A 117,710-nucleotide genomic window follows, 5' to 3' on the forward strand; every position below is an offset into this window, starting at 1 on the left:
ACCAGAGATTCGAGGCACCCCAATACGAGATCTACACCACATTCATCGCTTCTTATGAAGAAATCTAGAACAACCACAAAGACATGATCCCGCGCCCACCACGGCGCAAGCCCAGTCAATCCAAGCCACGAGACAACGGCAAATATTGCACATACCATGAGGAATCCGGACACCTACCAATATCTGTTGGGCACTGAAAAACACTATCGAGCACCTCATTCAGAGCGGCTAGCTCTGACAGTACTGGACTCCCACCACGGGCGCAAACGCCACTGAAGTCTACGGACAGATCCTAACGATACATGGTGGCTCCCCAAGAGCACCCGAGACCCACCATACATAAAAGCGCCAATGCCTTCGGGACCAGGAGATATTAGGACTCAGCCATGGCTGCCACACCCCACAGGTAGAATGGAACTCGATAGCCAGCCTTTAATCGCAGCGAGGACACTATAAGGAAGCACCACAATAACCCCTTCTTGATCACCATGGTCATCGACCACTATCGGTGCCACCGGGTCTTGGTCGATAACGGCGCGGCAATTAGTGTCATGTTCAGCAGTTGCTACGAAGGCTTGAACCGAGATAAGAAGAAACTCACTTAAGACCACGAACCCTTAATCAACTTTGCAGGAGAAATCACACAGCCCTTGGGATCAGATAATCTGCGGATCACACTTGGTGGAGGCAGCACCATTGCCACCATGACAGCACACTTTATCATCATAGACTGCCCCTCCTCCTACAACATCATCCTAGGACGAGACGCCATCTGGGGACTCCAATGCTTTGTGGCAGGGCACATGCTAATGATGTAGATACCGACCCCGGGAGGCATCCTCACCGTCAGAGGTGATCAAGAGCACGCGAGACAATGTAACTCCTTGACTGTCACAAGGGGACGTGGCAGACGAGAGGTACTCCTAACTTCATACCTACCCTCTCCCTCCGACAAGCCAGATGATCCAACTGAAGATCCGGAGACTCCAGACGCTCGCGATACACACAGTAAAAAGAAGGACGGTAAGCGCAAGCTTAAGCACTCGAGACCAGATGCTTTGGAAGACCTGATATCGGTCTCCATTTCCGATACACACCCAAAAAGAAAAGTTAAGATTGGGTCCAAAACTGATCCACAATTCTAAGAGGAGTTAATCGCCTTCCTCAAGACCCAACAGGAAGTGTTCGCATGGTCGTACGCCAATATGCCAGGAATATCACCAGAACTACTGACCCACAAATTCACCATCTCATCAAATGTTCACCCAATCCGACAGAAAAGAAGAGCATTCACAGAAGAAAAATACAAAGCCATTCAGGCCGAGGTTAAGAAACTCCAAGAAATCGGGTTCGTCAGGGAGGTCTCCTACCCGACATGGCTCTCCAATGTTGTGATGGTAAAGAAGCCTAACGGAAAATGGCGCATATGTGTCGATTACACCAACCTAAACAAGGCCAGCCCAAAGGACAGCTTTCCCCTGCCGCGAATCGACCAGTTGGTCGACTCCATTGCAGGCCACAAGCTCCTAAGCTTCATGGACGCCTTGTCGGGTTACAACCAAATAGCCATGGAACCCTCCGATCAGGAGCACACATCTTTCACCACCGATAAGGGTTTGTATTGTTATAAGGTAATGCCATTTGGTCTAAAGAACACCGGGGTCACATATCAGAGACTAGTTAACGCCATGTTCGCAGACCATATCTGTAAGATAATGGAGGTATATGTGGACGACATGCTCGTCAAAAGCATCACCATTGAAGATCACATCAACAACCTAGGCATTGTTTAAACATCCTGCTCTAATACGGTATGCGACTCAACCCAGACAAGTGAGTGTTTGGGGTACTTGGAGGCAAATTCTTGGGTTTCGTAGTCAGCGAGAGGGGCATCAAAGCCAATCCCTAGAAGGTGCAAGAAATCCTCGATATGGCACCACCAAAAACAAGGAATGAAGTCCAATCCCTCACCTGGAAGGTTGTCGCTCTCACCCGATTCATATCACGCTTAACCGACAAGTGCGCCCCATTCTTCAAGCTCCTCTAAACTCACCATACCGAAACGATCAACTAGAGACCCGAGCATGACAAAGCTTTTCAAGGCCTCCAAGACTACCTGGCATCAGTACCCACTCTCTCCAAACCTATCCCAGGAGAGATCCTGTACATTTACCTCACAGTATCAGTCACCGCAATCAGCGCTGCCCTTGTCAGACGAGAGGATACCAATGAATTGCCAGTCTATTACACCAGCAAGTGATTCAACGATGCCAAGTCCTGGTACTCCGATATTGAGAAATTTGCCCTCGCACTCCTCACAGCCGCCCCACGATTACAGCAATATTTCCAAGCACACACCATATATGTCTTGACCAACCAGCCTTTGAAGCAAGTTCTCCAGAAACAGGAATCTTCGGGAAGATTGGTAAAGTGGTCCATCGAACTCAGTGAGTTCGACATTCACTACACGCCCCGTACGGCCATCAAAGGGCAAGTCGCTACAGACTTCATCGTTGAGTTCATACCCCAAGAAGATGCCGAATCCTCAAAATATACTAGCTCGGAACCCCATACCACCCCCATATGGCCTCTTCACGTCGACGGATCCTCCAACAATAAGCTCAGTGGCTCCAGGGTAGTCTTGACTGACCCAGAAGGAAACACATACTAGTATGCATTGCAATTCAAGTTCAAGGCCTCAAACAAAGCAGCCGAATATGAAGTGCTGATCGCTAGCATCCATTTGACCAAGGAGTTAGGGGTCATGAGACTGGCAATATTTAGCGATTCCCAACTCGTCGTCAACCAAGTCGGTGGCGATTTCCAGGCTAAAGAGCCATATTTATCTCACTACCAATCTCTCGCCTAGGCTTTACTCCAGTGATGTCTCACCAACCATACAATCGCCCTGATTTCCCGGGCACAGAACAGCAAGGCAGACGCTGTCACCAGACTGGCAACATCGCCCCAGCACACAGATATGGGAAACCTCAAGCTTGAAATCCTGGACAAGCCGAGTATCGATAAGGCATTCTCAGAGATATTCTTGACCGAGAGCGAGCGTCCGCCTTCATGGATGGACCTGTTCATCGACTACCTCTCGTAGGGTATCGAATCCCAGAACAAGACTATCGCCACCAGGCTCCGCAAAAGAGCCACACTATACACGGTCCAAGAAGGAAAACTGTACAGGAAAGGAATGTCCTTCCCCCTGTTGAAGTGTATTTCTCTTAAGGAGGGGCAGTGCGTCCTGCTATCATTGCATAGAGGCGTTTGTGGCAACCACGCAGGCACGAGAAACCTGGCGTTCAAAGCATTGCGCACAGGGTACTATTGGCCCACAATTGAGCAGGACGTAAAGCATAACGCTAGCGCCTGCCTGAAATGCCACCAGTTCGCCAACTCCCCTCTTGCACCCTCAATACCGCTCTTTATCATCATCACCCCTTGGGTATATTGCCAGTGGGGGCTAGACTTCATCGAAAAATTTCCCAAAGCACCAGGACAGCTCAAATTCGCCAATGTCGCAGTAGACTACAACACCAAGTGGGTTGATCGAGGCCGAGGCCCTGGCCACAATCACAGTAGCTAAGGTGATCAACTTTCTGTGGAAAGACATCTACTGCCGGTTCGGAATCCTCGAGACAATCATCACCTATAACATTGCCCAGTTTGACAATGATACGCTACGGGATTTCATCGGCCAGTACGGCACGCAGATACGATACGCCTCCCCTGCACACCCACAGAAAAATAGAGAAGTCGAAGCTGTCAATAAGATAATCAAGCAGAACTTGAAGAAAAGGCTTGATGACTCCAAGGGATTATGGGCAGAGAAGTTGCCTAAGGTATTGTGGGTGATCAGGACGACCCACAACAAAGGCCAATGACGAGTTCCCTTTCTACTTTTCCTTCAAAACCGAGGTTGTGATCCCTATCGAACAGGAGGTTCGAAGCTAGAGGGTCGCATGCTTTGACCCAGCCACAAACTCGGAAGGGTTAGGCCTTGACTCCGACCACTTAGAGAAGCGCCGCGAGCCCATCTCCGCAACATCAACAACAAACAGTGCATCGCTCGCTACTATAACGGCCAGGGTCACGCCTCTCCTCCTCTCCATCAGGGACTGGGTCATGAAGGAGAAAATGCCAACCCCAACAGGACTCAAAGCCACCTGGGAAGGGCCGTACGAGCTCGTTGAAGTCATCGGACCCGTTACCTTCTACTTGAGGGGAGCAGACGGCACCATCCTCCCACACCCATGGAATGCACAATACCTCTACTATTACCCTAAATAGAGCGCAACACTGCCTTTTCGCTATCTCCACCTCGCTATCGCCCCCCCCCCCCCCCCAAAGCAAATGTAAGCACCAACACTCTTTTTACTTTAACTGAATGTATTTTGCAGCTGCCCTCGTGCAGTATTGAATGATATGATATTACCTGTTGAATGCTCTTACAACGAATACAAGACTCCTACTCGCCACACCTACCAACTGCATTAAACGAATGCTGACGATTATGGCCATTCGACTTATGATCGGTCAAACATTTTACTCCCATCATTATTGTCATAGGCCTTACGCTGGCCACCATAACACACAATAGGCACGGGCACACTGTATAGCAATCCCAACTTATTGCCTACCCATTCCATAACGTCAATGCGATATCGCTCACGACCGGTTTCGCTGATACAGCACCACACTGTCCCTCACAAACCCTTGTGCAACCAACCACGATCAAATGAATGAATGAATGTTACGCGATATCTCGCCACGAATGAATGAATGTTATGCGATATCTCGCCACAAATGAATGAATGTTACGCGATATCTCGCCATGAATGAATGAATGTTACGCAATATCTAGCCACAAATGAATGAATGTTACGCGATATCTCGCCATAACATGAATGCATGTTAATGATATGCGATACTCCGCCATCAATGAATGAATGTTAACGATATGTGATACTCCGCAATCAATGAATGCTCCTATCAATGAATAAATGCTAACGATATGAGATACTCCTCCAATGAATGCCCCTATCAATGAATGTTAATGATACGCGATATGCAAAACTCCAAACGAATGAATGCTAAAGTTTATGATACGCAATGTGCGATACTCCGCCGTCGACAAATGAATGAACACATAAACGCCACGCGACACATCTCTATGAAAGAAGGAATGAATGAATGCTATGCGAGTCTCCGCGAATAAAGGAATGAACGATATGCGATAGCCTCCAATAAATGCATGCATGCTACACGGTACTTCGCCACGCAGCTACATGAGTGATTGGCGATACATTGCCACGAACAAATAGCTAATGATACGCGACAAATCGCGCACCATGAGCCCCTTAAAAACCGCCACGATAGGCGATACAAGACAACAATGGCCAATACCAACACGATGCCGCGCCAAACAGAACTACCCACTGTCAAAAACTCGCCACTCACGCTCGCCTCCGCTACCGATATTATAATGCTTTGCCATGAAATATGGCACCTACACTCGCACCTCACCACGGTGACAAGATATGCACAATGAAAAGCACATAAATAAAGGAGATACATGCTCCAAAAGGGGTGTTTATTATAAAGGCTTTGCGGCCAATAGTGATACTCCATACAAATGCGATACACAACAACTAAATATTACATATTCATACAAATGCGATACACATGCAACTATCCTCGCTTGTCTTCCGAAGTCTGGTGCAAGTTGGCTCTGACCAAGTCAGATTCTTTGGAATATGAGGAGCTCTGGAAGAAGATCATTGAATTGGAGGATTGGTAGGCTTGCCAGGCTCCTGTGGGAAAGACTGGGGGCAGTTGCACCGCACCACTCTCCGCCATATCACCACCCAATCTCCATTGTTGTAGCTCGCCGCCCCCTCCAGTGATTTTAGTCCTTGGGTTTCTCATTTGGTTCGGTTTTCAGTTCCGCAGGGGCACAGATTGCTCAATCCCCAAACGGGTGATGAAGCCGAATCCTCGTGAGATTAGGCTATAAAGCCTATAACCCAAGATGAGATTAAGCTATAAAGCCCAGAAATCTAGAAACAAACACCGCCCAAAGAAAGAAATGATTTCAGAAGCAGGAGCACAATGATAAACAAAGAAAACGCCATGTTGAAAATATGATCAACATACCTCCTTTCCTCTGCCTATTTATAGTGGCAACCACCACCATTAACCGCCTCCAGACGACCAATCGTCGCGTCGCTTTAATGACCTGCAGTAATGATAAGGCAACCAATTGAAAAAGCAATAAATGAGTTCAACGCACGAGGGACTATTGCCCAACAATGTCTATTCCCCATAAACTTTTCATGTCCCAATACCAAGTGGACATTCCAAAAATCAAACCACTCGGTCAATGTCTCAACAAAATCCAAAGCATTTATAAGAAAAGAAAAACCTATCGCTAGCACAAAACAAAGCAATACAGCAGCTAAGTCTAGCCCTCGGCACTACATGTCTGCTCCCCCACTCGGTCTCGATCCTCTACCCCATCTTGCTCCCCAACATTCTCACCTTGCACCTCTCCCTCGGCATCCACACAGGCCTCTTGCTCGCCAGTAGCACCCTCGACCTCGTAATCGCCAGCCTGGCTCGATACATGCTCCTGTACAGCCTGCTCTCGGATCACGATTCCAGCACCTTGACCACCACTTGCAGCACTGTCTTGCGATCTCACATCCGTCTTGGCCTGTATATCCCGCACCATCTTCTCCTGGTCAATCCAACCGGCAGTGATACCATCTCGAATGGAGTGCAAGGCCCCATCCGAGAAGGTTTTGTTCATCTTCTCCTGAAAATGGGCTGACCGGAGATAGAGATCCACCGCCTTATCTCATCGTCCCACTTATCCTTGTGAAGTTTGTCACGATGTGTCTCGGCAGTGGCGCGCAAGCAAATGCAATCCTCGGCAAAGTTACTGGCTCGAGCTTGTTGCTCGGCTAACTCCTTCATGAGCCGATCCATCTCTCCCTCTCGCCTGCCTCAAGCTGAACGTCTCGCAAGTGATCAACCTCCCTTTGCAGCGTACCAACCTGCCCCTCCAACTCCACCACGCGATTGAGATAGGGAGCCAAACTCTCCAAAGTAGCCGCGCGCAGCTCCAACTCGACATCGCGTTCTCGAACCTACCTTTCCAAATCCTGCATAATCTCTTCAGCCTCGCTAACCCGGGTCCTAACTTGATCCACCAACCTCAGGCCATCCTCCGCCCATTGTAGCTTCCGGTTATATCCAGATTAGACTCCCTTAGTGGAGCGATGGCATCCTCTTCCTCTTGGCGGCGAGCCTCCTCCACTGCGAGCGACCGCTCTAACTCCATCCTCCTCGCGATCCCTTCATCAATTACTCGCCTCATATCCTCCCGCTCCACCTGGCCTTGGTCCACTGCATTCTGAAGTTCGCGCACCCGCTTCCTCTAGGCATTCAGCTCCCCCTGCAGCCGGACTATCTCCCGATCAAAATGAGCTACCAACTCAGCAGAGGCATGGTAATTCATGCTCACAGCCTACATCGAGCACCAAAGTCAGTATACTTAACGTGAAAGAAACAAATAAATAACAAATGAGCAAACTCATAACGATACATACAACCATCAGCCTCTCCTGAGCCTCCCAATACCCCAGACGCGGGTCTTCAGCATTCACGCAACTGAGGTCGTGATGGCAGTTCCGCAAATCAGCAACCATATGAAGGATAGCGCCATTAGTAATTCCAATCTCGCCTAGGGTGCGCGTGAGACCCTCGGAAACCTCATCGTGAGAACCTCGCGAGCCCCCACTCGTAGATCTTGAGCGTGATGCATTATCAACCTAAGACCTCTTGCTCCCACGGGCGTCAATGTCGACACCAACCGGGGGACTCCCGAGACGTAGCTGCGAGGCGGTCCTTTTCTTTGACCCGACACCATCCGTACGGGCGCACATGTCTGACACTCAGATCCCATCCCCCTCGCCATCATGGCCATGGGTCACCGCCTCGGTAACGTGAGCATCCCCAACCACGCCCTCTCCAGATTTAGCTTGCACCTCAAGAGCTTCGACGGTCATACGTGTCTTGCTAACGGCCTAGCTGGTCACCTCCACTTCCCCACTATCAACAGTGATGACCTCCCACAAGACTGGAGCGCCAATGCCATAGCCAAAGACAGCATCTAGATGTTCCAACACTGCGCCTTGCACTAGTCGAGCACGAGCACTAGTATCTCTTTGATGCCGCTCCACCTCTTCCAGCAACTTCTCGACGGAGATCTCCACTTCAACCGTTGGCTTCGGGGCTCGAGCCATGTCACTAAGATCCAACCCTCCTGCCGAGGCCCGGGGGACTGTCCCACCACCTCCCGAGTCTAGGGACAGGTGCTCGCCAACATGAACTTCAGGGCGCTCGCCCGCTTCACCCACCTGCATTGGCGGCCCCTGGGGATTTTGCGCCGGTTCCCGAGTATCTTGAACCTCATGCCTCTCAGCACCAACCTCTTCCTCAGCTCGCTAATTGAGATACTCAAGAACAGTATCGGGAAACCTCAGATACATATCGTCGGGCAACGACATGCCCACCCGATGATCAGTCTCACGCACCTTATCCGACAGATCAACATCAATTCGCCTTGCTGTCTCCGATTCTCGCAACAACCCCTGAATAATGGTATTAGGATTGACATCAGCGTACTGGGAGTCACTCTTGCTAGGGGCCTCGTTCGGCATATCCGCTGCAAAATAAGCGTACAATGTTAGCGAGACCATAACACGGCATACGATCGACAATCACGACCAAAACAAAAAGAGAGAACCCTTCACCCGGATACCTCCCCAACTCAAATCTCTTGTATATCGGGAACCTACACAGGCGATATAACCCCCTCGCTCAGCTGGGAAAAGCGCCCATCACCCTCGCCACACGCTTTCGCTCCAGCGTGGTTAAGTCAACCTCCTGCCTCAGTACGATGCAAAGACACGCTATTAATATACACCAAAGGCAAAACCCACCAAAAATGCAATCACGATACTCACAGATGGGTTGGAAATGGGTCGGAGCCCGATGCATCATATCCGGATTCTACCACCAGCCTCTTACCAAGCAAGGTTTTCCCCGCTAGCGAGAGTAAATGTTTGACGGCAAGTCCTCAATAATAGAGCGGCCGTGCGCCCTAAAACTTACTCATCTGTTATCTCCAGTTTTGGTCGAGTATTGCATCTTGAACATAGAATTGAACTTGCCTATGCTGGGACACAACAGTCTGCTAAGCTTCCATAGCACCAACACTCCCATTATTTGCCTCAATGCATTAGGCGATAGCTGCCCTAGCGATATATTTAGGCAGGACAGCAGGTACTGCAGCTCCTCCTGTATCGGAAACGTCAATCCACATTTGAGCTGATACTCGTAAATGCATGCCCACCCCACCTCGGGGTGGCTAAAATTCTCGCCATCCCTCAAGGGGCGTAACAAAATATGGTCCGGAATTGCCCAAGTGGTCCTCATCTCGGCGATCTGCTCCTCTATCATACTCGGACAAGGTTGATCAATGGGCGTGTCACCCAGGAGCAACCGCTCCCGTGGCGAACTAGGCTTCTCCAATACTTCGACATCCTCCACATCAGGTGTATCGGAAGCCACGGGTTGTCCAACCGTACTCGGAACTCCACGAGACGAACCCTCGCCACTCCCTCAGGAAGTACCCTCGCCGCCTCCTCTAGAACCGCCTACGGCGCCCTGACGGGGAACACCTTCACCACGACCGCGAGAAACACCTTCGCCACCTCCTTGAGAGTCGCCCGCACCACCACGATAAGCTCCTTCACCTCCACGAGAAGCTCTTTCCCCTCCACGAGAAGAACCCTCTAGCCTACCGCGACCACGACTCTCCCGCGCCATACTGCAAGCAATACAAACAACTGGTCAATCGCTTCCTACCTATCGCCTTCCTCGACCTTTCCCCACACAAATTCAAATCCTGCCACCTACCCGAGGCCACAACGGCAAACCCAGCACAGCCCAAAATTCACTGGACCTCACGCAACCTAAAACCTGCTGGTAAGTCTCACTCCCAGAATATAACCCCCCCCCCCAACAAAACCCATGCACACAAACGCACCCAGACGAACCCAGAAAGCAAAGAGAGCGTACCTATTCACTCCTCCAATCGAAGACAGAGACAACGACGCCTACAACACAAAAATTCCGACCACCTCCTAAAAGTTCTAAGCTTTTTGCACACCAATGGCTCCAACTTCACCCAGCTCTTATTTCAATCTCCAACCCGAACGCAGGAACAGTAACCATCTCTATATCTCTCCTCTGCCCTTATATAGGGACCTCGACAATACAGGGACCGTTGGATGTGCAAGGACGACGACTCCAGATCTCACCACGTGTTCGACATCCTTGAGCGTAACAGAGTTCATGCGTCATCGCCTCGGCTCCTCACCACTACGCTATTATTACATGTTACGGACTCCAGTACACTGGACTTTCCACACACAAAAAATGAATGACATCACTACACGTGTCACCAGGGCATGGCATATGCGCCAAAAGGAGCATGAAACCTTACCACCGATTCGCGATATCGACACAACGCCAAATGCGAGTACAATCTCCTCACCCCAGCCAAGACTACTCTTAAGTGGGGACTTGGGGGACTGGGGTAATGGTTGTACGGAAACCACTTGGCATGAACTCGCCTTGAACTTCCGATACTTTTACCAAAGACAAACTCCCCACCCAAGAGAACTCTTGTTGGGGACTTGGGGGACTTGTTGGTATACACATACCTCCTAGGCACAAGTATCGGAAGCACAAGACTCGTATTTCCAATACACAAGTGAGGTAAGCTCCCAGCCGAGGGTCTCGATACACTTCAGCGAGATATCGGGAACCCCGAGTGTCCCACACCGAAAGAAACGGAACCAAGCTCCCACAAATCTGCTACATTAAGGTCATCTCCAACAACCCAAAGAGGTAACTGTTTATTATCACTTTCCATTATCATGAGTCTGACACTTGTGAAGAGAGGAGCCTTCTTTCCTTAGATCGAGAGTCTGACACTTGTGAAGAGAGATGTCTTGTGCAAATCAAAATATGGAAGAAGGAAAAAAAAAAAAAAAAAAGGAAAAGGACTTTACACCCCAATGCCATTTTCCTAGAAGGAAAGTAACTGAAAAGTAGGACTCCTCTCTTCTAACTAGGAGTCCAATGATGACGAGAATCTGTTGTCACGTGGGAAGCTTGATAAGTCATGGGTCATATCAGTAAGATACGCAGACCGACGCAACTAAAAAAAAAAAAAAGTTATATACAATCACTTAATGAGTCTCCGAATTTTTGATTATGTAGCCCGTAACATTGTCACACGACCTACATAATCAAGGGGGCTAATGTTGACACCCAAATTTTCACAAGTTCAAATTTAACGAGTAACAATCAAAGAGGGCGAGTCATCAACCTCGTGACCTAATTGGGCCTTCAAGTAAGCCCATTTCATGTCAAAATGAGGTCCTCTAGTTAGCAAGAGATACGACAAGCCCGAATTCTCAAATGACTAACATGCATTTTTAAAGAATCTGACACACTTATTTACCATGCGATACACGTAGACCCAAGCTATGTTTGGGGCTTATACGGAGGGATGTGGTGTGGAAGGTAATGGATTCTGTAAGGCCTATTGTTAAGATAAGGCCTATCGACAATTTTGGGCTTGGGGGCCAAATAAAATCTTAACAAAGGCTAGAAGAGAGATGAAAGCAGGCCCAGCGAAACTTAAAGCCCACTAGCGTTATTTCCTTACCCAAAGTCCATTACAACAGCCTCTAGCCCAAAGCCCGTTAAAACCATCTTCTTCCCCAAACCAGAAATGTCGTTCTATCAAAGTTGTTGCTGGGACTAGTGCTTCACCCAGAATCTATGGGGAAGCTTTCTGATTCATATACCCAGTAATCCTGCTTCAATTTCCAATAGCCCTCAAACTTTGTGATCACAATTCACAGTAGCAAAAAATAAGGGACTAGAATCCCTCGAAGATACAACAACACATAATCTGGGATTGTCACCGTCCTATACTTATACCACCGACCTTCACCCTCAGAGTCAGAAAGAGCTTTCACTCTTTTGGTTTCATGTAGAAAACAAGTGAAAGCTTTAGGATTATCCCACCAAAACTGAGAAAACCCCTTCAAAACCCCCGGTTCTTAGCACAAATCTTCCCCGCCTATCTCCTCTATTAAAAGTAGGTTCATTGCCTTTAGAAACCAGACCACAACAACCCAAAAACATCAAGCATGAGATCAAGCTTCATCTCTAAATCCCTAGCCATCAATTTCCCCAATTAATCTTAACCCAAAACTCAAAACCATGCCATTGCTGGGACTCTCTCTCTCTCTCTCTGCTAAACTCCCAAGCATCTAGCTCCCACACCATATCCACCTATAAGCTCTATTTTTGTGAAATTAACACTAATTGCTACTGTATGTTATCATTAGTTGGTCACAACAAAGTCATTCTTAGATCTAACCTTTGATTTGGGCCTAGTCTCGCTTAATCAAGAGGGTCTTGCTACCAAAACACAAAATCACCCTCACAATGTGAAATTCAATTTCGTAGGTTGTAGTGGATTGAAGATTTCGTGGATTGAACTTTGAAAATTGTGGTCAAATTCAATTGCTTTGGTAATCTGGTATGCATTATTCTACTTCTCTCAGTCTTCTACTTCTGCAATTTATTGTGTTCTTAGCTTTTTATGTATAATTAATGAAATAAACTGGTTTGTGATCCTGTGATGTCACTAATGTGGGTTTAATTGATGGAAGTCATGGAACTATATTCAATTCGATGTGGGTTTAATTGATTTGAAAACTTATCAACGTCAGTAGGTCTTAGGAGTTAGGAGGCTTCTTTCTGGACCATCTTTTTTAGTTTATTTGGGTTTAATAGATGCAGCAGCAGTACCATTTACTTGTCTCTGCATCTTTCTTTCAGTTTGTTTAATTGTGAGTGGCACTATGAATTGGAACTATGAACTGGAACACAAAGTGAATGGCAAAAGTTATAGCTAGCTTCTATTTGTTAATGTTTGTTTTCTATATTTGTTTACGTGATTATACTTAAATTATCTCAAATGTTATAGGCATGGTTCAAATGCGCAACCTAGATCCCAATATTTGATGTTGATGAGAACACATGCTTTGTGCAGAATGTTGGTTCAAACAAGGAAGTCAGAATTTTTCCCTATGCTTTATAGATAGATTTGTCTAGTTTTGACTATTCCTGTTTCTACGACAACCATTGAAAGAGCATTTTCAGCTATGAACATCATTAAGAATAAACCTAGAAACAAGATGGAAGATGAGTTTCTTGGTGATTCTATGGTCCTTCACTTTGAGAAGGATTATACCGAATCTATTGATAATGAGTCGGTGATCAAAGAGTTTGAAGCTAGTGGGACTCATAGAGTTACATTTAGTTAGTTTATGCTCTTGTATTGCATTGCAAGTTTATTTTGCTTTTTAGTTGTGTATAGATATGCATTTGAGGGGTAAGGCTCACTACGTCTCCCCTGACTAGGTGTATCTTTTTTTTTAATTAATAAAATTCTCTCGCACCGTCGAGATTTTCCATAATATATATATATATATATATATATATATATATATATATATATATATTGTTTAAGAAATCCAAGCTCACCCAAGGTTTCAATCCTGGATCCGCCACTAGGCCATATCTTTATTAACACATAGGCAAGGTTCCTATTTTCTCATGTGAGATTCATATTCTCGACAATAGTTAGTTTATGAATATCCTTTGTACATAAAATTTAAAATTGATGCCACATACAATCTTTGGTCATCACAATGTGTCAGTAGTGCCCCAAAGTGGGTAATATAGAAAAGAATACGCTTGGAACTAATCTTGAAAAAATCAATAAGTTTTTCTTAATCTTTTTTTATTGCAAGACTAGTGAAACGAGACAAGCAAAAGAGGGGAGAAAATCGAAACTTTCAAAAACAAAACAAATTACAAAACAAGTAGAGGCCCTACTTAAATTAGGAGTGGATCCTCTCCTGAGTTTAGTTTTTACCAGAGCTTCCTAAGCTTTTCTCTAGATTACGACACGTGACTCTCATGAATCCAATGGTCTACAATGTTAGTTTATCCTTTTCTATTTTACTTTCTCCTATTCTTCTTCGAGAAAGAGAAGGATTGGCATTGTCAATCTGCTTCAGTCAATCAATAGGATCACTCTCTCTTTTTTTGTCTAGCTCTTTGATCTCCGCTTGTCAAGAATTAGAATCATTTTTTGGGTTTGTGTCTGTTTGAGATATGGTGGAGTATTGGATTAATTCAAGAGGGTTGAATTGAGTTTTATGGATTTGAAGTACTAGCCTTTTAGATGAGATAATGTAGATCTCTTTGATTGGATCACTCTCTCTTTTTGTTTCATTCTTATCTTTATCACAATTAGATGAGATAACAAATCTTAACTTTACCCCTCTCTCTCCTTTCTATACTGCTACATTTCAGTTACAATCCAAGACTGCAGAGGATACAATTGATAGTCATGGACAAGTTCTTTTAGCTTCCATGAATAGATACAATTTTAAAAAAATCTGAGCATTTTGAACACCGTAGTTGAGGCCCTGTTGTTTAACTGCTGCAAAGTAAAGCTTTCCGGAGACCACGTTGATGCTCGAGCTCGGATAGTGGAAGTCTTGATTGTGGTGTTGTTCTTTCTCATTAGCCTCAGTGGTCCTCGGGCAGGTTGCGAATCGGAGCTCTGCGTTTTGAACTGAGAGCTTATACTGCTCGCGTGGCTCTGTTCTAGTGTTCTTGATCATTGGGATCTTGCTCAATCCAGCAAGCAAAAGAAGGAAGAATGTTTCATTTATTTGATATAAAGTATTATCCAACTTGTGGTTATCGAAATTGGTGCAAAAGAAATGAAGAGAAGAAAAACTGGGGAAGAGAGAGAGAATTGATTGTGGAAGAAAGGAAGAAAAGAAAAACTAGGAGATCAAGAGAGAGAATAGGTAAGGGGAAAGAAGAGAATCGAAGAACAAGAGAGAGAAAGAAACAGAATATAAAAAGAAATGCCAAGTTTGTTGTAGACCATTGGATCCCAATATGGCCACGTGTCTTAATCTAAATGAAAGCTTAGGAAGCTCAGCTTAAAAACTTACTTAGGAGAGGATCCGCTCCCACTTAAATTATTATTCCAGTCACCCTTGTTTTCGTCAACTTGGTTATCAAAAATTTTGAATGATATCTGATCGTAAACTTTGTTATCATTTCTCTATATGAGCTTGGTTGTAAGCTTCTGACCCCAAATCCACCATTGTTTGTTTTTGGCTCAAGGAGTTTGGACTCTTTGCTATTCCCATTGAGGATACTCAATCTGCTGTCGGACTAGTGTCTTTAGTGTGTGCGTTGGTAAGTTGTCCCAAGGGTCTGCATATTAAAAGTAAAGGAGGCCGTGGATTTTAGCTTTGAGCGTAGATTTAGAATGCGAATCTCAATGAAGACTGTTCTGGTTGGTGGCAAGGTGAAGGTGGAGAAGACTTTGCGGGTTGTGATTGCAGTAAGGATCGGAGAGGGCCTAGTTTACAGTACGTTGCGCTTTGGTTGGGGACTTGATGTTGGTATTAGGCCTAGCATATGCTTCTTTTTTTTCTTTTCTTTTTTTGTGTGTGTGTTTGTTTACTATTTTTTATTAAGTAAAAAAAATTGTAAAACTCTCAGTGTGGTCGTCAGGGACGTAGCCACATTGTGGGCTAGTTGGGCTGCAGCCCAACCCAAAATTCTTTCAATAATTTACATAGTATAACTGTGCTTCTTTAACAACGGATCTGAACTTGGTGCGGTTGGCAAAGTGGCAAGAAGTTTAATTCTTTCTAAACTGCAGACCTGGGGTTGAGTCTCAAGGATGTTCTCTTTGCTAATCACCAATATATTTCTCCCTTTTTTGCATCATATTCTTCTCTTTAGTTCCTCCTCTCTTTTTTTTGTCTCTTTCCCCATTTTCTCCTCCCTTTTTTCCCCCTTCTTTTGTTACAACTTTTCTATTAATTTTTCCTATTAGTATTTTATTAAAATTTCTTCTCTTAAAGGCTAATATTGTCTGTTTTTTCTTTGCTCTTTCCACATTTTGTTCTCGTTTTTTTCTTTACTTACAACATTCTCCATTAATCTTTCTTTTAAAATTTAGTGTCAAAATCTATCGAATTATTGTCGACAAAGAAAAAAAAAAATTCTTGTAAGGAAACCTTAAATTATCCCACCCCAAATGTAGATCCTGGCTACGTCCCTGGTGGTCGTGTTGTTGCTTTACTACAATAATGAGTGATAATGGTTTGCAACCGAAACTATTACTTGTATTCACTACTCAGTAGGCAGAGGCCATGGAGTTCATTCAAGCATATGTACTTTCTTCGCAAGTTCAGAGTCATTACCCAATTGGCATGCTAACGTTTCTCCAACCGCTAATCAGGCGTTTACTCGGATTCAGGGTCCCCATGGTTGGAATGAACATCTTTCTAGCCTCGAGGTGTTTTGAAAAATTTGTAACTCCATTTATGTCATTTTGGACTTAGGAAGTTACGTTATGTCTTCGGTCTGACATTTGTCATAAGCAGCCACAAATGACTCTGAATTGTATTGTTCATTCTAGTTGTAACAATTTCTTTCGTGTTAATGACATTCAATTTTTATCACCAAAAAGAAAATGTGGAGGATATCCACCTAGAAGTAGAGGCATTGACAGATTTCGAATCACCAGCACAACTAAAGAGTCTTTATTATCAAGAGCAGTACTCGATCTCTGATTTTCTTAGAGGAGGGCAATTGTTCGAGATTATAATCAACTTCCTTGAAATTCACCCACATCAAAATCAAATCCCACATCGAAGATTTGAAACGGGAGTGTATTCCATGCACTGTCAGTGCATGGGTACTTGCAATATGAATGGATGTAATTTTTTTGATATTAAAATATATAAATGAGTGGATTAGATAAGTGGTTGTTGTTTTTTAGAGATTAAAATAACCGTCAGTGCACTTGCACTGTCGGTGTATACAATCCTCTCTAGATTTGAAACCCATATCGCAGAAATCAGAAAGGTTGAAAATTTGGGTCAAAGAATCAAAGATACTAACTTTCGAGCTACGAAGAGTGTTGATGATTGTCTTGTAGGCCCAAAATGTACTTGCCACTCTTCATGACGAGACCGAGCCTGTTGTTGATAGACTCATGGGTCTTCTTGTTTTTCTTCACAGCCAACATGGTTGAATCTGCACGAAGCTCTCTCTCTCTCTCTCTCTCTCTCTCTCTCTCTCTCTCTCTCTCTCTCTCTCTCTCTCTCTCTCTCTCTCTCTCTCTCTCTCTCTCTCTCTCTCTCTCTCTCTCTCCCCCTCTTTGTGTGCCACTGAGACCCAAAAACAACAACAAGAGCTTTTGGAGGTGGTGTGCGAGAGATCTACTGTTTTGCAGATCGGCGTTGCGGCGCAAAGCTTAGCCTTCGAGCTTGGAGGCTCCGATAGTGCGCAGAGATCTAACTAGGGTTTTACAGTGAAGAGGAGGAGGAGGGGGGGAAGAGAGAGAGAGAGAGAGGTCAGGCTTGAAATCGAGAACAAAAGGAGAGGACAGGGATGCCGATGTGGAAAGAAATCAAAGAAGAAACCCGTGAATTTCGTTTTCTAGGGTTTTGTTGTGGTTTTGGTTCAATCTAAAGAGAAGGGGCCAGAGAGAGAGTGTGTGTTAAAAGTTTTGGCCGGGGGAAACTAAAAATATGTGTAAAGGAAGTTTTGTGAGAAACTAAAAATTTTGTTCATTTAATGTTTTTGAGGTTCCCTCCAAAATTATAATTAAAGTTTAGACATCGATCATTTTTTTTTTTTTGTCAAGTAGACATCGATCATTTAAAGAACTGATGTTAAAAACAATAAAAGAAATCAAATTAGTTAGCAATCAATGTTCACATTATTACACCATGTGCCACTACACAACTAATTTATTTAAAGTGATGTCTAACGGCATTATTCTAGTAGTGAAAAGTTTTGACAGGAGGTACTCTTCACTATGGTGAAGTCGTGATGATCAAGAGGCTTTAGTGAGCACCTATTGCCCGAAGTTCCATACAAATGGAAAATCTGCCATGAAAGCCAACAATCTTGCTCCTAGCTAGGCACTTGGATTGAAAACAATATTTCTACTTCCTTTCCATGTGGCCCATAACTTCTCTTGTTGCTCTTAATTGAAAGCAAGCTAGGGAGCAAACATCGGTCGGCAGGTAGCACAGTATATCATAATGTCCATGAACTGAAGTCAAAATCTGGTCTGGATAATCAAGCTTGATCTATACCAATTAAGACGTACGCAATTAATTAATTAACGACTTGGTTATTGATGGGTAGTGGCTTGGGCTTTGGAGAAGAACCAAAGAAATGATCGAAGAAATGGGGGGATTAGGGTATTTTGGTCCTGCGGGTGTAGTAAAATCACCAATAAAATAAGACACGTGTAAGCGGTATATCCATTGATTCGGTTAAGTCTAAATCAAAGATCATACCCCTTTTTTTTTTTTGAAATGATTTGATGTTATTAGATATCAAAGTCATAAGAAACAGGTCAGAGTCTAACAAAACTTACATAAGAAAACCCGGGACAAACCGGATAACCTATCTAAGCCACTCTAAACTCATTAAGATCTAAAGGGACGCTCGCTAAACAGCAAGCCTAAACTAAGCAAGAGTAGTCTCGCTCTCTAAGGAAGAAATATTCATCTAGTCTAATCAGCCAGTCACGCAATTGTGGTATAAATATCAACTAGAAACATCTTAGAAAAGCCTATAGAAATTACCCCTACTTCAAAAGGCTTGAGTCCAGAATGTCTAGAAGCTTATGGGACTTAAGAAAGCGCGAGTCCCTTCCCCATAGGGTTGGAACCAGCACCCTCTACAGCCTCCTCAGTAGCCAACAACCTCGGCATCAGGTTGCTCCTCGAGCTTTTCTTGAGAATCTGCAGTCCCCCATTTCCATATTTGAGCCAAATAAGCCTAGTTCCTACCTTTGGCCCAATCCCTGCCCTAGGCCCAGGCAGCTGCGACCCATAAAGCTGCCCAGTCCAACTGATGGTCAACCCTAGTTCAAATTCTGCTGCTGTTCCCCCTTCTAGTGGTCGGCCGTTCCACAGCAACATCAGATCCAGCAGAAAGCAACCTCCAAAGACCCGACGATCCAGGCGGCGTCTCCCTTGCAGCCCTCGTGCCGCTTGCCAGAAATCACGCGCAACAAAACCAACGTTGCCGCCTGCAACACCGATCACCTGCACCAATCGGATTAGAAAAGCCTCTCGTCGTCGACCACCAAGAATTCCACCGGGATTTGCTCAACCCAGAACACCAACTTTCACCAGCCACGATCACCACCAAGCCTGGGCTAGAAGAACCGCCGACAACTAGACGGACTCCTCTCTGTGCTCGGCTAAACCCTAGGAGAGAGCGCCGCTATCTTATTTTTCATGCTCTAATTTCTCATTTCTCTCAAAAATCATACCCTTTGGTTCTGGAACAATAATTAAAACAAAAAAAATTAAGCTAAAAAACCGCATTGAATAAACTGTTCAAATTCGGTTCAGACCGAGTCCTTCTATAAACTGTTCAAACTGTTCAAATTCGGTTGAGACGAGTAGAAAAGAATGGCTCTCAATGAAAACTATGTCATCTATATGTAGTGACTAGTGTATTAATACACTAATAATTTGTTGATAAATAACTATTGTGGAGATAAGATATGAGCTAAAACGATAGAATCATATACACGGGGTGCTTGCTCAAAGCCATGCAATGCCTTGTGCCGCTTTCAGATATGATATGGGCGATGCCAATTAATAAACCCAGACAATTATGCTATGGACCTTCTCCTAAAAATAATTATAATAAAAAATTATTAAAAAAAGAGGCATTTTTGACATAATTGTGGCACAAAAGCTGACCTTTAGAAAACGCACAGCTTAAACAATAATAATTGTGGCAAGCTTAACAACTGAACTAAAAGTTTCATCATAGTCCTAAATTGAGATGTTGATGAAAGCCCTTAGCTACAAAGCAGGCCTAATATCATTCAATAAGTCATTAGACTTGTGTTTTATCCCAAAAAAAAAAACCCAAATTGCAAGTTTGCAACCCATTGTATTTTTGTGATGGAGAAGGAGGAACGAGAGACTAATTAAGTTTGATTTGTATCATAGAACTAAACTCATCTGTCATTGCTTGTCCCCATTCGGGATTAAGAGCTGCCTGAGAGAAACACATGAGCTATGGACCGGGCAGTGTCATATGTTTTAATCAAAAGTTACGGTAAAGGATTAAAATTTAAAATGATCGATGATCTTATTCACAAGCATATATATAGATCCAGGAACCAACTAGGGCTTCAGAGTTTTCTGATCATATATATATATATATATATATATATATATATATATATATATATATATGGATGATATATATATATATATGTATGACTGGATCATCAAAGCCTTATTATAGTGTACAATGCCCAAATTGTTGCGTCAGAGTAGAAGTCCAGCATCATCGATCAAGAGCAAGCGACATAATTCACCAATATTATGTCACTGGTGACCCAAAGTGATTAGTTTCCAAATGAAGAGGCTTTGACAAAGCACGAGGGATAGTGAATATATCAATATGACCCTAAATATATACTCCCTAATACTATTTATGGTTAGTCGCTGTGGATTACAGTGATCAGTAGTGGATATCTAAACATCCATCCCAACCAAGGACAATGATATACATGAATGAGGGGACCTATGGAGCGGTTATTAATTATTCCATGAGCAAGGAAGAATCCAAAGGTATAAGGTGAGCTTGGGACCTGTTGGTTTTCCTGAAGAGGAAGACGATATGCATCTTACCTAATTCTTGTGAGCCACAAGAAATTAAGGCGTGCACACTTCATGTCATGAGTTGCAGGCATGCAGCAGGTGATGCTAGCTAGCTAGCTAGTTAGCAGTAGCAGCTAGCTGAAACGCTCGACTGACTCTCTAAATGAAGTGGCAGCCTTGTTCGCCAATACATGTGCAGCGGTGACGTTGGACGTAGAGCTAGATGCTTTGTTAGTTCATTGGCAAATCATTCGAATTATTAAGCGAAATGTTAACAAGCATGTCTAAGATGTGTTTCACTCAATCATTTGGTTAATAAATAGTGTTTTTAATTAGAACAGATATATATATATATATATATGTATATAAGTATAACATGTAAATTAGTTGACATGAAACACTGCAATTAATGTACGTAATGGCTGTTGGTGAAGACAATCATCCCTCACAAACTTATGTTGTTCAACCATCGTAAACCTATTAGCTTCATGAAGGACAAGAACTCTCTCACAGAGAGAGAGAGAGATTCGACTAATTGCCTAAAATATGTCAAAACAATGAGTCGAAGTGTTGGCCCATTTATTTAGTACAGAGAATGTTGATTAATTAATTGTTGGGTAATGTTTGATCATACTATGAAGTAAATTAGATTGGTAAGTTGTTTACTGTAAAGAATGATGTTATCAAGTGCTCAAGATTGTAGGTCCAATGAAAGCTGAAATATATCGAGCTCTATATATATATCACCACAATAACATATATTAATGCATCCATACAATAATTATGATTTATAACCATGCATTAATAAAGCAATATCAATCAGAATCAGACGGACTACTAGGCACTGAGGTTGATCAGGAGCGCCAGTATTGTACGGCTTACATGAACTGGTGGAGCAAAAGTGGGTAGACAGGAAGTGACCTTTTTATGGTAGGTAAAAAAAAGTACCTCAAAAAAACATTCCTTCTTCGAACTCTAGTGTGGTTAAAAACCTAGCTGGTTCAAAAAGGTCTGCAACTTTCCTGGGTTTAAAGGACTGTCTCTCTTTGACTATATTATGATCAGAATGATTCTTCAATTCTCCTAGGAAATTATGGTTGCGTTGCATAGCAAAAATATTTGAAATTAAATTCAAAGGGTGGAAAGTACAGCTTCTAGAGATCTTTTGCATTAGAATTTCTAGTTTGTTCTTTCACTAATAGGGAGTTGCTTCAAAAGCAAAACTAATTTTTATTTATAGAGGTCGGTTCTAATGCTAATTAATAAAATGGTCGGTTTGAGTATTGACAATTAAGTCACCATCATGCAAATGATTATTATGCATTGTTCAAATTCTAGGGCGTCGATTGCCATATCCATTTTTCTTATGAATTAGTTTCTCACACAAAGATATATATGATCAACAGTTTGTGTTGAGAATTAAAAATCGTTTGTATATTTGATCAATGTTTACGGTAGTTGTTAATTAAATATTACACTAGCTTGCATCTCTGGGCTATATTTTACATTTTTCTCCTTTTGCTTGGTATTTTAAACTTAATCAGATTTGGCACAAGTACCATCCTAGACAAAGCGTACATAGTACCTAATTGTCTCATAATGGTATTTCTTACAACTGTTTAAACTTACACCTAATACGATGCCAAATAAGATTCAATGAAAACTATCACTCCCACATATGCAATAGATGTATGTGAATTCTTTATATGATGTGACATATATAACATTATAATGTTGGGAATTTCATATGCTTCTAACATTTGCAAATAGATGTATATTTCAAATCAATTCTGTAATACTAAATCAAGTAGAAGATTCTTGCATACTAATATCTAGAGTTAGACAGTTCCTAGATTTGTTATAAAGTGATTGTGGTAACGCTTTAACTCACCATAAATTTGTAAAAGTGGAAAGAGATCAATAACTTATAACCTTGTGAGTGATTGTAAGTAATTTTTTTTTGTTTTTTTTTGTTTTAAGAAACTTCTAATATAGGAGAAAATTTGCAATAGTATTTGTGAACGTAAACCTAGCTTATTGCCGAATCTTTAAAATAAATTGTAAAAATTATTGGGTCCTTTGTATAGATCAATATGTTAGAAATTATATCTTTCTCTATACAGTGCTAAACAAATAAATAGTGGATTGGTTCTAGTTACAAAACAAAACCCTCGAGGATGTCGTCTTCTTGGCCGGTGCTTTCCGGCTTCGCCTCTGCATTGGCCTAACTGGCACACGATTGGTGCAGCCGGACGAGTAGTTTTCTTCTAAGGCGTATCCCAGGCTCGGTGACTAGGATCAGACGGGGTGTGTCTTCCTTCCTCTCGGTTGAAGGGTGGAGCTGAGTTGCCGCGATGGCTTTATCGGGACAGAGTGGCGGCGTCTGGTGGAGGTCAGGAGTTAGCGAGCCAGATCTGGTGGTTGGTTGGAGTAGACTGAAGATCAGTTGGTTGGTTCAATGGCTTGATGGCTTGGCTCTATGCGTTTGGACGTTTTGCTTTAGATCCTTTGCAGGCTGGTGTTGGGTGTACCGGGACGGCAGGAGTCAGCTGTCATTGGTTGGTCAGCGACGGGAAGTGCTGGTGGCTCGATGCAGGTTTGAAGGTAGAGCAATGCAGCTACAGAATTGGACCGAGGGGCTAGAAACCGCCCACATGCTTGCTTGGTCTATTGGGCCTGAATACTACCTGAGGGCCCGTTTGCTCTTTTGGGCATGTTGGGTCAATATTTAGTTATTTTATTTCTAATAATTCTCTTTTGTTTCGAGATCTATGTTTGTTAGTTTTAGTTTGCATCAAGGAGTCTTAGTTACTTCACCTATTTACTATGTTGCGGTTTTAACATAGTTTATAGGCTTGTTTTTTTCAGTGAGCATATGTAACTGTTAAATGTGTGGACCTAGTCTATATATCGCCGTGGCACCACCACAAACTTTTTATTTCACCCCATGACAGTAGAGGAATGATATGTAATAGCCAATTCTGACTTTAGATGAATGATATATGCCCGATTTGGGTTTGATTAAAAAAATGTTATAAATTTCATTAATTATGAAGTTTGTATTAATATTGGCTATTGGTAAATATTTTTCCTTAACTATTGAGAACAGATACTTACCAACTGTATATCTGTATATAGAACAAAAATGAAGATTACATATCCAAATATATAAGATAAAAAAATAAAAATAATAAGATAAGGAAATCCCACTTTTTGTCCCAAATAAAAGCGAACTTCTCACCCTTTCTTTCTCCCACTCTCCTACCTTTCACCATAAACAACACCTTCCTCCCTCTCCATCTATCTCTTCTCCAAGTACTAGTACTACAAGATGTCCAAACTCCCATGGAAGAAGAATCTTCACCTCTGGCTCCCCAATTTCAAATGCCTACCCCTAATCACCCAAACCCCACCTCAAGCCTCCGACCAAGACCACCTTCACCCACACCCACAACTCATGATCATCAACAACTTCAACACCCTCTATCACGACTCCAACTCTTCAGATCAATCCACCTCCAAATCCCTCACCGCCTCCGACGACTTCTTCTACTCTTCCTCCTCCGATTCCGAAGCCGCCCCTGACTCCCCGCCTGACTTCGCCACCGTCTTTGCCTCCCAACGCTTCTTCTTCTCCTCACCCGGCCGCTCCAACTCCATCGTCGAGTCGCCGGACACCAAACCCAACAACAACGATTCCTTCGTTACCAGAGGCGTTACTGTTGCCAAGTACTCCTCAAATCCTCACTTGGATTTCCGAAATTCCATGGAGGAAATGCTCGAAGCTAGAGATAGAGATCATATAGACAATAAAAATAGAGATCATAATGTGGTGGATGTGTTGAAAAGCGACTTGGATTATCTACACGAGCTGCTCTTGTGCTACCTTAAGTTAAATGCCGAAGACGCCCACAAGGACATTATCAGTGCCTTCACCGACCTTGTCATTTGCATATTGTCTGCTAATCCGGCAGCTTCAACATCAACGTCGGCCGATGACGATCACAGGCTAGAAGAGGAGGAGGAGATTCAGCGGCAACGTACGTCGTAACTATTCTTTTTATGTGGCAGTTAATTGGTGTAACGGTCGTGCTGAGGAAAAGGAGAAGAGTGAAGACAAAGAAAGAAACTAATTGGATTTTTATTTTTATTTTTATTATTATTATTATTATTTGTCTTTGGCTTTGTTTTGTGGGCTTCATTGGCCTTGGTGAAGAGGGAGGGATGTTTCATCCATGAAGACAAAGAAAAATGTACTTTGATGCATCACAAAACCAAGGAAAGCATGGGAAATGTTGAGGTCTCGATGCATGTTAATATTGGTTAATAGTTGTGTAATGTAATGTTCTTTTGTTGGTCAAGGAAATGCAATATTTTTTGTTGTTAAACTTGTCTCAGGGTTAATTTTTTTTTTTTTTTTTTTGGAAAAGGTCTCAGGGTTAAATGGCAATGATAATTTGGGACAAGCTAATTAGTAATATGGTTTTCTACTATTATTGGACCTATATTTATGTGGTCCGGGGAGTTCTGCACAATTAACAACGACGAAGAACTAAATTCTTAATTATTAAACGAAGCTAGTGGTGTGTTAATATATAGGATAAGATAATGGTTCCCTAAGATACTTAAAGAGTCATCATACATATACTAATGTTATGAGAATTAATGAAAAAGACATCATATCCTAAAACTTGGAAGCTGGTTTTTTACAAGTTAGCTAGCAATGCATAAAATATGCACGAGTCATGAATGACATAAATTGGAACATCATTGTCGAAGGAGAATGATAACCTGTCAATCTTTTTTGTTGCGAGAAAGAGTAATCATATATACTAATAATAACTAGCCTTAAGCTAGAGTAGTATATCGAGTATGAGAGCCTCTCTCTCACCCAACCGTAACTGCCATTGGCTAGCATCTCATAGTCGACTATGGTCGACGACTCCATCTATAGACGACGACAACAAGTATGTTTGGGGCAATTTTGAGCTAGGAAGCGAGGGCTTGCTCCATCGATTGAAAAATCATTAGGGGTCCTCCAAAGGCTTGGATCTACAAGGTTGCTTTGGCAGTATCAATACGTATTGGATGACTTTATGCGGTGGCAGATCTGTCCTCTGACTGCGTGCTTATGTTGGTTAATGTTATCATAGTCACTCTTCTTTACGTTGCCAATGACGCCGATCTGTTGGTGCTAATAAATCTCATGGTGGCGGTGATGCACTGATTATGGACTATTTTTTAAAGCCTCGTTTGTTTTGTGGAATTGAGGGCTTCGAAAAGGAAATTCATTCATTTCTTATGTTTGGTGTGCATAAAGAAATGAACAACTTTTCTTTAAGAATGGAAAATATAGGAGAAATTGAATCTTCTCATCCTCCAAAAAATTCATTTTCTCTTCCACTTTCCCTGCATTATTTGTGCATTAATTATATAATACAAGTATCCTTTCAAAAAAAAATTTATATAGTATAAGTACATTTATATCCTTGTTAAATATTATTATTAACAATTTTATTTAAAAAGTTTATGACATTTGTGTCTATATATGAGGATATAAATGGAATATTAGTATGATTTTGTTTCATTTCCTTACACAAACCAAACACTAGAATAGAGACAAACATATATTTTCACCTTATTTTCCCAACATTTCCAAGCAGCGGAAAGGAAAGTTAGTGGGAAATTTATTTTCATTTCCCATAGGATTTCCTAAGGAATTGATTTCCTTTCCATGAACCAAACAAGGCCTAAGTTGCTAACGACGACAGTCTGGTGGTGCTATCAAATCTCATGGCAGTGGTGAAGCACTGATTATGGACGATGGAACAAGTCAACCACCGGACGTGTGGCTAGCTAGCTTTTGTTGGGAATGGCCTTGGACCTTGAATCTGAGCTTTTCATGGACCGAGGATTATAGTTGGGTTAGAATGAGTTTTTGGGGAGGGTGGCTTGTCATTCTCATATACTCATTAATACTTTGTTTTGTAGCTAGCTAAATAGGAAAATTTTCATATAAAATAGTCATTTTGATTAAAGAATCCTTTAACCGTATCACAATTGAGTTCATTCGCGGTGGAATGTTTAATTATTTGTTTAGATTATTAGAGGCATTTTTTTTTAGGCTCATTTTTAATAAAGGAGCGACAATATACTAATCAATGATATTAATTTTTTCTAAACTACTTTGGTCACTATTTTAAGGCACAAATATAAAGATCGATTGTATGTGATGTTCTGGTTTACATAACAAAGAATCAATCATCCTAGTTCACATGACACTTTCCAGAAGAAACGAACTTCGCGAGCGTGTCAAGGTCAAGCGCACAGTAGTTCTGCGATATATATAGTTATGGCAATTAGGTACAATAGTAAGATGGAGTTGGCTACCATGGGATTAGGGTTTAATCAATCAATCTTTTGTAAAAATTAAAGTAAAAACTAAGTCAAATCTGACATGATTTGTTATATAAGTTCAATAAAGTTTGACCTATAATCGACATGAATCTAATTCCCACAACACACTCGATTGTGACCCTTACAACCAAAAAAATAAAATTAAAACGAATCATCCCACAGTAAACAAGACATGTCTATCTTTTCTTTAGTGAACGATGTGGATATTGCATGCTTTGAAGGGAAATGGGTGCAACTAAGAAGCATCAACCATGCATGATACAGAGATCGGCCAAACCAAGACGTACTACACAAAACTAAAGTCCACTCTGTAATTCGTGTACAAATTACACAACAAAAGCATTGAGAAACCCAAGGTTCTTCAGGTGATAAACTAAACAAGGTTTTCTTCCGTGGGATTTGAGTATTTGCCCTCTTTTTCTTTTATACATCGACTGAAATGGGGAGACAACAAAGAGGATCCAAAGAGAGTTTACCAACAACTACAGGAAAAGAAGGAAATGCCTTCATATTTTATGCTAAAAGTTGGTTTAGGTAAGGTTAATACCAGACCAGTTGTCCTTAACTGTCTCATTTTCTCTGCTTCATATAATTTGAGCTAAAGCTATTTAGGGATCTCTAACATTTACAAATTAGGTTGTGGGTGAATGATGGATGAGTATGATTCCAAATGCACAAGTTGGAGAGATAGCCATAAACGAGTAAGCCAATTATATAAAATCATGTAGGAGAATCTTGGCATGCATTGCCTAATGCCTATGGTGATCTTTTACTTTTCAACAAATTAAAGACTGTTTATTTTGGACAAAAAAACAAAAAGTGGAACATAGATTCTCAATGACTATTTTAAGAGTGATTTATATAATTTATTACAATTAGGGAATATGGGCACATATTAGCCAAGGAAAAAGCCGGAATATGGGCACACATATGTAGGTTTGTGTTTGTGTGTTTAATTTGTAGATTGGTGCATATGATATTGGTAGATATTTTGTGCATAGATATGATAAAAACAACATGCTCACACAAAACCCAACTTTAGAATCAAAATGTGCATGTTTTAAAAAGTGATATTCATTGTAGATAAAGATGTAAATATGTGGTCAATTAATGTGATATAGGTTGGTGAAAGCACCTAAATTCTATGCCGGAGTGCATTGAAGATTGATCATTACAGTTAGAATAGAAATATGGATAGTCAAATATTCAATCAATCACCAAGTTAAAACGAAATGGAGTCTCTACCAAACAAGTTCTCGAGTTCTTTTAATCAATCATCTTAGTCACAATATCATATATACCAAATTTAACGGTAAAACTAGTATATACTAATAAAAGAAAAATCCATTAATCCAAATAGCCCCCTCGAGCCGGTCAAAATTGATTCGATGTCATACTGATCATGTCATAGAATCTTCATTATTAGTAAAGAAGGGGGTAAACAGGATGACAACAGCTCAGAGAAACAACCAAACATAGAACAAGATATGACTTGATCTTGAGCCAAATAATTGAAAATAATGCAGTTGCGGAGAAGAAGCATATATTCATGTTGGGAAAATTGTCAGGTTCCATCTCAATCAAGTCCACATTGATTGTCCTGGAGCTATAGATATTTAAAAATTTGATCTACAAAGTCCAATTGCATACACGCAATATTTACTGTCTAGATATAAATATTTCATCAGTAAAAGTTAAACCCACCAATACAAACATACCCTTATTTACTAGAATAGTAGCTGCAATTCAATTATTCAAAACAGAAATAGACAGAGGGGTCTTGGTGCATGGTTGAAGTTGAAAAAGCATGTCAATTCAAGATCATTCAAATGGTTCAAAGAATCTGTCAAAAAGTTTTGCTTCCAAAGAATGGAAACAGTTTTGTCAAAACTTTGCTTCTCTGGATCAAAAACTGGAAACAGTTTTGTCAAAGATAGTATTTGTACTCTCATCATGTATCAAAAAGGGGAGGTTACAGTACTTCTTCTGTCAAACTAGTTGCAGCTCCAGTTACACCGCTTAGAATTAGTTTTCTCGCCTCGGGAATTGTAGTCTGCGCATGCATTTGAAATTTTGAAAAGCCAATCCTTCTTTAATTTCCTGTAGGCTTTGAAGCCCTCTGCTGTTGTTCATACGCATAAAGACAATTCACATTGCATGCTGCAATTTTAAATCTTATGTTGGTTGTCTTTATACATTGTCAAATCCAACATGAACAAAAGCTTAAGAGAGGAGACATGGATGCTTGGTAAAAATGGTTCAAAGGATCATAGAAAATTATGAACTTCAATTTTGTATTTCCTGCAAGTCTAGTTTTCAATTTTCGACGTAGTGTTATATGATCTAAAATGAAACCTCATATCTAGTTGTATGATCTCCTACCATAGTGTGGTTTCACTTATGAATTGTGGTGCACTCTAGTTGTACAGGTTTTTACACCAAAAAGTGAAAAACACTTGAAACTTCCAATGAAGCACAATGTGTTTAGGGTTTAGGGTAAAATTATCTGTACCCTAATATTTTACAGAAATATAATTCAACTGTTTTAGTGGCCTCATTCTACAGCTGTAGAACAAGCACACTCATCTTCTCCTTCAAGCTTAACATGCCTTTCCCACGATTCTTATCACCATCATCTCTACAAATAGTCAAACTAGTCAAAAATATTCTCTACCAAATTAACTACTTTTCTACCTCTCAAAAGTAACAATGTACAAATTAGAGTGTAAATGGGGTATAAATTACAGCTGCCTTGATCCATTACCATAAATTAAGTTGTTAAATCAACTTTATATTGCTTTTACTATTACATTTTCTATCTTCACATCTTCGAAGTCTGGGCTAAGGGAGGAGAGGTCTCAAGTTTGGGCTAAAAAATAGGCCCAATGCGTCCTGTCCCCCAAAATCCAACACCATCCAAATTCGGTCTTAGCAGTACCACAGCCGAGTCTGTGACCATGGCGCTTCACATATTCGCCCAGGTCCCGGTAATGTCACCCTTGCCGTTTTGGCGGAGTTGTCCGACTGGGTTTTCACCGGCAGAGGGGTTCAGGAGTTTTTCTACAGAAAATGCATATTTTGGGTCATCTGACTCGTTTCTTTATGTTGAATAATAGAATATTTTGGCTCAACTCACTACTCAATAGCATTGTATATCGAAAATTTTGAAGCATAATTTTGAATTGATTGTTCTTGTTTTTCCTTAATCCTTCCTAAAAGAAAGAACCGCATAATTAAAGGTTACAAATACAAAGTCATTGATTCAGTGCAAGAGTTGTAATATTCTACTAGTCTGGACCATAAACCCCAAATCCCTAGCACACCTAGTACACTTGAAAGCACACTACATTTAACAGGTTTCAGAAAACAAGATGAGTGTGGTGGAAGAGCTTTATCATTCATTCGCTTCCACCAGCAGGGCCGACCAGGACTCCTTGAGCAGTTCCTTCTTTGCGAGCACCATCATCCTTCTCCTCACTGTCATTCTTTCTTATCCGGATCTTGTACTTAGCCTCAAAGTCAGAAATATCTTTTTTCTTCCTTTCCAAAGCCTCATTCAGCCGAGTAATAACCTCCTCAATCCCTTCTTTGTTACGCTGCACAGCAGGCAGGACCTCCTTTATGGTTCTCTCCACCAGCACACCTCCAATCATTCGGAAGCACCGCCTGGATGGGTCGAGTGGCTGGATGGCATTGATCACCAATGAGTGCTCACTCACGTCCATCTCTAGCTCAGTGATTTTAGAGTAAATTTGGTTGAGTTCGGACCTCATGGCAGCAAACTTATTTGCAACTGCTTGCTCATTTACAAGTTCTTCAGCTTTACTACTAGACATGACTCTCTACAAAAGATATAGCAACAGCATTCATAAACATAATTTCAGTTGTACCAATAGTATCACATCGTCACAACAACAACAACAACAGAAGCAACAATAACAAAAAGTCTACAGTACATTGCATTTTGTAGAAACACGGAAACTATAGTCTCCACTTCTCTTATGTAAATCATCTTCTTAAGAGAAAACAAATCTTACAGCCTTATCTAACCTTACTGATACTAAATTCATGAATCTGCTCCTTATGTATATCAAAGTAAACCACAAAACCTTTAAATAAACTTCACCCCGCGAATGTTGCAACTACAGAACCTATTTGCAATAAAAAAATACCAGAAAAGAAAGTATATACAATGAGCTTTATTAGCTTCATAAGATGAATAAAAGCTTTCTTACAACTAATTGGTGCAACTACACACAACTAAGGATGGATTCTTAATCAAAAGGCATCCCTGCAGAGTGGGGCAATTCATTTTGTTAGCTCATCTATGTACAACATCCTTGAACATCCAAAGAATAGTAACTCCGTCGCAATACTGTCTTTCCCCATTGTTAATCTCAAGTCCGCGATCACCAAGTATCTTAAACCGGACCCAAATGTCAATCTAGATGATGAGTGCATGTGCAATTTATATTCGTTACCTATCTTGAACAGGACCCAAATCTGCGTTTCTAAGAACTTTTACAAATTCTATTAATTTGATTAACAGAAACAATCAGTATTCAGATTCCCATATACCTATGGCAAATGATAGTAATTAGTATTTTCTTCGTTCTGCTTTATGCAGTTTCAGGAAGCCAAATCCTGAATCGGAGTTCCAATTCAATACAGTTAGAAAACCTTAAAAGACCAATTTCTGCAGATGCCGCATAAAAATAAATTTAAGAACAAGGGTTTCACTGGAAACTCGAACCTTCACCATAATCAACTTATGTTTGGCTCAACTCCAGCCCACTGAAATTACTAAGAAAGCAAACGACTTGAAGACCCTATGATCTTACTTCGAATAAAATTTGGTCTAAAAGTTCGAAAGAGAAGATTACGAAAACATCGAAGAAAGAGAAATCATACCTGATTGATTGTTGTTGGGAGACGAGAGTGCCGGAGACGGTGGGTGTATAGCGTCGCGGCGAAGATGCAAGCGAACGAGCCTCTGTTTGTATAACGGAAGGTGATCTCAGCGAACTGGTCTTCTCACTCTTTCCACTATAAAGCCCATTTTTTCCTTTTTTTTTTTATTGAAAATAAGAGTTTGGAACTCAGTCTAACTAAAAATCTTAGACTTATGCTCGTGCATACTATTTATTGATGAAACAGAATACAAAGGGGAGGACATAAAATCTAAGCCCAGTGAAAAAATACAATGATCCTCATAAAGCAGGTCTCGAATAAAAGCGGGAAGCTCATTTAAACAGAAATCATCAATGTAATCATAAGTAGTAAGGTCTGCATATTTATGAGCCATATCGTTTGCTTTATGGTAGACATGTTGAATATTAAAAAGATAAAACTTAAGTCACTGAAGACACAGATTAAATTACTAAAAAAAAAACATTAAGTCTGGATTGTAAAATAAGGAGTATGAATTCACTCTCCACAGAGAAAAGCTATTACCATACCTCTTATAATCCTCCACATTCCAATAAATTGAAGAGTGGTCATCCTCACCACTTGTGATGACCTCGATCAGTGTAATGCAAATGTACAATCACTCTCCACCTCAATCCCTGCCCAACCTTGATGAATAGCAATTAACAAGCCTGCTCGGACAACCTTTGCCTCCATATGCAATGCATATTGAGTAGCATTGAAGGGCCTAGCCATGGCTGCAATAAATTGACCCAAATCATTTCTCACAACTACTCCCACACCACCAACTAAGTAAAGCTACACATATGACCCATCCAAAATGATTACCTACTAAAGCAATTTCACTTCGTTGATGAGTGAAGAATATGTGAAGTTGGTGATGTCTTTATCTTCATGCCTCAAATATAGTAGGACGTACATCTTTACCCTTTAGAGTCTAAAAAAGAATTTTATTAATAATTAGCATTTTGATCTACAAGTAAGCAAGTAAACTGTTTTAATTTTTTTTTTTGGTTACATGGGGGCATTTTAATTTGTTATGTTACATTGGAGGGAATAAACCACCTGATATTACTATCATGTCCTGATGGCTTGGTTTGGACATCCCATCCTGAGCAAAGTTGGATCGCTACAACTGAGTAAGTTAATGCAACCCGGTAAGTGTAGAAACAAACCAGAAACCACGCTAGGAAGAAAGATCGAGCGTCACTCACGGTATTGAACCTCAGACCAAACCAATCTAAAGGGTCTAATCAGGTTGGTTGTACCGATCACAATTCGACTTGACCTGACGACTCAATGCCAGGAGCCACCTTAACCTAGTCTAATATAACTACCTGCAAGAGAGGAAAAATGGTCAAGAGAGCGGTTAGTGTGTATTGACCGATGACCCTATGGTGTTCAAGCTAGTCGCGCGGTAATTTTGATAGAGTGAGAATACTATAAATGAGTCAACTTACCCAAATGGTGATACATGACATTTGCCTTGAGGGTTGATCAAGAATGGTTGGTACTAAATCCAAGTGAGGGACTCGATAGACTATGATAAACCCCATAGTGAGTCATTCGGTCGAAATCAGTAGAAATGATTGAAATAAATTTCAACTCAATTTTCAACGCATCCTCATTGATCATTACTTATTTATTTTGACAGGTCACGCAGTTTGCATTTACCGCAATGAGCAATCCAATTAATTTTTTTTTTGTCACTATTTATTTGTATTATTATTTTTTATACCGTCAGCTCTCGATTAAAAAGAGTCCAAGAAAAAATTATAACCAAATAAAAAAAGAAAAGAAAAAAGAGTAGAAGAAAGAAGAGTAGAGGCTTGGTTAAAAAGTGAAAAACTCGCAAGAACCCCAAAACCTTCTCTGTTTAACTCATCGTCGCACTTGCCCGTTTTCGAACCCAAAATCTCCCCTCATCATCATCATCATCTATTCTCAATTCGTTTCGTTCCCAAATTAGGGCACTCAATTGCCTCCGAAATCTAGCTCTACACTCTCCCCTTCTTCTTCTTCTTCTTGCTTTCCTCGTCCCTGAATCAATCGCCACACCAGCCAATTCCAGTCGGACCTGCAACAATCGTATTGAAGCATCGCTTACAGCGACACCGAAACCTTACGTGAGGTATGTATCACCCTGCCAGTTTCTTGTTTGATTTTTCTTTGTGTTCATAGCTGGTTAGGGTTTTTCAATTCTTCAATGCGTGTTATACATGATCTATTCCTGGTTTGTTGTCGATAATTTAAGTAAAGCAGACGCAATTTGATGTTAAGCAAAGTGATTGACGGAAATTTTTAGTGTTGATGGGGCAAACTTGTGCTGTATATTTTGGTTTGATTTGTTTTACTGTATGTTAATTTCAGGGTTGGCGTTTTGTAGTTTGGTGTGTTCCGAATGGATGTGGAGAGGTATGAACAGCGTGAGGAGAGATATGATCGAGATGACTCTCCGGCGAGAGAGCAGCGGGAGGATGGGAATTCTGATGATTTAGAAGAGAATGGAATCAGGCATAGGAGCAAGGATAGGAAGAAGAGTAGCCGAGGGGAAGAGAGGGATAGTAGAAGTAAAGACCGGGATAGGTCGAAGAGAAGTGGTGGTGATGATGTTGTCAAGGAAAGAGAGAAAGAATCTAAAGATTTGGAAAAGGATCGTGTGTCTAAGGAAAGGAGGAAGGATGATAGGGATGAGCGATATAAGGATAGGAGTAGAGATACCAAGGTGAGGGAGAGAGATTATGATCGAGAGAAGGAGCATGAGAGGGGGAAAGACAGAAAGGATCGAGGGAAGGATAGAGAGGGAGAGAAGGATGGTGATAAAGGACGAGACAAAGAGAGGGCGAAAGAGAAGATTAGGGATAGGGAAAAGGAAAGGGAAAGAGACAGGGCTAAAGAAAAAGAAAGAGAAAAGGAGAGAGAAAAGCATAAAGATCGAGAGAAGGGGAGGGAAAGCTTGAAGGATACTGATAGGGAGAAGGGGAAAGATAAATATAGGGAAAAGGAGAGGGAGGCGGATCAAGATAAGGAGAAATCAAGAGACAGACAGAGCAGGAGAAGCGTGGATGCTTATGAGTCGAGCAAGATTGGGGAAAGGGATGAGAGTGCTAAGCTTAATGATGACGATAACAGGGATAAGGACATTATTAAGCAAGGTAAGATGTCCCATAATGCTGCTTATGAACAAAATGCCGAGGGTTTGTCAGGTGGAGCACATCTATCAGCATCTGAGCTTGAGGAACGCATCCTGAAGTAAGTACACGTATCTTATCGACTTCCATATTTATTACCTTATGTTCTTTGTGAGACACTAAAGAAATATATATAATCTGTCTTTGGTTCTGCTAATGTGAAATGTGGGATTTATATCATGTTGTCTAACCTGAATCTACGGACACTCTGAACTTGTAGTTGAAATAGTATATTAATAATATGCTTACATGAAGTCGTTGAAAGGTAAATTATGAAGAAAAAAGATGCACTAGTTGTGTAACACTTTTCATATAGCTATCCATTGTTTTCCAGTTGGTTTCTTGTTTTCAAATGAATTACATAATTTGGTAGTTTAAGATTTACTTTAGTTGAGGAGAAAGATAATTGCAGCATTTGAGCATTCTTTTACTGGGAAATGTAACTTTACATTATGTGATCTTGTAATTTTTGATTGAAAATATCATGTTGGTATTCTAGTTCCAAATTTGGCCTGTGGTGGATGCAACTATAGTTGTTCATTCTTCTAATCTTTGTCTGGATTAGTGTCTTTTATTTTTAATTTAGCTGAACATAATTTTTTTATTGGGTTTGAACACCCAACAAATGCATGTTAAAGGTGGAAGTTATTACCTAATGTTCTTTTGTATACATAGCTGTATGGAACATCTCTTTTCAGGACAATGGATGCATTACATGACTTTTTCTTTGGGTTTTGCTTTTTGTTCAGAACGAAGGAAGAGAGGTTAAAGAAGAAAACTCAAGACATTCCTGAGGTTTTAGCTTGGGTTAATAGGAGTCGTAAGCTCGAGGAGAAAAGGAATGCTGAAAAAGAGAAAGCTTTGCAGCTTTCAAAGATCTTTGAGGAACAGGTTAGTTGGATACTGTTTTCTTTACATCATTATGTTTCAACAGTGTTGATTTTAAGATTACCATTCATATTGCGCATTTTCTCAGGACAATGTTGCCGAAGAAGAAAGTGAAGATGAGGAGGCAGCTCAGGATATGACTCGTAAGATTCCTTCTTACTTAAAGATTCTTTAAATTTGTTTAATAGCAGCTAGTTGATTGAAGGCTGATTGGTTAACAGTCCTTTAGCGTTTTATCATGTTTGAGCATACATGCAGGGCTATATTGAAGACATAATGAACATGTAGAATGTAGTCTTACAGTGTTTAGTTTTTTTATTTATTATTTATTTGCATGTCTGATCACCAGCCATATAGAATTACTTCATATTTAAGTACTTGTGCGTGTGTCTAACCATTAGTTCAAGTTGTGGGACCCAATGTTGGTAGTATATTGATGTAGTACTAGAATGAATTTAAAGAATTAGGTGGAGATTTAAAAAGAAGGCAAATTAGGGCGTAAGAAGAGGAGAATAAAAGAGGAAGACAGCAATAGTGGCTTTAAGAGAACTTTTTTTTTTTATCATAATCAAGTCTACCTCTATCGAGTTACTTATCGAGGCCAAAACTCACAAAATACCATCCTTGAAACCCAAAGTAGGGAACTAGATGCTGAGTAATGTGAATGATGTCTTGGACGCTGAATAATTGTTATGATCTTCAAGTTTATTTTTGGTTTCTTGATTTCTCAAGTTGCTCAATATGTGTTTGCAGATAATCTAGCTGGGGTTAAAGTTCTTCATGGCATTGATAAAGTGATGGACGGTGGCGCAGTTGTTTTAACACTCAAGGATCAGAACATTCTAGCTGATGGTGACATTAATGAAGGTAAAGTAGCCTGGCATCACTTTGTAATTTAAGGGCAGGGTGCCCCTTATAAGCATCAAATGTTTTTATTTATTAGAGGTCTTCGTTTTAATGTAACAGATGTCGATATGCTTGAGAATGTGGAACTTGGTGAGCAGAAGCAGCGAGATGACGCTTATAAGGCAGCAAAGAAAAAAACAGGGATTTATGCTGATAAGTATGTTGGCCGTATCCTGCAATTCTTACATAAATATGCAGATGGCAACTTATTTACTGTGTGACATTGTCTATGCTGAATTAATCTACTACCGCATTTGCTCAAATATCTTATTACCGTAATAATTTACTATGTTTATTAATTGCTTGTATGTATTATTGTCTATATCAGGTTTAACGATGATCCTACTTTAGAGAAGAAAATTCTTCCACAATATGATGATCCTGCTGCAGATGAGGTCAGTATTTCTTGTTTGTTTCCCCCACTTTTAGTTTCTGCACCCGAGTTTTAACTCATTCATTTTCATATAAGGGATTGAAATTGGCTTCCCTGTTTTACAAACCACTCCCCCTCCATGAGTATTTTTACTATGGACATGTGCGTGGAGGGGGGGTGTGGTTTGTAAAAAAGGGCCCCCCGCGGGCGTGTTCACTCCCCATCATATACACTTATGTTGAAATGTTGGTTGTTTGGCACTACAATTGGTTGTAATATGTGAAATTATGTTTCTTTTCAGGGGCTAACACTAGATGCAAGAGGACGCTTTACTGGCGAAGCAGAGAAGAAACTTGAAGAGGTATAATTTTATTTCTCATGCTAATACGAGTGCTAATAAAAATTAGATTATGATTAAAGAGCACTTTGTTAAGTGATTTAGATGGTATTCTCCCAAGCGTTTCTGTCATTGCTTTTTGTTTCCTTGGTGCGTGGGTTTGTTTAGTTTTATACTCCAATTTGCAGGAGTTATACTTTTAATGTTTATTATGTGATCTTATAGCCAAACGAATAATCATAATGGTATTTATTTTTGCTAGCTACGTATGAGGCTACAGGGTGGTTCCACGAAAAACCTGTCTGAAGATCTCAACATGTCTGGAAAGATAACATCTGACTACTATACAAATGAAGAAATGCTGCAATTTAAAAAGCCCAAGAAAAAGAAAACCTTCAGGAAGAAGGAGAAGCTAGATCTAGATGCCCTTGAAGCAGAAGCCGTATCTGCAGGGCTGGGTGCTGCGGACCTCGGTTCCAGGAAGGATGGAAAGAGGCAGGCCACTAGAGAGGAGCAAGAAAGATTAGAAGCTGAGAAGAGAAATAGTGCATACCAGTTAGCTAAAGATAAAGCAAATGAGGCATCTAAAGCATTGCGACAGGACACTCAATCTGTTAAGGCAGAGGAAGATGAAACTCCTTACTTTGCTGATGATTATGATGAAATTGATAAAGCCTTGGAGAGATCAAGGAAAATAGCTCTACAAAAGAAACTGGAGGAGAAAGTCTCCGGACCAAAGGCAATTGCTCGCCTTGCCACAGCAGCGGCAAGCAGCACAACTGCAGATGATCAATTCTCGTCGACTAGACAGTCACAGGAAAACAAGGTTGTGTTCACAGAGATGGAAGAATTTGTCTTGGGCCTACAGCTTGAAGAAGGTATATTCTTTTGATGTTATTGTTTTGTTTTATGAGCTTCCTTAGACTAAAGTGAGTTAGTTACTCAATTGGCTGTGTGTGTGAATCCTCCCTACCAGTTTAGGCATGATGTGTTACTATTACTAGTATCTTGTTGTTAGCTGGTGGCCATTTTCCTGTTTCACTTGATTCAGGATTAGTGGTCACCATTTTCCCATCATGTTGCTTTTGCTGTTTTTCGCATGCCAATTTGATATTTACTTTTCTGTACTTTCTCTTTCACGTACAACTAGTGCGTGGATCTTCTGTAAGCTATACTTATGCCTTTTAAACCCTTGTAAATTCTAGATATCTTGCGGCTAGATCACAATTGCATGTTTAGTTTGTTGAGGTTTGTCAAGGTCTTGGAGGCATGTATAGTTTAAAAAATGACACGTTCTCTTTTCTGTTCAGAATCCCACAAGCCTGAAAGTGAAGATGTGTTTATGCAAGAAGATGACGAACCAAAAGCTTCTGTAGACGTAGAAATGGGCGAGCCTAGTGGATGGACTGAAGTTAATGAAATTGAAGAGAACAAAGCACAATCTGCTGCTGATGATAATGAGGAAATAGTTCCAGATGAAACTATCCATGAAGTTGCAGTTGGGAAAGGTTTATCAAGTGTGCTAAAACTGCTTAAAGAGCGAGGTAATCTCAAAGAAGGTATTGAATGGGGTGGTAGGAACATGGACAAGAAGAAAAGCAAACTTTTAGGCATCGTAGATGATGACGAGGAGCCAAAGGAGACCCATACAGTGCGTCGGAGAAAGGATGAACAGAAGGATACTCGTTCGTCAGGCCATCAAAAGGAGATGCGTCCTCCTAAAGTCTATCAGGAAAAGGATATTCACATTGAGAGAACTGACGAATTTGGTCGAACTGTAAGTACTCGTGTCTGATTCCTTTTACAATATTGCCATGTTTACATCATTTAACATTGTTACACTGTTAGTGCATGTGACCCAGAGTCAGATTGTATATGTTCCATGTTTGTTCCATGGGGTAAATTTTGGCTGGAAGTGTAGATTTGGGGTGTTTATGGGTCTCATAATAATTTTTTATGCTTTATCACCGACTTATATTAGCCATGGTCAATTAAATTTTCCTGTGCTATTTCAGAGTGAAGTTTTAGGTTTCACAGTTTATTTTCTTAAAGCTGTGGGGCACAAAATAATATATATATGTTTGCCTCATCACTCATCTTGTATTATCTCGGCTCTGCTGACTCCTTTCCTTTTCACCAGTTGACACCAAAGGAAGCCTTTCGGGTACTTTCACATAAATTTCATGGGAAGGGGCCTGGAAAAATGAAGCAAGAAAAGCGCATGAAGCAATACCACGAAGAACTCAAGTTGAAGCAGATGAAGAGTTCAGATACACCATCCCTGTCTGTGGAGAGGATGAGGGAAACTCAAGCTCGGTTACAGACACCCTATCTTGTTCTCAGCGGCCATGTTAAACCAGGGTATGCATTATTCAATTTATTTCATTTAACTGTTTCGTTTGACGTTTGGAGCTACTGTTGTGGACCTTTTTATGATGACTGATGGTAATAAGGGGAGGGGTGCGTAAGTAGCATTGCATGGTATATTTGCATTCTCACTTGACAACGTATGGAATAGTCTATGGGATCTGATGGTTCTATATTTTTACTTCAGCTATAATTATTGTTAAAGGCTGCAGAACATATACTGAGTTACTGGCTTTGACGTGCTGTTCTCTACAGCATTGCTTAACTTGATTTGGATATCATTTGCAGGGTCACTGTTAGCCAAATTGTATACTGATGATGATGGAAAATATTTTAAGAAAAAGTGAATGATAATCGAAATGCTAGTTTTTATAAAAATAATAAATTATTAATACTGATAATAATATCAAATGTATTTAAGACTTTCGAATGTCTTGATTTAAAATGGAATGAAAAAACATGAGGTGTGCTATAGGCTTTCCTTTCATAACTTTTGTACACTTTATCTGACATATTTTCAACTATATGCCGTCTTATCTTCCTCATTTATTCTCATGTTGTCAGGCAAACTAGTGATCCGAGAAGTGGTTTTGCTACTGTGGAGAAGGATCTCCCAGGGGGCTTGACGCCTATGCTTGGTGACAGAAAGGTGAGTCGACTGTCACATTTCTTTGCCATAATTTCATGATAATATATGTACAGATAACCCTTTCAACAGTGTTTGGAGATGAATATAGAAACTTTACTTTCTGAGAGCTTGAGCATATTAGTTTGGGCTATATCTAGCATTTTCATCTTCTAATCATCCTGAAACGTTTTATATGCAGTTATGTCCTGTGCTTCATTCTCTCAAAGAAATCTGTTTTGCGGGACTTTTCATTTTTAATAAATAGAATTAACTTTATGTTAATTTAACAGGTCGAACATTTTCTGGGGATAAAGCGCAAAGATGAAACTGAAAGTTCAGGCACACCAAAGAAGCCAAAAACTTGAACTCTTCAAGTAATAATGGGCAAGTGGCTGAAGTGTGTTGGCTTGGGATATTTCCCCATGTACTCTTACACTGGCTGTAAATAACCTTCATTTTTGACGAAGGGCTATGGAGAAAAATTGAAGGTAGGTTTCGAGTGTTTGACAGTAAAAGAAAAAAATAGATTTTGGTTTCTCTTTCTGATACTCTTAGTGCACAAAAAACTATTTCTTGAGCAGGGTTATTCTATTTGCTGTCCGAGAATTTCATTTCATCTTAGCTTGTGAGTCATTCTTCTGAATGGGGCACCCACAGCTCAGATATTGAAGCCTGAAGTCTCTGTGGTTCAGGACTCTACATTGCGGGTGTGAATGAGTAGAAATAGCCATCAATGGATGTTTGTGATTGCATCTGACCTGTGATTTCTACATATATTGTTGGTAAATTTTTATATTGCTGGAGCTAAACGAAATATCTGTTAGGAAGGTATATGATCATTATACATTGAACTTCAAATCCCGGGTTTAGTTTCGTCTCTCGGTATCACCCCATTTTTTACGTTCTATTCTAATCAAATCCCGGGTTTAGTTCCGTCTCTCAGTATCATCCCATTTTTTACGTTCTATTCTAAATCGGACCGGATCATATCTGATGATGCAGTTTGTTCGACAGTTGTGGCATCAAATCTGTATATTCAATGCATCACCCAATACAAGGATTTGGACATTAGGGGTATCAAACATGGTGTCATAAAAAAAAATAACATGGGAGTTTCATATTTCGGTTTCTACTAGTATATATTTTCATGAATCATCAATCATGTCAACCGTCGTGTACGGGTCACATAAAAAACAATTTATGTGATTTCTGCAAGTAATCTTCAAATTTTCATTATAAGAGGCCCAAACAATTGTTCTTTTCTGTGCTCCAGATATTTATTCAAATTGTTAACAATTCTTTTGGCACTCAGAATTTAACCGGCGGATTTTTTCTTTGAAAAGAAAAGTTCATTGATTAGCGATTGAAACCGCTTAAGAGGGCATCCCAATGGGGAGTATATAAAGGCCAGAAATGCGTAGGTCTTAAAACTAAAGTAGAACAACCTAGAAGAATACTACATCAACCACTTGTTGTTGTACAATAAAGCAGTTCTGAAACTTTTCTTGAAACACTTGACAAATTTTGGAAGGTAAATCTTCATCATCCACAAGATAATTACCAACAACGGAACCATTGTCATGACCTTGAGAATTGAAGACCCAGCAATCAAAACTTGCGATCCGGGTATGCAGAAGATTAGTAGACCAAACAAAACTAAACTCGACCCAACATAAGGGACACTGCTCGCCAATGCACGCAATTGTGGTACTCACAGTGTAACTATACCAAGACTTTTCATAGAATCTAGAAAGGCTCAATCCACCTAAATTAAAATCAACAGACCCGAATATATAAAAATAGCATAAAAGAACATAAACTCAGGCCCAAAACCCATGGAGAGGTCCCAAATCCAGACCCATGGAGAGGTCTGGCCCAATAGAAGGTCGAAATGGGCCCAGAAGCAGCCCAAAATCTTGAAAGGGTGATCTGATATGGACAGCCAAAGTCGGGCACCTTATGCTGCAGCTTATTGTCGTTGAAAGCAGCCGTCGCCTGTGCCCCGACCGACCACCACTTCATGCACCTTCGACCTCCCTAAATCACCACCACAACATCACAGCACGGAGTCCGAGCGGCCAAATCCAGAATTCAAGGGACCAAGACCAGAATAGATAGATCCCCTATGGCGACCGCGTCAAGGCCACCCACCACAGAAGAAACCAACCAATGGCCGCCGGTAGTAGAAAAGAATACTTTGATTTTAGGGTTTTCAATAATAATACTATTCATCCCACAAAGGGGTATATATACAAGGACAAGAGGAGTAGTCTAACCCTAATAGGAAACAATCATTCCTATAATTACATGATAACCTAAATAAATAAGAATCATAATTACATAAGATTTACAGCTATTCTACACTCCCCCTCAAGTTGGTGCATAGATGTCTATCATGCCCAACTTGTCAACTGAGCTGTCAAATATCTTCTTGGACACTCCTTTAGTAAGAACATCAGCTAACTGCTCTTCTGAGTTTACAAATGGAAAACGAATAACCTTTCTGTCAAGATTTTCTTTAATAAAATGACGGTCAACCTCCACATGCTTTGTCCTATCATGCTGAACTGGATTATGTGCAATCTCAATTGCAGCTTTATTATCACAATGCAAATCCATAGGTTGTCTAAGCTTGTAACGTAGATCTTTTAGGACATTACGAATCCATAACATTTCACAGACTCCATGTGCCATACCTCGAAATTCAGCTTCTGCACTTGATCTGGCCACAACTTTCTGTTTCTTGCTACGCCAAGTGACAAGGTTCCCTCCTACAAAAGTGAAGTACCCAGATGTAGAACGCCTGTCAGTTTTATCACCAGCCCAATCTGCATCTGTGTATCCCCCAACTTCCAATTCATCCTTTTTCTCAAACAGCAATCCTTTACCTGGCGCCATCTTCAAATACCTCAAAATCCGAAAAACTGCATCCATATGATCTTCACTAGGACAATGCATAAACTGACTGACAACACTCAGAGCATAAGCAATATCAGGTCTAGTATGTGAAAGATAAATCAACCTTCCTACAAGACGTTGATACCTTCCTTTATCAGTTGGAATTTGATCAGGATAAATGGCAAGTCTGTGATTCATCTCAATGGGTGTCTCAATTGGACTGCAGTCCAGCATCCCCGTTTCAGTAAGTAAGTCAAGAACATACTTCCTCTGTGACAGTGAAATTCCCTTCTTAGACCTCGCAACTTCAATACCCAGAAAATACTTCAGTTGCCCCAGATCCTTCATTTCAAACTCCTTTGACAGATACTTTTGTAACTCATTCATCTCTTTCGGATCATCCCCTGTAACAATCATGTCATCAACATACACAATAAGAGCTGTAATCTTACCATTCTTGCGCTTGATAAACAAGGTATGGTCAGAATTGCTCTGTCTGTACCCAAAGGCTCTCATGGACTTTGAAAATCTCCCAAACCAGGCTCTTGGAGATTGCTTCAGGCCATACAAAGACTTCTTCAATTTACACACCTTGCCAACTTCACTTGGGGAATTCTTAACACCTGGGGGCACATCCATGTACACTTCTTCTTCCAAATTCCCATTAAGAAACGCATTCTTCACATCAAACTGGTGTAAGGGCCAATCTTTGTTTGCTGCAAGTGAGATTAGAATCCGAACAGTATTGATCTTTGCCACAGGTGCAAAAGTCTCCTCATAATCAATCCCATAACGTTGTGTGTATCCTTTGGCAACCAACCTCGCCTTGTATCTATTAATAGTTCCATCTGCATTAAGCTTCACAGTAAATACCCAACGACACCCTACAGTCTTCTTTCCAACCGGCATAGGTACTAGTTCCCATGTTGCATTCTTTTGAAGAGCTTCCAATTCTTCATTCATCACCTTTGTCCATTTTGGATCCGTCAATGCATCCTGCACGTTACTAGGAATAGATACAGTAGATAATTGATCAATAACAAGTGCATGTGACCCAGAAATCCTATGGTTAGACATAAAATTAGCTATAGGGTATTTAGCTTTGGCTTTGATATCTGGTTCATATTGTTTCTTAGGAATTCCCTTAGTAACCCTTTGTGATTTCCTAGGTTCGACACTTTCTAACCCAGAAGATTCATTAAAGTTTAGGGGTACCTGAGGAGGATCATTCTGACCGGGATCTTCAGTTGGTGATGTAGAAGGGGGAATATCTTGTGTGTGAGCTTCCAATACGTCTTGATTTTGATTCAAACTATCCAGAAAAGTCGTCTCTTCTGTCTCGGAATTCACAACACTCTGTTCGGCAGTTACATTTTCTGTTTCGGAATTCACAACACTCTGTTCGGCAGTCGCATTTTCTGTTTCGGAATTCGCAACACTTCGTTCGGCAGTCGCATTGTCTATTTCGGAATTCACAATGCTCTGTTCGGCAACTGCATTTTCTGTTTCCAAATTTTTTCTACCCTCAAATGTATCCTCCAAATTTTCCAAGTCTTCAAAGACATCAAAATCAATAATAGAACTCCCTTCACAACCTCTCTCCCCCTGAAGGGAAGACTGAGAAGCTCCCCCTGAGTAATAAGGCTCGGATTCACGAAAAGCAACATCAAGAGAGACATGTAAAGTGCCAGTAAGGGGATCATAACATCGATAACCCTTCTGGAAGTCAGCATAACCAACAAAGATACACTTACGGGCACGGGGATCAAGCTTGTTGCGTTGAGGCTTGGGAATATGAACATAGGCTGTGCACCCAAACACCCGGGGCTCCAAATTAGGCATAGAAGGGATGGTCAAAAATGTATGAAGCTTCTGATGAGGATTCTGAAACTCAATCACCCGTGAAGGAGTACGGTTGATAAGATATGCTGCAGATTTTACGGCTTCTCCCCAATAGGACCGAGGTACATTCATGCCAAATAAGGAAGCACGAACAACTTCCATCAACTGCCTGTTCTTCCGTTCTGCTAACCCATTCTGTTGAGGAGTATAAGAATTGGAGGTTTGATGACGAATTCCATGTGACCGGCAAAACTCAATCATAGGGCCATTCACAAACTCTCCACCATTGTCAGACTGAAACACTCTGATGGATTGTTGATACTGAGTTGCCACCATTTTGTGAAATTCGATAAACATTCCAAATACATCACTCTTATTCTTCAGTAATGACACCCATGTCATGCGAGTGCAATCATCAATAAACGTTACAAAATACTGAGCTCCAGAAAGAGAAGGAATCTTTGCAGGACCCCAGACATCAGAGTGAATTTTCATAAAAGGAACAGGACTTTTATTAAGACTTGGTGAATATGAAATACGGTGGCTCTTGGCCAGTTCACAAATGTCACAATGGAAATCCAAATCACTGACAACCGAAAACAAATGAGATTGCAGCTTCTTAAGATAACTAAAAGATAGATGACCTAAACGGCGATGCCATAACCATACTGCTTCCTTTGCATTCTCTACCCCATTAATCTGATTAGCTTGCCCCAAAAGATGCTTCTGGTTTTCTCCAGTCTCTGTCAGATCCAGGTAGTATAATTTTCCCCTTCTAACACCATAACCAAGATTCCGCCGAGTCAGAATGTCCTGAAACACACAGAAAGATGGATAGAAGGTCACAATACATGCAAGTGCTAAAATAATCTGACCAACAGATAGGAGATTATAAGCTAGTGAGGGAACAACTAGGACAGATTCAAGGGTTAAGGTATCAGATACAACAATAGAACCTTCTCCGGTGACCGGAGTTGGAGTACCATCAGCAGTAGAGACAATATTTTGAGAGGAACGTCTAAGGTTTTTCACAAGACTAGGGTCATTGGTCATATGATCAGATGCACCTGTATCAATTATCCATGTATTATTCAAAGTAGCCTTACCCTTCATACCTGACTGCGCTACATTAGCGGAGGCATTGTCGAGATGCTCTTCCTCTGTAGTAGCAATAGCTGCCTTGCCCGGATTCTTTCGCGGTTTCCTGGTGAAGTCCCACCAATCAGGGTAGCCAATCACTTCATAGCACCGCTCCTTGGTATGACCTACTTCCCCACAGACAACACATTTTTTGTTTGCGTATGGGTTTGGTTTGTTATGAGGACGGCGTGGAGAAGGACCTGAGAAGCCTGAAGGAGGACCTGGTCGGCGTTGAACAGCCATAACAGAAGATTCAGTAGGTACCGAACGCCCCATAGCTTGTTTCTCTGATTGCACCTTGCGAATGTAAGCATAGCTCTGCTCCAAGGAGAATTTAGGCTCCTTGCGTAGGATTTCTCCACGCACCTGATCATACTCTGGGTCAAGTCCACTCAAAAATAAGTGAACACGCATCCGGGACATTGCTGAAGTTTCTTGAACGACAGCTGCAACATTATCATGTTGAGAGGCCACCCTTTGATCAATCTCCTGGAACATTGCCACTAACTCATTGTAGTAGGTCGGAATGGGCCTTCCATTCTGCTTTGCTTCAAAACACTTTTTATTCAACTCAAAGATTCGGGTTTCATCAGAATCATCATAAAAGGTTTTCTCTACAGCTTCCCAAATATCTTTCGCAGTAGGGAGACGAATATACCGGTTCATGAGAGAGGATTCCATGGAGTCAATTAGCCAACTTTTCACCTTTTCATTGTCCGTGGCCCAAGCTTCATACTCTGCAGAATTCATGGCGGGTTCAGCCTTTACTCCGGTCAGATAACCAACCTTCCCTCGTGCTCCAATGCGCATTCTCATAAGAGGAGCCCATATGGTGTAGTTGGATTCATTCAAGACAACACTTGTGGGGAAAGCAGAGTTGCCTTGTTGGGTGGTGTAGTGGTGATGGATGATTGGTGAGGATGACACCATTGTCTTCTCGGGATTTGACTGTTCGCCTTCAATTGCAGGTCCGGCCATTGAGGAATTTGGGGTTTGTTTGTTTTTTTTCAGGTTTGGTTTTTCTAGGGTTTCAAAAATTCAGGGATGGCTTGATTTTAATGCTTGTGGTACGCAGCGGTTTGTGGTGTGCTTTGGGATTCAGGATTCAGGATTCAGGATTCAAAGGATGCAGGCAAGTTCAAAGGATTGAACCTGCTTTGATACCAAGTAGAAAAGAATACTTTGATTTTAGGGTTTTCAATAATAATACTATTCATCCCACAAAGGGGTATATATACAAGGACAAGAGGAGTAGTCTAACCCTAATAGGAAACAATCATTCCTATAATTACATGATAACCTAAATAAATAAGAATCATAATTACATAAGATTTACAGCTATTCTACACCGGTGACCTCACAATCCAGACAAGCGCTGTTGTCCATCTCGACTAGTCCTTCCGAGATCCACCATATCAAACCCGAAGGCCACCCTTCAGCCACCCTCTTCGTGGCCCCCCTCGCCAGCCAGTAGAAAGCCAAAAGAGATCTGCCATGGCAGATCAGTACCCATCAGGAATGCACCAGAAAAGAGAGGTCAACACACGCGATCGTTTTGGGTGATCACGAATAGTAGAAGTGCGACTGAGATTGAGCAATGTGCTCGACACCGGTGACAGCGCTGCTAGGGTTCGCGAGAGCGAAAGCAAGAGACATAGAATTTAACCTGATTGAATATGAGCTTTCATAAAAGTTCTATTGAATTCCAAAAATTTTGTGAAATTAAATATAAGATTTCATAAAAGAGCAGTTCTAGGGATCCCAAAACTTTGTACCAAAATTACTTACGAAATGACATGGCACATGCCATATCATCAGTTTTTTTGAAATTTCTGTTGACATGGATTTCCTTGTTGGATATAAAATAAATTGGGAGTTTCTATTCATATCTCCAGAATTGGTATTTGGACCTCTCTCTTTTTCTAAATTATAGTTGACTTTGTCAACATATGTCAAATTACCAATAAAGACACAAAAGAGGGAAAAAAAAATCTCTCTTTTTTTTTTTTTTTTTTTTTTAAACCCTATCCTATCCCTCCCCTTCCATGATGTCAGTGAGATTTGAACCTGTCACTTTCACAATATCGGTTATCCTAGATAACCAACAGGCCACAACTCACTGACAAAAAAAAAAAAAATGTCTCTTCTTACCTCTACAAACAGTATGTTTCGATGAGGCAATTCGCAAAATTCTAAGCTGTGCATTGCTTATTATATTGTTGCTTGCGCTTTTTAACCAACTCGAAGCAATTAGTAAATATGTGTCTCTCTCCAAGCTAAGAAGCATTATGTTGGACCTGCTTTGGAACACCATGACCACTTTTAGTATGGGTACCTGTACGTAAACCATAATTAAATGATAAAAACTTTGTATCCAAAAACTCAGTTTAATTAAAAATTTTGAGAATTGGGAGTAATATCTAAACATCTCAGATAGCAGAATACCAACGTGCTTCCATATTCAATTGATTTAATGAAGAAAAAAATTGTATTGACTACCGACTGGAGATTTTTTTATTTTATTTTATTTTATTTATTTATTTTGTTTGCGCTTAATTGTATCAATGGTAAAATAGGATTGTGAAATCTTCAAAAATTGAATGAGGTTCAACTACCGATTTTGGAGGTATGAATAAAACGCAAAAAAAGATGTTTTTATTTATTTTATTGGACGATGGGCGTTGTGGGAAAATTAGGGAGGTTTAGATAGCAAATTAGTTATTTATAAAAGTAAGTTAGAGGTCTATTAAGCTGGGAGGTCCAAATGCCAACTTTGAAGGTATGAATAGAAGCTCCCAAATAAATTTCATGTTTTTTAGGAATTAAAAAAAAAACATATATATTGATAAAAATCACAATTAAACAAAATACCAAATTAGTTGTTCTAGCGTTTGGCTCTCTGGAACCTTGATGTCTAGATCAAAATATTAGAACAAAAGCAATGAATAATAATGAGAGCCGCATGAAAGATTATAAATGGATCTTTGATGAAACAAGCAAATTGATCTTCTTCTTTTTTTGAAGCGGAATAAGAGCTAATTCAGCGCTCTTACCCGAATTTATTAATAAATAAAGAAAAGATACATAGCAAGGGGGACTAGGCCAAAACCTTGCCATAAGAAAACACAAGCTGAACAAGTACAACTGAAAGTACCAATTACTGATACAGAGAAAAAACAACTAAAAAGAACAATTACAATAGTTAAAGAAGAAACTAATCAACTACCTAAAACGATAGTTAGTGCCTGATGTCAAATCATGTCCATAGAGGCCTGTAACAAAAGAAGGGACGTTAATGTACCAAATAGAACCCATATTGGTAGCTCCAAAGTCAGCCAATTTGTCAGCCAATGCATTTCCTTCCCTGTAGATGTGACTTACTTTAAATTGCATGAGTTGCACACATTTCACACAATTAGCCCATGCCACTCTTAACTTCCAAGGAACCAACTGAGGTGCCTTGAAGTAATGGACTACTAGAACAGAGTCTGTTTCCAGCCAAAGCTTCTGCTAGCCCCTCTCTGAGGCCACCCTTATAGCTTCCATAACCGCCGAAAGTTCTACCTCAATTGCACTGGAAACAATAACTCTATGTGCAAAAGCACCCCTGAACAAGCCCTCTGAATCCCTAAATACTCCACCAAAACCTGCTGCTTAAGGTCCCTTGAAAGAACCATCAGTATTAACTTTTAACCAATCCCCTAAAGGAGGACGCCAGTTAACTTGGATAAACCTTGGAGATTTTAACCTCAAAGGTGAAAGACCAAGTAAATTAAAAACTGGCAGCGCTCCTGCTGAGGTTGTGAAGTAGGAGAAATAGAGGGAAGCAGACTCTTTTAGAGAGAGTAAAAAGAAATGCTTGAAAATGTTTAGCTGAGAAGAACCACCATCATACCTTAACTTGTTTCTTTTTGTCCATAAACACCATATTGCATTGCAGAAGGCAAATATCCATAGCTTTCGAACTGCTAGAGTTAACCTCTCAGTTAAAGTTGCAGATAATAATGCATTGATCGATGTTGGAGCTTGAATATTGATCCGAAACAAATGTAAAACCCATACCCAAAACTCATTGACCAATCTGCAAGTGAGGAACATGTGCGCAATGGTCTCTGTATCATTATGACAAAATTCACACCTAGAACATAGGGAATACCCTCTACGTTGCAATCCAAAATCTGAAAGGAGTTTAGATTGATCTATGATTAGTGTCTTGATTTTGTTTCTCTTCATAAGATTATGATTTAAGAAAGGTCATTGACCTAAAGCCCAAAAATGAGGGAAAATTATCCCACTTACCCCAGCAAGAGATTTTTGTTTCCACCTACACAAATGAACAAAAAATGACCATTTTGCCCTCAAACTAATTAAAGAATTACAATGACGTCATCAACCTCTCTCTCTCTCTCTCTCTATCCAGCAGGATGCCCACGACATCGGCTTTCTCTCTCTCCCCGTCGCCACCTGGCTTTGCACCAACGGCGGAAGCAGCTTCCGGTCAATGTCGCTCACCTCTATCCGGCGATGAGGATTGGGGAAAGAGTGTAGAAGAGGAAGTAGTTGCGGAGGAGAAAGACGAGCATGCCCTTGCCACCGAGCTCCGGCGGCGTCGACATTGGCTGGAGGTAGGTGAGAGCAGCGTGCTTGACGAGCGTTTCTTTGGAATTTCGTGCCACTGCTCTGCTTCTGCAACAAATCCCGGATTCCCGGGTCTGCAACCGGCGAAGGGAGAAAGAGGGAGAAGACATGGGTGCCCAGGTCTTTTTCTTTTTGTTTTTTTTTTTAAGTAATGAGACAGAAGGAAAAAAAAAGTTTTGAATGTCTATTGGGGGGCAATAGACGTTTTAAAATTTATGTAATCTCTTCGTTTTTTTCTTTAATCAAAATTTTATTTGTCTAATCTTAGAAAGATTAGTTCCCATTCCGGCTACCGAAAGTTTTATTAGGGGACAATAGACGTCTATTGAGGGCAATAGACCTCTATTGCCCCTCTATTGGAGGGCAACATAGGTTTTCAGAAAAATCCGGTGTGACATGAATCCGGTGGCAGGTGACAGGAATCAGGCGAAAGTTGGCCGGAATCCGGCGACCGGTGACGGGCTTCGGCGAAGTCTCCTATAGTTTCTCTCTCTTCCATTTTCTCTCTCTCTCTCTAAGTAACAAAGGGGTTAGGGGTAAAATGATATTAAAAAAAATAAAAAAAAATCTTAATGAGGTAGTAGGAAAGACTCCCGTAAAGTGTCTGATCCTAATTGTTGAATAGTGTTCAAGATCCCATTGAGGAGTGCTAAAAAGAATGCTATATTTTTCTCCATGAAATGCTTCACCGATTTAGATGCCAAGCTTTCTTCGCCTTGGTTGTAAGTCACATCTCTGTACTCTTCTTCTCCATCTCTTCCTCTGTTTCCTCCAAAGTTGATTAATAAGACAACTTATTGCAGGTTTTCTAAGAGCTGAACATCAACCAAGAACTATAAATTCTTCAAGAGAGATAATTGTTGCTTCTCCCCATGAGACGAAAACTTGGATACCTCCATCACAATTGCCTCCGAAATCTACCTCTACACTCTCCCCTTCTTCTTCTTCTTCTTGCTTTCTTCGTCCCTGAATCAATCCCCAAACCAAACCAAACCAATTCCAGTCGGACCTGCAACAATCGTATTGAAGCATCGCTTACAGTGACACCGAAACCTTACGTGAGGTATGTATCACCCTGTCAGTTTCTTGTTTGATTTTTCTTTGTGTTCGTAGCTGGTTAGGGTTTTTCAATTCTTCAATGCGTGTTATACATGATCTATTTCTGGTTTGTTCTAGATAATTTAAGTGAAGCAGACGCAATTTGATGTTATGCAAAGTGAGTAGTGTTGATGGGGCAAACTTGTGCTGTATATTTTGGTTTGATTTGTTTTACTGTGTGTTAATTTCAGGGTTGGAGTTTTGTAGTTTGGTGTGTTCCGAATGGATGTGGAGAGGTATGAACAGCGTGAGGAGAGATATGATCGAGATGACTCTCCGGCGAGAGAGCAGCGGGAGGATGGGAATTCTGATGATTTAGAAGAGAATGGAATCAGGCATAGGAGCAAGGATAGGAAGAAGAGTAGCCGAGGGGAAGAGAGGGATAGTAGAAGTAAAGACCGGGATAGGTCAAGGAGAAGTGGTGGTGATGATGTTGTCAAGGAAAGAGAGAAAGAATATAAAGATTTGGAAAAGGATCGTGTGTCTAAGGAAAGGAGGAAGGATGATAGGGATGAGCGATATAAGGATAGGAGTAGAGATAACAAGGTGAGGGAGAGAGATTATGATCGAGAGAAGGAGCATGAGAGGGGGAAAGACAGAAAGGATCGAGGGAAGGATAGAGAGGGAGAGAAGGATGGTGATAAAGGACGAGACAAAGAGAGGGCGAAAGAGAAGATTAGGGATAGGGAAAAGGAAAGGGAAAGAGACAAGGCTAAAGAAAAAGAAAGAGAAAAGGAGAGAGAAAAGCATAAAGATCGAGAGAAGGGGAGGGAAAGCTTGAAGGATACTGATAGGGAGAAGGGTAAAGATAAATATACGGAAAAGGAGAGGGAGGCAGATCATGATAAGGAGAACTCAAGAGACAGACAGAGCAGGAGAAGCGTGGATGCTTATGAGTCGAGCAAGATTGGGGAAAGGGATGAGAGTGCTAAGCTTAATGATGACGATAACAGGGATAAGGACATTATTAAGCAAGGTAAGATGTCCCATAATGCTGCTTATGAACAAAATGCCGAGGGTTTGTCAGGTGGAGCACATCTATCAGCATCCGAGCTTGAGGAACGCATCCTGAAGTAAGTACATGTATCTTATCGATTTCCATATTTATTACCTTATGTTCTTTGTGAGACACTAAAGAAATATATATAATCTGTCTTTGGTTCTGCTAATGTGAAATGTGGGAATTATATCATGTTGTCTAAACTGAATCTACGGACACTCTGAACTTGTAATTGAAATAGTATATTAATAATATGCTTACATGAAGTCGTTGAAAGGTAAATTATGAAGAAAAAAGATGCACTAGTTGTGTAACACTTTTCATATAGCTATGATGCAGGACCAATACGTAAACTGTAGAACTAAGGTTGCTGTAGAGATAATCTGCAGTAGACTAAGAAAACAGAAAGATAACTACTGGAATCACACCAGTAGGTTCTAGGAGTCACACCTAGGAAGGAGGTTGAGTCACACAACCAAGGATAGCAAACGCTCTCAATTTTTTTAATCTTAATCTGAAAATAAAAGACTACAAAGGCCTCAATATATAGAGAAGCGAAAACAACCCTTGAACAACTAGGACCAAGTAATCCTAACATCCCTAGGCTTAAGAAGATTCCCTAAAATATCTCCCAAGAATAAAACGAATCCTAATAAGAAAAGAAATCATAAAACTTTCCAAACCTTTCCAAATACTTGCTGACCCCAAATCAGTCAAGTTCTCATGTTGACACATCATCGCTTACTGAGTGCCAGATCAAGGCTTGAGCCTTGGAACCTTCTTTGCCACGTCTCTTATAGACTTTCAATGCCCTCTGCCATGTAGATCCTCCATCAAGCTATCCATTGTTTTCCAGTTGGTTTCTTGTTTTCAAATGAATTGCATAAATTGGATAGTTTAAGATTTACTTTAGTTGTGGAGAAAGATAATTGCAGCATTTGAGCATTCTTTTACCGGGAAATGTAACTTTACATGATGTCATCTTATAATTTTTTATTGAAAATATCATGTTGGTATTCTAGTTGCAAATTTGACCTGTGGTGGATGCAACTATAGTTGTTCATTCTTCTAATCTTTGTCAGGATTAGTGTCTTTTATTTTTAATTTAGCTGAATATAATTTTTTTATTGGGTTTGAACACCCAACAAATGCATGTTAAAGGTGGATGTTATTACCTAATGTTCTTGTGTATACATAGCTATATGGAACATCTCTTTTCAGGACAATGGATGCATTACATGACTTTTTCTTTCAGTTTTGCTTTTTGTTCAGAACGAAGGAAGAGAGGTTAAAGAAGAAAACTCAAGACATTCCTGAGGTTTTAGCTTGGGTTAATAGGAGTCGTAAGCTCGAAGAGAAAAGGAATGCTGAAAAAGAGAAAGCTTTGCAGCTTTCAAAGATCTTTGAGGAACAGGTTAGTTGGATACTGTTTTCTTTACATCATTATGTTTCAACAGTCTGTTGATTTTAAGATTACCATTCATATTGTGCATTTTCTCAGGACAATGTTGCCGAAGAAGAAAGTGAAGATGAGGAGGCAGCTCAGGATATGACTCGTAAGATTCCTTCTTACTTACAGATACTTTAAATTTGCTTAATAGCAGCTAGTTGATTGAAGGCTGATTGGTTAACAGTCCTTTAGCGTTTTATCATGTTTGAGCATACATGCAGGGCTATATTGAAGACATAATGAACATGTAGAATGTAGTCTTACAGTGTTTTGTTTTTTATTTATTATTTATTTGCATGTCTGATCACCAGCCATATAGAATTACTTCATATTTAAGTACTTGTACGTGTGTCTAACCAATAGTTCAAGTTGTGGGACCCAATGTTGGTAGTATATTGATGTAGTACTAGAATGAATTTAAAGAATTACGTGGAGATTTAAAGAGAAGGCAAATTAGGGCGTAAGAAGAGGAGAATAAAAGAGGAAGACCACAATAGTGGCTCTAAGAGAACTTTTTTTTATTTATTTTTTTATCATAATCAAGTCTACCTCTATCGAGTTACTTATAGAGGCCAAAACTCACAAAATACCATCCTTGAAACCCAAAGTAGGGAACTAGATGCTGAGTAATGTGAATGATGTCTTGGACGCTGAATAATTGTTATGATCTTCAAGTTTATTTTTGGTTTCTTGATTTCTCAAGTTGCTCAATATGTGTTTGCAGATAATCTAGCTGGGGTTAAAGTTCTTCATGGCATTGATAAAGTGATGGACGGTGGCGCAGTTGTTTTAACACTCAAGGATCAGAACATTCTAGCTGATGGTGACATTAATGAAGGTAAAGTAGCCTGGCATCACTTTGTAATTTAAGGGCAGGGTGCCCCTTATAAGCATCAAATGTTTTTATTTATTAGAGGTCTTCGTTTTAACGGAACAGATGTCGATATGCTTGAGAATGTGGAACTTGGTGAGCAGAAGCAGCGAGATGACGCTTATAAGGCAGCAAAGAAAAAAACAGGGATTTATGCTGATAAGTATGTTGGCCGTATTCTGCAATTCTTACATAAATATGCAGATGGCAACTTATTTACTGTGTGACATTGTCTATGCTGAATTAATCTACTACCGCATTTGCTCAAATATCTTATTACCGTAATAATTTACTATGTTTATTAATTGCTTGTATGTATTATTGTCTATATCAGGTTTAACGATGATCCTACTTTAGAGAAGAAAATTCTTCCACAATATGATGATCCTGCTGCAGATGAGGTCAGTATTTCTTGTTTGTTTCCCCCACTTTTAGTTTCTGCACCCGAGTTTTAACTCATTCATTTTCATATAAGGGATTGAAATTGGCTTCCCTGTTTTACAAACCACTCCCCCTCCATGAGTATTTTTACTATGGACATTTGCGTGGAGGGGGGTGTGGTTTGTAAAAAAGGGCCCCCGCGGGCGTGTTCACTCCCCATCATATACACTTATGTTGAAATGTTGGTTGTTTGGCACTGCAATTGGTTGTAATATGTGAAATTATGTTTCTTTTCAGGGGCTAACACTAGATGCAAGAGGACGCTTTACTGGCGAAGCAGAGAAGAAACTTGAAGAGGTATAATTTTATTTCTCATGCTAATACGAGTGCTAATAAAAATTAGATTATGATTAAAGAGCACTTTGTTAAGTGATTTAGATGGTATTCTCCCAAGCGTTTCTGTCATTGCTTTTTGTTTCCTTGGTGCATGGGTTTGTTTAGTTTTATACTCCAATTTGCAGGAGTTATACTTTTAATGTTTATTATGTGATCTTATAGCCAAACGAATAATCATAATGGTATTTATTTTTGCTAGCTACGTATGAGGCTACAGGGTGGTTCCACGAAAAACCGCTCTGAAGATCTCAACATGTCTGGAAAGATAACATCTGACTACTATACAAATGAAGAAATGCAGCAATTTAAAAAGCCCAAGAAAAAGAAAACCTTCAGGAAGGAGAAGCTAGATCTAGATGCCCTTGAAGCAGAAGCCGTATCTGCAGGGCTGGGTGCTGCGGACCTCGGTTCCAGGAAGGATGGAAAGAGGCCGGCGACTAGAGAGGAGCAAGAAAGATTAGAAGCTGAGAAGAGAAATAGTGCATACCAGTTAGCTAAAGATAAAGCAAATGAGGCATCTAAAGCATTGCGACAGGACACTCAATCTGTTAAGGCAGAGGAAGATGAAACTCCTTACTTTGCTGATGATTATGATGAAATTGATAAAGCCTTGGAGAGATCAAGGAAAATAGCTCTACAAAAGAAACGGGAGGAGAAAGTCTCTGGTCCAAAGGCAATTGCTCGCCTTGCCACAGCAGCTGCAAGCAGCCCAACTGCAGATGATCAATTCTTGTCAACTGGACAGTCACAGGAAAACAAGGTTGTGTTCACAGAGATGGAAGAATTTGTCTTGGGCCTACCGCTTGAAGAAGGTATATTCTTTTGATGTTATTGTTTTGTTTTATGAGCTTCCTTAGACTAATGTGAGTTAGTTACTCAATTGGCTGTGTGTGTGAATCCTCCCTACCAGTTTAGGCATGATGTATTACTATTACTAGTATCTTGTTGTTAGCTGGTGGCCATTTTCCTGTTTCTTTCCTGTTTCACTTGATTCAGGATTAGTGGTCACCATTTTCCCATGGAGGGCTGTCATGTTGCTTTTGCTGTTGTTCACATGCCAATTTGATATTTACTTTTCTGTACTTTCTCTTTCACGTACAACTAGTGTGTGGATCTTCTGCAAGCTATAATTATGCCTTTTAAACCCTTGTAAATTCTGGATATCTTGCTGCTAGATCACAATTGCATGTTTAGTTTGTTGAGGTTTGTCAAGGTCTTGGAGGCATGTATAGTTTAAAAAATGACACGTTCTCTTTTCTGTTCAGAATCCCACAAGCCTGAAAGTGAAGATGTGTTTACGCAAGAAGATGAAGAACCAAAAGCTTTTGTAGACGTAGAAATGGTCGAGCCTAGTGGATGGACTGAAGTTAATGAAATTGAAGAGAACAAAGCACAATCTGCTGCTGATGATAATGAGGAAATAGTTCCAGATGAAACTTTCCATGAAGTTGCAGTTGGGAAAGGTTTATCAGGTGTGCTAAAACTGCTTAAAGAGCGAGGTAATCTCAAAGAAGGTATTGAATGGGGTGGTAGGAGCATGGACAAGAAGAAAAGCAAACTTTTAGGCATCGCAGATGATGACGAGGAGCCAAAGGAGACCCATACAGTGCGTTGGAGAAAGGATGAACAAAAGGATACTTGTTCGTCAGGCCATCAAAAGGAGATGCGTCCTCCTAAAGTCTATCAGGAAAAGGATATTCACATTGAGAGAACTGACGAATTTGGTCGAACTGTAAGTACTTGTGTATGATTCCTTTTACAATATTGCCATGTTTACATCATTTAATATTGTTACACTGTAAGTGCATGTGGTCATAATTGTACCCGGAGTCAGATTGTATATGTTCTATGTTTGTTCCATGGGCTAAATTTTAGCTGGAAGTGTAGATTCTTCGAAAGCTTTGTAGGAATGTATAGCAAGAGGCCCTGAGTTTCGAGTCAGCGTCTACAAAGTGTGTTTGGGGTGTTTATGGGTCTCATAATAATTTTTTATGCTTTATCAGCGACTTATATTAGTCATGGTTAATTAAATTTTCCTGTGCTATTTCAGAGTGAAGTTTTAGGTTTCACAGTTTATTTTCTTAAAGTTGTGGGGCATAAAATAATATATATATGTTGGCCTCATCACTCGTCTTGTATTATCTCGGCTCTGCTGACTCCTTTCCTTCTTTTCACCAGTTGACACCAAAGGAAGCCTTTCGGGGACTTTCACATAAATTTCATGGGAAGGGGCCTGGAAAAATGAAGCAAGAAAAGCGCATGAAGCAATACCACAAAGAACTCAAGTTGAAGCAGATGAAGAGTTCAGATACACCATCCCTGTCTGTGGAGAGGATGAGGGAAACTCAAGCTCGGTTACAGACACCCTATCTTGTTCTCAGCGGCCATGTTAAACCAGGGTATGCATTATTCAATTTATTTCATTTAACTGTTTCGTTTGACGTTTGGAGCTACTGTTGTGGACCTTTTTATGATGACTGAAGGTAATAAGGGGAGGGGTGCGTAAGTAGCATTGCATGGTATATTTGCATTCTCACTTGACAACATATGGAATAGTCTATGGGATCTGATGGTTCTATATTTTTACTTCAGCTATAATTATTGTTAAAGGCTGCAGAACATATACTGAGTTACTGGCTTTGACGTGCAGTTCTCTACAGCATTGCTTAACTTGATTTGGATATCATTTGCAGGGTCACTGTTAGCCAAATTATATACTGATGATGATGGAAAATATTTTAAGAAAAAGTGAATGATAATCGAAATGCTAGTTTTTATAAAAATAATAAATTATTAATACTGATAATAATATCAAGGAAAAATTTCACAAATGGTCACTCAACTATGACTCATTCGACACTTTGGTCTCTGAAGTTTCAAATATATCACTTTGGTCAGTCAACTATTACACTGTCAATCACTTAAGTCACGTTGTTAATTTTTGTCATTAAAAAAAATTATAAAAAATACTCTCTGGGTGACTTAAGTGATTGACAGTGTAATAGTTGAGTGACCAAAGTGATATATTTGAAACTTCAGTGACCAAAGTGTCGAATGAGTCATAGTTGAGTGACCATTTGTGGAATTCTCCCTAATATCAAATGTATTTAAGACTTTCGAATGTCTTGATTTAAAATGGAATGAAGAAACATGAGGTGTGCTATAGGCTTTCCTATCATAACTTTTGTACACTTTATCTGACATATTCTCAACTATATGCCGTCTTATCTCCCTCATTTATTCTCATGTTGTCAGGCAAACTAGCGATCCCAGAAGTGGTTTTGCTACTGTGGAGAAGGATCTCCCAGGGGGCTGGACGCCTATGCTTGGTGACAGAAAGGTGAGTCGACTGTCACATTTCTTTGCCATAATTTCATGATAATATATTTATAGATAACCCCTTCAACAGTGTTCGGAGATGAATATAGAAACTTTACTTTCTGAGAGCTTGAGCATATTAGTTCAGGCTATATCTAGCATTTTCATCTTCTAATCATCCTGAAACGTTTTATATGCAGTTATGTCCTGTGCTTCATTCTCTCTAAGAAATCTGTTTTGCGGGACTTTTCATTTTTAATAAATAGAATTAACTCTCTGTTAATTTAACAGGGCGAACATTTTCTGGGGATAAAGCGCAAAGATGAAACTGAAAGTTCTGGCACACCGAAGAAGCCAAAAACTTGTAGAGTTCATTAATAATGGGCAAGTGGCTGAAGTGTGTTGGCTTGGGATATTGCCCCATGTACTCTTACACTGGCTGTAAATAACCTTCATTTTTGACGAAGGGCTATGGAGAAAAATTGAAGGTAGGTTTCGAGTGTTTGACAGTAAAAGAAAAAAATAGATGTTGGTTTCTCTTTCTGATACTCTTAGTCCACAAAAAACTATTTCTTGAGCAGGGTTATTCTATTTGCTGTCCGAGAATTTCATTTCATCTTAGCTTGTGAGTCATTCTTCTGAATGGGGCACCCACAGCTCAGATATTGAAGCCTGAAGTCTCTGTGGTTCAGGACTCTACATTGCGGGTGTGAATGAGTAGAAATAGCCATCAATGGATGTTTGTGATGGCATCTCACCTGTGATTTCTACATATATTGTTGGTAAATTTTTATATTGCTGGAGCTAAACGAAATATCTGTTAGGAAGGTATATGATCCTTATACATTGAACTTCAAATCCCGGGTTTAGTTTCGTCTCAGTATCATCCCATTTTTTACGTTCTATTCTAAATCGGACCAGATCATATCTGATGATGCAGTTTGTTCGACAGTTGTGGCATCAAGTCTGTATATCCAATGCATCACCCAACACAAGGATTTGAACATTAGGGGTATCAAACATGGAGTTTCATATTTCGGAAAAAACAATTTATGTGATTTCTGCAAATAATCTTCAAATTATCATTATATGAGGCCCAAACAATTGTTCTTTTCTGTGCTCCAGATATTTGATCAAACTGTTAACAATTCTTTTGGCACTCAGAATTTAACCTGATTTTTTCTTTGAAAAGAAAGGTTCATTGATTAGCGATTGAAATCGCTTAAGAGGGCATCCCAATGGGGAGCATACAAAGGTCAGAAATGCCTAGGTCTTAAAACTAAAGTAGAACAAACTAGAAGAATACTACATCAACCACTTGTTCTTGTACAATAAAGCTTAGTTCTGAAACTTTTCTTGAAACACTAACAAATTTTGAAGGTAAATCTTCATCATCCATAAGATAATTACCAACAACGGAACCATTGTCATGACCTTGAGAATTAAAGACCTAGCAATCAAAACTTGCGATCAGGGTATGCAGAAGATTAGCAGACCAAACAAAACTAGACTCGACCCAGCATAAGGGACACTGCTTGCCAATGCACGCAATTGTGGTACTCATAGCGTAACTATACCGAGACTTTTTATAGAATCTAGAAAGGCTCAATTCACCTAAATTAAAATCAGCAGACCCGAACATATAAAAATAGCATAAAAGAACATAAACTCAGACCCAAAACCACCTGGGTCCCAAATCCAAACTCATGGAGAGGTCTGGCCCAACAGAAGGTCGAAATGGGCCCAGAAGTAGCCCAAAATCTTGAAAGGGTGATCTGATATGGACACCCAAAGTTGGGCACCCTTATGCTGCAACCTATCGTTGTTGAAAACAGTCGTCGCCTATGCCCTGACCGACCACCACTTCCTGCACCTTCGGCCTTCCTGAAGCACCACCATTAGCATCACAACCCGGAGTCCGAGCAGTCAAACCCAGAATTCAAGGGACCAAGACCAAAATAGATAGATCCTCAACGGCGACCGCGTCAAGGCCACCCACCACAGAAGAAACCAGCCAATGGCCGCCAATGACCTCACAATCTAGACAAGCGCCGCTATCCATCTCGACTAGTCCTTCCGAGATCCACCACATCAAGCCCGAAGGCCACTGTTAGCATTAAAGCCACCCTCAAGTGTAATAGGTACAAGTTATAGAATAGTGGATTAAGTAAGGATGTCGAACCAACGAGGATTGGTAAATCCTTTCCTAGCTAGGGAAAACCTAAGGAAAAACTAGAAGAATATGCAAATGTACAATCTCAAATGAAGGCTCACAAGTGAACCAAAGTTCATGGTGAGTATGTGCAAGATGGTGTGTAGAGATTTGATTTTGATTTTGAGATTGGTTTCTATTCAAATTGAAACAATGAAAGCAAGTAATATAAACTAAGCTAAACTAAACAAGTTGTTATCAAATGGATGGGAGTTAGGGCATCGGGTTTCACCTTTTGCCTCCCTTGCAAGAATTAAAGCAATTGAATATGAATGATGCAAAGCTAATTGTCCAACTACCCTCTTAGCATCTGGATAGGACTACTAAGGCTTAAACCCCTTTCATTTTATTAACTCTAACTGGATAAGTCTAGAGCTAACTACCTAGAGACAAATTCAATTACCGGATAGGTCTCAATCCTTTGCCCCTAAATGCATAAAGCTTAGAGTTTAGGTAACCAAGCAAGCAAACCAATCCTATCTCTAGGTGATTTTAGCTCACTACCCTCACATGCACACATGGTGTGCTTTCATGCTCCCTTTTTGCCTAAAGGTAATCAATCTTTAGGAAAAACTTCATGTCATGGCAAACACATAACTCAAATTGATTAGGTCTAAGTAATGCATTCAACTATTGACTTAGCATGTGAGAATGACAACATGAATTTGCATCAATTTATAAACAAAAGCATCAATACAAGCAAGTTTGGCTAGGGCTTTCAACCCTAGCCCCAACTAGTTCACTACTCACACATAGCTAGATACACAAGCTTCAACATTCTATTAAACATCAAATACATAAAGAGATAGGGAGTAAAGGGTGACTATTGATGATGCCGGAAGAGGTGGTGGAGATGGGTTTCCAAGAACATGATGTGGTGGTAGTCATCTCCTTCTCCTTGCTCCAAACTCTTGATATTGGTAAGAAAAGTGAAATTTAGAATCTCTAAGGTGAGTTGTGGTGTTGAATGGTGGAGGAAATGGAGGTTGTAGTGGTGGAAAATGGAGGTTTTAGAGGTGGAGATGGTGGTTTTAGTGGTGGAAATGGTGGTGTCTTCTCTGGAGAGAAAATGGATCTTGGATAGGATGAAGATGATTGAATGGAGTCAAGAATGCTGAATAATTGGTCTTTGACCTCTCTTTGATCAGCTATGTGTGTCCTCTTTGGTCCCAAAGTGTGCAAGAGATGCTCTTACACCATTGTCCCACAAATGGTCCCAAATTGGCAAGGTGACAAAAGGACAGGGTGTAGGGAGATATTTGAATTTCAAGTGATGGGAGATTCTCACCACCATGGTCCTCTTGTTGGAGAAAAGACCCTCCATGAGTGGCGGCTTGCCGGTAAAGTTTGCCAGAAAAGTCGCCGGAAAAGTCTGTCGGAAAAGTCGATTTGCAATTTTCTTCCAATCTCCGTGTCTTCTTTCCCTAGCTTCAAATCTCCGCATTTCAAGACTCAAATAGTCATTTCATTCTCAATGCAAGGTTTCCTACAAATAAAAGGAAATGGATTAAAAAGGACAAAATAGCATGGAAGAAAAATCAATTTTCATAATTATGGGACACAATTGCATAAGTAATTTGTGACTTAACAGCCACCCTTCACCCTTTCGAGATTGTGCGCAACGTGCTTGACACCGGTGACGGCGTCGCTAGGGTTCGCGAGAGCAAAAGAAAGAGACATATAATTTAACGGGATTGAATATGAGCTTTCATAAAAATTCTATTGAATTCCAAAAACTTTGTGAAATTAAATATAAGCTGTCATGAGAGAGGCAAATGAGTTGTAAAGAAAGTTGCAGCAGTACTTTGACACTAATGTAATGCTTTACTTATTGTACTTACATGAGCATTTGCCAAGCACAATTAGCTATAATAAGCCACGCTCATGCTACCGCCAGCGGTACCAACAACACCAACGGTGTGACCTACGGAAACACAGGCAATCACCTGAGCCTCGGCTCACTCCCAGATCACTGCTGACGCGCCGCCCCAAGATCACCTTGCTAAAGCATCAGAAGCTGGGAACCGAAGCATATCAGTCCCACATCGAAAACAATGAAGAGGTCAGCCTCTTCCCCACCTATAAAAGGTTCACTTCTCTCTCCTCATTAATTACGCATTGACTACTTACCTATTGTTACTCTGTCAACACAAATACATTGACTAACTTAGGCATCAGAGAAGAGAAGACCGCCCAACGTGGTCTCCCTCTAACGCCCCTTTGTATTTTACTTGTCAGATAGCGGGAACTCTGAGAACATCACAAGTAGCGGTTTGCCCACCAGACCAGCGTTAATCGAGATTTGGGCTACTGCTCAATCCTAGACATTAACATTAGCGTCGTCTGTGGGAATCCTTGAGCAAAAGGCCATCCCACCATAACAATTACCATGACTAAAGGTAGCGGGGGAACCGCTGAAGAGCAGGCGGACCAATCTGCCAACCCTCATCCCACCAACCCCGCAGCTAACGTTAACCCAGCAGATAACGTTAACCGTGCATTATTCAACACTCCGATCAACCCTAGCGTGGAACCCCAGGGTACGCCCTAAGTCCCGCCGACTCAAACTGCAGCGGAGGCCTGGCCAGGCAGCAGTCGCCCACCAGGCCAGGACCTCGTCGCTATGTATGAACTGTCATTGGCGGACCTCCACAAGGCAAATAGGGAGCGCGAACAAGAGCGCAGAGACAATGTCGTGGCCCAAAAGCAAGTGGCCATGCTGATGTCAAGATTCGACGAACTGAAGAAGGCGCTGGAGGCAAATGCTAACCCAACGCAGAGCGAGCATTCACAAAGTACCAGACATAGTAGACCCAACGCCAGCAGATTGGTACCCGCACCAATCATACAGATGCAGGTACCGCTGAACCCATCAGAGCTACTGGGAATAGGTCCACCTCCCCCACCCCGACTAATGATAGAACAAGAGGCAGAATCACAGCCGCACACCAACCGCTCCACAGCTAGGGCTAGAACTTAGGGTAATCCACCTGCCCCCAGGCTGGAGCTAGCGCAGCGGAACCTCCATGTAGGGCCCGCTGGCAATGCAACCGCCCTAATCCTGGAAAGGATGCAGCAATTAGAGCAAAGGCTAATCCAGGCAGAGGCAGGCGCCCCAACGCTAATACCAAATCCACTCTTTACATCCAGGCCAGGGCCATTCACCACCAGGATCCTGCAGGTCGTCCGACCAACACATGCAAATACGCCTAAAATGCCACATTACAGCGGCATGACTGACCCTTTTGTCCATATGGACACCTTCAAAAAAGTCACTAACAACAAGGGATTTGATGACGCCACCCTCTGCCACTTGTTTAGCGAAATGTTAGATAGTGAGGTAATGAGTTGGTTCTTTGAGTGTCCACCAAGATCCATCGACTCATTCCATGAGCGATCAAACTCTTTCCTATCACGGTTCATCCTGTTGGCTGCCGGACATCACAACACAAGTATGTTGTTCAACGTCAGGCAGGGCGCAGAGAAAACATTGAAGGCATTTGTCACTAGGTGGCAAGAGGCAGCGTCTTAGTGTCGTGACCTTGATAAAACAATGGCACTGGCAACCTTTAGCAAGGGCTCCTAAAGGGACCATTTCTCTATCATCTCAATTACAATCATCCAAACGCCGCGTATGACCATGTCATGAGCGAGGCAATCATCCACGCACAGGCAGAGTTCATCACATACGAAGAAACCCCGCCACCACCACCAACGCCAGCAAAGTCCACTCAACCCTCCTCCAGCCAGCAAGAGACCGCTAACAAAACCTCTGCTACGCCGCAAACTGGTTAGAAGAGAGAGTGGCAACAAGGCTACTACCAAAGTAAGCGGCAAAAGGACCAGCATTACCACAAGGGCAACGGCTCATCCCACGGGGATAATCGTAACAAACAGACGGAATCCTCCCAGCAGTACGCGTGTTTACAGTCCTCACAGCTTCTTATGAAGAAATATACGACCAGTGCAAAGACCAGATCCCACTGCCACCCCCAAGAAAGTACCCAAGGGTGGGGAAACCAAGAAACACCTGCAAGTGGTAAAAATACCACGAAGACAGCGATCATAACACCAACAACTGCAACGCTCTCAAATGGCAATTGAGACTTTGTATCATGACGGCAGGTTGGACCAGTTCAAGGTGCGTCAGCCGCCTCCAGTGGTAGCCAACATCGAGCCCATGCGCCGCATCAACACCATCGACGGCGGTGCTCAGATAACCAACATGTTTCATAGGCCAAGAAAGCGCTATGCACTCGCTAACCACCCCAAAGAAATTTGCAACATCTGCTATGAGAGATCCGCTAAACTCCCAAAGTCTGGTTAGGAACCCATTACCTTCTCGGAGGAAGAAGAGGGCGGAATACATCTACCCCACGAAGATCCATTCTTGATCAACGCCATGCTAGATAAATGGTCTGTGGGAAGGGTCCTCGTTGACAGCGGATCTGCTGTAAATGTCATTTTCAATGGCTGCTACAACCAACTCCAGCGGAATAGGAAATTACTCCAAGATCATGAGCCCCTACTCAACTTCTCTGGTGACATCACACAACCACTAGGTTCTGACTACATGCGCCTAGTCATCGGCGCTAGCCCATGCACAGCAGAGATACATACAGAGTTCATCGTTGTCGACTGCTTCAATTTATATAATGGCATCATTGGTCAACCAGCGCTCAACAAACTAAAGTGCATCATAGCCGAGTACATGCTTCTCATGAAGTTCCCTACACCCAACGGGACAGGCTGTGTGAAGGGAAGTCAACAGCTGGCACGAGAGTGTTACTCCACAACTGTGACTCGGTCAACGCCCCACCATGAGATCCTAACAGTGGGAAACCATGTGCCGTTGACGGATGCAATTGAAGATCCTAGGGACGACGAGGAAAAATATGTAAAAAAGGAGCCTATCGACCCAGAAACATCCTTGAAGGTTATCAGCATCTCCGACGAGCACCCTGAGCGGACAGTCCGCATCGGTGATCAACTAGCCCCAGAGATAGCAGCAGAGCTCACTCAGTTTCTACGAGACAACATCGCTGTCTTTGCATGGTCCTACGCTGATATGTCGGGCATCTCCCCTGACATTATCACGCACAAATTGAGCATTAAACCGTCTTTCTACCTGGTCATGCAGAGCCGAAGGGTCTTCGAAGATGAAAGATATCGTGCAATAGGGGAAGAGGTCGCCAAGCTCTAGGGCATTGGGTTCATCCACCAAGTCAATTATCCTCAGTGGATTTCCAACTTGGTCATGGTTAAAAAACCTAGCGGAAAGTGGCGAATGTGTGCAGACTTCAAGGGTCTCAACAAGGCATGCCCCAAAGATAGCTTCCCGCTAGCTCGCATTGACCAACTGGTTGACGCTACAGCAGGACATGAGTTGCTCAGCATGATGGACGCTTTCTCAAGATACAACCAAATCAAGATGCATCCTAGCGACCAAGAATGCACCACCATCACAACTGACAAGGGCCTATACTGCTACAATGTCATGCCCTTTAGGTTGAAGAACGTTGGGGCAACATACCAGCGGTTGATGAACGCCATGTTCGCGGAACACCTTGGCAAAATAATAGAGGTCTACATGGATGACATGCTAGTCAAGTGCATCAAGGCCAGTGGACACATGGCAAACCTCCGAATCATATTCGCCATCCTCTTGGCCTATGGTATGCTCCTTAACCCAGAAAAATATTTCTTTGACGTCACCGCTAGTAAATTTCTGGGTTACATCGTCAGCAAATGAGGCATAGAGGCTAACCCTGACAAAGTACAAGCCATCCTCAACATGAAGTCTCCTGTGTGGAAAGTAAACGTTCAGAGCCTCTAGGGCAAGCTAACGGCCCTTTCTCGGTTCATTTCCAGGCTTACCGACAGGTGTCTCCTATTTTTCAAGGTTCTGAAGAGGACCCACAAGAAAGTAATTGACTGGACCCCAGATTGTGAAGCGGCGTTCCAGAGCTTGAAAGAATACTTGGCGGCAGTCCCACTTCTCTCCATTCCTGTACATGGTGAGGTACTCTACATATACTTAGCGGTATCCCTATCAGCGGTAAGCTGTGCCATTGTACGGCGGGAAGGACAAGACGAGCTCTCAGTATTCTACGTCGGCAGAGGCATGAATGGGGCAGAGACAAGATACACCCCCTAGAGCAGCTTGCTCTTGCACTCATTGTCGCCTCTAGACGTCTCCGTCAATACTTTCAAGCTCATACAATCCATGTCTTGACAAACCAACTGCTAAAATAGGTAATGTAGAACCCTAAACATTTCTGGCGCCTCAGCAAATGGGCCATTGAACTTAGCGAATTCAACATTGACTATAAGCCAAGGACCGCTATGAAAGGCCAGGCGGTGCCGGACTTCATCGCTGAGCTCACTGAATGTCAGGATGAACCCAACCTCAGGGCAGAAGAGGCCAACATAGCAATGGTAACCACTGAGGAGCCAGCACCCAAGCAGTAGTCGGACTGGAATCTACATATCAACGGCTCTGCCAGAGTTATCTTGATAGGACTAGGGGGACTGAACGTGGAGTACACATTGAAATTCAATTTCAAAGACTCAAATAACATGGCGGAGTATGAAGCACTCATCGCAGGCTTACTCCTTGCCATCGACTCAGGGGCTGACAATGTCAACATATTCAGTGACTCCCAGCTAGTTGTCAACCAGGTCAACGACAGCTTCCAAGCCAAATACCAACAGCTCTAGATGCATACATGGGATACGTCAAAACGCTCCTCAGGAAATTCAAATTTCACACCATCACACAAATCCCCAAAGAAAAGAACGCCAAGGCTGATTCACTGGCAAGACTAGCAACTACTCAACCACACCAAAGTCCAGCGGACACAAGGGTGGAATGCCTTGACAAGCCAAGCATCACCAAAACCCTAGCGAAAATCTTCAACATTGAAGTCAACCCTAGCCGGATGGATGAAATCATTGAGTACAAGCTCAATGGAACGCTGCCAACAGACAAGGTCGAAGTGCAACAACTCAGGCGGAGAGCAACCCGCTATAACATACAAAATAGCAAGCTTTACCGCCAGGGAATCATCCATCCCAACCTCCGGTGTCTGACCCCAGAAGAGGGAAATGTCGTTCTAGCAATGATACACGCCGGGGGATGTGGAAACCACTCCGGCGCCAGATCTCTGGCCAATCGCACAATGCGACAAGGCTACTTCTGGCCCTCGCTCAGCGACGACGCCAGGAAGGTTTCCAGATCTTGCCACAAGTGTCAAAAATACGCTGACCTCCCCCAGGCCCCGGCGGAGCCCCTTTCGATAATCATCGGCCCATGGATTCACTCCATGTGGGGCCTAGACCTACTTGGCAAATTCCCAACCTCTAGGGGACAGTTCAAATACATCATTGTCGCCATAGACTACAATAGCAAATGGATAGAAGCGGAGCCGCTGACAGCTATAACTACCGCCAAGGTAACTCACTTCCTCTGGAAGAACATCTATTGCTGTTACGGCGTCTCCCATACCATCATCACAGAGAACGGAACACAGTTCAACAACAAGGAGCTCATATCTTTCACCGCCAACCTGGGCACCAAGACGAGCTTTGCATCTGTCGCTCATTCCCAAACAAACGGCCAAGTCGAAGAGGCAAACAAGATAATCAAGAATCTGCTAAAAAAGAAACTCGATGACGCCAAGGGTTTGTGGGCGGAGAAGCTTCCGGAGGTTCTGTGGGCCATCAGGACAACCCCAACATCCGCTACCGGGGAAACACCATTCTGCATGTTATTTGGGACTGAGGTCGTACTGCCCATTGAGGTCACCCAACCTACAGCTAGGGTCGAGGCCTCGAGGGCTACTGCTCCGAGACCAACGGCGAAGGCATCAACCTTGACAGGGACCTCCTCGAGGAGAAACGCCACAAGACCCATTTGCACAACTTGCAAAACAAGCAACGGGTATTGCGTTTCTACAACGCCAGAGTAAAAGCCTGGAACCTCCAACTTGGGGACTGGGTCATGAAGGAAGTCATTCCTCCACCAATGTCACTCCGTCCCACTTGGGAAGGACCATACAAAATAGTGGAAGTTGTCAGCCCCGGTACCTTATACTTAATGGACAAGGATGTCGTCACAACTACCCACCCTTGGAATACCGAACACATCTGATATTATTCAAATAGTCAGGCCGCTACCCAAGAGCATCTTGACTTAGCTAAATTTTTGTTCAACATTTAGCTAAGGGAAGCTACCCAACGGGTACAACCCCTCTTTTGTAAATGTTGATCTTTCAGCTATCAATGAAACGAGGAATTATTCAAACCATTGTTCCCCATAGCACAAGTTAACTGGCAACGCTAACAACAGTCAACGGACAACGTCCGCTAAAGTGTGCACTTGGAGCAATTTTATTTCCTTTAATGTTTCATTGATTAAAAAAAGCACAAGTAAAACTCTAGCGGTATATCAACATTCAAACAACAGTAATGTTATCAGCAACAATCTCACACTTGGCAAAATTTCAGAAAAATAATGATACTTCATATATTTAGGGTCGGGACTCCCCCGCCCAAAAATATTGTCAAAAGTACATGTGAAAGAACGCCTTAACGGCAACGACAAAAAATAAAATAAAGGCGCTACGGAGCTAGGAAAATCTTCAGGGATTGGTGCTAGCAGCGGCAACATTTTCACCATGAACATGCGGTTGTTGGACAACCACGCGACTTGTTTGGTCAGAGCCGTGAGCGGTAGGACTTGGTGTCACCATAGTACCATCTGCACATGTGTGGGCCGCCAGGAACTTGTCATGCGACACTTCAGACTGAGTGGGCGGTGGGGTGCATTGAGATTCGTCCGCCGGACCATGCTCGCTATCTTCACTACCAGAGCGCACACCTCCAGTATGATCAGCGGCAGGCCCACCTGCTGGCACTGGCGGCTGGCTCGAAGTACTGGCAAGCCGGGGAGCCTTGTCCCAGTTGATCACGCCCTTCTGGTTCAACATCTCGAAATAGCCGCAGCACCAGCCTTTGCTGCCTCCATCAAAGCTTGCTTATACTCTGGAGATTGTTTGTAGGCCTCAATGGCAGCGGCATTAGCACGAGTCCTCTCCACTTCCAGCCGGGCAACCTCTCCCTTCAACTTCTTCAGCTCCGCAACCTTGCCGACAACCTCGCGCTGAAGATTCTCCACTTGCCGGCCCTTGGAGCCCACTTGCTCTTGTAGCAGAGCGATGTCGCGCTCCAACTGCGCCACCCTGGCATTCCGCTCAACATCCTTGTTGATAGAGACATTCAGCTTCCCACGCACGTCCGCCAGATCCACCTCAACCTTGGCGCGGAGGCCCTTGATCTCTGCCAGCCTCTTCGACGTCTGCTCCCACTCCTGCCGAAGGCCTACAACTTCCTCCTTCAGCTATTGCTCAGCAGGTGACTACTTTGAGCTCGTGGAGCCCGACAGAAAGGTGCCCTAAGGTCGAGCTAAACCGCGACTGCTGGAGGGCCGTCAGGCAAACCTTCCCGTCCAATCCGCCGAACCCGAGCCTCTCACAAAGATGGAACACTAACTCCGGCTCGGGATTGGTCAGAAATTCTGCGTAGGCAGAGAATGAGTCCAGACTGTTCGATGGCAGCTCCCCAGCGACGGCCACAGTCACTGGCCGCGATGCCTGTTTTGCCCTCTTCTGTTGGCGGGCCCCGATTGTCTTCCAGTCATCCGCTTCATCGCCTTCGTTGACGTCATTTTGCCGCCTTTTCTTCTGAAGAGACCCTTGTGTGGTGACCATAGCGGTAGGCCTTGGGGGCGCCTGTGGCTTCAACCCCGCAATGGTAACGGGTTCCTTCGCCTGCATCACCCTCTCCCTCTAGGGCCCACGCCGATTGGAGGGCACTCTCTCCTTCGTCTTCTCAAGAGCGGTAGGGGCCTTGCTCCCGCCAGCAGCCCCACGCTCGGCGCGAGACTCCGCCTGCACCACAGTCGGACCGGCGGCTCCAAGATGTGAATGATGCGGCATCGGCATCACCACCGCAGTCTCCGACTGGCTCACCACCACTGTTTGCGGGTTGACCACAGTTTGCTGAGCGTTAAGCCCAGCGAGATACATGCCCTCAATAAAGTTATTCAGCTCTGCACGATCCATTGCCTTGTCGAACGCGTCGCGGCTAGCTTTTTTATCAGGAATAGGATCTGAACAAACAACCGCACAGGGCAAGTTAGCGTGGAACATGTTTATATATATATATATATATATATATATATATATATATAAAATAGCAAGGTTGGCGAAGAACAGCCACCAGGAAGACGGGTTAGTTTCAGATCCGCCAACCGCTCCCAGCCTGTCAGCAGCCGGAGGTCAAGCATATTGCGATTTTGCCAACACCCTTTGATCCTTGCCACGCGGCACTGCTCCTCGAGCGTCAATGTGAACCGCAAGCCTGCTGCACAAAAACAGAAGTGATTAAAAATCAGAGAAAAGAAGCATAGGGAAGGCAACTAAGAAGTCACGACAGGAGGCTAGCCGGGCTAGCGACAACCTCGGATAGGCTAGAACTCAGACTTAATCCTAAAACTCGGGACTTGTGTGTTCACCCCCACGTCAAACTCCCAACCCTATGTCGCAACACAGAAGGTCACCCGCTAGGGGGACATAGAATCCTTCAGATTCTCGATCAATTTGGGCGCCCCCTGATGGCGGGTTAGATGCACTTGCCCCGCTACAACCCTAGAGCTTCACGTACACGAGCTCGTAAAAATGAAACACCTCAGCCACCGTCGGGCCTTTGCATCCAGACAACCGCCAGAGCGAGTTCAGCTCCATCAACAGCCTCCACATGTTGGGGCAAATTTTCCCGAAGGCAAGGTCAAAATCGCACAGTAGGATCTGAAGGTTGGGCAGTAGCAGAAATATGACACCTTGGTGGAGCACGGCCTCATGCACAGAGGCATACCCAGCCGGTAGAAACGACTCCTTCTCATCTTTCTTCTATGAACGAAGCTTCACCATGCCAGGCAGGCAGAACACCCTCTTCATCTTTGCGTTGAAGGACGGAGGCATCGGCCCTCCCGCCTCGTCAACTGAAGTACCGTCTCGAAGAACCCACACTGACTCTATCTCCTCTTCGGCGGCGTCACCCCCGTGGGTGGAACCACTCGTAGCACTGTGGCTAGCCAGCCTATCCTCTCGTTGCTCGCGCTCAGCGGTTTCCTCTCTCGCCGCTGACGTTTCTGGCCGACCAGCACAAGCCATCGCTACGTCCCACGGTATGGTTTGTAAGGGTTGGATATATAGCGATTCTAGCAATGAGCTTCCTGCAGGGGCAGACGGACCCAATGAATCAATAAAAACCCTATCGGAACCGCTGAGCGGCACATCAGACCCGGAATCCTCACTGCTCGAGATCTCTATTACGCTAGCCATCGCAAACACCCTAAAACCCAAGTAAGTTAGCTCCAAAACGATCTAAACTATCCCTATGTCAGATTTTAGCCAAGAACACCAACATCAATCATACCCAGAAAACCCAAAAGATACCCAAACAAGAACACAATGTATGCACACTCAGAACCCAGATTCGACCATCTAGGAAATACACAAACCCCTACTCTCTGCCACACACACCCAAACCCACCCCAAAAATCCTTCTAGACCCTCATATACACCATGGAATAGCAGCAGTTACTTCGAGTAACAAAAATATCAACTGACAGAACCAAGAAGCAACAAAATAAACACAGGGCTCAGGTTACTAACCTGAAGAATGGGAACTCTGATGCGCTTTTGAATGTTTGTCTTCGCTTCGAGAGGTCTCTGTCCTCCAAGATTCACAACCCCTCACGATTTGTAGAACCCTTTCCTCAATGCTCAGAGCAAAAGCTTGAAGACGACGATATTGGTTCAAAGTGCAGAAAGTGTTAAACCACTTGGTTTCCCTCTCTTTTATGTCAACATCAACTAGATCCAGGCCATCCGCTAAAAAACGACATCACACGATAGCCGTACACGTGCCCCACGATCGCACTTACTCTCCGGATTAACCGAGGCGTCGCCTCAGTTACAAAATCAATAATTACTCGCATTAATGGCGAAGATATGGGCGTGCTGAGGAGATGTTATCCCACACGCTAACCTAATGCATGATGGCCACGTGTCTGGCGCTGTCAGACGAAGCGTCTATCCGAAGTAACCATCAAAGAGCAGGTACACCAATTGTCGAGACAGTCTCCGCTAAGCGCAACACTGCTAGCGGAACTTCTCCCCTTCATCTTCCAAGCGAGATAGTCTCCACTAAGCGCAACACCGCTTGCGGAACTTCTCCCTTTCACTTTACAAGTGAGATATTCTCCGCTAAGCGCAACACCGCTAGCGGAACTTCTCCCCTTCATCTTGCAAGTGAGAATCCCCGCAACGCATCACTCCGCTGACCGTCAGTGGAGCGACTTCCGCCAACAGCGACGCCCAAGGTAACGCCTCATAATGACAACGACCGCCACGCGAAGTTGCAGTCAAGCCCCGTTCCGCTGGAATAAGCAAGGGGACACGTCAACAGTCTTCGACGGCCCTGATCAGGCACGTTGACCCCCGACACTCGGGTACCAAAGATTGAGTTCGCTACCCAACACCCTCTGCTCAACGCAGATCCCCCTTAACAAACAATATGCCGGCCAAACGGATGCCTATCTTAGCTGGGGAATGGGGGACTCCCTTAGGGGCCTAGCAGGGCCCACCCGTAAGGGTATAAAATATTTGCTCAGAACAAATCCATGGTTGACAACGCACTGACGCTAATTATGCTTTTGCAAGTCTAGCAAAAGTAACGCTTCAAACCGCTAGGCAACTCCCCAACCAAGATTGCCCTCCTTGACTGGGGACTTGGGGACTTGTACCTACATGAGCATTTGCCAAGCATAATTAGCTATAATGAGCCACGCTCATGCTACCGCCAGTTATACCAACAACCACCAATGGTGTGACCTACGGAAACACAGCCAAGCAGGCTATCACCTGAGCCCTGGCTCACTCCTAGATCACCGCTGACGCGCCGCCACGCGCCACACCAAGATCACCTCGCTAAAGCATCAGAAGCTGGGAACTGAAGCATATCAGTCCCACATCAAAAACAAGGAAGAGGTCAGCCTCTTCCCCACCTATAAAAGGTTCATTCCTCTCTCCTCATTAATTACGCATTTACTACTTACCTACTGTTACTCTGTCAACACAAATACATTGACTAACTTAGGCATCAGAGAAGAGAAGACCGCCCAACGCGGTCTCCCTCTGACGCCCCTTTGTATTTTACTTGGCAGATAGCGGGAACTCTGAGAACATAACAAGTAGCGGTCCGCCCACCGGACCAGCGTTAACCGAGATTTGGGCTACCGCTCAATCTTAGACATTAACACTTATATAATACAAGTGCTACCAGGTTCCTTTCTTAGGGACATCGAGACTCACAGAGTTGTCGTCCTTCGATTTGGTTTAACTGATCTCTGATTGTTTGCTGATCCCAATTGTTAAATAGTGTTCAAGATCCCATTTCTGGTGCCATTGAAGAGTGCTAAAAAGAATGCTATATTTTTCTTCATGAAATGATCCACCGATTTAGATGCCAAGCTTTCTTTGCCTTGGTTGTAAGTCACATCTCTGTCCTCTTCTTCTCCATCTCTTCCTCTGTTTCCTCCAAAGTTCATTAATAAGCCAACTTATTGCAAGTTTTCTAAGAGCTAAACATCAACCAAGAACTATAAATTCTTCACGGAAAAACGAAAGTGTCAGCCCCTGAGACGAAAACTTGGATACCTCCATCACAATTTCTCTGTTATAGTACTGGATTTGGAATTGTTTTGATTTTTGTAAAACATTAGGGTTTTGATATATACAAAAATAATATTTTCTCAAAAACATTGTGTTTCAAAAATAAATCCATGCCATTGAATTTTCTAGAATGATATTGATGAGGTGGTGTATGCCACATCATTTGGTAATCAATTTTAATATCACTATTTGGTGTCTTAAGCATTTTCCTTAGCTAAAAAGCAAGAGCTTAGTCTGGAACCCACAATATGTTAACCGTAACTAAAGCTCAAAATTCTGGAATATATTCTCTTTTAATCATAAAACTTTTCTTAGAAAAAAGCAAAAAAAAAAAAAAAAAAAAAAGGTTTCATGCAACTTACTGAACTTCAGAAGATGGGAAGACTTAAAAATCTAGAAACATAGTTATTCTACCCGCAAAAATATTTGAAAACCGGTAATTTCTTAACAACTAGGCTCACTGTAGAGCCTGCAAGGGGTAAGTTGAACTGCTCATGGTGAGATCTCTTGCAAATCTAATCAACTTCATTTTTATTCATAGAAGTGTAGATCTTCCAACATCCACTGAAGAAATTGGGATCATTTCAGATTCACAAGTCAAATTAATGAACAAGCCTGGAAAACCAGTTACAACTCGAGGCTCAAATGCAATATTTCCAAATTTAAAGGTAAACCCTTCAACTTGAGGAGCAGGGTCAGTTTAGATTCAGTGGTCAAAATTTGTAGCCACAGAACACGGGGCACCTCAGGTCTCAAAGGTCATGCTTTCAGCTTCCTGTCTCACCGACTCAAACAGCACAGAGGAGAGATATCTCTCCCCAAAGCTTGGGAAAACCACCTACAATGTATTGATGTAGAATCAATTAGCAGTGAAACAAAAAAGGCACTGATGTGTGGGTGCGTGTGAGTATATTCAGAGCGGGGGATAGCTAGGCTTATGACTACAAAGGGGCACTACGTCTGTCCCGCAGAGACAACTCAAATTTGACAAGACTGATATTGCTTGGGTCGACGAAGACCACAACCTGCCCAATATTGCTTTACAATGTGGTCTTTAGGACTTGATTGTTGGCCTAGGGCTAGAAGAGAATGGACCCATCAGGCCAATGATGAAGTACTGTACTTACTGATAAAAATGCTTAAAGTAATAAGCAATGTAATCCCCAAGGAGACGTGATCAGGGATTCGATTTTGTAAAAAACATTATGCTTAGATAATCCTATTTGAAAAATGCTAGGATAAGGTCAATCCAACTTACAACAATGAGCTTTCCAGCATTCTCTGGTCTCTTTGCAATCCTAATTGCAGCAGCGGCAGCAGCACCAGATGATATTCCCACCTGGAACACATAACCCCACTCGTGTAAGTGCAATAAAAGTTTAATGGAAAGTTAGAAACGCTGCAATACAATTACACTACTGATATATAAATATGGCAATGGCCTATAAGGACTTCAATGTTCATAGGTCAGGAACTTACAAGCAAACCTTCTTTTGTTGCAAGAAGCTTGGCAGTTTCAATTGCTTCATCACTTGATATCTGCAACACATGTCCAGTTTGGTAAATGAAAAGCACTGAAGCAGTTTTGGTGTATATATAAAGGATAACCATGCCCTGATCAACTTCCGAGGTCATGTAGAGTTGTCCTAGTGGTGCAGTCAGAAAAAGTATTTCAAACCTGCTATTGATGCATTTTGATGTGTACTACCAGTTTTTAAATTAAATAGTGGTTAGGCATGTATTAATATCACAAGCTGTCTATTTTCCTCTCTGTTTTTCACTTTTTCTTGAAGGAAGCTGTTTATTCAGAACGAAAATTGGCATATGTTTACCTCAGATCACACAAACTATTGGTTATCGGGCACAATGTTTCTTGCTTTTTGAATGATTGAAAACAAAAATAACAAGGGTGTTGAAGGAATATCGATTTAGTGTGCCTTATCAAACTAGGAGTAGCAATAGGAGAGAAGGTTCTAGATTTCCCAATCCTACACGGATTGGTATTCCTTGTAACATTAGAACTAGCACTTTGTAATCCCTATATATAGGGCTCCTATTCTCAATAATAAGAACACATCTCTCTCATCAATCTCTCTCAAATACATTATACTTAAACACGTTATCAGCACGACTCTAACCACAAAACAGAAAACCAAAACTCATTCACAAATCAGCCCCTAGCCCGAGCTAGCCGAGCCTTCGCTGCAGCCCGAGCGCCCGTGCGCTTGCAACCTTGCACAGCAGCCCCTGCTGCCCCCTCCCTGCAACCCTGCGTTCCAGCCTGCTGCCACCGAAGCATCCCTGCTGCGCAAACAAGCCAACGAACACCCACTGCATCTTTTTCCCGTTCCTGTGCACATCCGTCTTCTTGCAAGCCTCGAAACGTCTAGTTCGGAAGCTCAGATCGAAAAACTTTCTTCATCAAAGTTGTTCGTCTCTGTCTCTTCCATCTAACCTCCGAATTTCAGCCTTATCGGAGTCATATTGAGATCTGTACACCAATCGAGGTACAAGCTGTTCAGAACAGAATCTACTCGGATTGCTTCGCTCCATCACGCCTGCATCGACACGCGCGTGATCCAAATACAAGTAAGTATTCAAAAGAGTAAGTTTTGAAGTTCCTATAATTTCAGAATTTATATTTCTTCTTCTTTTCTCGGGGACTTGAAAACCTCCCTTCTTCTACATCCCACCTTTCTTATAACGTGGGTTCGATTTTTGAGAAAAGCGGAATCGTGGGGATTCACGCAATTAACGAACTAAGAGTGTTCGTAAGACTTCGGACTAAGAGCGTCCGTAAGCATCGATTTAACGAACTAAGAGCGTTCGTAAGCTACGGACTAAGAGCGTTCGTGAGCATAGATTTTGACCATTTAAACATCATTGTTTCGGTCTAATCCAATTATTCTTGGAAATCGATTTCTTGGTAGCATAGCTCGGAAATCTTATTTAGTTTTCGTGGAAGCATTGACTCCGAAACTAACTTGTTTTTGTTTCATCTTTCAGGATGTCAAACACAAACAAACTCGATTTTGTTCCATTGGATTATGCAGGCAAAAGGTACTTAATTTGGGTCACTGATGTCGAGATCCACCTCATTGCCCGTGATTTATTGCATACAATCCAAGAGCTTTGTCTTATAGAAACAGCTCTAGACCCTCAAACTAAGAAAGATAATTCCAAGGCACTTGCCTTTATGAAACGTCACATGGATAGTGACCTCCAGTTTGAGTTCATAAATGAGGATAGCGCCATAAAGCTTTGGCATGCGCTTCGCGAACGATATGGCAATGTTCGTGACTCCATTCTTCCGAATACAGAAGCAGAATGGAACGATCTTCGCTTCTATGAATTTGACACTGTCATGCAATTTTATTCGGAAGCTCTCAGCATCAAAGCAATGATGCGTCTCTGTGGAAAAACAATCACAGAAGACCAATTGATTGAGAAAACCCTCAATACCTTCCCCGTCTATGCTATGAGGTCCTCTGACTTATTCCGGACTCATGTAAATGCAAGGCGAATCACAAGTTTTCAACAGCTTATTGAAGCTATGGTCACTACTGAAAGACATGGCAATGAACTTGTGAAAAGAAGATTTGATAGGCTTCAAGATAGCTATCAAGAGCATCGTCCTATGGCTAGAGAAAGTCGCCATCGACGTCATGATCCATACGATCGAAATGCTCAAGAAGGTAATCGCTCAAGGCGACAATCCCACGACCGTAGGAGGCGTGATTTTGAGGGAAATAGGGTTGGAAACCATGGAGCCAACGTTGGCCATGGGCACCACTTTCCAACGCCACCAGTCCTAGGGACTATGCATATTGCGCCAATGCGCCTCAATCAAGGGAGAATCCTCTTTATGGTGTCTATTTCTGATATGGAACGTCTGATCAATGGACCTGAATTTGCAATGTACCTACAAAGGTAGTCGCATCATGGTGATCAAGACTTCGAGTTCACAAAGACTTTAAATCTGGCGATGAAGACAAAATACCGCAGATTTTTATTTATAGTCTTTTATTTTTCCAAGAATTATGTCATGGCAATTATGCCTTATATCAATAAAATGACTTATTGTATTAACTCTTTCCCTCTAAGCGTACTCAAGAGTACTTGTGATGTCTAGGCAAGGTTTGATCTGAGAGAACGGTTTTAAAAGTGAGCAACGCTCCACCAAAATCTCGCCTTACCTTACCTGGTCACAACTAAATTGAAATTGCCGAACGGATAGAGTGACTACGATTTGTCTACGATTTGATTTTTATATTGGATTAGATTATGGTCACGAAACTTTGGTGTCATCATTGGATATTATTAATAAAGTATCGATTTATTTTATCTCATGTCGTAGACATGTTTTTCGAACTTTATTATTTCAAAGATATAAGAGCCAATGGTTTTCATGTGGAAACACATTGTGAGAATGGACAAGAGTTCCTTTGCATCACCTCTAATGACTACGGACATAAACGAGTATTAGAGAAACTTATGTGTCGCTCTAGTGGGTTGTATGCAACCACTATTCGAGTCATTGAATCCAACCATGTCATGAGAGATGATTTATGGGATTCCGACACGTATAGGCTTTGGCACGACCGTTTGGGACACCCAGGTCGTGACATGATGATCCGTATATTAAAGACTTCACCCGGACATCCCTTTTTCAGAACGAAAGGAAGTAAAACTCGAAATTTGGATCAAGGAGGAGCACCTGCGCCTCACGGTGCCTTCCCCCTTCAAGTCCGGCCACCACTAGCCGGCGCCGCCATCCCCCTGCGGCTCAAGGGTGGCTTTGACGCCACCTCTGCTCCTCTGACTCAAATTTCGACTTCTAAAGTCCATTGTGACTTCATGGCTCAACCAAAATCCTCATTGGTTGTTTCCAAAGCCCATCATTCGTTCTGCAAAGCCTGCTCTTTAGCAAAGTTAGGATCAAGACCATCCTATGCAAAGGACACCAAAGAAAATATACCATTCTTGCAAAGAATCCAAGGTGATATTTGTGGACCTATTCAACCACCATGCGGACCATTTAGATATTTTATGGTGTTGGTTGATGCATCGACACGCTGGTCACATGTCATGCTATTGTCCACAAGGAACGCTGCATTTGCTAAACTCCTAGCACAAATAATTAAGTTACGGGCTCACCACCCTGATCATCCCATTAAGTCTATAAGATTAGACAATGCTGGGGAGTTTACATCAAAGACTTTTGATGATTATTGCATGTCCATTGGGATTGATGTTGAACATCCTGTTCCTCATGTTCATACCCAAAATGGTCTCGCAGAAGCCACCATTAAACGACTACAAATGGTTGCTCGAGCATTGGTGATGCGCACCAATCTCCCTATTTCTGCTTGGGGCTATGCAATATTGCATGCAGCTGTGCTTATTCGTCTGAGGCCCACTGCCACTCAACCCTTCTCTGCGTCCCAGATGGTTACTGGGTATGAGCCTGATGTCTCACACTTACGCATATTTGGGTGTGCAGTCTATGTGCCTATTGCGCCGCCACAGCGCACCAAAATGGGTCCTCAAAGACGATTAGGCCTTTATGTTGGATATGATTCTCCAACAATTATCCGCTACATAGAACCCTTGACAGGTGATCTCTTTACCGCTAGATTTGCGGATTGTCACTTCGATGAGACAGTCTTCCCGTCGTTAGGGGGAGATAAGAACATCAATGTTCAACAGGAACGACAGGAATTGTCGTGGTCTGTCCCCACTCTGTCTCATCTTGATCCCCGAACCGCACAGTCAGAAATTGAAGTGCGGAGAATTCTCGATCTTCAGAACGTAGCAGATTCGATGCCTGATGCGTTTTCTGATATCGCTAAAGTGACGAGATCACACATACCTGCTGCAAACGTGCCTGCAAGGATTGATGTCCCTAAAAGTAGAGGACATGACGCCAACTCAAGAATGCATGAGCATGGCGCCAACGTCCCATCTCTCAATGATGGTGACGTTGTGGCTAGGCCCACGGCTCCCGCCAAGAAGCGCGGGAGGCCCATAGGTTCGATGGATTCTCGCCCAAGAAAGAAAGCGAGTTCGGCACAAAATAATCCATTAATCATCGATGTAAATAATCCATCTCATGAGAATATTCCGGATTATGGTTATGTCCAAGAGACATCATTGGGGGACGCTCCAATGTCAGAACCAACTCCAGAGAATAGAGAGATCTCCATAAATTACACTAGTGTACATGAGATGATGGATAGAAATTCTATGGCGATTGATGATGCATTTGCATATCATATTGCAAAAGGAATTATAGAATATGATGATATCGAACCTCGCTCTGTTGAAGAATGTCAACAAAGAGCGGATTGGCCTAAATGGAAAGATGCAATCCAGGTTGAATTGGATTCACTAACAAAGAGACAGGTATTTGGGCCTGTAACGCAGACACCCCCAAGTGTAAAGCCTGTTGGCCATAAATGGGTCTTTGTTAGAAAGCGTAATGAGAAAAACGAGGTTGTTAGATACAAAGCCCGCCTTGTGGCGCAAGGTTTCTCACAACGCCCTGGAATTGACTACGAGGAGACATATTCTCCCGTAATGGACGTTATAACGTTCCGCTACCTTGTCAGTTTGGTAGTTTCCGAAAAACTTGACATGCAGCTTATGGATGTGGTTACAGCATATCTCTATGGGGATCTAGATTCAGAGATATATATGAAGGTTCCAGATGGACTTCAATTACCCAAATCAAGTGGCTCTAAACCACGGAGCGCGTTTTCAATAAGATTAAAACGCTCACTATATGGATTAAAACAATCCGGACGGATGTGGTATAACCGTCTAAGTGACTACTTGATTGGGAAGGGATATATTAACAATGAAATATGCCCATGCGTGTTCATTAAAAGAACAAGTTCCGGATTTGCAATCGTAGCAGTTTATGTCGATGACATGAACCTAATTGGAACTCTAGATGAGTTGAAGGTAACTGCTAAATACTTGAAATCCGAATTTGAGATGAAAGATCTTGGGAAAACACGGTTTTGTCTCGGTTTAGAACTCGAGCACCGTAGTGATGGAATCTTGATCCATCAGTCTGCATATACTCAGAAAATCCTAAGGCGCTTTAATGAAGATAAAGCAAAGCCTACGAGTACTCCCATGATCGGCCGTAGTCTTGAGCCCGGAAAAGATCCGTTTCGTCCAAGGGATGAGGACGAAGAACCATTAGAGGCCGAGGTGCCCTATTTGAGTGCAATAGGCGCATTATTGTACTTAGCTCAATGCACAAGACCGGATATCTCATTCGCAGTGAACTTGTTAGCTCGACATAGCTCTGCGCCAACACGCCGCCATTGGATTGGTATAAAGACAATCTTTCGATACCTAAGAGGTACGATTGATATGGGCCTATTCTATCCCTACAGAGAGAAAAGGAATGACGGAAAATTGGGATTGGACCCCAAGAGGCAAAACGCCCCCGTCCATGGAATGGCCGCCGGCCATGTTGCCGCCGCCGGCGCCGCCACCGATCATGGTGGCCGGCATTCTCCTATCTCCCTCCATCAAAACGACAATGATGTCTTGATGGGTTTTGCTGATACAGGGTACCTCTCTGACCCTCACAAAGGTCGCTCCCAAACTGGTTATGTCTTTACCATGGGAAGCACTGCGATATCTTGGAGGTCTACAAAACAGACCCTTGTTGCTACTTCCTCAAATCATGCAGAGATTATTGCTCTACATGAAGCTGTACGTGAATGTGTATGGCTAAGGTCCGTAATTCGACACATTCAAGGAAGTTGTGGTTTGAAGTCTACCACAAATGAACCTACATGCATTTATGAGGATAATGCAGCTTGTATTGAACAAATGAAGTTAGGTTTCATCAAGGGCGACAACACCAAGCATATATCGCCTAAGTTCTTTTATAATCAGCGACAACAATCACTCCTAAAGATTGAAGTGAATCAAATCCGATCAGAGGATAATGTAGCGGACTTATTCACTAAGTCGTTACCTAAATCCACCTTCGAGAAACATGTGAAGAGCATCGGATTGAGAAAGTTATCCGAACTCCCACGATTATAGCAATCAGGGGGAGATATCGACATCAGGGGGAGTTAAGATGTCTACATGTTCGATCTCGAAGAGTGAAGGACGTGTTGTGCTCTTTTTGTCCTTCGACCAGGGTTATTTTTATCCCACAGGGTTTTTGTTACCTGGCAAGGTTTTTAACGAGGCAACGGATGAAGCGTCACCACCAAGTTTGAAGCGGCACAAGGGGGAGTGTTGAAGGAATATCGATTTAGTGTGCCTTATCAAACTAGGAGTAGCAATAGGAGAGAAGGTTCTAGATTTCCCAATCCTACACGGATTGGTATTCCTTGTAACATTAGAACTAGCACTTTGTAATCCCTATATATAGGGCTCCTATTCTCAATAATAAGAACACATCTCTCTCATCAATCTCTCTCAAATACATTATACTTAAACAAAGGGAATGATATATGAAATGCACTTAAAAGCATGGAGCTATGAAAAACCTTTGAGCCTTACTTGAATGACTTCATCAATGATATTGACTTCCAAGACACCTGGGACAAAACCAGCACCTATTCCTTGGATCTTGTGTGGACCTTTACATTAGGACGAGCATAATGATAGACATCAGCAGCATACCAAATTTCGAATTACCATATTTTATTTTAAGTAAAGCAACATTTGAGTTTTCACACAAGATAAAAACAGAAAAATGCAAAATAAGAAATCCAGATTCAATGTCCAATATAATCACCGACTCAGCTAAAGTTATTCAAGAAGCTCTATGAATGTATACACACACTTTAGGAAAATCAAAATTATTTCCAGAGTATGGGGAAATCACGTTTCCAAGCTTGAATCTAGAAGGACCATTGGTTAGAAATAATTTGTGCTAAATAAATCAGCAGCCAGCTAAAATCAAAAGCTTGAGGCTAAAGTCTAAAGATTTACTGTATCAGTGACAAACTAAGCAGAAGATTTTTTATCAGAGCAGTAACTGCTCATCCCTTTGAGAAACTCCCATGTATGCTACAACTCCATGAAAGCCCCGTCTCTATCAGAAATTATTACTTACACTGAAAAGCTTTTATTAACTTCTTGCATATCATTATGTTTATTCCTTAGTCTGTTAATCACTGCTTATAACCAGAAAGAGAACTTCAAATCATCTACTAGCTAAAAGGGTTCTTTCAGAATGATCCTTGTTGGTGCATCAATGCCAAAGAAACATGTCATAAATCATTGGGAAGGGGGCAGCATACAGAATCAAGATGCCAGATTATGCAAGGAATACAACATCAGAGAAGCAACGAGTATATAGCTCACCAGGCTTTCCTCCAGTTAGGACTGGACTCTCAACTGGTTCCACACCATACAGCTAACACGTAAAGAAGCAAAAACCAATAATTAAAAGAGCAACAACATAGTACGAAAGTTACAAGCTATTGTTCTGGTCTTCTTCAAAAGAAGTTCATTCACACAATTACTTGCTAACTTTGCAAAGTAAGCTAACCTTTACACTAGGGTTCTTCTCTTTAAGATATTTTCCTGCACCAGTTATAGTTCCACCTGTACCTATCCCAGAAACAAAAGCATCTACTTTCCCTCCAGTGCCTTCCCATATCTCCGGTCCAGTGGTTTCATAATGTACCTACAAGAACACAAATCACATGAATTTTTCCAAGAACAAGATACCCCATCCTGTTTTGGAAGTTGCAATAGATATGCCCTGGAATTGATCGAATACATACCTTTGGGTTGGCAGGATTCTCAAACTGCTGGAGCATGTAAGCATTAGGTGTCTTGGCCAATATCTCCTCAGCCTTCTGAACAGCCCCTTTCATGCCCTTTGCAGGGTCTGTGAGAACCAACTCAGCTCCGAAGGCTCGGAGGATGATTCTTCTTTCAAGACTCATTGAAGCAGGCATTGTAATGATAAGCCTGTACTGTTTAGCTGCCGCCATGAAAGCTAGCCCTATGCCAGTGTTACCACTTGTTGGCTCAATTAGGACACTCTTGAGCAAAACAGAGCAAACCAACAACCAGAATCAAAATCAAGGAAGATTTGTCAGCTCATAATCTCCATCAACTATCAATCTTAAATCATTATTTCTAGCATCACTAGCAAGCTCATAATGTAGCTGAAACAAACACATCATAACTTGCTCAAGATTCAGACTTATTAATGCAATTTTCAACACTTTTTCATGCAAAATTTCTTCACAAATAACACCTCCCTCATGTTATCAGCCGAAACATCATGTGATTAATGAATACGTACATCTTTTTCATCATCAGTAATTGATATAGAAGCATGATGGTAGGAGAAACCAAGCAGAGAATACAGAGAAGGCAGTTGCCTCATTATTCCAAGAAAATAACACTACCATCCAACAGATATCTATCAAACACTAACCTGCCCAGGTGTGATAAGGCCCTTTGCCTCAGCATCTGCAATCATACTATAACCAATTCTGCAGTACACAACGACATAGTCAGAAATAGTTTATCAAATCACTAAAGCACACCCCAAAAAATGAGTAAGCATAGAAAATATATATATATAAGACATGCAAAAACAGCAGGCCTATACCTGTCTTTTACACTAGAGCAGGGCTCCATCATTTCCAATTTGGCAGCGATACGAGCAACACAACCCTCCACAATATGGTTCAGATACACCAATGGGGTTTTCCCAATCAACTAAACACAATTACACAAAACTTATGAGCATCATAACCAAACCACTCAACACAGATACAAGTTACACAAAACCAGCAGGAACATACTTCAGTAACATCTTTAGCTATACCAGCCTTCTCCACTGCCATTTTTCCAAATTACTGCAACCAAAACACAGAAACACACACTCATTAACTCATAACCAATATTACAAGAAACCTCATTTCTTCAACAAAAAATTGAAAAGATCTCATTGTTTGAAAAAAAATGGTTTTAACATAATTAATGGGTTTTACTTTTTTGACAGATAGGGGAAAAACAAAGTGGAATAAGAGATTAACCAATATTCTCTTCAATTTCATTTCTTTTATTACATTTGTTATTTGATTAGTGATCAGGATCAGTAAATTTAATCCATGCAAAACCCAGAAATATATAAACTTTGAAGGAGATTACTGAAACCAGGAGAGCTCTACAGATTTGATTAACAACTAAGTGGGACTTAAGAACTAAGCAAAAAGATATCACCTTTGACACTGACAGACAATCTCTTGGTTACAGCAGCTGACACCACGAACCCCGTTAAGATGATCAGCCAGTGGAGCCACCAACCCAGCTATAGATAGAGGCTCTGAAAATCTGACGTCATAATTACAGTACACTTTTTCTGTTTTTGGAATTTTGGGTATCGTTGAACCTGCCCTGTTTTGAGGTTACTGTTACATTTTTTGGGCAAACATGGTATGTAAGTTGGGATTTGATCACAAAGTTCCCATCTTTAGCCCATATCCGCTCTTTCCCAATCAAACCCGTGTTGCAAATTTGCAATGCAATTGCTTACTCTACTATTTTGTAATGTTTTAAAAAATCACTAGACAGTTGCCGCGAGATGGAGAGGGATCGAGCGCCTAATTGCTTAGGTGGAGATGTTTTTTTTTATTTTTTAGTATTACATCAACAACTGAGAAATATAACAACTAGTCTTTCGTGAATCGAATCCACAATCTCCCACTAATGAAGAGCAGACTTATGCCACCAGACCAAATAGTATTTGGCACTCAGCGGAGATTAAGCGAGCGTTTAGACGGATATTTATTTTATTATAAAACATATAAATAAGTGTCTCATTAAAACAAAAAACTGTAACCCGTAATAATTGATTAAAAATATGAAGAAAAAGTTAAATATACTATAAGTACTTAAATAACAAACCAAAAATTAGTTATTCTCCAAAAAAAAAAAATAGTTTTAAAGTATTTGATCCAATAAAAATTATTATGAACATATTTCTTAAATGTGACATGTTTAGGCGCTTTCTTGACTAGTCTAGGCGGCTAACCACTCTGTAACGCTTAGATAGGGTCCACACGGCCGCCAGAGAGATTCTTAGAACTCTTTTTTTGTTTTTTTTTTGGGGTGTTTACAAAACCTTATCCTATCCTAACTGCCGAGCACCATAAGCAATAAACACAGTGGCACTGCCACAAAAAGTGTCTCTCATTTCCCACCTCAGAAAATTAATGGCAACCCTTCACTTCACTCCATCTCCTTGTTTCACTCTCAACCCAAAACAGCCACACACGATCCAACTGCCCTCTCCTTTTCAGCTCAGTTTCCGGCCAGCACGGCACCGTACACGGCGGCAGTCCAATGTGGTCCGGTCGTACAAGGTTGTGGTGGAGCACGAGGGCAAGTCCACTGAACTTGAGGTGGAGCCAGATGAGACCATACTAGAAAAGGCATTGGAGTCTGGATTGTCTGCGCCGCACGACTGCAAGCTTGGGGTGTGCATGACTTGCCCGGCTAAGCTTCTTGCCGGCGAGGTGGACCAGAGTGAAGGTATGCTGAGTGATGATGTGGTGGAGAGGGGGTATACATTGCTCTGTGTTTCGTATCCGAAATCAGATTGTCACATTCGGACCATACCGGAAGAGGAGCTGCTCTCACTGCAATTAGCAACAGCTAATGACTAGAAATTTTGGGTTTTGAGGAGTGGGGGGTTGCGGGAAATTGAGGCATGTTTTGTATTGAGTTATGGATTGTTGAATAGAAGTTGTATGTGCTTTGGTTTATTTATTACTTATGAATTTGTTTTCTGGTGCTATTTTGAATGCTATGAGCCTATGATTGACTAGGCTAATAGTTTAACCCAAGTTAACTGCTTTTCTTCTATAGTGACATGGGAGAGAAAGCATCCCCAGAAGTCAAGGGATTCACATAATGATACAATTCAATCACAGATAGAGATCAAAAGATTAGCTAAACAAGGGATAAGTGCAGTAATTTCTCCAGCTTCATTTCAATGGTTCATTATGATAAAATGCATTTAGCATATACAGTGCAGGAAGAAAAGCAAAAGAGCATTAATCATTAATTGCAAAGAAGAAATCTAGCAACTATCCACAAGAGACCTGCAAGATGGTCATAAATTTGTTTCAGCTAGAGTATGATCTTTGTTCTCAAATCAGATACCAAACCCACCTTGAGTGACCATAATCCACACAATGACTTCTCTCATCCTGAGTTTGGTAGAAGACAACCAAAGTATTCTACAGCATCAGGGTGGCTGCTTTAAATCCTAATTTCTATCAAAGCAGGCACACTTACAAAGCCGAAACTTTTGCGTCAGATGCTCATTGCGTTTATATAACTTCTCTTATTAGTACAATGGGAAGTAATTTCAAATGAGAAACTTTGTGCATCATATAACTCGGATGAGTCAAAATGAATCAAACTCATCAACATGATAGCTCCAAAACATCCAGCAATGAGCAACCAAAAACATGCCAACGCGTTTCAAATGAAACCTATGAGTGATGCGCTAATTAGTACTAGATAAATTTAACCAGAATAGCAAAAACAACCTGTATCTAAGCTGTGGAAAAGGAAGTTGGTCTCTTCCGCGCCCTTTGTTTGATCTTCACCTTCACATTAATGCCGTTATCAATTAGAGACTGAACCACAATTTGAAGCTTGCCCTCCAACCTTTCCCCTTTCCTTGGTGTGTAAATCACATCATGGATGTCATCTCCCAATGCCCTCTGAGCCAGAACTTCCCCAACAGCAGCACAAGCAGCTGCATTCCTAGTTGAACCAAGGTCAAACTTCATGTCCTTCGATATGGAATGTGCCACGGCAACAACCTTACTGGTGAACCTGTGAACAATGCAGGCACGAACTGAAGCCTTGGAGATGTAAACGTCAAGGCAAAACGGCTCGTGGAAAGGACCAGTGAGCTGATTATAAGTCGGAGTTCTCAGCTTCTTCTTCTCAACACAAGTAGCGCCCGTTTCACCTAGCCGAGAGTTGTCCACAACAACTCTACACTGTTTCTCACTTCTGGAGGAAAACTTAGGAATTGGGTTGTCGCTTTTGCTTTCCCTCAAACTACTAACCTTCTGTTTCTTCTCCTTTGGATCATCCTTCTTCTTAGAAGACTTGTTCCTACGATGGAAGTCGAAACTATACTCCTCAAACTCTTTGGAATCGCGGTCGATTTTATAGAACAGTTTGCCCCGAACTCTCATGTTGTCAATGTCATCGAAATCCGGGTCACCCTCAAGAGGTAGAGAGCAACTATCAACAGGTTCATCAACCGCTTCATCCGATAAGCAACTTTGTTCCCCCAATGCAGTCCCCTGATCCGCTAGCGCCAAACCTGAGGAAACCCGCCATGCATCATCGTCAACAAGCTCAATATCATAAATATCCGACTGAGGTTTGGGTTCGGAGGGGAACAAAGGAGAGAGGCGAAAGCCACTAGAGTAGTATGCCGAATGATCGAAAATGGGAACCGTGGTGGTGGCTTTGCGGCAACAAGTAGGAGACTTCGAAAGGAAATATGGAAACGCTGCCGAAGCGAATTTGATTCCTCTCCTCAACAACATTCTCGAGCAAGGTGGGTTGTGACCAAGGTTGAGCGAAAGGGTTCACAGGAGCATTTCATCGAACAGCGGGTCTGCATCAATTGCTGTACCTTGTCTTACGATACACCGGGTCGAGAATGCCTCGAACCCATTTGACTGTCTCTCTCTTGAGATGATAAACTGGCTCTTCACGTGTGTTGGGTTCGTGGCATGGGCAAAGTCGCGATCGATTGTCATGGGAGTCTAGGCCATTTTCCGTTCGAACCGGAAACTTAAGAAGGATAGTCGCATAACAAGTAAAAAGAGGACCCTTGGTTATGGGCTTCGTCGGACACGTTCATGAAAACGAAATCGGTTCTTCTTTTGGTCCTTTCTTATAAAATGACACGAGAGTTTCCTTACTAGAGATAACGGTATCATTTTATTTTATAATTTGGAAGAGGAAAATCAAATTTGAGGCCACAGCGTTCCAGGCGAAGTAGGAAAAGGTAGAATCGATACCTTCTCTCTCCTCTTATATTGGAGATTGGAGAATGAAGAAGAGTTAATGACCAATAACTACAATATCACACTATTATTTACCAACAGCAGACTCCAAAACATGAAGCTCATGCGGTCAACAACCATTAGCCCATCATAAAGAAAGAACACTCAAATATTAAGAAATTACGAAACATGCCACTGACAAATATAAACCATTTCTCCCAAAATCAAAACGACCCCAAAATCTAAACTTTCTGAAAATCAAAACATCTAGGGCTCGGGCGAAGCAAGGGCGCGACCTGGCGGCAAAGCAAGGACGCGACCCAGCGGTGAAGCAAGGCGCGACCTAGAGGCTAAGCAAGTGCGCGACCTGGCGGTGAACCAAGCGCACGACCCCGGCGGTGAACCAAGGAATGACCCCGGCAGCGAACCAAGCGAACGACCCCGGCGGCGAACCAAGCCCGCGACCCCGGCGGAGAACCAAGCGCGCAACCCAAACGGCGAACCAAGTGTGAGACCCCAGTGGAGAAGCATGGCCACGACCCTGATGGCGAAGCAAGGGCTCAACCTGGCGGCGAAGCAAGGACGCGATCCAGGCGGAGAACCAAGCAAGCGACCCCGGCGGCGAAGCAAGGGCTCGACACCGGCAAGTCAGTAACTATAGTCTTGAAGGTCAGTAGCTATAGTCTGATTATGCATTCAACACTGTCGAAATTCGATTATGCTTAGTAGCTTTAGCTGAGAAATTTTGGTTGAGAAATTCTGAGGCTTTTGCAATTTGGTGGAGCTGTACTGATCTTAATTTGTTTGTTATTTCTGCAAGACTCAGCAACATTTTGTTTGCAGGTCAGTAGCCATAGTTTGATTATCAGTTTTGTATATTGCAGGTCAATAGCTTTAGTTCTGTATTTATGGTACTTTCTTATTGGATCTTAATTTGTTTGTTATTTCTACAGGACTCAGCAACATTTCGTTTGCAGGTCAGTAGCTATAGTCTGATTATCAATTTTGTATTGAGGGTTATCACATTTGGAAGATCGGTTTTGAATTTGTTTCTTTTTGTGAATTTGTTTCGTTAGTCAATTAGTCATAATTTCTAATTTCTGCAGGGTCAATACTTAGTGTTACATCTGAGGAGCTGAAAATACAGATCAAGCTGGGTATCCAAAGGATGCAATATCTATTGTTTTTGTAGAATCAGTGTCTATAGTCTTGCTGTGGAATCATAGTTTTAGACTTGTGCTTTTGTATTGAGGGTCAGTAGCTTTGGTTTTGTGTTTGTTAGTTTCTTATGAGATTAGTACTACTGAGGGTCAGTACACTTCTGAGGGTCAATACTCTATTTGCATTTATCATATACACAAATTAATCGAAGCAGCATTATGTGAAGCAGCATACATGGAAAATTTACATTTCCTTTTTCTACCTGTTTAACTTGGTAGATAATGCGATTTTTGAAATATATTTAAGTGCTACTGAGGGTCAGTACACTATTGAGAGTCGGTACATTACTGAGAGTCAGTACATTACTGAGAGTCAGTACTACCATTAGAAATCAGTTAAGGTTATTTTTGTAATTTCTCATTAACAGAACAATTCAAAAAATTGGTAGGACAATGGCCGCACGGGATATGGGCCTTGCACATGGGTCATGAACAGTACCGCAAGGGAAATATAAAAAAAAAAAGGCCTGTTAATGGTAAATATTGGATAAAAAGTGTAGTTGGTGGTAATTTACTAAATGAAGAAAGAACAAATTGCGTAGTTGACATTTATCCTCATGGTCATTTTTAACTAGATACAAGCACATCTCATTGCCATGCTAATTATTAACCTGCGTGTATTATGATTATGATTCATGGCTAATTACAACTAATGACCATGCACTCATGCGTCAATTCTTGATGAAGAAACCAAAGTCGGCAACACCAGAGCAAATATGCTGCCATGAACATTGAACATGTTTTGTTCTGAACTAGGCAGCAGAGGAAAAGAGCTCAATGGAATCAAACGCCATCAGTTTCTGATTGTTGTCCATGACTCCATTCTTGATACAATCAGAAATGCAGCACCAATGGCTTTTGGTTCCCACTTGAACAAACAATTGCTAAAGAAACAGAGAGAAAGGCGAGGCAGAACCATACAGAACAGTAAGAACAGTCTTCTACAACTAAACTGAACAACAGTGGTGGTACCTTAGAGTCGATGTTTTCAAGTCATCCTACAACTTTTCACATTCATCTAGTACTAGGGTTTGATCAACATTAGAAATACAACTTCCCACCACGTGAAAAGCAAGAAGCATGAGAAATTTCATGATTAACACACAGACATCGCTACCATTAAACGGTTAGAGATTACAAACAAGCCATTATAAAAGTAGATGAGATTCAGGAGTCATCATATCAGTGGTTACCATCTTCACAGAGTTGTCATATCTATCTGTAGTAAGCCTGCTGATAAGCTGGTGCCATGCCATTGCCATAACCACTGTATACAGGATAGTTCATGGGAGCTCCTGGGTATGGTCCAGCAAGTTGAGGAGGGGCTGCTTCAGGTGAGTATGCATAAGGGCTGGCTGCTTCCGGTGAGTATGCATAATGGTTGGCTGGTGGGCTTGCATACGGGTTGGTTTGGGGGCTCCCATAAGGGTTGGTCTGTGGGCTTCCATAAGAGTTGGTCTGTGGGCTTCCATAAGAGTTGGTCTGTGGGCTTCTGCTGCCATACATTGTCGGTGGGGAATGGTATGGTGAGAACCCAGCAGGATACTGAGCATGGGAGGGAGACCGGACAAATGTAGGAGGAGAAGGGAAAGATGAAACATATGCATTTGCCAAGCGTCCCGCCTTGGCTGGAGGCATGGGACCTCCATGGTTGGCTCGTGTACGTTTGTTGGCAGGGGCTGCAACAGGCTTTTTCTTCTCTGGTTTCACCTTTTGGTCTAGCTGTTCCAAGCGCTTCTTGAGGTTTTCTGGAGGAAACTCTGCTTCAAGGTTGTAATCCTCAATACACTTGATGACAGCTCGGAGTGCTGACTGCTCTTTGCGTCCAGCTAAGTTCTGCAAAACAATAACATATGAGGCTGATCAATTCTGCTAAATTTAGTTCTCCTATTCCTACAAGAAAATCTGAAACTTAATGAACTTATGGATACATATTTTTAAAGAAACCAGACAAACCACAACAAATGAAGAACACCACACCACAAAACATCCACAAGAATATGCATTATGCCCTATTTTAACAACTTATGGCTTACTTGGAGGTGAGAACATGCAGGATACTATGTATAGATAGATTTTATTGCTTTAAATTACCCAAGTACTACTACTCCATCATGACCACTTATTGATGAATAAAGTAGAAATCATCTTTGAACCAAAGAGCAAAGTTTCTTTATCCCAGAAAATGTCAAATTATAAACGTATTGGGACCAAAATATAAACAACATTCGAGGCATCAAATTTGTACATGAAGTGGAAAGAAAGCATTTGTGAGATCGGGAATCCCCCCTTCACTTTCTTATCCCTCATGCACTAACGGTGGACAAATTCCTTTCAAATCCCTTTTCTTTCCTCTCCCTTCCCTTTCCTGCCTACATTTGGGTGAGGGGAGAAGGCAAAAAGGAGGATGGAAGGAAAGAAAATAGGGTACAAACACATATGGGGCCTTTTAGCAAAAATCCACAAAATATGATGCAATGATAAAAGCAATACCGCAGCTTTCCCAGGACTATTGGCATCTTCCAAAATAGAGGCTGCAGCCTTCCTGGCATCTCTCAGGAAAGCTTTCAGCAAAGGAACAGGAGGAAACTTGTGGACAAGGCCAACTTCATAAATGAAATGCACTGCATCAAGCTGCTGTCCCCTGCTGATCAATTCTTCAATCATATCTGCCAACAACAGCGTCCAAACATTAATAACTAAAGAATGGCCCTTCTTGCCATATATATAATGTATCATATCTAATTCTAAGCATTGGCAAGGAAACTGATGGAAAACTTTCCCTTGTGCAGAAAACAACTTGCAAAACTACTACAAGATCAATCAACAACAAGATGAAAAGCACTAAAAAAATAGAGCATTGAAGTAACTTGAGCATTGACCCTTCTAGACTATTAACAAAACATGTGCAGATATAATATTAATCAGATTCAACCATCAGAGATCCTCATTTAAACATTGTATGGGTATATGTAGATCCAACATATGGTCATATCTGATGCAACTGCAAGCAAAAAATTATATTGGGAACACCTGACGAGTAATTAAATCAATAGTGAATGATTTATAGTTTATAGATAGGCCAGAATGACCAAAAATCTAGAAAAAAAAGTAGGAGTAAGAAAATCAGTTTACAGTTGTTAGTCACATTCAACATTCTCAGCAAAGGGTTATTCAGTTTTTCATTTCCGAATCAATAACCAAAAGGACATGTCTTAGATCCTAGGTTCTGTTGGGACATATTTAATATTTGCTCCCGGACTGATATGCAAATATGGATTTGTTAGAGAGTACAAAACAGCCGTACCACTATCCAAAGAAAACCCAAGAATCACTACTTTCTCCCCATATAGAGCTTGGATCACAGATTTTCAGAAACTAATAAGCAAAAGCAAACAATGGCTAACGAATCGAGTTCAAAATTAGTTACTAAACAGAGAAGAAAACAAATGGTCATACTCATGCAAGAATATATATTATCCTAGAAAGCGAAAAACATCAAAAACCAATCAACACAAGAAATGAAAAGGAAAGAAAGTAGCAATAGCAATACACACCAGGCATTTTCTTGGTTAAGCCAAGCGAAACGGCAAGCTTAGGCATCTGCTTGCGCCAGGCCGAACTAACCACAAGCTTCCTGTACAAATCCACATCCTCCTCCGTGACAATCCCAAAAGTCACCAAATGCTGCAGAAATGTATGAACATCAGGAGTCTTCACATTCTCAATCCCCCCTCTCTCCTCCAAACTCGCCTTCCAAGTCTCCGCAATCTCCTTGGCGCGTTTCTTCACGCTCGGGGTCACCAACAGCCTCGACTTCCCAATCTTGGGGTCAACCACCACCGGAATCAGCGATTCCAGCATCAGAACACAGGCCCAGCCCAAATCATTCCCCCTATCACTCTTCTCCGACCTCTTGTCCACCGGAAACACCTCCGAGATCGCCTCCAGCACAAACTTCGCCGGATCCACACACTCCACCAAAGCCGAAGCCATTTGCGCCCTCAGAGCCTCCAGCTCCTTCTTCCTCCCAGTCACAAACCTCCAGAACCTTCCGGAATCCATCTTCAAGCACAGCGACTTCATCTCCATCAGCAACCCCTCGCTGTTGTCCACCTCGCCGTACTCGTCGTCGGAGCGGGCTCTCTTCAACACCTTGAGCGCGGCCTTCTTGGTCTCCTCGACCTTGACGAGCGCGATCTCGACGCTCTGGTTGATGGTGATCTCCCTCTGCTCGAGCTCGTCGAGGCTCTCCTTGGTCTCGTGCTCCAGGGTCTGGATTTTGCGCTTGATGGCCTCCGATTTCTGGAGGAGGTTCTGCTCGAGCGAGAGGAAGTGGTCGGAGAGCTCCTTCCAGAGGAGAGTACAGCTGGTCATCAGAGACGTCTGCCTCTGGAACTCGTCGAAGCTCGGCGGAGTCAACTCCGTCAACTCGCCGGGATCGGGGATCGACCCCATCGTCGTCGATTGGTTCTCCGTACGGGGGATATACAACGATAGAGAGAAAACAAGAAACCCTAAATTCAAAAGAGAGAGAGAGAGAGAGAGAGAGCAAGAGTGGAAATGGGATAAAGCTAAGCTGAACTAAAGCGACTAAGGAAGAAGGTGGAGGTTACTGTGGTGACGTGGACGGAGGAGGAGGCGCCACGTGGGGAGTGGTTAGTAGGGAATGTTTTGGAATGTTGTGGATCCGAGAAGGCGAGGGGGCTACAGGGAGCTGGGGTGCGCAGGATAAGATGGAATGATGACGTAAGGTGGCAAGGGCGTGTTTGGATGAGGGGAGGAGGAGGGGGGCAGAAGCACTTTCGCGGAAATCGAAGCGGGATCAGAGAAGTGGAAAAAGCAAGGGAGGGGTGGTGGGCTTAAAAGCTGGAAAAGGTGTAGGGCGGGTGGGGGTGTGGGGCCCGGTGGGGCAGTGGTACCACATGGATGCAGTCAGATAAAGTAAAGGGAATTGCCGGGGGGCGTAGTTGGAATTTTGTAGGAGAGAGAGAGTGAGAGTGAGTGAGAATGAAAGGGTAGAATGACAGTGCATGCGCAACTGTGTCCATCACTCACCTCACCATCTACGGTCTACGTTGGACAACGCATACTCTTCGGTCTTCCTCTTTTTTGTACAGTTGAATTTCCCATTTTGCCCTCTAGGCTTAGGTTTGAGGGTGGTGAGGGGATCCATTATTAGGTCACTCTTTGGAGTTGTGGCGGCGGTTCGTGTTAAATTCAATTTATTTCAAATAATATTAGAAAGGGTTCGATCGTAGTACGCCGGCGTTTTATCGCACTTCAGGACTGTTCTGTTCCTACGGTGCCATAAAATGAGGGTGCGTTACAGATTCAAATTAGTTTAGATTGTTCATTAGACATGAGCACAACATGTTGATTAACACGATGCATTATTTGGGTTATTCTTTAGAGTGATGGCGGCGGCGATTTGTGTTTGTGAGTTATGACAAACTTTTTTTATTTGTCAATCACACGGTGTCCCTTATTCATTAGACACAAATACAACATGTTGATTAACACGTGACACGATGCATTATTTGGGTTATTCTTCAGAGTGATGGCGGCGGCGATTTGTGTTTGTGAGTCATGACAAGCTTTTTTTGATTTGTCAATCACACTGTGTCCTCAAAAGTTTCTTAGGTCCAAAGACTAATCCGTGCTCGGGAGATCTTGTCAGATCGCTTCCTCCCCCTGGCCACCAAGAATATATTGGGATTTAACTCCAATAAGCGTCGGTGGGATTCTAATCCGGGTGTGGGGGTTCCACACCTGAAAGCTCTTACCAACTCGACCACATGTGGTGGTTAAGTCATGAAAAGCTTAATCGGCTTGAAAAACATAAAAAATGAGATTGATATTGTCTAATTAGATGCAAACAAAATATACTGATTAAACGGGTGATACAGCATGATCCATTATAACTTGTTTGGTAACAATTTTATCAAGAATTCAAGCACAAGAGATATGACACCATTTTACACAAAACAACAGAATGACATAAAATTACAATAAGCCACATAAGTGAAATTGAGTTGGGTAAACTCTTAACACAATCCTCTTATTTAGCAAGTCAATTTATGTGACGCAGATGGACATGACTAGCCTACTAACTTCGTGTCAAAATTACTACACATAATCAGTGTGTTAATGGTTGTAATTATCGGCAATGAGATTGATGATGAATCTTTATTTTATTTTATTTTTATGTCAAATTTTTTAATCAAGTTTGAATGGTTGATAGCCTGTATTATCTTAAATAATAGCATTTTAGTTGGTAATTTGATATTCAATGTAATTAATTAAACACATCTAGAAGATGTACTCACTCAGTCTAAAAAATGACAAGGACAGAATCATAATCAACAGGAATTATCAACACCGATGTCAAGTCAGCTGACATGAATTATGAGCATCGATGATTGTCAAGTTAAAGTTGATTAGCTTCAAATTGATAGCGCCAGTATCTAAGATGATGCAGGTTGAAACACTAACCTAACAGAGTCTAGAGCCTTACAGAGTTAGAGGGGGGGGTTCTTTTGTTCCCATATGTCGGCCGCTGCACAGTGCATTGTGGATTTGTAGTTAGGAGCATGAGTCTTCATGGACAAAACAACACATCGGGTCAGCTCATTCAATGACCACATGAGAAGACTCTCAATTCATAGAGATGAGACGTGCAACTTCTATTGGTTCAGCTCCCTACCATTTTTTCCCCCTCAAATGAGAACAGTAAGATAAGTATGGTTTGTAAAAGTTGTACCACTGTACCAAATACTAGCATACTGTCACTTTCATACTTAGAGAACAGTTTCTTCTATATTTTGGACCTTGGTTTCATGCAACAATATACCAACTACTACTGAAACATAAAAGATTTGAAATCTTAGATCAAAACGTTACTACTGAATAGAATAGTTGTGCTACGCAAACAATCATTATTCCATAACATATTGAAGAACAAATTATTTTCATATTCCTCAACTCTTTAGAAGCATAATGTAGAGAATGACCCCTCAGAATATGCTGTTTCTGATTTTACTAGGTAAAGACATCCAACCCTCTGTCAGAATTTGGGAAAGAGGGGACAGCCCAACTGGCCATTTCACATGGCGAAAACCTATAACCTGTGGATACAATCAAACTAGTTCCCATTCCATTAAAATGGTGGAAAGAAAATCTTCTACTGGTTCTGATGAATTCAACTTCTGATAGTCTGAACATTGTAAAAGGCTACAAGCTCATCGAAAGTTAATTTCAGCAATTATGCTACGATATTATTTGTTCTGACGTTGGATGACAAGTAGTTCAGAATCATACAAGCAGCAATCAATCTTGTTCTTGATGTGAACTTCTACTCTTATGTCTAAATCATTACTGCAAGCTGGAGCTGGCTGGAATTATCCTGTATCACCTAAGATCGGCCATTACATTTTCAACAATAATAAATAGGCATTTTAGGCTTCACTGCTCCTGACACTAGAGAATGATGCCATAAAAATCTTTCATTACCTTCCACATCATGAAACCGCTGGGGCAAAGAAAAACAAGGCATCTTCAGTATCACATGGTTTGTGGTGTTAAAAAAGTAACGGGGTATCAGAATTAGCTAACTACTTTACCTTGGATCTCACAGGGCTCTACTTAGGAGGTTTGAATTCTCTCCAGCTTTCAATCACAGCCTTCTTTCTCGTGTCAAAATCAACTTTCTCGAGATCAGAAGCAGTTCCTAGATAACCATAAAGGACTCTCTTCTTTTCCCGAGTCTTTTCATCTAACTTCACAAGATAAGGATTGTTCTCATCATCCTTATTGCCCAACGTGAGCGGTTGTACATGATACCAAGCCCTGCGTCCATGATTGTCCTTCTCAAAGAATTCTGTCATTCGCAAGGCCTCCTTGAGGCCCGCTTCATCAGCTGAAAACTTGATTAAAGTTGTTCCCAAATGTCCATCTCTACCGTACAGGGACTTCGACTTGCCACTCCCAAACCCAAGATCTGCATGCCACACCAGTAGAAAACAAGTAAGTTGACAGGTGGAACTCCTTTATGGAAAATAAAAGTTAAAAAAGACAACAAAGAAAATAACTATTAATAATAGTAATAATAATTGATAGATGATTAGAAAAAAAAATTAATTGGACGACTAGCAATGAAAAAAGTGCACAATGAAATCCTTAAAGAGTTACTCCGAGTAACCATATCTTTAATGGTTTCAAAGTAATGGCTCCCATTAATCTTTAATGGTTTCAAAGTAATGGCTCCCAGCAAACAAGGGTTACAGTTGAATGTCTTCAATAGTTCATAAAAAGGCAGCTTCTCTCTAAAGAAAATTCAATGCAACATAAAACTGACACCTCTACCATTAGGAAACATAAAGACCATGGTTCCATTGATGGCTCCAGGTCATTTCTTTTTAATTTGCATGGAATTAGATATAACAGAAGTGAGAAGCTTTCAGTTTATAGCAACCAAACTTACACACAAGCGCAAAACAAGCATCAGCAAGTTGAACAGTAATAATTTTGAGTTTATTTAGGTATTATGCCACACAATGCCCTTTCTTGAATCCAATTGGATAGGAGGCTTCGGCACCCAATTTTACCACTTTGTCAGCATGCAGCCTAGTTAACTTGGAGTTACTTTTCAATTATGTTAGCAGGTTGTACCATGCATATATTTCATAGACCACGCAGAACAAGTGCTCATGCTCACAACAATTAAACATTGAAAGCCAGATGCTACGCATGCAAGTACCGGTAGACCAGCAAAGTTCTGACCATACACAGGCATTCTTGCCCAGCAAGAGCAACCAATATGAGAAAATAGTACCCAACCTGCTCCAACAGAGACTAAACATATGCTTCGACTCATGACTAACCAAAATTCTGTACGACCAGTAGAAAAATAAGATTGATTGAAAGACACATTGCGATTTAGTTGCCAACAAAGACAGATCCAACTCCAACCAGCAACCTCAGCCTTGTAATTCTTTACTAACATCATGTCCAGGAGCCAGATCCCCCCTATTCTTAACTAAAGAGCAAGAGTAGTTGTACAGTTATGAGGAAAGTCATCCCTGTGTGCATGGATTTCATTCATCACACATGACAGTCTTGCATGGATTCCATTAATATAAAGGTTTGTAGAGAGATGCAGGGGCAGACCCAGTGTTACAGTTTGAATGGGTCCGGATTTCCGTTTGATTCCTGCAGATGCGATTTTTCGTATCTAAAGAGCATGTAACTAACCTATGAAGCGTTTAAATGGACCCCCCCCCCCCCCCCACACACACACACACACAAAATAAAATAAAAAATATCTCAACCCACTTGTAGTAAACTACATGGACTTGACCCACATGCTATAATAAACAAAACGATAATAGAGAAAACAAGCAAACTTTTTTTTTTCTTCCGTTGAGAAATAGTAAACATAACAAATAATGAAGTCTGGTTGGTTAAACCTTCTTCATTATATTGTGATTAATATAAATTTAATTTTTTTTTCCTTTATTTTAGTTACATAAGTTTGATTTTTTCTTTGTGTACGTGGGAGTGTTCAATAAAAAAAAATGATTTGTACATGAGAAATAAGTTTTTATAATACATATCCCCCATTTTCCAAATAATAATACTACCTTACTAAAAACGTACAAATATCACTGTCATATGCCTACCAAAATCCTAGTTCCGCCGCCAGAGAAATGTAACTCTAATATGTGAATATGAACAGGCCTTAATTGGATTTACATCAACACAGTTACAGATTGTATATCCAAAGTCTAATTAGTTAATATTTTCTTTTTTGGAAAGAAACAGAACACGAGAGAAGTTACTAATTGACCGTCCAAGAGTCAGAACCAAGCAAATGGTTAGCAATATCAAACTGACAAAAGAAAGGTGGGACATCAGATTTCCTCAGAATCAGCTAAGACTCGAACAACAAAGACAAAAGGATCGGAATTCAGCAATGTACATGCATGGTGACCATTATCCTAAACAAGAGGACAAATGGGTTGAATCATGTTGGCTGGGTGGGGTGGGGGGTTGAAGGAAAAGAGAAAGAGCGGGAGTTACAGGCTGGTGCTTGCATTCTGCCTTGCGATGATAGCAACATACATTATTTAAGGGGGCCAGCATAGGCTTGGAACGAACACAAGCTTGGGACCAGCTCAGCTTAACCATACTTAAATTTCCAAAGAGCAAAGTGAGAAGACAAGCATTATATGTTCACAGATTACTACCCTCGACAGGGTCTAGCCCCTGTACATCAAGTCAGAAATGCATCCTATTTTGTCATTCAGCTATTACCCCCTAGTTCTGGAAATGATACAAATTAACAAATTAAACATTTACTATGATAAGGGAGGAGTAGGAGAAAATCATCTAGTATGATAAGGGAGGCACTAATACTATATTACAGGCATTCGCAAACCCCTTCGCTATCCACACTCAAGTCAGATCAATAACCCTCTAAAGGGTGACACAACAGCCACTAGTAGTAAGATACTAGCACGCATGCTGCTACTGATTTACTTCACCTCACTATCTCACCCTTCAATTATCCATTTCAGAACACGGCTAATATAACTTGTCAGCTTTGGTGACTTCATCAGAGTTAAGACTGGCAAACTTTAAATGGATGAGGCGATATACATATTCAAGCTTAGCTCTCCAGGAGTTGGACCTAGCAGATATATTCTATTGAATAGACAGGCAGTGTGGTGCACCTAAGAAATGGTTAGCTTTATCTAGTAAATATATTTATCTACCAAAAAAAAAAATTGTACGTACATTGTCTGCAATTGCAGATTTGTACTGGGTTAGAGGATAAACTAGGACGCACGCAGAGCATTTTCTTGACCTAAGCCCAACTTTTCCACAGAACATTCTGATAGAAACTGCATAAAAAAAATGGCACAGTATGAAGGAGGAAACTATACCTCGTATATAACTATCCATAGCTTTATTGCCCAAACCCTCCATGCGGCCATCTTTACTCTTTCCTGTAAGCGTATTATGAATTATCACCATGGGCGGCCACATAATCAAGTCATCTTGATTTGCTGCTGCTTCATCAGCGGAAAGGAACTGATATGCCTTTGAGTTATCAGGAGGCTTTGAGTAGTTCCACCCCTTTAAAACACACAAAGCCTTGTGTAAGCCCAAGTGATCCACACGAATGTCCGCATTGTCCGTGTTGTAACTGTGCATGATGAGACTATGCATATCCGGAAAATCTTTTGCAGACCTGAAAGTACGCATATCAAGGGAATTGAACAACGTTTTCAGGTTTACCTCTCAGATAGCAATATGACCTCTAAGTTTGAACTCAAAGGGGAATGAAGAAGATGCTACCAGGAATATTTCCTATGAGCTGATATCGTCATATGCAACGACTCATAATCATAGTTTAACATATATTGGTATTTTTGACTTATCATAGTACCCTGACACATGGTAAACAATTTATAATGGAAAGATAAACTTTTCATTGGCTTGGGACAGAGAAAAACAAATATACCAAAAGAAAATACCATGGTTTCCATTGGCTGCATATAATTTCATTTTCAAGGATTGGCTGGATTCTGTTCACCACGACCATATATAAAAACAATATCATGTAATGGAGAGTGATCACTGCATATAAGGAACTCACAAACATATCTATTGTAACACAACAGCACAAAAGGTTTATCCAATGGTAGCTAAAATTCCATAATTGACGCAGAATATGGTGAACAAAAACAATTAAGGGGTAGAAGTCACCACCAAATAAGGAATTAAGTTCCAAACCCCTCCTCATCAAACAACAAGACAGAAATCCACAAATTAATATCTATATTCCTTGGTTAAGCCAAGCTGTCCTCTGAACCTTTCCGGCTATAGATTTAGAGGTTACCGCTAATCTTGATCACAGAACCTATATCAGCTGACCACACATACCCGCAAAGGTTATTGAACTCAAAAGGAGCAGAAGCATACAATTTCCTTTACAAGCCGCTGAGAAATTGATCCAGTAATATTCCGAGTCTTTGCAGTAATATTGTTCTCACATATAATAATTTGTTTTTAACTCCTACAGGTAGAACATTCTACAGTTCTATCAAATGAATCATATGGAGTGATTCATGCAATGTGATGATGAGTGGTCTAGGATGTAAATAGTACAAAGAAATAAAGAAGGCATAGGTAACTTTAATTGGCAAAGGCAGGATTTCTTATTAAGTTCATACAAGAAATGACGACGGCATATAAGTGAAACCATAAGAATGCAAACCTAAAAGAAAGAAGTCATCACCCATAAATGTCCTTAACAAGATTGTATAAATGAATGAAGAAGGCACAGTTAGTACCTTAATTGGCAAAGGCAGGGGTTCTTATTAAGTTCATACAAGAAATGGCCACGGCATATAAGTGAAACCATAAGAATGCAAACATAAAATAAAGAAGTCATTACCCAAAGACGCCTTAACGAGGCTCTGCCATATATGTGTATATACACAAGCTACAAATGAAAATACAGGACCAAAGCAAATAAGTATAAATATCCTATACAAACCATCTAGTAAATTAGCTCTACTAGTCAGCCTTATTTGCTTCTTCTACATGAAAAGTGAGTATGCATCAGCTCAAATAGCCACTTCTTTGTGGGTGAGAGTTCACAAACTTAAGGCTGATCATAAGAAATGGAAGGGTTCATAACCAGAATTCAGACATCACTCAGAATTCAACAACTGCATCCACCAATCAGGGAATAAACAGAAGCATCTGACTTTGTGAAACAAAAGACACAAAGAAATTTACATGTGCAGTCCTCACTAATAAATAGTAAAAAAACATTAGCTACTAAACCCTGTCTTCCACATTTCTACTCCATCTCTGGCAGTGACAGAGTTTACTTTTGACAGTTTACTACATAATAATCGAAAGAGTAGATCTTATAGTAGTATACAACGGGAAACCAATGCCACCCAAATTAAACAACCTCTGGAGCCTTGTGGCATTGACTACAACACATGGGGCACACTCATGTTTAGCAGCAAAAATAAGGCCTTATAACAGCCTACCCATCACACTACAAGACAATTAGACACACTAAGCACAGACAGTCTATTTAGAAATCAGAGGAGTTAAAAGAAACTACAAATAAAATATGTATACAGATTCATCAAACCCTTGATGAACAGTGGATAACATTCAAAATGTGTGCTTACCTAAACCAACAAAATCCTAACAAATACCAAGCACAGGTGCATGAGCTTGTCCTGTACATGTTCCAGAGAAAACAAATTGATGTGCATTGACTTCAAACTACAAAAAGATTTGACCACATACTGTAGCCTCTATACTTCACCAACTCATAACCAAAGAGCCAATTGCCTTGTTTCCAACAAGTTAGAAGATACATGGGACTTCTATAGCCTCTACACTTCAATGACTAATAACCAAAGAGCCAATTGCCTTGTTTCCAACAAGTTAGATGACGGATGGGACTTGTATAGCCTCTTCACTTCAACGACTCATAACCAAAGAGTCAATTGCATTGCTTCCAACAAGTTAGATGACGGATGGGACTTGTATAGCCTCTTCACTTCAACGACTCATAACCAAAGAGTCAATTGCATTGCTTCCAACAAGTTAGATGACGGATGGGACTTGTATAGCCTCTTCACTTCAACGACTCATAACCAAAGAGTCAATTGCATTGCTTCCAACAAGTTAGATGAAGGATGGGACTTGTATGTGAAAATAAAACTGAACCACAACACAGGTATCTTTTTCAACACTCACTTTGGAGTTCAGAGACCAAACCTATAGTCTTACCGAAACCAAGCATAAATCTAATATAAATCCCACTGCCCACACACACATTTCAGGTTCATTAACACCAAAGGTAAGCTCATCTAGATCAACTTTAGGCCAATAAATAGGTTTTTCAGCTACAGTCCAACAATAGTCCTAAATCTAACAAATAGGGCAACCATATATGTCAAAAGCTAGACAATAATAACAACCAACTTTGCAATAGAAGAACACACAGAAAATATTGGCATATATACTAAAATAATTTCTACACAACACAAATTCAACCATTTCAAATCAGGTTTTGGAGTTTGAGCATTTTCAGTAGCAGTAAAATGTTCTCCAAATCATGTAAGGAAACTAGTACTGTCATCCACTCCTTACACAGAGGTGAAGGACCAAATACTGTGGAGTGCGTAGATCTGGAAATCTACAAAAAGCAAAGTTTATATTAAGAAATTTGTCAACTCAGAAAGTGACGATTATGCATTTCAAGAAATATGAAAGTAGTTGTATTTTAAAAATGTAAGGGTTAGTTCTGTAATCAAATTTCACATTTAAGAGACATTTCTCCCTTGCAGACCTACCCTTCCTCTTCTGCAGTAGATCCCATCAATGCTTTCCAGCAACGCACATTTGATGCTGCTAGTAATACTAAGAAGACAAATAATATACTTTATAAAGACTATTCTTTGGTGTAAACAGAAAATAAATGAGGCCCTCTTATCCAATAAATAAAAGAATCGATGATAGTCCAAAAATCCTTGGAGTCTAGATCAATAAAATCTGGGAAAAGTCGAATACACTAAGACCATTCCTCCTCCAAAACCTACATTTAGAATTCTCACAAAAACAACATTGACAGAAACATCGTGTTCCTACAGAAACAGAACAACAACAAAAAGGATTATTCTTTTAATAATTCTAAGTAATTTCTTAGTCCCTCACACCTAAATTATTTCCTACTAAAAAGTCGAACAGACTTTTTGACTTTTCATTAAGTGCAATATTCATTTTGCATTAGGTAACCGTCTGATGCAACATCACCAGTACACCAATCAGAAAAGAAGCTTAGGTAGGAAGGAAGACATCATTATGTGTATTCAGATGAGTCAAGTTAAAAATCCAGACAACTGATTAACTAAGAAATTAATATAGAAACTCATTAAGCTTCTTGATCTGTTTTAAATCCACTGAAATCCTTGACATGACCTTGCAGTCATCAAAGGCTAACAAGCTAAATATAAAATGAAAGCACACTTCCATTATATACACTTGATACATAACACAGCAACCTCTCAGTCAATGACCTAATCGATCAAACAACTATGATCATCAGATTCAACATAAATCAGCTAGGTAAGGTTCTAGAAGATGATATAAGAGAGACTACAACTGACATTCCGTGATCTATGACTTTGAGCTTTGACAAATATAAGTAGAACAAATCAACTTACATTCACACAGCTACATAATAAAAGCACATGTCCTTGCACACACATCTAGAAATAGCACATAGCACAAAGCACTTGTCCTTGTATGGATATGCAAGCAGATTGAATAGATAGCACTATATACTAGAAGATTGCAGAAAATCCAAGTACCAACCAGAGCGACTTCACATTTTCAAGGTCTATCAGAATTGCCTGAAATTCTAATGGCTAATACAAACAATGCAGTATCAACAACAACCACAATTATTGTTACCAATAATGCTACAACTATCACAAATACTATATCTCTAAAACAATTCTCCCTATAGGTAACTATTCAAATCATATTTGATCTCGCTTGGAGTTGTACAATATTTACAAACTATAATTTTACTTTAGTAGGCAGCCTAATTGCTTAAAACATCAAAGCTCCCTCCTTTGCTCCCTTCCTTTCACTCCATACTTCTTCAAGCACCATATCCAATAGATCATACTACTAACAATAAATAGAGTATGCAACAAAACCAGCTGTTCCCAATTTATGTAGAGAAAAACAGGGCCAGCTTTCTTACTTTATATAGTTTTTCCTATAAAAACTTTCTTAGTCTATAAACATTTCAAAACAATGAGCTAGAAATGCGGCTACATACTTCATCCTATAGAAAAAGGGTAATCATCCATGTCCCCTTAATAATACTAAGCTTACTTTAACAGCTAGAAGAATCAGTTGCCTAACTACTCACTCTAAATCAACCAACCAATGGATATTATTATTAGCATCGCAAAATAAACATCCTGTAAATTTAAAGAGAGTGAAACGATCAGTATCAGACCTGCCAGTGGTGCCACAAGCAAGACAATTAAGCCGTCCCTGCTTCCCATCCTCTATGTAAATCTTCTTCTGCGCTCCATTCTCATTAATCACCTTCGCAAAGTACAGAAACGCCTTCTTCAACGCAGCCTGGTCAACCTGAAGATGCTTATGACCCACATTATCACCACCACCACCACCTCCGCCGCCACCGCCTTGCCTAAACCCCACATTCTCATAACCCCCACCAGTCCTCATATACTTGGAAGCCCTCGGATCATCGCCACTTCTGGATTGGGCCCCCAAGTCACGCCGAAACGGGCTACTCGGACCCGCTGCAAACCCGTTTCCGAATTGCACCAACTGCTGCCGCCGCTTGGCCAACTCTTCTCCCTTATCCCTCAGCTCCTCTTCTTCCCCAAACTTCCTCTTCATCGACCCTTCCTGGGGCCCACGGCCGTCCAGCCCAAGCGAATTCCAGTAGTCCGGAGCGGCCGGCCGGCCCGGCCCGAACGGCAAGAACCGCCCCGACGGGTCCATATGCGGAGGAGGAGGAGGAGGGAAGTCCTGGTAATCTGGAGGGAGGGCGAAGTAGGACCGGACGCTACCGTCGGCGAGAACGATCGTGCGGCGCTCGAGGTTGTGGAAGCCGTAGACGGGTGGAGGCGGCGGGCCGAAGGCGGCGGGGTCCGGGAAGGGAAAGGGAGGGGCGGCGCCGGGAGAGGGGAGCGGGGGGTGCTTGGGGTTGGCGGGGCTGGCGGTGGGGGCCTTATTGGGGGATGGGCCGGTGGTGTTGGGTTTGGTCGGGTCGGGTGGGTGGGGGTGGTTGTTTTTGATGGTGGTGGAGGGGGAGGATTCCCAGCGGGATTTGCGGTTAGAGGCGGAGGAAGAAGAGGAAGGCTTGTTGTTGTGTGGTGGGGCCTTGGGGTGGTTACCTCCGGCCATCTTTGGGGTTTTAGGGATTCAAGAATTCAGACTGGGAAAGCTGGTGGAGGAGGTCGTCGTCGTCTCCCGAAAGCGTTATAGATTTTGGCTTACTTGGGCTTCGCTGGCCCGTCTTGAAATATAAAATTTATTTCTCTTCCCATAGGAAGGGATTCTTTTGCTCTGTGTCGTATGTGTCGTACACTTCACCTTGCGGCGGTAGTTTATCCAATTACTCTATGTCAGTAGTGCAAGTTCACCAATTAGATCATTGAGCAATGATCATTAGGTCATTGAGTTATTGCTCAGGTCAGTGATCCAGACTTAACGAGTGAAAATAAAATATTAAAAAACAATAAACAGGGAACGACTCAACAAGTAAAAGAGAGTAAATTCCACACTTCCTATTTTTTTTAGTACGTTGAATTTTGAAGAGTGTTGATTGCAATGTCGAAGCGCGAATTTCATTCTCCATTCTCAGACAACAATGCGGACTACAACCCCCTATTTGTCCAACTCATACAAAACTATATTTCCAAGTCTATGATAGGACATTTCCTGTTTCTACAATAACTATGCTATGCGGGAGTGTTTGCTTGCCTATCAAAATTATTCCAGTTTCTACAACTCGTTAAAACTTTCTGACCCAAGATATGAAATCCCTACATAGTACAGCCAATGCAGCCCTCTATCACGACCTTCCCAAACCAATTACAAGCTGCATTTTACGCTTCGGCAAGCAAACATGCATTTAGATTCTGATCAGTAAATTTTTATTTATGGTTCACATAAACAGAAAACATATATCTCAAACTCAATGCTAAAGCATCAAATCAAAAGGCTGCTTTATATGCCAAGAATGCCTAGTCAAAACGGAAACACCAACAAAAATAAAAATTATCCGCTTCCATTGCATACCACACTATCCTCAAACACAAAGTACCAAGCAGTCAAATGGAATCGATAGAAGATAACTAGACATTCCGCATTAATCCACCAAAACTTAAGTTGACTGAGAATGCTAAACTATAAGGTATTTTTAGCAGTAAACACAAAAGGAGCAACAACATGACATCTCCCAGACAGCCACAACATATTCTTCAACGTTTCTTGGACACACCAACAGTCTTCCCCCTGCGGCCAGTGGTCTTGGTGTGCTGTCCACGCACACGAAGGCCCCAGTAGTGTCGAAGACCACGGTGATTCCTGCACAAGGAAATATCATGTCAGTTGTGATATTCATCGTCACTAGACCTTCAATACATCACTCACACAATGCATGAAGATCCCACAAAAAGGAGTACACAAAGATGTGAAACCTGCAAGACTCAACTCAAAAGTTCATAATTCAAAGCAAGTACTCAAAGATGCTGAGTTCATGGTGGGATATGAGAACTCTACGTCAGAGGACTACATAACCTACTGACCATATATAACAATGAAATGACATAAGAACCTTAATTCAGATGACCACATAAATTACTGACCATTTATAACAATGCAATGATATAACCCTAAGAAAAAGGAAACAAATTCATACTCAAGCTTGAATGCATAATAAGGTTAAAAGACTTCTCTGATCTTTCTTATCAAATAACAAGCTTTTACCCAGTTTAGGAACAACAACAAAAAAGGTGTCTGCGGCTAAAAAGGCTGACAAGCCAAAACATATGACTAGCATAAGAACTGACTCAAATAGGAAGCTAATTTCTGCAAGTCAAAAGCTGTTTGAGACTTTCAGAACTATTGAACAATGTAGCGTCTCTCTCTAAGAAATTGTACCACGCATGTGAACGCAAAATAAAACAAGAGACTATATATGGTTACTTCCAAAACACTAAAGAGAGGAGAATACAAAAAATCCATTTTATACTCTAGGGCAGTCTTTCTGAAGCCATGAAATCCTAAACCAGTTACAGGATACACTAAACTCACATCAACCCTCACCCAAATTTCAGACCACAGATGATCAACAGAATAGAGAAGAAAACGCTAAGGTCAATTGCCAGAAAATTGTTCAAAGACCAGAAACTTGCCAGAATCATGCAGCAAAACAATTAACAATGACAACGATAAAACGGGACTCGTAGCAATAAGATAAGCCGCACAGATAAAGATAGAAGCAAAAAAAAACAATCAACTTAAAGAGTTGAAAACAAATTCAGACCTGATCTTCTTGAGCCTCTCGAGATCATCCCTGAGCTTCATATCCAAGGCATTGGCAACAACCTGGGAATATTTACCATCCTTGTAATCCTTCTTTCTGTTGAGAAACCAGTCAGGGATCTTGAACTGGCGGGGATTACTCACAATGTGCATCAGGTTATCAATCTCCTGACTAGACAGCTCACCAGCCCTGCAGTAACCAAAATCATCATCCAAATTCAAAGCCACAATTCCAACAATCAACTAGCTCACAATCATATACATAGGGTTAACAAATATAAACGAACCTAAGGTTACCGCCAATCATATTTTCTAATATAAGCATCCGATTGAGTAAAATAAAACTGTACCAGTAGACCTACTGAGATAACGAAGAACTTAGGCAGTGATAAAATCGCATAAGAACTAAACAGATCTATGGCTATGGCTATGGCTATTGTAAACGAAATGAGCTAGAAAAGAGAAAAAGACGAACCTCTTGTTCATGTCGACGTCGGCCTTCTTGCAGACGATGTTGGCTAAACGGCGACCGATACCCTTGATGGAGGTGAGAGCGAACATGATCTTCTGCTTTCCATCGACGTTGGTGTTCAGAACACGCAGAATGTGCTGGAACTCCTCGTTCGCCACGAGAGACTACAAAAACCAGAAAACCAAAAATCAAAAAAATGAGATTTCACGATTAGAGGAGAACGAGAGGAATCGAGGTAGATCGGAGTTAGGGTTAGGCTGACCATGGTTGCGGCGGCGGCGGCGGCCTTAGGGTTTGGTCTCAGACTCTGCGTGTGGGTGTGTGCGTGCGCCGTTTGGTGAGAGAGGAGCTAGTGAGGAAGACGATGGCTTTAAAAGGATTTGAGATGTAGCGGAAGGCGATAAAGCCCAAAACCCTAGATGGGAGTTATCCGCTACGGCATAGCCTTACGTGTATTTTTTTTACTTGATGATCTGTAGCCGCACGATATATTGAACTCGTGCTTTGACCTCTGATGTGTGAACCTTCATGGTTGTAAGAAAAGGGGCCAGTCCATTTAGAATTTCCTTTTTTTAATTTTTTTTTTGGTTACAGATTTCTTTTATTTTTTAATTTTGCCCCTTCATTTCTTTTCTTTACCGGAAAAAAAAAAAGTAAAAAACCCACACAATTCACATTTTCAATTAAAATTAAGGTGGGCACGGTGCAGTTCGGCTCAGTTTGAGGTCCAAACCGCAACCAAACTGTTTTTTTCAGTTTGGCTATATTTCAAGCTGCAACCACATTTCAAAATGGTTGGACCGATAATTTCGGTTACACCATTTTTCAGTGCTGTGCTGGTTGGTTTCGGTGTAGACCGATTTATTTATTTCAACCAGAAAGGAAGGCCCAAAGTCAAGTTTATTTTTACTAACAATTTCGATAAAGCATAAACAAATTTTTAATTCATTTAGAGTCCACACAAGTCTACAAATGTCACCCAAATATCAAGCAATTAGCAGAAAGACCATATTTGAACACTTAACAAACCCACATATATATCAATTATCAAGCAAACATAGCAACTTGCAAACTGCAAACCTGTACATAAATGGATTTCTTATATATTACAAACCAACAGTTCCATCAATAGAGAAATAAAATATAAAAAAATAAAAAAATGTAATTAAAATAAATTCGGTGCGATTCGGTACAAACTTATCATGCTGCTCCTACGTATTAGTTTGAGCCTAAAGAGAGGCTAATAGTAGTCATTATAAGTTTGAGCTTTTGTTAATCATTTATTAGTTTGAATTCATGCTGTTCCTATACTCCTTTTGGATCGCTTTCAAAAATGTACTTAGTGGCTGGTCAGAGAGTGTCTTTTGTTATAAGAGGTAGGGATGGACTTTTTTGACACTGGTCAACTATAAAATACGTTAGTCAAAGTAATGGTTGAGCGTCAGCTACCTACAACATTTTTCTCTAATAATCTATATTCTCTGCATCTAGCATTTTGCACATTCTTTTTCTCCAATGATCACATTGAGAAAGATTAAACATTTGTCCCAAATAGAACGCGCCAAAGAAAAAAGAAAACCAGATTTTGAGGGTTGGCTTTCCTGGCCGAGCGTAGCCGGTGAATTTGCCGCTACGTCTTGGTCCGGGAAGGGTTCTTAGTTTCTTAGTTTTTATGGAGTGCACACCTTTTTTGCTTCCAGTCCGGTGGCTGTTTGCCTTCAAGGGTTGGTGTTGGTGTAGGAATGAGGATAGAAGTGGTCGGGTTGTAGATCCATCATCATCGGCGAAGGAGGGTCCAGATCGGTGTTAGAGAAGTGTATTTAGAAAATTAAGTGGTATTTGTATTTAATTAATTGATTATGTATTTATTTTTCCTTACATATTTGAATTTAAAAAAAGGGTCTTTTCCCGTATACCCAAAAAGCCTTGGTATTTTTCCCAACTGCCCAACACTTAGGTATTACACTGTTGTTGATAGAAAAAGACTAACAGGGATGGTTTAAACAAATAAATGCCTTTGTATCCTATGTTGATCTTTTGATTCTTCTACAATTCTGTTTAACAAAAAGAGATCAATATTTAAAACTTCAAAACAAAAACAAGACTAGCCTTCAACATGCCACATTTCGCCTAACGACTTCCTTGTCTAAACGGCTACTCACAGGGCGGAATCACTGCTGCTTGTCCTAATTTTTTTTGTTTTTAAAACTGACTCTCTCAGATGAACAGTAAAGTTTTTAGAACCTTGGATTTCCATGGGATGCATGCATTCTGAATAGTAAACTAAGAATGACATTTATCATGATAGATATGAACTGATAAATCAAATGAACTGATAAAAATAATATTGGTTAAAGAAGTGGGTGAACAACTATCTGAATTTATTCAAATATACATATAGTTAAAACATTCAGAGCCTCATTCTCAGGTAAACAGCAAAAGCTGTTTAGCTATTCATAAGAATGAGAACAGTTACTTACTTGGTGAAAGCACACTACTTCACACCTAGACAGGAAGGGAAGCACACTGCTATACTATTTGAGAGAAGACTCTTCTGCTCAATATTCTATATTTTTGAACTGCTATGTTTTTCTTCGAATCTGCCTTCGAATGCCTTCTAAGAGAAGCTAAAGCTCCTTATATAGGGAGCGGAACTCAAACTAGAATTCAAAATACAAAAATGTACAGAACAACTCCGTGACTCCTACTTTTCTGAGTGCTCCTGCTGGTGGAGGTCGGACAGGGAAAAGCAAAAGTGGTTAGGGTGAAATGTTTTTCACTTTCTCTTTTTGAAAAAGCAAAAGTATCTTTTGAAAAAGAAAACAGTTGCCTTTTGTCTTGGTGCTTTCTTCTTTCACCCGTGAAGCTACATATTTTCATCTGTTTCAGATTGGTGGCCAAAGACAAAGGAGTTGTTGTCTGCCTGGGCCATGCGAGTTGTTGTAGCATTATCCTCAACGTCTGTATCAACATACATTTTGTGGTGGTTGTCATTTTCAAGCTTTTCCACCCAGCGCATGCATGCCATCATTGAGTCTATCTCTTTTCTGGTTAGAGATAGGAATAGGTCACTGCTGACTACGTTAGGATGATCGTAAGCAGTGATGATTGTCTTCTCTCCTGCTGCCAGGAAGGTATTGCTGATATCTTCAGCGATGATCTTCTTCATGTATTCCAGGGCCATGGCCTTCATCCAGGGAATGCTTGAATTTGGTTGACCATTGTACCCAACACAAGCTGGTTGAAGATATTTCCTTGGGATAATTCTCACATAGTGATATGGAGAAATATATTCAACTTCACCGTTTGCCTTCTGGATCCATTCTGGAGGAGTGGATCTGAACTTCAGACGAAGCATACAGTCATTTCTTCTGATGTTTTTGACTGTGTTGACAATAATAGGCGGCAAACCTTTCAGATCATCATTAGTCTTGGTCCACAGATTATGGACAAAACCATTTTCAACAAGCCAAAGCTTGTGTTCTTGGGGATGTTCACTCTGAACATTTACCAGGTATCTTCCAACATATGGTCCTGACACAATAAAGCGAGTTGGAGGAACTAGGTCTTCTAGATTATGCCTTCCTATCAGACTATGGAATTCATGCCAGTCTGATTCCTTGAGTGCCATGATAGGGACCCTAGCACTTTCAGGGCTTTCCAGGAAGTGAATTTTCTCTTTTCTGACAGCACTCTGCTGCGTATGAAGCTCTTCACCTTGTGGCCTTCCATGCTCGTAGAGTTCTTCAGCTAATGCAAAGAGAGCTGGAAACATCAGACCACTGCTTCTTTCTTGAAAGGCAAATAAGAGATTATCCAGGATTGTCTTCTGGTGATAAGCTAGTCTCCTGCCAGTTCTGAACACAAGAGTATCAAAAGTTCTTAATTCATAATTAAAAACATTTATAACTCCACTTGGAGTTGGTCTGCTTTTTGGCAAAGCAGCAGCCATCAACGGTCTTGATGTGCCTTTACCGTCTGCCGTTTGAGACGGGCTAGCCAATCCTTTACCCTGGGATTGATCAGTTGGAGCCAAGCCTTTAGAGCTTAGCAGAAACCTTTTAAGGATTTTTTCCTTGGTTTCTTTTGGATCCTCTTCAGTTTCCTGTTCTTTCCCAGTCCTTCTGCTTTTGGGATTACGACCTTCGTCGTCTTCTTTTTGGCTGAACATTGCCAGTTCTCTGGTCAATGCGTCTGGAAGATAGTTCTTGTTACCTGCAATTAATTCAACAGTATAATCATATTGGTTAAGAAATAATTGCCAGTTTGCTAATCTTCATCTATCAGCAGCTTTGTAAAGTTTAAAATTTTTAAAATTCTTTACTCTGGCACAATCGGTGCGGACAGTAAAGGGTTTTCCAAGATATGCTGGAGAATTTAAAATCGTTTTCTTGACAGCTAAAATTTCTTTTTCCCCTGTGGGATAATTCAGTTCTGCAGGGCTGAACTTGCCACTACAAAATTTGCAGATCTTTTCAATGTTAGTTCCAGGCGCTCTCGCCAGAACCACACCGGACCAGTAATTATCACTCGCATCTGTCTGGAGGATAATTTCATGCTGAACTATCAGCTTTACTACCTCGTGGAGGTGTTTCATGTGTTCTTCTCTGTTTTTGGAGAAGACCAGGATGTCATCTATATAGACGACGCAGAACCCCGCTACATGCTTGAAGATGTTGTCCATCTTTCTCTGGAAGATTGAGGGAGCTTGCTTTAAACCAAAAGGCATTACCAGCCACTCGTAATGACCTTGAGGCGTTCCAAATGCAGTGAGAGGAATGCTCTCAGGATGCATCTTGACCTGCCAGAAACCCGACTTTGCATCGAATTTCGAAAAGACTTTGGCTCCTCTGAGCTGGTTGATCAACACTCTTACTTGAGCTATTTGATAACCGTCTTTGACAGTCTTCTTATTGACATCTCTGTATTCAATAACCATTCTAGCTTTTCCTCGTAGATTCTCTGCATGATTTCTCACGTAGAATGCTGGAGCATGATGAGGGCTAGTGGAAGGTTGAATTAATCTCTTGTTCAGGAGATCTTCAATATCACTTCTGAATTCTTTCTGATCTTCCTCTTTGTACTGAGGAATGGCTTTGACATGGCAGATGGCATTCATGTCATGCAATCTCAATTCACAGACCACTGGGTCTTTTTCCCAAAACTTCTGAGGATTTGTATCAACATTCTGCTCGAGTAGTTTCTTGATTTTTTCAAGAGTGGGAATTTGATAAGACTCAAGCTTGTTCTGAAAGTGCTTGAGGTTGTGCTCATGGATGAAACTAGCTACTTCATCTTCACTAGTTTCTTCTTCTTCTTCTTCTGCAACAAGTAATTCTTCTTGTTGCTTGATTTGGAGTATAGGCTCAAATTTGGGCTTGTAGGGGGTAAGATCACCACTATTCTGTTGCGATCTCTGATACTGAGTAGTAAAACCGGGACCTACCACACTTTTTGCTTGTGTGAGTCGGTCTGCCCAGAACACCCGTTCTCCTTTCCTGAAGCCTATCGCTTCTTCATCCTGAATGAACCGTTGTTGGAGAATAAAATCATTTCCCAACAAGAAATCAGATCCTTGGCCTTCAGATTGCCAAACATTCTGGATGATAAATGTTCCTCCACCAATGGTGATATGAACATTTTTTGCTACTTTCTTCATGGTAAGATGGCTTCCATCAAATGTAACACCAGTAGCTGATTTTTTCTTATTTTCTTTCCAGAGTTCATCTGGAATTGCAAATCTCTTTGCAACAGTAAATCCCGATCCATTATCTACAAAGGCATGTAGATGATATTTCCTGTGATCAGGG

The 117,710-nt window shown here is 41.4% G+C and overlaps 10 protein-coding genes across 18 annotated transcripts; 4 read left to right on the forward strand and 6 right to left on the reverse strand.

Moving 5' to 3' along the window:
• The first annotated feature begins 24,166 nt into the window (after positions 1-24,166).
• On the forward strand, positions 24,167-25,283 carry LOC112201085 (transcription repressor OFP12). Its single transcript, XM_024342101.2, has one exon. The coding sequence runs from the start codon at positions 24,259-24,261 to the stop codon at positions 24,976-24,978; it is 720 nt and encodes a 239-aa protein (XP_024197869.1). The 5' UTR covers positions 24,167-24,258; the 3' UTR covers positions 24,979-25,283.
• A 5,233-nt stretch (positions 25,284-30,516) lies between these two features.
• On the reverse strand, positions 30,517-32,429 carry LOC112198003 (probable prefoldin subunit 2). The gene is made up of 2 exons (XM_024338986.2): positions 32,256-32,429; positions 30,517-31,186 (listed from the first exon to the last, which is right to left on the reverse strand). The coding sequence occupies exon 2, from the start codon at positions 31,178-31,180 to the stop codon at positions 30,743-30,745; it is 438 nt and encodes a 145-aa protein (XP_024194754.1). The 5' UTR covers positions 31,181-31,186; positions 32,256-32,429; the 3' UTR covers positions 30,517-30,742.
• Positions 32,430-34,259: 1,830 nt separating this feature from the next.
• LOC112197125 (SART-1 family protein DOT2) lies at positions 34,260-41,905 on the forward strand. 2 transcript variants are annotated; one of them, XR_002935561.2, is made up of 14 exons: positions 34,260-34,404; positions 34,644-35,525; positions 36,214-36,355; positions 36,441-36,495; positions 37,106-37,219; positions 37,319-37,415; positions 37,587-37,653; positions 37,933-37,992; positions 38,231-38,846; positions 39,279-39,745; positions 40,109-40,329; positions 40,900-40,984; positions 41,254-41,451; positions 41,545-41,905. XR_002935561.2 is itself a non-coding variant. In XM_024337697.2 (13 exons), the coding sequence occupies exons 2-13, from the start codon at positions 34,675-34,677 to the stop codon at positions 41,326-41,328; spliced, it is 2,850 nt and encodes a 949-aa protein (XP_024193465.1). In that variant the 5' UTR covers positions 34,260-34,404; positions 34,644-34,674; the 3' UTR covers positions 41,329-41,905. The 2 variants fall into 2 exon arrangements, 1 of the variants encoding a protein (XP_024193465.1); XM_024337697.2 differs by having other exon boundaries at positions 41,254-41,905.
• LOC112197470 (SART-1 family protein DOT2) lies at positions 34,269-61,029 on the forward strand. 5 transcript variants are annotated; one of them, XM_024338159.2, is made up of 14 exons: positions 52,086-52,203; positions 52,285-52,544; positions 52,771-53,652; positions 54,852-54,993; positions 55,081-55,135; positions 55,754-55,867; positions 55,967-56,063; positions 56,235-56,301; positions 56,579-56,638; positions 56,877-57,489; positions 57,943-58,409; positions 58,856-59,076; positions 59,933-60,017; positions 60,287-61,029. In XM_024338159.2, exons 3-14 carry the CDS (start codon positions 52,802-52,804, stop codon positions 60,371-60,373), a joined length of 2,859 nt encoding a protein of 952 aa, XP_024193927.1. In that variant the 5' UTR covers positions 52,086-52,203; positions 52,285-52,544; positions 52,771-52,801; the 3' UTR covers positions 60,374-61,029. The 5 variants fall into 5 exon arrangements, with proteins under 5 accessions (XP_040374244.1, XP_024193927.1, XP_024193929.1 ...); XM_024338161.2 differs by having other exon boundaries at positions 56,895-57,489; XM_040518310.1 differs by lacking the exons at positions 52,086-52,203; positions 52,285-52,544 and adding an exon at positions 34,269-34,404.
• A 15,482-nt stretch (positions 61,030-76,511) lies between these two features.
• Positions 76,512-87,432, reverse strand: LOC112200777 (cysteine synthase). Of its 4 annotated transcripts, none has more exons than XM_040517348.1 (11): positions 87,170-87,432; positions 86,821-86,874; positions 86,625-86,734; positions 86,448-86,505; positions 85,783-86,046; positions 85,545-85,682; positions 85,358-85,409; positions 84,548-84,627; positions 77,486-77,545; positions 77,265-77,345; positions 76,752-76,844 (listed from the first exon to the last, which is right to left on the reverse strand). In XM_040517348.1, exons 2-11 carry the CDS (start codon positions 86,860-86,862, stop codon positions 76,752-76,754), a joined length of 978 nt encoding a protein of 325 aa, XP_040373282.1. In that variant the 5' UTR covers positions 86,863-86,874; positions 87,170-87,432. The 4 variants fall into 4 exon arrangements, with proteins under 4 accessions (XP_040373281.1, XP_040373282.1, XP_024197563.1 ...); XM_024341795.2 differs by having other exon boundaries at positions 87,242-87,430; XM_040517349.1 differs by lacking the exon at positions 87,170-87,432 and adding an exon at positions 87,088-87,153.
• Positions 87,433-88,165: 733 nt separating this feature from the next.
• LOC112201167 (ferredoxin C 1, chloroplastic) lies at positions 88,166-88,817 on the forward strand. Its single transcript, XM_024342194.2, has one exon. It carries the CDS (start codon positions 88,234-88,236, stop codon positions 88,684-88,686), a length of 453 nt encoding a protein of 150 aa, XP_024197962.1. The 5' UTR covers positions 88,166-88,233; the 3' UTR covers positions 88,687-88,817.
• A 163-nt stretch (positions 88,818-88,980) lies between these two features.
• On the reverse strand, positions 88,981-91,093 carry LOC112201166. Its single transcript, XM_024342192.2, has one exon. The coding sequence runs from the start codon at positions 90,598-90,600 to the stop codon at positions 89,584-89,586; it is 1,017 nt and encodes a 338-aa protein (XP_024197960.1). The 5' UTR covers positions 90,601-91,093; the 3' UTR covers positions 88,981-89,583.
• A 2,108-nt stretch (positions 91,094-93,201) lies between these two features.
• On the reverse strand, positions 93,202-97,011 carry LOC112196819 (FRIGIDA-like protein 4a). Its single transcript, XM_024337275.2, has 3 exons — positions 95,843-97,011; positions 94,779-94,954; positions 93,202-94,121 (listed from the first exon to the last, which is right to left on the reverse strand). Exons 1-3 carry the CDS (start codon positions 96,741-96,743, stop codon positions 93,501-93,503), a joined length of 1,698 nt encoding a protein of 565 aa, XP_024193043.1. The 5' UTR covers positions 96,744-97,011; the 3' UTR covers positions 93,202-93,500.
• A 2,195-nt stretch (positions 97,012-99,206) lies between these two features.
• Positions 99,207-109,394, reverse strand: LOC112196316. The gene is made up of 4 exons (XM_024336633.2): positions 108,361-109,394; positions 103,232-103,539; positions 99,908-100,284; positions 99,207-99,816 (listed from the first exon to the last, which is right to left on the reverse strand). Exons 1-3 carry the CDS (start codon positions 109,281-109,283, stop codon positions 99,926-99,928), a joined length of 1,590 nt encoding a protein of 529 aa, XP_024192401.1. The 5' UTR covers positions 109,284-109,394; the 3' UTR covers positions 99,207-99,816; positions 99,908-99,925.
• A 743-nt stretch (positions 109,395-110,137) lies between these two features.
• LOC112196317 (40S ribosomal protein S18) lies at positions 110,138-112,321 on the reverse strand. Its single transcript, XM_024336634.2, has 4 exons — positions 112,163-112,321; positions 111,904-112,064; positions 111,430-111,618; positions 110,138-110,468 (listed from the first exon to the last, which is right to left on the reverse strand). Exons 1-4 carry the CDS (start codon positions 112,163-112,165, stop codon positions 110,363-110,365), a joined length of 459 nt encoding a protein of 152 aa, XP_024192402.1. The 5' UTR covers positions 112,166-112,321; the 3' UTR covers positions 110,138-110,362.
• Positions 112,322-117,710: the final 5,389 nt, after the last annotated feature.

This window comes from Rosa chinensis, chromosome 4 (assembly GCF_002994745.2).
Source record: "Rosa chinensis cultivar Old Blush chromosome 4, RchiOBHm-V2, whole genome shotgun sequence".
Lineage (NCBI taxonomy): Eukaryota > Viridiplantae > Streptophyta > Magnoliopsida > Rosales > Rosaceae > Rosa > Rosa chinensis.

Bases quoted from the DNA above. Each gene is read 5' to 3' on its own strand.
- LOC112201085 (XM_024342101.2), top strand. From the start codon at position 24,259: ATGTCCAAACTCCCATGGAAGAAGAATCTTCACCTCTGGCTCCCCAAT.
- LOC112196317 (XM_024336634.2), bottom strand. The intron at 111,619-111,903 runs GTTCGTCTTTTT...TGGTTACTGCAG, and splicing joins GACGTCGACATGAACAAGAG to GGCTGGTGAGCTGTCTAGTC. The intron at 110,469-111,429 runs GTCTGAATTTGT...TTCCTTGTGCAG, and splicing joins GAGAGGCTCAAGAAGATCAG to GAATCACCGTGGTCTTCGAC.
- LOC112201166 (XM_024342192.2), bottom strand. From the start codon at position 90,600: ATGTTGTTGAGGAGAGGAATCAAATTCGCTTCGGCAGCGTTTCCATAT.
- LOC112196819 (XM_024337275.2), bottom strand. From the start codon at position 96,743: ATGGGGTCGATCCCCGATCCCGGCGAGTTGACGGAGTTGACTCCGCCG. The intron at 94,955-95,842 runs GTGTGTATTGCT...TGTTGTTGGCAG, and splicing joins CTTAACCAAGAAAATGCCTG to ATATGATTGAAGAATTGATC. The intron at 94,122-94,778 runs GTATTGCTTTTA...ATTGTTTTGCAG, and splicing joins ATAGTCCTGGGAAAGCTGCG to AACTTAGCTGGACGCAAAGA.
- LOC112197470 (XM_040518310.1), top strand. From the start codon at position 52,802: ATGGATGTGGAGAGGTATGAACAGCGTGAGGAGAGATATGATCGAGAT. The intron at 55,136-55,753 runs GTAAGATTCCTT...ATGTGTTTGCAG, and splicing joins GGCAGCTCAGGATATGACTC to ATAATCTAGCTGGGGTTAAA. The intron at 56,064-56,234 runs GTATGTTGGCCG...TGTCTATATCAG, and splicing joins ACAGGGATTTATGCTGATAA to GTTTAACGATGATCCTACTT.
- LOC112201167 (XM_024342194.2), top strand. From the start codon at position 88,234: ATGGCAACCCTTCACTTCACTCCATCTCCTTGTTTCACTCTCAACCCA.
- LOC112197125 (XM_024337697.2), top strand. From the start codon at position 34,675: ATGGATGTGGAGAGGTATGAACAGCGTGAGGAGAGATATGATCGAGAT. The intron at 37,220-37,318 runs GTAAAGTAGCCT...TTAATGTAACAG, and splicing joins TGATGGTGACATTAATGAAG to ATGTCGATATGCTTGAGAAT. The intron at 38,847-39,278 runs GTATATTCTTTT...TTTTCTGTTCAG, and splicing joins GGGCCTACAGCTTGAAGAAG to AATCCCACAAGCCTGAAAGT.
- LOC112200777 (XM_040517347.1), bottom strand. From the start codon at position 86,862: ATGGCAGTGGAGAAGGCTGGTATAGCTAAAGATGTTACTGAA. The intron at 86,047-86,447 runs GTTAGTGTTTGA...GTTTTGCTCAAG, and splicing joins GCCTTATCACACCTGGGCAG to AGTGTCCTAATTGAGCCAAC. The intron at 77,546-84,547 runs GTAAGGCTCAAA...CATGTGTTGCAG, and splicing joins TCATTGATGAAGTCATTCAA to ATATCAAGTGATGAAGCAAT.
- LOC112198003 (XM_024338986.2), bottom strand. From the start codon at position 31,180: ATGTCTAGTAGTAAAGCTGAAGAACTTGTAAATGAGCAAGCAGTTGCA.
- LOC112196316 (XM_024336633.2), bottom strand. From the start codon at position 109,283: ATGGCCGGAGGTAACCACCCCAAGGCCCCACCACACAACAACAAGCCT. The intron at 103,540-108,360 runs GTCTGATACTGA...GCGTACTTTCAG, and splicing joins GCTTGTGGCACCACTGGCAG to GTCTGCAAAAGATTTTCCGG. The intron at 100,285-103,231 runs GTATAGTTTCCT...TGTGGCATGCAG, and splicing joins TATGGATAGTTATATACGAG to ATCTTGGGTTTGGGAGTGGC.